The sequence below is a fragment of the Cricetulus griseus genome, chromosome 2 (assembly GCF_003668045.3).
Source record: "Cricetulus griseus strain 17A/GY chromosome 2, alternate assembly CriGri-PICRH-1.0, whole genome shotgun sequence".
NCBI classification, from domain to species: domain Eukaryota; kingdom Metazoa; phylum Chordata; class Mammalia; order Rodentia; family Cricetidae; genus Cricetulus; species Cricetulus griseus.
Window position 1 is genome coordinate 272,872,847 of NC_048595.1, and position 144,179 is coordinate 273,017,025.

Sequence of the window (144,179 nt, forward strand, 5' to 3'; positions counted from 1 at the left end):
ATAGATCACTGCTGAATTATATACAAATGGTAAGCCTTTTGGAAACCAGTATGTTTTAAAATATTATTACAAATCAAAACAAAAATTTTCAATGCAGCCATAAGGAAACTTTTGCCAAATGAATATTGTCTAGCCATATAGCAGCCCATAAAATGAAATTAAGTTCTCTCTGTGTATGCCAGCACCAAGGTGATGTAATATATTACTCTGCTGTTGTCAAGCTCAGGAAGATATGTGGAAAGGGAAATTTTTACATAGTCCATTGACATAATCTTACACAGAAATATATCCATTTATTTTAACCAAAGTGAAAGAGAAGCAGTTATACTTGTAGTTGATTTGCATGTTCAGGAATTTGAAATATATTTGATCTAACTTGAAATTGATGTAAAAGAGAATGATATTATTTCATTTATTTTTCATCAATATTTTAATATTTTAAGAGATGTGTATTTTACTTTTGTATTTATTGTAAAGTACTTTTAAATGGCAGAAAGCATTCATTAAGCAAAGAGATAATTACAATTAGAAATGGCTACTTTTGTATTTCATGATAGTTGAGATCAACTTCTTAAAATTTGTGGTCTTTTCCTAAAATCAAACATCTTCAAACTGTTAATGACAGCAATAACATCTTATTTAGAATTTTACTTTCATTCAGTCATACCATTCCATTTCCAGTATGTATTGTGAAGAAGATGTGCATTATTAGTCTTGCAAGTACATTTTAGAAACTAATACTGGAAGAATTTAAGAGTCTTGTTCAAATGTTTAGAAACAGAAAGCAAATTCATAATTTTACTTGTCTACTTCAAGTAAAATCTGCACACCAGAAAGCCAATTGTAAATTCCAGAGACATGATGTTGCTACTTTTGATGAGTATGTTTTGTTTACATGAAAACATGTATCTTTATTTTGTGCCATGCACTTGTTCACTGTATCAAACTGACCTTAACTTCACTCACTATTAAAATCCTAACAAAATCTCTTCTGTCATAGAAATAATACACACACTCTCACATAATTGGCCTCCAGCTTTTCTCTTATTATATTTTAATTTCTGCCAAAGAGCTCGTCTTTAAAAGTCCATTTTGTGCTGGATTTTAGTTATTTTTGTTCAGCTAACCTAAAAGAAGAGCAAGAAAAACATCATGTTTTTGAGACTCAAATGTCATGTTCTTGGCTAACAATAGCTTCTTGCACTGTGCTTATTTGAAGTTTTTCTCAGACAAATGCCAAATATCAACAACTCAAGAGGTTAAGATATTACTCTTGAGTTCTCTTTAATTCTCTCTAATGCTTGCTCTCTTATAATTTTCATTCTACCAAGCTGGACAGCCTCATTTTTATCCTCTAATACAGCAGCCCTCAACCTATGGATCATGTTTCCTTTGGTGGTCAAATAACCCTATCAGAGAGGTCACCTAAGACCATCAGAAAGCACATATATTGACATTATAGTTCATAAGAGTAGCAAGATAACAGTTATGAAGTAGTAACAAAAATAATTTTATGGTTGGGGTCACCACAACATGAGGAACTGTAGTAAATAGAAGCAGCAGTAGGAAGATTGAGAAGCAGTGCATGCAACTGGACTACACACTTGTTGAAATTTCTCAGTGTCTGGTTATGTGTTCACATGCTCTCTACTATTGTTTTGCAAAATTCCAAGTCATGTACTATGGCTTGTTCAGTCGTCTGTACTCAGGTCATTGTACTGTTCACTGCATCTTTTAAATCAAATTAATTAAATTAATGTTTTAATTGAAATACAGTCTTAGCTACCTCTTACAGAATAAAAAGACAGAAACTAGTCCTGGACATAAAATATTCTGACAGTCAAGGATATTGGGCAGTGTTCCTATATGAAGGAATATCCAGGCCTGGTTCCTAAAAGATGCTGCCATGTACAGATATGGCCTCAAGTGTGTGTGAGAAATCCTTAAGGCCCTTTCCTAATTGCACACAGCTATAGGAGCAGACTCACTGTTATCTGCACTACATTCTTTATAAATTAATTTTAATTAAATTAAAAAAGATTCTATTTTACATACCAATTCCAGTTGCCTCTTCCTCCCATCATCCCATTCCCCCCACCATCTCCCCATCCCACCCCCATCCTCTCCTCAGGTTGTGTGAGTCCTTCAATGGGGGATCAACAAAGTCTGTCATATCATTTGGAGCAGGACCTAAGGTTCCCCCCCTCCCCCGTATCTGTGCTAAGAGAGTATCCCTCCATAGGGAATGGCCCATAAAGGCACTTTCCTGCACTAGGGATAAATGCTGGTACCACTGCCAGCAGCCCCATAGACTGTCGGAGCCCCTCAACTGACACTCACGTTCAGGGGCCCTGGTTCAGTCTTATGCTGATTCCCCAGCTGTAAGTCTGGGGTCCATGAGCTCCCTCTTGTTCAGGTCAGCCGTTTCTGTGGGTTTCCCCAGCATGGTCTTGACCCCTTTGCTTATCACTCCTCCCTCTCTACAACTGGATTACAGGAGTTTGGCTCAGGTTTTAGCTGTGAATCTCTGCTTCTGCTTCCATTAGCTACTGGATGAAGGCTATAAGATGGCATATAAAGTAGTCATCATTCTCATTATAAGGAGGAAGGCATTTAAGGTAGCCTCTCCACTATTGCTTAGATCCTTAGTTGGGGTCATCCTTGTGGATTCCTGTGAATTTCCCTAGTGCCAGGTTTCTCTTTAAAACTATTATGGCTTCTATCAAGGTATCTCTTTTCTTGCTCTACTTCTCTGTTCCTCCCCCAAATTTCTTATGCCTTAGGCTGCCCTCCCCCTCCCTATCTCCCTTTTTTTTCTCCTACCTTCACCTCCTCTATGTTCCCAATTTACTCAAAAGATCTTGTCCCCTTTTCCTTCTTGGGGGGCATGTATATCTCTCTTAGGGTCCTCCATGTTTCTCTGGAGTTGTGAATTGTAGGCTGCATTTCTCAGGAAAGTAGGAATCAATCTACCTCAAGACCCAGCAATTCTACTCTTAAGCATATACCCAAAGGATGCACATTCATACCACAAGGACATCTGTTCAACAATGTTCATAGCAGCATTATTTGTAAGATCAAGAACCTAGAAGCAACCTAGATGCCCTGCAACTGAAGAATGGGTAAGGAAATGTTGTACAGTTACACAATGGAGAACTACTCAGTTTTAAAAAACAATGACATTTTGAAATGTGCAGGCAAATGGATGGAAGTAGACAAAACCATCCTGAGTGAGGTAACCCAGACACAGAAAGACAAACATGGTATGTACTCACTCATAAGAGGATATTAGACATAGAGAAAAGATTAATCAGCCTTCAATGCACTATATTTTTTAACCAGCAGTTGTTGGGGCACATCACTGATTCATTCTCGCATACTTATTGAACAAACAAACAAAATCTGTTCCTTATTACCCTAATGAAAATATTCCTATTGCTTCCAATTTTTCTCATTTTGCTTTTGAGTCTTACTGTAAATATGACTAAAACCAGCCAGTAGAGGCAGGATGCCTCTACAGTGCTTTGTATTAAGTACTATGCTAAAACCACTCCATTTTTCTAACAATTGGACTTCATACAACTGGACATGCAGTGAATTCACTCAAGGTTTTTACAATAGAACCATAAGAATAGCCTTTAGTCCTCTTTCCAATAAAGTTGTCAGTTCTACACGAGACTATTCTCCTAGTGTTGTCATCTTATGAGCACACACTTGAACCACCTATAAATTATACTTTATGGGTTTCCCTGACTCCTTCTCCATGATTTATTTCCTTGCCCATTGACCAGTTTCCTATGTGGTTCTGCATTTCATAACCATACCAGGAATTCAACACATCACTACCAATATTCTGTGTTCATACATTTCTCCAAGGAAATGCCTGAGATTTGGTATTTTATAAACAAAATAGGCTTATTTGGCTCAAAATTCTCTACGTTAATAAGCCATTTAACTGTGTTGAGGTCATTTTTGATGCGTATTTTAAATTTTCTGTCTGTTTTATGTTGTCTAGGTGTTCTGTGACATTATGAAAAATGTCCTGGCCAAATTGATTATTAAAGCTTTTGCTGTGTTTTGATTTTGTAATTATAATTTTTCAATAAATCCACAGCTACATATTGAGATACTTTGCATACATAGAAATAAATGCCCAATTTATTTATTTTGCTTGTGCTTATTGGATCTCCATCACTATTAGTTGAAAAGCTTGGTCTTTTCATAATCAGTGGTCTTGTGCACTGCCTCAAATATTGTTTTGCCGTATATTTGAAGATTTCTTTCTTGGTTCTATTTTCTGTGTCATTGGTATATATGTCTCTATTTATTCTATCACCACCTTGCTTTATATACTGTGGTTTTCAAAGAAGTTTTATGCTTAAGAAATGTGAGTTCTTTGGATTTTATTTTCTCTTTCTCTGGATTACTTGGGTTACTCTAAGTTCCTTGAAATTCTGTACAAATTGTAAAATCCTTCTTTATTTCTGAAGGTCATTGATATTTGGATAGATAATAAAATCAAACTGTATACCATTTGGGTTGATATTGACATTATATCACTAATGCCTCTCTGTGTAAAAAGAGGTTAGTTTCCATTTACCTATACCTACTTTAATTTTCTTCTTTAGTGTTATATGATAAGTCATTTTTCTTCCTGCCTGTTAGTCCTTATGCATTTTATTCTATTGTCAATGAAATTGATTCTGTAATTGTCATTTCATGTCTGTTGTTAGTTTATAGAAGTAGGACTGATGTCTGTTTATTACTAAATTACTTATATAGCATTTTTGTGCTTTGTTTCATGCATTAGTGTTACCTTTTATGTTCCATTGATTTTTTTCTAGTGAAATATTTTAAATTCTTCTCATTTCTTTCTATGTATAAACCAGAGATATTTTCTTTGTATTTACTAACAAGGAGTAAATTTAACATCCCAAGGTTATGATATTCTGAATTGTAATTATACTAGATGAACTAAACTCCTACAGTCCCATCTCTTTGGACTGTATGTATCGTAAACTGATAAACAGTTCAAATATATTGTTGCCCTAAAATATGTAGAAAATCCAGTATGGATTTGCAAATAATAGTCAGCCATGAACATATAATGAGTAATATGATACAGTCTGAGTAGGTTATGTACACACACACACACACACACACACACACACACACACACAGACACACACACACACACACACACACACACACACACACACATTAACAATTAAGAAAAAAGGCTGTGAATTTGAAAGAAAGGGGCATTGGGGAGGTTTTAGGGAAAGAAATCTCAATATAATCTCAAACTGAAAGAAAAAAGTCACAATATTCAATGATATAGTTTACCATGTATTGACCTTAACTGAAAATTTTATTTTCAAATGATTTTTGTATTTTTTTCCTGTTTCTTTACATTTCACTCTGCTGGATCCCTGGAGATTGTGCAGGTCAAGTGGTAGCAGGTGACCTTTCTCATAGGTCCATTTGATGGTATTTATTTGTCTTGTATCATTGTTTCTTCTGTTTTCCAAGCACCTAAACCACTGATTTTCTATTCGATCATATGCACATCCCCATCTCTTCATTGAGTTTAAATTGTCTTCTAAAATTTGCTTTTGGATTCTTTTCAGATCTTCCGCCAACTCCTATCAGTTCTCAGCTTTTCCAGGTAAAATCAAGCACAGGCCTTCTAACTTTTTATTAGTGATGTATTTTCTTTACACAGTGTTTCTCTGACCCTTTTCAATGTCTTTTGTTGATATTCATGACCATCTTTTACATAGTTATTTTAATGTGATTACTTAGTTTTCTGGATAGTTTTATGTCATTTTGACATAAGTTAGAATCTTCTGAGAGGAGGAAACTCTAATTAGGAAAATGCCTCTGTAAGACTGGGCTCCAGGTAAACCTGTAGGGCATTGTCTTATTTAGTGATTAGTGGGGAAGCATCCAGATTATTTAGGTGGTGTAATACCTGGGCTGGTGGTTCTGGGTTCTTTAAGAAATCCATGAGGAGTAAGCCAGTAAGCCTCCATGAGTTCTGCATCAGCTCCTGCCTTTAGATCCCTGCCCTGTTTGAGTTCCTGTCCAGACTTCTTTTGTTGATGAACAGTGATTTGAAGGTGTAAGCCAAATTAATTCTTGTCTCCCCAACTCACTTTTGGTCATGGTGTTTTATCACAGCAACAGAAACGCCAATGAAGACACTTAGGTGTCCCATCAGTCTGTATAATCCAGGGCTCTTCTGAGAAAAGAACCAATATATATGGATGATTTTCTATAAAATTTATAACAAGGCTGTTACACAGTGAAACCCTTTCTCATAAAACAAGCAAGCTAAAAAAATTGTGGTTTTAAGGAGATTTATTTTATTGGTTTATATAGTTAGAAGATTGGTAGCCCAATAATTACTGCATGCATGCAGGTGATCTAGAGAACTTGTAGCTGTTTATACCATGAAGCTAGAAGGCAGAGAATAAGATCTGTGATGCAGCCCCAGGTTGAAGGATTGGAGTCCACCTTGAAAAACTGAAAACATGTGTTGGTAATAGCCGAGTACTGGATACTTCCCTCACTTCTATTACAACCAAGGCCCAGTAATTTGATGAAGATTCCCAAATTCACAACAATCACATATGGAAACACTCTCACTGTAACACTCAGACTGTGTTTTAATAAGACGCTGGGCCATTCTCAACCCGATTAGGTTAGCTAAAGTACCATCTCAAAGTGTGTGTGCATGATTGTGTGTGTGTGTGTGTGTGTGTGTGTGTGTGTGTGTGTGTGTGTGTATGTGTTTGTGCTGGGAATTGTTCCCATACAAATGCTAAGCAAATATTTTAACACCAAGCTACATCCACTACTCTCACCAGGACATTTTAAAGGGCTGTTTATTTGAGCACCTATTTTTCATCTAAACTTCAGGTCTTCTTAGGACTTTTTGTGTCTGGGCATTCTTGGCTACTTAATAAATTTTACCAAAACACCAATGGTATTTAGTATCCTAGTTTTATTGTCTGAGTCCTAAAATTGGGGGGAAAGCTGTTTTATTCTGACAAGGAAGGACTTGCAACTACATTGATGGTACAACATCAAAGGTGACATTCTTCACACTTCTGGCTTCAAATTCAGTCATTTTTACCCAGAGATCAAATATGTGATATTCATGCATTATCCTTTTGTCCTTCTCTGGCTTCTGGTAGCTAGTAGGGAGATGTTTTATGAATACAGGTCTGATGGTTGTTGTGTGGATAAGGGCTAGGGATGGGTACTGTTGCTGTCTTATTTTTGGTTTTGTTGTTGTTTATCTTAATTTTTTAAGCCCTGTTATATACTTTTTAAGATTTTATTTTTTTCTTTTCAGATTTTTTATTTGAATTAGAAACAAGATTGTTTTACATGCCAATCCCAGTTCCCTTCTCCCTCCTGTACTCCCCTACAACCCTCCCCCAACTAAAACCCTACCTATTACATATCCGTTCTTCTGTTCTTCCCTGACTCAACCTTTCTGCTCCCTCATGATTTCTGTATCCTTCCTCTTCTTTCCTTCAAATTCTCATAGCTCCCTCCACCCTCTTCCCATGCTCTCAATTTGCTCAGGGGATCTTGACTCTTTCCCCTTCTCCAGGGGACCATGTATGTCTCCCAGGGTCCTGCTTGTTTACTAGCTGCTCTGGCAGTGTGGATTGTTGGCTGGTATTCCTTTACTCTATGTATAAAATCCACATATGAGTGAGTACATATCATGATTGTCTTCTTTTGTGATTGGGTTACCTCTCTCAGAATGGTTTCTTCTAGTTCCCATCAATTTTCCTAAAATTTCAATATTCCATTTTTTTCCCACTGAGTAGTACTCCATTGTATAAATGTACCACATTTTCTCTATCCATTCTTCAGTTGAGGGGCATCTGGGCTACTTCCAGTTTCTGGCTATTACAAATAGTGCTGCTATGAACATCTGTGAACAGATGTCCTTGTTGTATGAATGTGCTTCTTTTGGGTATATGCCTAAAAGTGGAATTGCTTTTCTTGAGGAGTGCCCATACTGATTTCCAAAATGGCTGTACTAGTTGGCACTCACACCAGCAGTGGAGAAGTGTTCCCCTTTCCCCACATCCTCTCTAGCATAAACTGTCATTGGTGTTTCTGATTTTGGCCATTCTGACAGGAGTAAGATGGTATCTCAGACTTGTTTTGATTTGATGGTGAACACTTTCTTATGTGTCTTTCAGCCATTTTGGATTCCTCTATTGAGAATTGTCTATTTAGTTCTGTACACCACTTTTTAATAGGATTATTTGGTGTTTTGGAGATTAGCTTCTTGAGGTCTTTGTATATTTTGGAGATCAGCCTTCTGTCAGATGTGGGGTTGGTCAATATCTTTTCCCAATCTGTGGACTGCTGTTTTGTCTTGCTGATGTGTCCTTTGCCTTACAGAAGCTTCTCAGTTTCAGGAGGTCACATTTATCGATTGTTGATCTCAGTGTCTGTGCTACTGGTGTAATGTTTAGGAAGAGGTATCCTGTACCAATTCATTCAAGGGTATTTCCCACTTTGTCTTCTAATAGGGTTAGTATGGCTGGGTTTATGTTGAGGTCTTTGATCCATTTTGACTTAAGTTTTGTGCATGGCAATAGGCTTGGGTCTATCTGTAGTCTTCTACATATCCACATCCAGTTATGCCACCAACATTTGTTCAAGATGTTTTCTTTGTTCCAGCATATAAATTTGGATTGTTTGTCAAAAATCAGGTGATCTTAGGTGTATGGGTTACTATCAGGGTTTTCAACTCTATTCCATTGTTCTACCTGTCTATTTTTGCCAATACCAAGCTGTTTTCAGGACTATAGCTCTGTAATAAGCCTGAAGTCAGGGATGGTGATGCCTCCAGAAGTTCCTTTATTGTACAGGGTTGTTTTGGCTATCCTGGGACTTTTGTTTCTCCATATAAAGTTGAGAATTGTACTTTCAAATTCTGTGAATAATTGTGTTGGGATTTTGATGGGGATTACATTGAATCTGTAGATTGCTTTTGAGAAGATTGCCATTTTTACTATGTTGATACTACCTATCCAAGAGCATGGGAGATCTTTCCATTTTCTGGTATCTTCTTTAATTTCTTTCCTTAGAGAGTCAAAATTCTTAAGGTACAGGTCTTTCAGTTTTTTGGTTAGTGTTACATCAAGGTATTTTATATTGTTTGTGGCAATTGTAGAGGGTGATGTTGTGCTGTTAATTCTCTAGTTTGATTATTTTCCTGTTTCTTCATGTGGGCACTTAGCGCTATGAACTTTCCTTCTGGCACTGCTTTCAAAGTGTCCCATAGGTTTGGATATGTTGTGTCTGAATTCTCATTGAATTCTAGGAAATCTTTAATTTCTTTTCTTACTTATTCTTGTATCTAGGAATTGTGCAATTGGATGGTCCTTAATTTCTGTGAGTTTGTAGGTTTTCTGTAGTTTGTGTTGTTGTTGAATTCTAACTTTAAAGCATTGTGGTGTGATAAGATACAGGGGTTTATTTCAATTTTTTTTTTTACCTGTTGAGGTTTGCTATGCTGTCAAGTATGTGGTCAATTTTAGAGACGTTTCCATGTGGTGCTGAGAAGGTAAATTATTTTGTATTTGGATGGAATGTTCTATAGATATCTGTTAAGTCCAATTGTGCCATAACGTCTGTTAGTTCCTTTGTCACTTTTTAAGTTTCTGTCTGGTGTTCCTGTCCAGTGGTGAGACTGGGGTGTTGAAGTCTCCCACTATGAGTGTGTGCGGTTTAATGTTTGATTTGAGTTTTAGTAATGTTTCTTTTACAAACATGGATGCCTTTGTATTTGTGGCATAAATGTTCAGAATTGAGACTTCATCCTGATGGACTTCTCCTGTGATGAGTAGGAAGTGACCTCCTTCATCTCTTTTTATTGATTTTAGCTTAAAGTCCAATTTGTTGGATATTAGGATTGCTACCCACACTTGATTTTTTGGGTCCATTTGATTGGAAAAAATCTTTCCCCAACCTTTAATTCTTAGGTACCATCAGTCTTTGAAGTTGAAGTGTGTTTCTTGTATGCAGCAGAAGGATGGATTCTGTCTTATCCATTCTGCTAATCTGTGTCGTTTTATAGGCAAGTTAAGACCATTAATGTTGATAGATATTAATGACCATTGATTGTTCATTCTTGTTTGTTTTTCATTTGGTGTTGGTGGCGAGATTATGTGTCCGATTCTATCCCTTTTTCCTTTTGGCTGTTGGTAAAGTGGGATTATCTATTGCCTATATTTTTCTGGTTGTTGTTAACTTCCTTGGGTTGCAGATTTCTTTCCAGAACTTTCTGCAGGGCTGGATTGGTGGATATGTATTGTTTGAATCTTGTTTTGTCATGGATTATCTTGTTTTCTCCATCTATATTGATTGTAAGCTTTGCTGGGTATAGTAGTCTGAACTGGCATCCATGGTCTTTTAGTGTAGGTAGAATATCTATCCAGGACCTTCTGGCTTACAGAGTTTCCATGGAAAAGTCAGGTGTAATTCTGGTAGGTTTGCCTTTATAAGTTATTTGGCCTTTTTTCCTTTGCTGGCTCTTAATATTTTTTCTTTATTCTGTATGTTTGGTGTTTTGATTATTATGCACACATCACAGGTAGTCACAGTCTCCTCCGTTGAGGAGACCTTTTTTGGTTCAGTCTATTTGGTGTTTTGTAGGCTTCTTGTATTTTCATTGGCATGTTTTTCCTTAGGTTGGGAAAATTTTCTTCTATCATTTTGTTGAATATGTTTTCTGTGTCTTTGAGTTGGATTTCTTCACCTTCTTCTATACCTATTATTCTTAGGTTTGGTCTTTTCACGGTATCCCATATTTCCTGAATATTTTGTGTTAGGGTTTTCTTGGACTTAAGATTTTCTTTGGTTGATGATTCTATTTCTGCTAGTGTGTCTTCAACTCCTGAGATTCTCTCTTCCATCTCTTGTATTCTGTTGGTTATGCTTATGTCTGTAGTTCCTGATCACTTATGCAGCTTTTCTATTTCCAGCATTTCCTCAGATTGTGCTTTCTCTATTGTCTCTATTTCAGTTTTTAGGTCTTGAACTGTTTCCTTGAGAGATTTGTTGATATCTTGTATTTTATTTTGTTTTGTTTTTTCTTCCATTTCTTTAAGGGATTTTCTCATGTCCTCTTTGAGGTCCTCTATCATTTTCATGAAGATGTTTTTAAGGTCATTCTCTTCTGCTTCAATTGCATTGTGATGTTCAGGTCTTGTTGGTGTATGGTTCCTAGTCTCCACTGGTGTCATATTGGGTTTTCTGTTGTTTAATGTGCTTTTACTTTGACGTCTTCTCATCCTTTCTTCTGGTGGGTGTGGCAGGAGTCTCTTTCTCTCCTGGTGGGTATGGGACCAAGGTTCCCTTCTGATAGATGCAAACAGTTCCAATACTCTGATGTCTGTCCTCTTGTCTTGGATGAAGGTGGATCTGCCACAGGGGCCTCAGCAGTGTCTGGGTGTGTCGGATCCTGCTGCCGATCTTGGATCCAGTGAGCAAACCCTTGGCATCAGATGCCTCTGAGCAAGGCCACTTACCTGGAACCAGAAATCCCTTTATAACATTTTAAACTGAGAATTAAATATATAAAATAATGCGTTTTGGTCAAACTCAACTCCCAACTTCTTCCCTACTCCAATTCCATCCCATCCCTCACCACTTTTCTTGCCTATATCATGTGTTCTTTAAAAACTCCTATTAAGTTGGCTTAATGCTGCCTATATGTGCAAGGGTGCACCATGGGTAGCCTTTCCGGGGCCTGATCCCTGGAGAAAACTTCCTCTCTTTGCAGCTACTGACAGGTAGCTAATTGCCTTTCATCCAGGAGTGAAACTTCATGAGCCCCATCCCTATCTGTGTAGGGATTTTGTAGTGTGATCTTCTGCAGGTTTTGTGTACACATAGTCTTAGTTGCTGTGACTACCTGTGATGTGTGCAATATTGCTGTTGTGCCCAGAAAATAATAGCTTTCCACAGACTTTCTCTACTTACAGCTGTCAATCTTTCTGTCCTATGGTGATTGCTGAGTCATTGGGGAAGGAGGTATGATATAGTGCTACTGTGTTGCACACTGAATTTACTGCAAACTGTCTACAGTTAATACTGGAGACTTTCGATAGAATTACCAAGCTTACAATATACCTCAGAATCCCCAAATGATACAATATTTTTCATTGTAATTGTAATTCAGGTCAAGAGTTCGGTTTCTAGTGCCCCTAACTCCTGAGAAAGGCAGTAACATTTTTTTTCTTCCTATTCTATCTGTCTTCATCATTTTATCATTTGATTTTTAAAAATGAACTTTCCAACTAAGTATTTTTAGGTGACCTCCCACTGGTCCCTGCCTTTTGCTCTTTTGTGAACTCTCAGCTCTCCAGTTCCATTCAGCTGTTAGGCTTTTAGGACAACCTTTTATTCTCACTCCATTATTGATTTTTGTGTCCCGATTTATTTTGACTAGTTACATTTGCTTACTCAGAGGTCATTATGAATAAAAGCACTGCAATCATTAATGTGCATATTATTCTGAGAGTAATTTTTCAGTAAAAATTTTAAATTGATACTTAATGCAGAAAATGAATGTATTCATGAGGGGCGCTAGAGTATTTAACACAAATATACAATATTAAATGTTGAAATCAGAGTAGATGTACCTACCTCCTTGGTCATTTTTCTTTCTGGTAAAGACTTTCAGCATCCTCTATTGTAGATTTTTCTCACATAGAATTTATTCACCTAACTCTGAAATAGCATACCAGAACTTCTTGCCGTATCTTCATTTTGTACCAATTTATCACTATTTCTCATGTCATATCATCTCTACTCCTCCTGGACTTTGAAATTACCATTACTTTTGTTTGTTTGCTGTTTTGTCTTTTGAGACAGGGTTTCTTTGTGTAATACTGTCTGTCCTGGAACTAGCACAATAGACCAGGCTGGCCTCTTACTCACAGAAACCCACTTACCTCTGCCCGCCCCCTCCAAGTTCTGGGATTAAAGGAATTACCATTCTTTTTACAACTAGTATTTCAATATTTTTTTAAATCAACATGTCAGTTACATCTTGTGGTTCCTTCTGTCTTCTATTTACTTTCTTATTTCATATCTTCTACCATGTCAGAAGTAACAGAGTTTTATTTAATGGCTGAATAGAAATGCATTATATATAAATATTTTATTATCAGGTCATCAGTTAATAGACAGCAATGGATTGTTAGATTGTTTCCTTTTCTTAGCTATTGGCATATGTATTAATGAAAATAATACTCTCTTTTTCATACTGATTTTATTTCATTTGATACCATTTTAATTTTTTTATTTGAATTAGAAAGATTATTTTACATGTCATTCCCAGTTTCCCCTCCCTTCTGTCTTCCCCTGACCCCCCACAACTAACACCCTACCTATCCCATACCCTTTCTGCTTGCCAGGGAGTGTGAGGCCTTCCGTAGGGGGGGTATTCAGAATCTGTCATATCCTTTGGCATAGGGCCTAGGCCCACCCCATTGTGTCTAGGCTGAGGGAGTATCCCTCCATGTGGGATGGGCTCCCAAAGTCCATTCCTATGCTAGGGATAAGTACTGATCCACAACAAAGGGCCCCATAGATTGCCAAGGTCTCCTCACTGACACCTATATTCGGGGGGGGGGGGTCTGGATCAGTCCCATGCTGGTTTCCCAGCTATCAGTCTGTGGACAAAGAGCTCTCACTTTTTCAGATCATCTGTTTCTGTGGGTTTCACCAGCCTGGTCTTGACCCCTTTGCTCATCACTCCTCTTTCTCTGAAACTGGATTCCAGTTCAGTTCAAGGTTTAGCTGTGGGTGTCTGCTTCTACATCCACCATCTGATGGATGAAGGTTATAGGATGGCATATAAGTTAGTCATCAATCTCATTAACAGGGCAGGGCATTTAAGGCAGCCTCTCGTCTATTACTTAGATTGTTAGTTGGTGTCATCTTTGTAGATCTCCAGACATTTCCCTAGTGCCTGATTTCTCTTAAACCTATGTGTCCCTCTATTATAGTAGCTCTTATCTTGCTCTCTTCTGTTCTTCCCCCAACTCAACCTCCCTGACCCATCCTGTCCTCCTGACCGCTCCTCTTCTCCACTTCTCATTCTCCTAGTTCCCTCTCCTGTCCCCCCCATGCTCCCAATTTGCTCAGGAGATCTTGTCCCTTTTTCCTTTTCAAGGGGACCATGTATGTCTCTCTTAGAGTGCTCTTTGTTTCCTAGCTTCTTTGGTGGTGTGGATTGCAGTGTGGTAATCCTTTATGTCTAAAATCCACATATGAGTGAATACATACAATGTTTGTCTTTTTGTGACTGGGTTACCTCACTCAGAGTGCTTTCTTCTAGTTCCATCCATTTGCCTGCAAATTTAAAGATTCCATTGTTTTGTTTTTGTTTTTGTTTTCTGCTGAGTAGTACACCATTGTGTAAATGTACCACATTTTCTCTATCCATTCTTCAGTTGAGGGGCATCTAGCTTGCTTCCAGGTACTGGCTATTACAAATAATGGTGCGATGAACATTGTTGAACAGATGTCCTTGTTGTATGAATGTACTTGTTTTTGGGTATATGCCTAAGAGTGTAATTGCTGGATCTTGTGGTAGACTGATTCCCATTTTCCTGAGGAGTCACCATACTGATTTTCAATGTGGCTGTACTTGTTGGCACTCACAGGAGCAGTGGAGAAGTGTTCCCCTTTCTCCACATCCTCTCCAGCATAAACTGTCATTGGTGTTTTTGATTCTAGCCATTCTGACATGTGTAAGATGGTATCTCAGAGTTGTTTTGATTTGCATTTTCCTGATGGCTAAGGATGTTGAACATTTTCTTAATTGTCTTTCAGCCATTTTAGATTCCTCTATTGAGAATTGTCTATTTAGTTCTGTACGCCACTTTTTAATTGGATTGTTTGGTGTTTTGGAGACTAGCTTCTTGAGTTCTTTGTAAATTTTGGAGATCAGCCCTCTGTCAGATGTGGGGTTGGTCAATATCTTTTCCCAATCTGTGGGCTGTCATTTTGTCTTGTTGACTTTTTCCTTTGCCTTACAGAAGCTTCTCAGTTTCAGGAGGTCCCATTTATCAATTGTTGATCTCAGTGTCTGTGCTACTGGTGTAATGTTAGAAAGCAGGATCCTATACCAATTCCTTCAGGAGTATTTCCTAATTTCTCTTCTACTATGTTTAGTGTGGCTGAATTTATATTGAGGTCTTTGTTCCATTTGAACTTAAATTTTGTGCATGGAGATAGACTTGGATCTATCTGCAGTCTTCTACAAGCCTGTATCCAGTTATTCAAGTACCATTTGTTGAAGATGCTTTCTTTATTTCATTGTATAGCTTTAGCTTCTTTGTCAAAAATCAGGTGTGAGTAGGTGATAAAGTGAATATCAGGGTTTTCAACTCCATTCCATTGGTCTACCTGTCTATTTTTGTGCCTATACCAAGCTGTTTTCTGGACTATAGCTGTATAATAAAGCTTGAAATCAGGGATGGTGATGCCTCTGGAAGTTATTTTATTGTACAAGGTTTTTTGTTTATCTTGGGTTATCCTGGTGAATAACAAAGCATAGTCTGTGAGGTTAGGATAATTTTTAACCTGTAAATGCCAACCAATAGGATGCCACAGCATGTCAAAGCAGCAAGAAAAACAGAGCTACCATGTGCCTTTTCTGTCCCTTTAAACCTCTCACAGGTCACCCTGACATTGCCTTGACCACGCCCAAATGGGCGTGGTCAGGCACACTTGTAGCCAGTCCTTAGGAGGCATGGTTACTGTGTTTCCCTACATTGGATTTTTTGTTTTTACATATAAATCATTTTTTCAAGTGTGTGAAGAATTGTGCTGGAATTTTGATGGGGATTGCATTAAATCCATAGATTGCTTTTGGCAAGATTGCCATTTTTACTTTGTTGATCCTACCTATCCAAGAACATGGGTGATCCTTCCATTTTCTGGTATCTTCTTTAATTTTTTTCTTTAAAAAATCAAAATTCTTATGATACAGGTCTTTCACTTTTTGGGTTAGCGTTACCCCAAAGAATTTTATGTTGTCTGTGGCAATTGTAAAGGGTGATGTTTCTCTGATTTTGTTCTTAGCACATTTATCATCCAGATTTAGTAGGGCTACTGATTTTTTTTGAGTTAATTTTGTATCCTGCCACTTTGCAGAAGGTGTCTATAAGCTGTAAGAGTTCCCTGGTAGAGTTTTTCGGGTCACTTATGTAGACTATCATATCATCTGCAAAAAAATGAAAGCTTGACTTTTTCCTTTCCAATTTTATCCCCTTGATCTCTTTTTGTTGTCTTATTGCTCTAGCTAGAACTTCAAGGACAATATCAAAGAGGTATGGAGAGAGTGGACAGCCCTGTCTTGTTCCTTATTTTAGAGGAATAGCTTTGAGTTTCCCTCCATTTCGTTTGATGTTGGCTGTTGGTTTACTGTATATTGTTTTTATCATGTTCAGGTTTGTTTGTTTCATGAAGGGGTGTTGGACTTTGTCAAAGGCTTTTTCAACATCTAGTGAGATGCTCATGTGGTTTTCCTTCTTCAGTTGGATTATATGGTGGATTACATTGATAGATTTTTGAATGTTGAACCATCCCTGTATCCCTGGGATGAAGCCTACTTGATCATGGTGGATGATTTTTCTGATATGTTCTGATTTTGTGTGCCCATATTTTATTGAGTATTTTGCATCAATGTTCATGCGGGATTTTGGTCTATAGTTCTTTTTCATAGTTGTGTCTTTGTGTGGCTTGGGTATCAAGGTTATTGTAGCCTCGATAAAAGAGTTTGGCAATGAACCTTCTGCTTCTATTGTATGGAACAATTTGAGGAGAATTGGTATTAGCTCTTCTTTGAATTTCTGGTAGAATTCAATTTTGGTAAGTGATATCTCTCCAGAATATTGTTCATTTCTGTCATATTTTCTAATCTTGTCAAGTACAGGTTTTCAAAGTATAACCTGAAGATTTTCTGGATTTCCTTAGTGTCTGTTGTTATCTCCCCCCTTCATTTCTGATATTTTAATTAGTATGCTCTCTCTCTGCCTTTTGGCTAGTTTGGATAAAGCTTTTCTATCTTGTTGATTTTTTCGAAAAACCAACTCTTTGTTATATTGATTCTTTGAATTGTTTTCTTTTTTCACCTTTATTGGTTTTTGCCATCATTTTGATTGTTTTCTGGTGTCTACTCCTCTGGGGTGAATTTGCTTCCATTTGTTCTAGTGCTTTCAACTGTTATGTCAACTCTCTGGTGTGACTATTCTCTAGTTTCTTCATGTGAGCACTTAGAGCTATTAACTTTCCTCTTCGTACTGCTTTCAAAGTGTCCCTTAAGTTTGGGTATGTTATGTCTTCATTTTCATTGAATTCTTGGAAGTCTTTAATTTCTTTCTTTATTTCTTCATTGACCCAAAGTGGTACAATTGCACATTGTTCATTTTCCATGAGTTGGGAGGTTTTCTGCAAATAGTGTTGCTGTTGAATTCTAACTTTAAAGCACAGTGGTCTGATAAGACATGGTGTTATTCCAATTTTTTGTACCTATGTTTTTTGTACCTAAGTTTGCTATGTTACTAAGTATGTGGTCAATTTTAGCAAAGGTTCCATGTGGTGCTGAAAAGAAGGTATATTCTTTTGTGTTTGGATGGAATGTTCTATAGATGTCTGTTAATCCCAATTTGGTCATAACTTCTGTTAGTTCTTTTGTCTCTTTTTTAAGATTCTGTCTGGTGGTCCAGTCCAGTGGTGAGAATGGGGTGCTGAGGTCTCCCACTATAATTGTGTGAGGTCATATTTGTGATTTGAGTTTTAATAATGTTTCTTTTATGAATGTTGGTGCCTCTGTATTTGGGGCATAGATGTTAAGAATTGAGACTTCTTCCTGATGGTTTTCTCCTGTGATGAGTATTAAATGACCTTCTTCATCTCTTTTGATTGATTTTAGTTAGAAGTCTAATTTGTTAGATAATAGGATAGCTACACCAGCCTATTTCTTGGGACCATTTGACTGGAAAATCTTATCCCAACCCTTTACTCTGAGGTAATGTCTTTCTTTGAATTTGAAGTGTGTTTCTTGTATGTAGAAGAAGGATGGATTCTGTCTTCCTATCCACTCTGTTAACCTGTGTCTTTTTATAGGTGAGTTAAGACCATTAGTATTGAGAGAAATTAAGGACCATTGAGTGCTTATTCTTGTTTGTTTTTGATTTGTTGTTGGTAGTGGTATTATATGTGGATTTACCCTTCTTTTTCTTTTGGCTGTTGATAAAGTGGGATTATCTATTGCCTATGTTTTTGTGAATGTAGTTAATTTCCTTAGGTTCCAGTACTTATTGTAGGGCTGGATTAGTGTTTACATATTGTTTAAATCTGGTTTTGTCATGGAATATCTTGTTTTCTCCATTTATAGTGATTGAAATATTTTCTGGATATTGTAGTCTGGTCTGGCATCCTTGTTCTCTTTGAGTTGGTAGAATATCTATTCAGGTCCTTCTGGCTTTCAGAGTTTCCATGGAGAAGTCCGGTGTAATTATGATAGGTTTGCTTGGTCTTTTTCCTTTGCTGCTCTTAATATTCTTTCTTTATTCTATATGTTTGTTGTTTTAATTATCATTTGATGAGAGGATTTCCTTTGGTGGTCCACTCTATTTGGTGTTCTTAGGCATATTGTACTTTTGTTGGAATGTCTTTCTTTAGGTTGGGAAAGTTTTCTTCTATGATTTTGTTGAATATGTTTTCTGCACCTTTGAAGTGGGTTTCTTCACCTTCTTATATACCTATTATTCTTAAGTTTGGTCTTTTCACGGTGTCCCATATTTCCTGGATATTTTGTGTTAAGGATTTATAGGACTTAAGATTTTCTTTGCTTGATGAATTTATTTCCTCTAGTTTATCTTTAGCATCTGAGATTCTGTCTTCCATCTCTTATACTGTGTTGGTTATGCTTGAATCTGTGGTTCCTGATTGTTTACTCAGCTTTTCCACTTCCAGCATTCCCTCAGTTTGTGTTTTCTTTATTGTATATTTCAGCTTTTAGGTCTTGAACTGTTTCATTGAGCTGTCCAATTGTATTTCCTTGGTTTTCCTTGATTTCTTGCATCTTTTGGTTTGTCTTTTCTTCCATTTCTCTGAAGGATTTTTCTGATTTCCTCTCTGAGGGTCTCTATCATCTGCATGAAGTTGTTTTTAAGGTTGCTCTCTCCTGCTTCATCTGTGTTAGCATATTCAGGTCTTACAAGTGTAGAGTCCCTAGACTCTGGTGGTGTCATATTGGTTTTCTTGTTGTTGGATGCATTCTTATATTGTCGCCTTCCCATCTCTTCTTCCAGTGGGTGCAGGTGGTGTCTCTTTCTTTCCTGGTGTGTATGGGTCCAAGGTTCTCTTCCCGATAGGTGCAAGTGGTTCTGGTACTCTGACAGGTCTCAATGTGTGTGCAGGAGGGTCTGAGGCACTAGCTCTACAGGTGGGTGGGAGTTGGACTAGCACAGCAATGCCAGCAAACTCAGGGTTGCTTGGTCCTTAGGGGTAGAGTCGATCCTCATTGGATACTCTTATAGTGGAATTGCCGGTTCATATGTTGATTCTAAAGATTTTTTTATATAATCCACAATTACTATACGTTTTCATATTCCCATGAACACTGACCACTTTTCACCTTAATTGTTTTATAAGGAGGTTTGATATTTTTAGCTCTTAAGATTGAACCCAGCCACATACTTGCACTCTGCCACTGAGTTGTATGAGTGGAAATTCCATTTCTTTTACTTTTTTTCTATTTGGTTCTGGCAATTCTTCCTGTGATGAGGTTATATTATATTTCATTATGATTGTGATTTGTAATTTTTGATTATTGGTGAGATTGATTTATTTTTAAGTATACCTGTTGACTTTCATATGCTTCCTTTGGAAAATTCCGATGTAGCTTTACATTGGCAGTAAAGTCTCCATTTCTACTAAGATTTACATTTTAATTATGTTTATGTGTTTCTGTACATATGCATGTGAACATGAGTGCAATTGCCTGTGGGGGCCAGGAGAAGGCTTTGAATTCACTAAAGCTGGAACTACATGTGGTTGTGAGCCTTCAAACATATCTGCAGTGATCTGAACTGAGTTCTCTGCAAGAGTAGCATATTGTCTTAACCAAAGACATCTCTCTAGCAACATTACTCATTGGAACATCGGATTTCTGTGTTCTAATACCTTTACATTTTCAAGTCTTACCTTTCATTCTTTAAACCATTTGAATTCATATGTTCAAACAACAGAGATATGAATCTAGGTTACTAATTCCACATGTGAAGTGCCCAACATCCTGAGAATTGAAAAAATGTCTTTTTTCCAGTGTATGATTTCAGTAACTTTGATGGAGGTCAATCAGCAACTCTCCTAGTTTGCTTTGGTTGTCAGTTTGACACAACCTGGAGTCACATAAGAAAGGAGTCTCAATTGAAAGATTTTGCACAACATTCTGGTTTCTGGGCAAGTCTTTGGGGTTTTCTTTATTGTTAATTGGTTTAGGACAGCTCAATTGATTTAGGATGCACAGGGTGTGAAGTATCAATAGGTCAGTGGCCTCAAACTGTATAAGACAGCTAGCTGAGTACAAACTTGCCTATGTGCCAGCTAGCATGTAGCATCATCCATGGTTTCTCATGTACTTCTTGGGCTATGGAGTGAATTTCTTTGTTATGGGGAATGTTTTATGAAATAGCAAGCAGGCCTGCCTCCAAGTTCTCTTTGAGCACTTACACTGACTCACCTAAATGACACACTATAGAGTTTATGCTGAAACAAACCTTTTCATCCCCTATGTTGCTTTTGATCATGGTGTTTATAACTGCAAGCAGAACTAAACTAGAACTACTATATATATACCCATAATTCTTTTTAGGTTCTTTATTCTGTTCATTTTATGTCTCAGTATTTAGGATAATTCTCAGAATATTTGATTATCACAACATTGAATTATAGCTGGCATCTCACAATTGAAGATTTGCTACTTTGTTTCTTTTACTCAGGGTGGTATGAGATTTCTTCTAGCCACATACATATTTTAGAATATTTTTTTCTTCTGTGGATATCATCAGCAGTTTAAGAAAGTGTTTTCTTTTTTTATGTCTGGGTCTACCTCCAGATCTCTGTCCAGGCTTCAGTTGTGGGACAGGACTGGGGGCAGCCTTTCAGGGAACACAGACAGGGAAAGCTGGGCAAGAAATGGCCTGGCACTTACCTCTTCCAGAAGGTTCCGGGCCAAGACTGGGATGGCAGCAGATGCTGGATGTCTCTGTCTGTCTCCAGGTCTATCTGAGGAATTAGGGGACAGGATTGAACAGGGCTGTGTTTCAGGGGACTCAAACAGAGAGCCATCAGGTCATACTTTGAAAGACTGTATTCACAAAATTGGAAAATTTATGGAAATAGACAATTTTCTGGATAGATATCACCAACCAATTAAATCAAGAAGAGATAAGCAATTTAAATAGAATATAACCCCTAATGAAATAGAAGCAGTCATCAAAAGTCTCCCAGACAAAAACAAATAGATAAAAAAAACTCACTGCCAGATGGTTTCAGTGCAGAATTCTATCATAAATTCAAAGAAGAGCTAATACCAATACTCCTCAAACTGTTCCACACAACAAAAGCAGAAGGGTCATTGCCAATCCCTTTTTACAAGGCTACAATTACCTTGGTTCCCAAACCACACAAAGACACAACTTAGAAAGAGTAATTCAGACAAACATTTGTCATGAATATTGATGCAAAAATACTCAGTCAAAATATTGGCAAATCAAATACAAGAACTCGTAAAATAAATCATCCACCATGATTAACTAGGCTTCAACCCAGAGATGCAGGGATGGTTTATCATATAAAAATCCATCAATGTGATCCATGATATAAACAAACTGAAAAAGAACAACCACATGATCATCTCAGTAGATGCTGAAAAAGCCTTCCACAAAATCTAACATCCCTTCATGTTACAGGTCTTAGGGTGATCAGGGAAAATAAAAACATACCTAAACATGCATGGTAAAGGAAATAAACATCAAGTCAACAGCCAACATCAAACTAAATGGAGAGAAACTCAGGGTAGTTCCTTTAAAATCAGGAAAAAGACAAGATTGTCCACTCTCTCCATATTTTTTCAATATTGTACTTGAAGTTCTAGCTAGAGCAAAAAGACAACAAAAGATCAAGGGGATACATATTGGAAAAGAGGAAGTCAAATTTTCACTATTTGCAAATGATGTGATAGTTTACATAAGTGATCCAAAGAATTCTACAGGGATCTCCTACAGCTGGTAAATACCTTCAGCAAAGTGTCAGGATACAAGATTAACTAAAAAAAAAAAATAGCCCTACTATATATACTATAAATATGCTGAGAAAGTAATCAGAAAAACATCATACTTTACAATAGCCACAAACAACATAAAATATCTTCAGGTAACACTAACCAAACAAGTGAATGACAAAACTTTGAGTCTTTAAATAAAGAAATTAAAGAAGATACTAGAAAATGGAAATGCTCCTGAATAGGTATGAAAAACATAAAAAATGGCAATCTTGCCAAAAGCAATCTACAGATTTAATGCAATCCCTATCAAAAATCCAGAACAATTCTTCAAAGACCTTGAAAGAACATTATTCAACTTTATATGGAGAAACAAAAGACCCAGGATAGCCAAAACAACACTGTACAATAAAGGAACTTCCAGAGGCATCACTATCCCTTACTTCAAGCTCTGGTATAGAGCCATAGTCCTGAAAACAGCTTGGTATTGGCATAAAAGTAGACAGGTAGATGAATGGAATCGAATTGAAGACCCTGATATTAATCTACACACCTATGAACACCTGAAAAAAAGAAAGCATCTTCAACAAATGGTGCATGTGGACATGTAGCAGACTACAGATAAATCCATGTCTATCTCCATGCACACAATTTAATTCCAAATGGATCAAAGACCTCAACATAAATCTAGCCACACTGAACCCCTTAGAAGAGAAAATGGAGGTACAGTTGAACAAATTGGCACAGGAGAATGCTGGCTGAACATAACACCAGTAGCACAGACACTGAGATCAACAATTGATAAATGGGACCTCCTGAAACTGAGAAGTTTCTGTAAGGCAAAAGACAGTCAAAAAGACAAAATGGCAGCCCACAGAATGGGAAAAGAGCTTCACCAACCCCACAACAGACAGAGGGCTTATCTTCAAAATATACAAAGAACTCAAGAAGCTAGTCTCCAAAACACCAAACAATCCAATTAAACAGTGGTGTACAGAACTAAATAGACAATTCTCAATAGAGGAATCAAAAATGGCTGAAAGACACTTATGAAACTGCTCAACATCCTTAGCCATCAGGGAAATGCAAATCAAAACAACTATGAGATAACATCTCACACCTATTAGAATGGCTAAATTCAAAAACCCCAATGACAATGACAGTTTATGCTGGAGAGGATGTGTTTTATCACTAAACTGTATCCCTAGACCCCAGTTTTCTATTTTCAAAAGAAAGAAGATATTATTATTATTTTGGCTTATTGTTTCCATCTCTTGTCTTATTTTCTATTTCCTGTTACTTATTTCATATTAGTCTTTTTATGTGGCACTGAATATAAGAAAATATAATATTTAAATTGTTTTATTCTAAATATTCATTGCTTTCATTTGACTCAGAATTAAGTTTTCTTCATCTCTATTTGTCTTACCATAGTTATAGATTTCTTGAAAATCTGGATGACATTGTTTTTTATAATATGGAAGTAATTAGTCAGGAAGTTCCTGGTACAATACCTTTCTGATGGGATGGATGTTCTACCATGACAACTTATTTTCATATTAATCAGAAATTCAGTGAGTATCATAAATAAACCTTTAATGTCATAGTATGAAAACTTTTCACTGAGAAGTCCTCCACTGTTTGGTAATAGTTGTGTGCAGAAATTTATCTGATTTGCATTTAAATTTCTCCCAGCACCTACCCTTGTTTCATTATAGTGAGACATATAAAAAAAAAAAACTTTAACCTTTTAAATTTCTCCATACTTAAAAAAGAGCTTTTTTTAAACCACATATTACCTTCATCATGCTTAAATTTTCCCTAATACTTATTTATGGATATACCTATATCTACTTAAACCTTGGTCCCTACATAAATATAGCTTTTAACCACAAATATTATGCATATATGCATGAAATGTTAGACATATAAGGGTTTTTAATTAGTCAGTTGAAGATCTTAGCTTTCTGTGATAATTTCTGTGAGTAATGAGTACAAAGTTAAAAAATCAAGCTGCTTGTCAAGAAAGGAAACTAGCAGTTGACCCTAACAGTTTGTTTATTCTGAGAAAACTGTTCTTATTCTACATAGTTCAAACAAAAGCCATTATCTGTCTAGATGAGAGAGTATTCAATCTTACTGGAAATATATTTACTATTTTAAGTCACAGAAGTTAAGTAAGATGACATTTATATTACTTAAGACAAGATAGAATATAGAAGTTTCTAACAAAGTTACTTGCCTTTCCTGGGAGAATTGAATATTTAAATTAAAAGGAAAATACCTAAGTGTGAAAGATAGTCTAACATAAGACCCATGAATTTATTGAGGAATTTTCATTGTAAGATTTTTGCTTGCTTGGTTAAAATCATGAAAATATTATAATAACTTCATTATACCACCACACACACTCTCCATCACCATTTCCAGTGTCCACATCCTGCAGGCCCATCATGTGTGTGAACATAGTCTGACTGAACCATCAGTGAGCAATGTACTTATGTTTTTAGCAAAAAAAAAAAAAAAGATATACTGTAAACTAAGAATAACTACTGCTTATATCAGCTTATATCATCTGATATTTCAATATAATACTGTCTCATATCTTGCTAAGGAGGAACAAATGTTCATCTGAAAAATAATTCTCATAGTTGTAAAGTAGAAATCGATAAGATTTTTAACTCTAGCATGGTCTGCACCTCATTCCCCAGCTGCAATCAACCTTCCATCTCAATCTTCACCACCTCACCAACATTTGTATCCTACATCAGGTGTTAATTTAGAAAAAACACAGAATACATTCTCTTATGGGGTTATATCTCACAGAGCTACTGCTGCCAAGCTATACAATAACAGTCAGGGGTTTCTGGAGCCATAGTCTCTAGCACAAGGATGCATGCATAATGAGAGCAAAGGGGAGATTCTTGCTCACTGACTCTGAACGTAGTCTTTAAGCACCTGAGAGTTACACTGGGAGGATTCCTCAACTGCAACTTGAAAATGTACCATCATTAATAAGTACATAGAAGGCTAACCTTGACTTGAAGTTAATTGTTGGTTCATAATTACTTCCTGTGACATCTCCTTCCTTCTTCCTTTATTTTAATGATGTCAATAAGGAAGCAAAACAGTGAGGATAAAATCAAGGGCTATTAATAGCCACTCACTGACACTAAATCTTAATTTTATTCAATGTATATTTGACATCATTGTTATACCCTAATACATATTTATCTAAGTACTTTAATCCAAAAAACAGGAAATTCAATTTAATATCTTGACTAGCAAATTGAAGCCTATGATTTAGAATACTGATCCAATGATCTTAGTTACTGTGAATTTGGAAATGGAGGCCAATTCAAACTAGTTAGAAATAGCATATTTTGGGGGACAATTAAGTTGCACACATTTCTACTTTAGAATTCAAAGAAGCTGGAGAAGGAGACCCAGATGAAGTTATAGCTGCAGGTTTACAAAGTAGACCAACAGGTGAACTGTATGTAAGCTGCTGTGGTCAGGGGTCAAGGCACCTTGTATAGCCCCTCCAAAGCACCGTGATGACTGGTTTTTGTCTGTTTTCACATTAGCCTGTCTCACACAAGTATGTGGTCACATTAGCCAAGAAACACACAAAGAAACTTCTGAAGAAATATAGTTGAGCTTAGCTGAACTGGAACAGTTCACAGTCATTCTAGTCAGTACTAATGAAAGTTTGCAAAAATCACACAACTCCTGCATGCCATGGTTTTTATGCCATTGTGGTACTGAGTGAGCCCTAAGTAATTAAAATCTCACAGTCAGAGGTGTCATTATCAGAACCCAGTTGGTGCTCTCAGATGTGAAGTCAAGCATGGTACTTTACTGCATGGCGTCCTGTGGATTCTTGCACGGATGATCATCAACTAGTGATCCTTCTTATGTCAGAGCAATAAAAATATACATCTCCTCTATAGAAAATAATGAATCCATCCATTAGTAAAAACTAGTAAATCCTCTCTCCATCTGTACAGTTCATATGGACTGCATTTGTATGTGTGCACAATCATACATGCACACCCACTTCACAGCCTGATGCAGAACTGTTAACTGACTACACGAGGAAAAAAAATACTGGGTACTGAAAATGTTCCCAAATGTAGACTACAGCTGTAGGTAGAACAAAAGGTGTTTGGTTTGACCTAATAGCTTCATCGATTTTTTTTTCCTAAGCAGATTTGTAATTACATGCAATAGGAAGCTTAAAGTAAGATAGGCAATAAGTTTCAGTAGCTACCTTATTAAATGAATATGTTATTTGTATTCTATATGGAAATTGGTTTATATGTTTTGCTTTATGCATGAGGCTTGAACCCCCTGGGTGTCCTGAGGGGACCAAGCACAGCTGATTTCTTCATCTGCAAGGCAGAAGCCTGACAGCCACAGATGTGAGCTGCTCCAGCATTAGGTGTGAAAGCTGCTTTGTGAAGCCAGAATTCAGGCAATTAAACCCGTCCCCCTCCTGGTATGCTGGTAGTTAGCCAGTGCACTGTCACTGTGCCCACATGACTCCAGGCAGAGGGCTTGGTGAGATAGAACACCTGAAGCCACTTGCTGGAAGAGAACAAAGATGGGAAGACTTAAATGTTAAGGAGCTCCTCTTTAAAATCGTATTTGACAAAAATTCTGTATACAGGGTGATATAAAATATGAATAACCCACATAATGACAATAATTGTGAGTGACTTAGAATTACCAGACACATTATCTACACATTGTATATGGTATAATGTGTATTAATTGTCTTTATTTTATGCAAATGACCTAATCATGTCTGTGTCACACAAGCTCTTTACATATTAGAACCCAAGGCATGTGAACCATCAAAGATTTCAGAAAGCTACCTAACCTGTAGTTGACCAAGCATGAATTGAATACTCAAATTCTGCCATCTCAATCCTAGGTTGACCTTAATATTTTTTTAAGTATACGAAACACATGAGGATTAGTAAAATAAATCATTTGCCCTCCCTTTTCCAGTATATTTTTTTCTGAGATTTTGTCATTTATTTTGTGAATATCTTGTAAAATTACTTCTATTCTGCCTTTATTATGCATTAATTTAAGACTTCCTAGAAATTATGAATCTGCACATAGGACTTTGTCTGCTTTTGAAGAAAAGGTTAAATTTTACTAGATTTTAGAAGAGAGTTGTTATTTATTTTGGAAGAGGAAGTAAAGAGGAATGTTATCTCCAGAAGCCTCTTGATCAGTGATTTAGCTCATTGCCTGCGCACAGGGTTAATGGATTATCCTAGAAAGGGTACATGTGGTATTTATTCCTTTCAGAAGTGAGACTCCTGTCATAGTGAAGAATCTTCCTGGGGGTAGTTCAGTTGCAGTTGTAGCTTATGATGAAGAAAGAACGCTGTAAAATCATGTCCAATGTCTCTGTTTTTATGATAGACTCAACTCTGCACTTCTCATGTATCTCTTTTTCTTTTGTAACAATCTGTCAAAATAGTTCCTTTTAAAAATAAAGTTCCATTATTTATGAGACCCTGTAGCATTACTATTTTCAGTGTTTGGTTTATTTTGCCTAGCATAGTATCTTCCAGTTTCAAAGGCATAGTAGCAAATGACAATAATTTCTTTTTTTAGGATTGAATAATATTTCATTGTATATCAACACCACAACCTCCTTACCATTTATCTGAATGGATTCTTGGATTGTTTTCATGCTTCAACAATCATGAAAAGTGTTCAATGGACATGAGAAAATAGTGCGTTTATATGTGGTGGTTATGTCCTGTCTTTTGCCCAAGAACCAAAGAGGATTTTTGAAGCCTATTAAGCTTCAAAGAGCACCATAGTTTGAGAATTGTTATTCTGTTTTACCCAGTAAACTTAGATGCTATTCCAAGTCCAAGTTGTGTTTTAATAATTTTTCTTCCTCCAAAGTCTTGTTTTCCATAATGGCTGTACTAATATTCATTCCCACCAGTGACATGAAAAGGCTCCTTTTTATACATGCCTTTGTTCACATTTATATAACTTGACTTTTTTATTCAACTCATTTCACAAGTGAGAAAATTTGATATACATTCAGTAATCTAAAATTCCAAGGGTATTATCTGACAGGGAGAGAATTAAAATATCCTTTATCTAAGTACATACTTTTTCCAAAAAGGCAGACACTTCAGAGGTTGGATTACACATACAAACATTTAAACAATGCACAGAAATTAGTATCTCCAGACAAAAAAGTGAAAATAATTCATAAAGCCATGACAGGGTTCTGAGGCCTTCAGTACAGATCGCTGAAGTTAGGACAAAGTTTTATGAGCCTTTTAAGCTTCAAAAAGCACCATAGTTTGAGAATAGTTATTCTGTTTTACCCAGTAATCTTATAAACAGAAGCTTATGTGACATACTCATCAGAAAAATGCCCTTTGCAGCAAATAAGTATTTAATGGGTCATTATTCTAAATAAATGCAAGAAGAACTTCAAAGAGATTCCAATTTAATATGCACATCACTACTGACAAAATAAGGGAAAAAACAGAAGGTCCGATTGAAGATGTCATCCAGTAAAAAACATCTACACTTCCAAAAATCAATTATACTTAGAAACATAGCAATTAATGTTGAATACATTATTATTTCAATTGTCCTGTGGTACTTAAAGTTTGGATAAAGAATTTTATGCATTAGTGATATAGATAATAACCAGGTCTAATTAATGGCAATTAATGTTCAGTTCCACTATATAACTGTGTTGCTTTAATTTCATTTCCCTCCTAGGAAGAATTATAGATATGTAGATACCTTTTGTTTCAGAAAATAGTGATAATTCCCCTCACACACAAGCCTCTGCAACCTCCATACTTGAAAACAGGATTTATTGACTTCTGAAGCATAGAGTACAGAAAGGAAAACGGGTGGAATTAGTGGAGCAGACACTAAGAACCTTCTCTAACCAAGGGCTGAAGCAATTGCACAAACTTCAAGAGACTTGTGCCCCTGATGTGAGGTGCGGGGAGCACATGAGCACTTGGCATGCTTTCAAACAACCACAGCTCTGGCTTAGTGACAGGACAAACATTGTATGTAGCTACTGAACTGCATGTAGGAAATGCTAGACCATCCTGTTCAAGACCATCAAAGTGATGAAATCCCAGGTAAGATGAGAAGAAGCTGTCTTTAGCCAGAAGACATACAGAAAGGACAACTAATCTTGAAGCATTTGTAATTGCATCTTCAACCAGAAAAGGACATTACAGAGTTTGAGAATTAATAGGTACTGGCTTTTAATGGGATTTTACATATATAAGTTAATTAGAAGAAAGAGTGAAGGTTCATCAGGTATGGGAGCTTGCTGCCACACCTGATGACACTGAGTTTAGCTTCAGACCACTCACTTTAGAAGGAGAGAATAGACTTCTGTAGCTTGTTCTCTGATTCTTGGTGTGTGTGTGTGTGTGTGTGTGTGTGTGTGTGTGTGTGTGTGTGTGTGTGTGTGTGTGTGTCTGTGTGTCTGTGTGTCTGTGTGTCTGTGTGTGTGTCCTGGCAGGTACCATATGTACCATGCCACACCTGCTCCAGACACAAAAATGAAATAACTCATATAGGAAAGGTAAAATTGCAATATTTGGTTTGTAAATTTGATTGCTCAGTGGGTTAAAGTAGTTGACATTAACCTTGAAGGTATGAGTTTGGTCCACAAGATTCAGTTGGTGGAAGGGAACTGACTTCTGTACACTTTCCTCTGATCTTACCTCCATGGGTGTGCTGACACACACACACACACACACACACACACACACACACACACACACACACACACACACACACAAGCACAGTACAAAAATATAACTAAGTTAATTTGATCATGTTGACTGTCAATATAATTGAGATCTACTGTGTCCTTCACAACCGGGCAGTGAATTGTGATGGGTATAGAGATGTGCAATTAAGGCTATATTTTGTTTATGTTTCTGTTCAGTTCTTGCTGTCTATTCTTGTTTGTTTCCTTTAAACTAATTTAAGAGTGCATTTGGAATTATTATATGTACTTACAGAACTAATATCTTCCTTATCATATATCACTAGTGCATGTATCTCACAAGAACTCTGAATTCATTCTCCAAATTTAAAATAATTATTAAACATTTATCTTGATGAAAGTTAGCATAGTATATCTTTCTTTTCCCTTAAAGTTTTAAACTATCAGTGCATCTGTATTTCAACTATATTTTACATTTTTTTACCTCCTTTGATAACCTCTACTTTTAAATTAATGTATTTAGCCTACTTGCATCTTTAATTGTTACCCATATGCTTGGATTAATAACAAATGTGATTTTTAATGCTCTATATTTATTGGCAGAAGCAGCTTTCTCTTATGCTCTAATTTTAGTTCAATGGTTTAATAGCACCTTTACTTTTCTAGCCACAAAGTATTATTGATTTTTGCCTCTTCTGATACAGTGCTTAGATACTGTTTTTAAGATATTTATTTTTGCTAATAAGTGTACTCTAAAATTATTTTGTTCTTTTAATCTTGCACAGATGTCTTAATGAGCACATGCCTAATCCCACACTCTAATTCCCTTGACATTTTTGTCATTTATTTATTTTGTCACTTATTCATTTTATGATCACCCAAATACATCATCACTTCATACTTACATTTTAGATTGGTGGTTTATTTTTCTCAAAGGTCAAATTTTATTATCACATTTTCCACTCTCTTGCATACTTTCTATACAAGATTATAATGCAATTTCTACACTCATTATTTTACAAGAAGAATGTTTCCTCCTTCCAGATACTTTCAAAGTTTTATTTTGCTGTTAATTTATAAAGTTAAATAAGTTATGCTTTGGCACAAGTTTGTTTCATTTATCCCATTAGATATTTTTGGAAGTTAGTGGGTCTGTGGTTTTATGCCTGCCATTAATTTTTGCAAAGTTTGCAGCTGATATTACTTTAAATACATCCTTTGTTTTGTTATTCCTTTTATTTCATTTTTGTATTTATCTTTGGAAATGTGTGAGCTAAGTGTCATGGCTACAATCCTAGAGCTCAGCAAGGAAACAAAAGGATCATAAGTTCAAAACTAGCATGTGGTACACAGGTAGAATGTTCCCAAATTTGAATAAAGGAAAGTCTGTTTTATACATCTTTGATGTTCTAGTTTATTATATACGTGATGTGTGTGTTTATGTGTGTGTGTGTGTGTGTGTGTGTGTGTGTGAGAGAGAGAGAGAGAGAGAGAGAGAGAGAGAGAGAGAGAGAGAGAGAGAGAGAGAGAGAGAGATCATATTCAAGTCCAGTTATATATTTTGAATCATCTAATGAGCTTATCAAAACTTCTTTTGTGAAAATACTTTTCAAACTCTTCCATGGGATTTCAGTACTTTTCAAAGGAACTTTATCTGGTAAAAAATATTCTTTCAGGTTGCATATTTTCTGCATGAAAGACCCAATGAATCAATCAGGGACATTTGATATAATCTGTATAATTCCAATCTCATTTTATTCCAGTCTGGCTCTGATGCATGCCTTGACTCTTCAGGCTACATTTTTCTTGAGACTTCACATGTCATTTGCTTATTTATGAAACTGGATACATTGTATTTGATGATAAGAAGCCAAGTGAATATATCTGCAGTGTGAGTTTCCATTAACCTAGCTGATGGCTGGGTTTTGTTTGTTGTTTACTATAGCTGAATGAGATAGAGGGTTCAGAGTATTCTAGTACTTTTATTTTTGTCTCTTCTCTTGACTCCGAATGTCACTAAGTACTTCTCCTCAGAGAGTCATGCAGCTAAGTAATCCACCATTATTAAACAAAAGATGTTCTCTAATTGCAGTAAGAGAAGGGAAAGGACGGTATAATCTGCCAATTAACCCCAGTCTTTTAATGGTACCATGTCCGTGGACTGTGACCTTCACAAGTGTTTCTTCTTGTAAATCTATTCTTTTCTTCCCTTGACAAGAATGTTTGTGGAGGGATAAGAATGTCTTTGCTGAGAGCTCAGGGACAAGGTTATGGGAGAGTTTTTTCCCTTAGAGTGATACTCTCTTCTCTTCCATTTTCCTGCTAGGACCGACTATGGAGACCTCTCTAAATAGTCACCATGAGAAGAACATGTTATATGTTCTGAAATTGAAACCCACAGAATGGTGGACTCTGCAAGGATCTTCCTAGAAAGTCAGTTATAGTCAGGTAGTCAGTCTCCAGCAGCAAATCAAATTTGACAATAGGCCCTGGGAATGCCAGGAATGTTGCTCAGTGATAGATTCTCTTGTTGAAAAGATAAGAGAGAGTTAAATGAACTTCTCTGCTGACTATGCCACACTTGATAAATTTAAATGTCTCCAAAGAGAATAAAGGATCTTAGGCAATGGAGAAGTGTGGTAATGAATCTGTATTATTATTCCTGGATTGAATGATGCCTAGAGAATTAACAAAGTATGTTTCTGGTTGCGGTTCATGATGCCATAGTCTGAGGCAGTTGCTATGTGGGTTTGTGAACTAAGTGGGGAAGGCCTACCCTGAGTGTAGGTAGAATCATCTAATACACTAGTAACAACAGGTGGGATTAATAAAAATTCTGAAAGACTGGATTGGGGTGCACGAAAATCAATTGGAAAGGGGAGACAGGAGTGGCAATAAATACAATGCTCACATAAAACTCTACCAATAAAAAAGAAAGTGAAAGAAACGCTACAACAGCAAGAACCCACTACAGGAGAGCATGGCCTCCAGATCTCCAGAATCCTGCTCCAGGAGCCTAGTGCAATTTCACATATTCTATTCTCCGTGTCCTGTTTTCTTCAGTCTTTGAATGTGGAATTGCACCAGCAAATCTCCCATGAGTATCTCAACTTTAAGCTCTTACTGTGTAAGCTGTTCAAATAACCCCATTAGTCAACTACATGAACACTCTTGAAACTCTGGAAAACCCTACTACAAAAACTTATTGAACAGTTTGCTTCTCTGAAGCAGAAGGAGGTTGAGATAGGCAGAGGCAAGTGAAAACTTGATTGCTGTGGGGTCTTGCAGGAATCCCTGAAGACTGAGTCCTGGGAAAGATGGAAATGGTCAAAGCATAAGGTTGTCTGTAGAGACAAGCTACAAGTACTGGCTAGCAAAGATAATTCGTAAACTTTACCTGAAATATTTTGCATGGAATGTTTTTCTCTATATATGTAAACTTTATCCCATATGGTAAGAAGGAGTTGGAGAAAATTTATAATTTTTTGAGCTATATCCATGTAAAAGGAAGAAAAATATTAAAAAGTAATATAAACATAGTTGAACAGATGTCCTTATTGTATGAATGTGCATCCTTTGGGTATATGCCTAAAGGTGGAATTGCTGGATCTTGAGGTAGACTGGTTCCCATTTTCCTTCGAAACTGCCATAATGATTTCCAAAGTGGCTATACAAGTTTGCACTCCAGCCAGCAAAAGAGAAGCTTTCCCCTTTCTCAACATCCTCTCCAGCATAAACTGTCCTTGATGTTTTTTATTTTAGTCATTCTAACAGGTGTAAGATGGTATCTCAGAATTGTTTTGATTTCCATTACCCTGATGGCTGAGGATGCTGAGAAATTTCTTAAGTGTCTTTCAGCCGTTTTTGATTCCTCTATTGAGAATTCTCTGTTTAGTTCTGCACACCACTTTTTAATTGAATTATTTGGTGTTTTGGAGACTAGCTTCTTGAGTTCTTTGTATATTTTTGTGACCAGCCCTCTGTCTGTTGTGGGGTTTGTGAAGATCTTTTCCTATTCTGTGGACTGCCTTTTGTCTTGTTGACTGTGTCCTTTGCCTTACAGAAGCTTCTCAGTTTCAGAGGTCCCATTTATTAATTGTTGATCTCAGTGTCTGTGCTATTGGTGTTGTGTTCAAGAAGCAGTCTCTTGTATCAATTCATTCAAGGATACCTCTCACTTTCTCTTCTAAGAAGTTCAGTGTGTCTGGATTTATGTTGAAGGCTTATTTGTAATAGGCAGAACCTGGAAGCAAACTAAATGCCCCTCAACTGAAGAATAGATACAGAAAATGTAGTACATTTACAAAATGGAGTACTACTCAAGGGAAAAAAAACACAATGGAATCTTGAAATTTGCAGGCAAATGGATGGAACTAGAAGAAACTATCCTAAGTGAGGTAACTCAGTCACAGAAAGACAAACATGGTATGTACTCACTCATAGATGGCTATTAGACATAGAGCAAAGGATTACCAGTTTACAATCCACACCTCCAGAGAAGCAAGGAAACAAGGACAGTAAGAGAGACATATACCTCCCCAGTGAAGTGGAAAAGAGAAGATCCCCTGAACAAATTGGAAGCATAGGGGGAAGGGATAGGAAGATAGAAGAAGGAGGAGGCAGGAGAAGAACATGAGGGATCAGGAAGATTGAATGGGGAGAGGATTAGAGAACAAGAAAAGAGACATATCCATAGAGGGAGCCATTATAGGTTTAAAGAGAAATCTGGCACTAGGGGCTTGTGCAGAGATCCACAATGATGAAACCAACTAGGAATCTAAACAATAGTGGAGAGGCTACCTTAAATGCCCTCTCTTTATAATAAGAATGATGACTCCATTAAATGCCATCCTAGAGCCTTCATCCAGTAGCTGATGGAAGCAGAAGCAGAAATCCACAGTGGAGACAGTATTTATCTCTAGTGCACAAATGGACATTGGAAGCCCATTCCCTATGGAGGGATACTATTTCAGCCCAGATACATGGAGGAGGGCCTAGGCCCTCTCCCAAATGATGTGATGGACTTTGATGATCCCCATGGAAGGCCTCATCATCCTTGGGGAGCCAGTGGGGTGTGTGTTGGGGACTGCTAGGGGGCATGGGAGGAAGGGAGGGAGAGGGAAGGGGAGGATTGATATGTAAAAGGATTGTTTCTAAATAAAGGAATGAAAAAATAAAGGGAATTTTCCCATATGAAACTTGATTAGCATCTATTTTCAAAGTGTTTCTGATAATAGATTTACTATTCACCAAAAAAGTCATATAAAATAGTAAAATATTCCCTTGAAATATTCTTTCAATAGTGATTTCTTCTTCAAATAAGCATTTCTAGTACAAACAATAGCATATGTAAATATTATGTTCTTTTGTAGGTTAAAAATGTACTTACATCTGTTTATTTATTTCCCCCTACTTGCTTAATTATTCTTCCTTGCTATCTTGAGACTAAGACACTATTATTCAGAACTATTTGAGTTTATGTTAGAGATTTGGAATCTTTTAAAAATCTATTACTTTATGTGTATTTCCAAAAACAAGAAAATTGCCATATATCACCCACAACAAAATTTGTGCTGTTAGAAAATGAGCATGGATATGGTGTCTGTGTGTAAACTCAGTAAACTTTAGTTATTTCATCACCTAGACTCCAGATCATGGCTATGGTGAATTTTGTTTCCAGTTAATCAGTCTTAGTCTGTCTAAGCAATGTGTTAGTCCTTTTTCCCTTTTATCATCTTGGGAATTAAAAACTATAAACTATAGTCTAATTATTTAGTGAGCCACCTCTCAATTTGTCTGTGTTTGCCATTGTGTCCTTTTTATAGTGTATTTTATCCATTGATATATGGGATTATTCTATTCTTGGCAGTACTGACATTGGTCTCTTCATTAAAAGTGTGCCAGAAACATTTGTCATTTTCTTTTCTTTGTAAACATAGTGTCTTCAGGGGAGAATACGCTGAAATGTTTCAGCCGCTCCTCCCTCCCCATGGCTCAGTAAAGTTTTTGTAACACTCCTTAACCTGTTTCCTCAAAGTTACAGCATAATTGAGTGGCTACAACTTGTTTATTCATTTAGGTTGGCAAATGATGTAGCTGATGCTTAGATTACATTATAATCTGCTGTTAATAATGATGCTTATAACATTGTATCAAATTATCTCCATCCTTGGAGAAGTTGGAAGGAAGGGGGAAGGGTGAGAAAGAGAGAACGTAGTGAGTTACCCTTGTGATAGGTAGACTGAGAAATTCTGAGAGTCAGTTGTTTTCTAACACACCCTGTTTGTCATTCTATTCTATTTGTCATTCTATTGTATTCATTATTTCGTTTTCTATTCAGAGTCTCACACTATAGCCCAGAATGTCCTGGTACTTAACTTTGTAGCCTAGACTGACCTCCAACTCAAAGCAAACTTTCTTCTCAGCTTCCCAAGTGTTGAGTACTTCTCTTTGGGGTACATTTTTTTCAGGGGAATTCTTCTTTAATATTTCATTTTAGAGTTACAGAGTATCAGGGGTATTTTTCTTTTTAAAACCAAAGCCTGATATGAAAATCAAAGACTGCACATGAGGTTATAAATTCAGAAGGAACAAGACATGCAGTTATGTGAGACTTAAGTCACTATCACATTTCAGACACTTGATGAGGAACATCTGGTATGTGACCTCTGACAAGTCCTGGCAGGGTCAGGGCTCAGGGATTAGTTCAGGGAGCTCCAAGTTGCAAAACAAATATGATGGGGAGCTTGGACTTCTAGGTAGTTTAGAGATTGAGAAGTGAACAATGCTATAGTATTTGTGGTTGGGACCTGTGGATTATACTGAAACAGGGTAGACTCAGGCTCATGAGGAACCACATTCAAGCTCCACATGGCATCAGCTGAAGACAGTATTTACCCATTTTCCTCACAGCAGAGTCTGTAAAAAATGCTCAAACTGTACCCCAGTCATGAATTGGTAGGCTCAGCTGAGAAATGAGGTAAGATGTGGCCACGTTAACCATAGCTGCTTCTTGTCTTCACAACACCAAATAAGAGCCCTGACTCTCAGAAAATACTTTAACTAAAGGTCAGAGATTGTAAATTGGGGCTACACATGGATATAGGGAAGACAATAGACATTTGTGCCAAGAAGTGAGTTGCTCTGCAAATAGTTTCCGCATCCCTCCCATGTCGTAAAGTATGAATATCACATAGCAAGATTTGTGCAAAGCCTATGTCCTCACAAAGATTGGAGTCAGTTCTGAAAAGAGGGTCTGTTTTCATCTTTCAAAAGTTAAGGATATAGGACTCTTGGTTTTGGTTATTAATTTTCTTATTATGGTTCATGACCAAGAGCAAAATATTTCCAGATTCTTGTAATCTGATTGCCCAGAGACCTGTGATTTTTGATAGAAAGTTGCATCTAGTTTTATTATTCCAATTTATATAATTTTTGATTTAGATGGCTTCAGTAACTATAAACAATGAACAGAAATTTTGTTGCATATGAACATGCCTTAGAAAAAGAATAAATCATTTTTAATTTATGTCTCTAAGAAAAGCAAAATCTGAAACCAATCTTCTCACTTTAATTTTTAGATCATTTGATGCTTGTGCAAAGAATACTTATCATTTTTCAGTCAAAGGCAGTTATGTCTGCTTGTACAGATCGCTTAAATAAAATCAGTGTTTTCATTATTTGAAAGCAAAAGAAGTTAGAAATTTAATAAAAATGTACATTGTATGTACTCAGTACCATAAACTGAAATTCAACATTACATACCTCTAAATCTATATTCTTTTAAAATTATAACTCTTTTGAAGTAGATATCATCTTCAAAACTACTTACTTGAGGTTTAGGATACAATTTCTCAGAGAATATCATATTTCAAGCAATAACTACTCTATCATTCCTAGTTGTGGATGTAAATGAGCATATTTCCTCTATAAAATGAATTATAAATATTTTCTGGGTGGGTGGAGACTCCACACAGCCTAATTAGTGTATATATATATATATATATATATATATATATATATACATATATATATATACATATATATTATGAAAGAACAAAAAGTGCAAGATTATATGTCTGAGTACAATATTATTTTAGGCAGTATAGGATTATAAATTCATTCATATTCCTAATTTATTAATTTAATATCTAAAGTTTAACATGTTACCAGACAATGTTATATACAAGACATTAGGAAAATAATGGATATATTTATGTCTGAATATTCAGTGTAAAATTTGATTCTTTTTACATTATGTGCATTTTTGTTTCAATATAAATAAGGACATCAAATTGAACAGTAAAATTAATTATGTAGTGAAGATTATTTTTATATGTATATGCTTTAATCACAATATCGTATTTCTATGTGCTATGCTACTACATATTTACCACACTATCATTGTTGCTTAATAGTAATTTGTATTGCTATGTAATGATACTCATTTCAAAGGTCACATACTGTCAGGGATGAGATAACTATTTTGAATATAACTTCTATGTTTCATTTTTATACATTTGTTTTCAAGTAACATCTTCTCTAATTTTACTATCACTAGAAAGATAGTCATGGTTAATTTACTTTCCCACCTTTCTTTTCCTTATCTTCTCTCCTTTTTTTTCTTTTGTCTTTCTTTCTGGTTGATGCCTATGCTCCTTTGTAGACATCCAGAAGAGCCTCATTTCCATTGACTCTGTATTGAGTCTCTTCTGCCTTGTTTCATTTTTTTTTGCAGTAACATCATCAGGGCAGTGGAAATGAAATGTTACAGTCAACAGTGTTTAATATTTTTTGTTCTTATCACTGTTAACGCTTCTATTACTATCAAAATGTTTGGGTCAGCACTATCAGTTCTAAAGCCTGCTGACACACCAAGGAAAACTTAGAGAAACAGTTCTGCTGCGTTTTTCTGTATTCATCAGAGTTCTTCTGTCAAAATGCTTTTTTGTTCTGTGGGATATTTATGTTGAAAGTATATAACCTGGTTTGTTAGGGATTCATTTTGTATTTCTACTTGAAGTTTTAATCCTCAGCTTCTAACCTCACAGTTGGCTGCTGTGGAAGTGATTAGGTTGTAACAAATACAGGATTATTGTAATTCTGGGTAGACAATCAGCCAGGAATGATTTTCTAAAGAACAAAGATGTCATTTTCATGGAAATATAACAGCAGTTTCAAAGTAAGGAGTAGGATAGAAAGAAATAAATATGTGCTTGACTAGGGCAGATTAAACAAGAAATAGTTAAAGATCAAAAATTTCACATGAAAAATTGACAGCTCTGAAAAATTTACATACACTTTTATTTGAGTTCTAAGGCTCTTTCAATGTATGAATGTGGGCTTGCAAGCTTATGACTTGCATGTATCAGGATACCCTCTTAAATATCTACATCTAATTGAAAGTGACATTTGACCTTGAACAAAGAAGACCAGTTTCTCATTTATTTTACAAGGCAGAGTCATTTTTAACATCACTTTCAACCTCCCAATGTATGTGAAAAAGTGGTATTTCCTAAAATTATAAGCCCAATGAAGAAGTATATGCTACATATATATACGTATTAGATATGTGGATCTGTATTGAGAACATTTTCTAAATAATTTAAATCTGTTAAATTATTGAGCAATGTATCAATACATTTTGAAAATATTTTTCTTCTGTTTATACTGAAAATGGGAAGGAAATTCTCAGTGCAAGATGCGAAGGAGGACTTTACTTAATATTTGTCAAATTACAACAGAGTACAGATTTTTTATCACTGAATAGTAATGATGCTTTAAGAAACTTTCGAATGGTGAGAGTTATAAAGAAACTTTCCTCCCCCAGTCCCATGACATGCCATTTTATAGCTCTACTGATGAGCACACAGCTCCATCTGGGGGTAAAGCCAGAGGGAACATTTTCTTTCTCTTGGTCAGATGGCTGTCATCTTTGAGCAATGAAGAGCTTCCTGTGTCAACAGCACTCAGCCATTCACAAAAGGAACCGAACCGTAATAGCCTACTCTTGGTCATAGTTCCAGCTACTGTACTTCAAGATACTCTGGAAGGTCATCGTGGTCAATCCAAAAGGCTTTATTCGGGAGTCTCTGAACCTTGTGATTAGCTCTCCCTCTCTAGATACTCTTCTGTGTCCAGCATCCCTGTCTTCTGGTGTTCTCCCTATAGTTTCTCTTTTTCCAGGCCTATTTGTAGAACACTTTCCATCCATATCAGAAATCATCTGTACTCAGCATTTTTCTTCACTCTTCATCTTTATTTGCAATCAGGTCTGCATTCATGTCTCAAGGGCTTGCTCTATGCTGAAGGCTATTGAATCTACACATTGAGTTCTTTCTAATTCCATCCTACTGACTTTTCATTGGTTATCTCATGCTCACACCAAGTTATTTAATTTGGCCCTGCTAATCTAGCTTCTTTTCACTTCATACTTGGATATTTAAGTATTCCTTCCCTTTAGGCACCATCACCAATATATTCCTTATACAAACAAATTCTGGTCACTGAAAAAGTTGCAAACTTATGTATTTTTTTTTTAATTTACCCTCGATGTAGTAACAAAACTAATGGTGTCTTGGAATTGGCTACCTGAAGCTCAGCACCAACATCCAATTACCATTCCCTGATATTTAAAATACTATTGGCAATATGTAGTGTGTGTGTGTGTGGATGTTTGTCAAGGGGCAGCAATGCACATGTGTATGCATGCGTATGGACACCTTGGGGTCATTCTTCAGATATCTACTACACACCTTGTTTTGTTTTGTTTTTTCTTTTACATTGTTTTTTGACAAGGTCTCTCATGGACATGGAACTCATCAAGTAGTTTAGACTGACTGGCTCCTGATCCCAGGGGGGCAGCTATCTCTGTCTTAGCAGTTGGGATCACAGACACGTGTTCATGGGTTTATGGGTTGGGAAGGGTGTAAGGTCTTTTGCTTTACAAGGCTAGCACTTTATTTGCTGGGTAGTACCAATCTTTTTAACTGATATTACAAATAAACAAGTCAATGATATCATCTTGTTAAAAAACCTTGTTTCCCCTGTTACCAGTCAGGAACATCTGGTTGAGTAGTCACTATACCAGAGACTGACAATTTGGCTTTCAATGCTGATTTCTCCACTTAGAAGTTGGCGAATTCAGCCAATTGATTTAATGCTTACTGTGCCTCATCTTACTTATTTCTTCAACTGTGTGAATGGACCTTCAGGCTTGCATGGCAGAAAGATGTGCTTTCTTTAAATCAGCAGTGTACTAAACAGTCAACACACGTGAGTACTAAAAAAATTGCTGACTTCTGTCACTCTAATTACCACACTAATTATAAATATTGTAACTAAGACCATCATAGAGACTGTGGTTGGAATGGGCTTCTTACATGTTAAGTTAAAATTTAATCACCAAAGTGATTGCACTAAGCACCTGTGTCTATAGGAGATGATGACGTCATGAAGGCAGAAACCATGCAATTGCAGTTTGTGCTCATATAAAGGAAGCTGAAAGGAGCATCTTGCCATCATTTCCCCTCTGCTTTCTGAGGGTCCTGCAAGGGCTGCTCTTTAGAAGCAGAGCCTCTCTGGACAGACAGTCAGTCTTTCCTTGGCTTCAGAATTCCTAGCTTTCATAACTGTGAGAAAATATACTTCCGTTCATAGTAAATGTCTGGTTTGGGGTCAATTGCTATAGCAGCATGAACAGACTGGAGCTATAGGCAATAAGCATGACACTGAATTAAGATATTATTTGACTTTCCTACATTTCACCCTGATATTTCTCCAAAAAACAATCCTTCCTAACTCCTCAGGTATACAAGTGTACTTGCCTGTCTGGAATGTCTGTACTCCTTCCTGTCTCCTTTATCACCCCTTTCCTTTATTCTTATTCTTCTCTGGGAGAGATGACATCATTACACACAGCCATGCACTTCTTTATAACTCTTTTTTAAAAGATTTTATTTTTATGTATACAATGTTCTACTTGTACATTTGCCTACACATTGGAAGAGAGAAGAGGGCACCACATTTCGTTATAGATCTTTGTGAGCCACCATGTGTTTGCGGGGAATTAAACTCATGACCTCTGGAAGAACAGCCAGTGCTCTTAACCTCTGAACCATCTCTCTGGCCCCTCTTTATAACTCTTATTGTTAATGCCTTTAACTTACCAGATTGTTCTTGTTTATTACTTTAATATTGCTAGAAGGCTATGAACCTTTGGCATGTAAACATAGAATTTCATTCATTTTTCTAGTGCTTTATACTGTATCTAGAATACAATACATACTAAAACTATTTTAAATAAAGTTTTCCATTTTGAAAGGAAATATTTAAATTTGAAATGAATGCATTTTTGCAGGAGCAGAAACTCCAGGTGTGATTTAGAGGGAACTTTGGTTAAATATACAGTTTCTAAAAATCCCTGTTTCTTCTGTTACAGTTGTGCTCTACTGATCCCTTTCTTTACAGCACGCATTTGTTCTGTTATCAAATGTAGATTCTATCTTGGAAAGTGCTTTGGGGATCTTGCCTTTTTTCCCCTCCATCTAAATCCATCAGGTCTTGTCGGGCTGCTGGTATTATGTTATAAAAAGGGCCGTTCTTCCCTTGCTTAAAGATCCTTATCCCATGTAAAAATTTATCCCATGGTTCTAAACATACAGTTATTTACAGTCTATCTCTAGAAACCTTCTTCACCCTTGTTTGCGATCATTACCCTAAAGTATACTCAACTCTGCACTTGACATCAATGTGGGGGTAGGCAGGAATGTTTCTTCATACCTCTAAGTCTCTCATGAATTGTTGGATTTTAATAAAAGGACCTCCATCCTTGTCTCTCCAGGTGTGCAAATCCACAGCTCAGACAGCACTCATGCCTTTTCTTACTCATTCGCTCACTGAAATTCTTCACTGAATAAGAACCATCATGAATCCCTTTGCATTTACATTTTTACATTTCCATAGGAATATGCTCCCAGCATACCCCATTCCTGACTGCCTCGGGATTTCTCTATTACTGTTTCCAATGCCAATCTCTTCCTCTAATCTCTTATTTTGGAGCAGTGGTTCTCACCCTGTGGATTTTGTCCCCTTTGCGGGGTCAAAAGACCCTTTGAGAGAGGTCTCCTAGGACCATTAGAAAACACAGATATTTATACTATGGTTCATAACAGAAGAAAAATTACAGTTATGAAGTAGCAGTGAAAATAATTTTGTGTTGGAGATGACCACAGCATGAGGAAGTGTATTAATGTGTTGGTCACACATTAGGAAGGTTGAGAATCACTGCCTTAGAGTGTTTGTTCCTGTTCACCATAGGCACCTCCAAAATTTTTATATTTTCTTTCCAAATTTTCAGGCAAATTTCACTACTACATATTTCTTCCCAAAGCAAACATATACTTAAGTTTACGATATTTATATAAGAAATATCAATGCTAAGCCTAAGCCATTTTTTTTGTACTATGTCTGCAGATCATCATAATTAATTTATATTTTCCCATTATAAACTATTTGTCTATTTCCAAAACTCCATTTCCTTTATCATGTCTATATTCTTAAACCCAACTGGGAGAACAACTCAACTTTTTCACTAGAATACTTTCTAGAATGTTTCTAATTGACAACTTTATTGGTATTACAATAACAACTTATTATCCTTTAAAAACCTTTCATTAAATATCTTAGTTTGTATCACTGATTCTTTACATTTTCTCTTCTCTTTAACTCTCAGAGCTCAAGACTGTGGTTCTAGTTAAAGTTTCTTCTCACTTTTCTTGCTTCAGTTTCTTTAATGATACCCAATTTCACATACTGATTCAGATCAATTCGTCTACATCCAAGGACTTGTATGGGTTATCTATATATGTTTTTAAAAATCTCATATCATGTCACAATCTCTCATGTGATATATTGGGTTTTTCTGTTTGCAAAAAAAAATAACATGATAAAGGATTAACATTACTGAAGTTACTGAAACTGAATGTGAGACCTTTTTTTCAGCCAAGTCTGTTTCTTTTCTTGTTCTTGCTATGTGGTGACTGACCTCATTATTCATTACTCTCCTCAGGAGACAACTTGGACTTCAGCTTGAGTTCCTGTCACTCTTGGACCCCATATCCTGCTAATTGAGCCCTATGGCACTGATTTCCTTTCCTTTCTCTCTTTATCCTTGAAGTTTAGCTGATTTTTTCCTTTTTCTTTTTTTGGATGACATTAGTCACACCTTAACTCATCCTCTTGATGTTAATATGATTCTACTCTATTCACTCAAAAGTCAGACTGGCTATTGTTTTTCCAAATACCATATTCTCATCAAATTTCCTCCACAACAATTTTTGGATTTTGTCTCCCAGATTCAATGTATACATCTCTTCTTTATTGTTACACAAACAAATTAATGTGGCAGTCTATTGTATAAAGAATAAGTTGCTTGACCAAATGATTCATGGGCTAGATACTTCATCTGGCAATGGTTCAGATGTCTCAGATGTCAGAGAGGTGGGATAATGTCCTGCATGATAAAAGGCATGGACTATAGGGACAGCAGAAGTGTGCATGTTTCTCTTTTAGTATTACCGGTAATTGGTTATGAAATACTGTCCTAAAGACCAAATCTAGTCCTGATCTCTTCCTGGAGTTTTAAACATATTAGTCAGTTTAGGTTTCCAATTTATATTCAACAATGGAAATATGATTTCAATATATGAATCATGTGACTCATTAACCTCCTCTATTTCAAGTCCTTATTTGTCTTGTTATTTATTTATGATGTGGCCTACTCTATCACTTAGACCTAACTGTTTTCATTTCCCAATCAGCAGAAGGCTTCATGCAGTTATGCAATGATGTCCAGATGCCCAGTTCCACAATATTACAGGGTCAAGTCTGGTTTCTTTTGAGTGGACATGGCAAACATTTTGAGAATCACTGAATGTGAACTTATTCTTTATTTACTTCCACTTCTGAATCACATCAGTGTCATGGTCTGTTCCATTATTCTCTAGGTTATATGCTCCCTGCTGGAGTGTCTGTATGTAAGAGAATTAATGTAGTGACTATGTCGGTAAATGGAGCTCTGGTTAGTGAACTGTTGGGACTGTGGATTGATAAGCTGAAGGAATGGTTCATAGAGAGTATTGAATTGACAAATAAAAATACTGGCAATATAACCTTAGTAAGACAGACACATATAATGTATGTCTCAGGGCATTTCCTGTCAGTGGTAAATGATCAAAAACCAGGGCTCTTCTGTAGCTTATGATCTTATGTAGAACCTGTTATTATTAGTTGTAGAACATGAAGTCCTGGAGTAGATGTCCATCTGCAGTCACCTTTTAGTTCAGTCCCATAGTCATTTATGTACAATAAATAAATCCTTCTGTGAATGCCTTTTTAAATAAATGAACAGCATTTTCTAGATCCTGGCTTAAAAGTCAGTGTAGACCAACCTTACCAGCTTTAGATTTAGCTTTCCAGGCTTTAATTGTCCATATTCATTCTCTTGTAGTCACCAGAAAATTGTGGCTGAATTATATAGGAGAATTAGTATATAAACTTCATCTTTTGCTTTATTTTTAAAATTTTTGAAATTATAATGTAATTACAACTTTGACCCTTCCATTTCTTCTTTCCTCCTTCCAAACTGTCACTATTACACCTCCTTGCTCTCTTTAAAAATAATGGTCTATTTTTTCATGAATTGTTTTTAAATGCATATATGTGTGTGTGCTTGTGTGTGTATACATATATATTCCTAAATACTACCTGCTCAATTTGTGTGTTGTTATTCATGTACATGTTTTTAGAGCTGAACATTTGATATTGGATAACCAATTGATTTTTCTTTAAGAAATAACATTTTACATTCAACAGAAATCCCTTTGATTTTACAATATCTACCTTTAAAAGTAGGAAAATAATTTCATTTGCAAGACGTTAGAAGGGTCACATTTAAGTTTTGGTAATCAGCCTTCTCAGTAATATAAAAACTATTTTCTACTTGTGTACTTAAGGAGGGACCAGAGTATGTGGAAATTATTTTTATTTATTTATAGAATTTAAAAAAACATTAAGAAATAAGAATCACGTGTATTTAAGGAACTGTCAGAACCAAAATCATTGATTTGCACATCTTTGTAAATGATAAAAAACAATTACCTGTGCTTAGCAGTTTACTAGTTTGGTTTCTATCAGTTAATTCTTTTAATTTCCTAAATCCAGGAGACCACAGAGAAAACACAGCTATTTGTACACAGTAGATAACAAACATTTAGTCTTGCTGTATTATTTCTTTTAATTTCATCTTTGTCTTCCCTTTAATTCTTTCTTTTACTAGTTTGTGACCTGGAACCATAGTAGTACCTAATATAGTTCAGATTTTGATCAGTTAAATGGAGAAATAAATTATTCCATTATTTTTGAGTGTATTATCTATACATTTCAAAGTATTATGTATCACATATTAGTAATTAATGAAATATATATTGATAATGCTCATCCATTTATAAGCAGAATATTTATTTATATCTCTCCAAGGAAGATACAAGTCATAGAGGAAGTCAGACCAGTTTGTTGTTGTTTATGGTTTGCATATGAGATGTATGTTTGCATGTATTTATGCATATATGTATGAACTCTTTTGTGTATGAATATGTACTAGCTTTAAAATGCAACCTCCAGGAGTCAATATCAGGTGTCCAAATTATTTGTCCAAGACAGGAAATCCCACTGGAACTGAATCTGGAACTCACTGATTAGCAACAAGCCCTAAGGAGCCACCTATTTCCATATTTCTGTCCCGTCAGTAATGGTTTTTCAGTGCTGGAGATCTGAAATCAAACCTTAACATTGTGTGGCATGCCATGTACTGTCTGAGCCATCTCCTTCGGTCTTGTTAATTAATTATTCATTTGATATCTGAGAAAGTTCACGAAGACATGGAACTTTTATGGATATTTTTTATCAGAAATGAACAAAGGTCTTTTTGAATCAGAATTTCCTGAGATGTGATAAGGTTGGTGATTTTCTCCTTCTTCTAGTCAAGATACTCTATTGTATTACCTTTTTTGTGGTGGAAAATTTAAGGACTAATTTCAATAAATAAGCCTGGAACTGACTAAAGTAAAGCATTTTTGTTTTATTTTTTAATTAAATTTTAAAGTATTATTTTTTAATTTCTTCAGTGTGCACCACACTAAGACAATATACATTTAAACCTCTACTTAGGCACTCCCATTGTTTATCTAAATCAGACAACACCCAGAGAAAAACATCAAACTGTAGCCAAAAAAATCCATATACACAAAAATGGAAGTCCATTTTATATTGGTTAATGTATAAAGTACATAAGACCTGCACTGGAATGGGTAATATACCCTGTGTCACTCCATTGGAGAAAACTAATTTTCCCTCTCCCAGCAGATATAAATGACAGCTCAGGTTTTAATTTTCCCTAGAGGCTAAATTTTCATTCATCCATTCATTCATTCATTTCTTTAAAATAAAACAGAATAACATATAACAAGATAAAATAAAAATTATCACCTCAAAGTTGGACAAGATAAACCAACAGAAGAAAAAGAGCCCAAGAGAAGGCACAAGAGTCAAAGACCCACTTGTTTGCACACTCACGAATCTCATACAAACACTAAACTGGAAGCCATGATATGTATGTAGAGGACTGGATGCAGACTCATTGCAGCCCCTGCACATAGTGTTTCAACCTCTGTGAATTCATATGAACTTCGCTTTTGTTGATTTAGAGGGCCTTGTTTTCTTGGTATCCTGTATTCCCTCTGTCTGTTGCATTCTTTCTCCCTCCTCTTCCATGGAGTTCCTTGAGCTCTGAGGGAAAGGATTTGATGGAGACATCTCATTTGAGGATGGGTGTCCCAAGGTTTCTCACTATCTAGATCAGGTCTGAGAGGCCTTTGAGAAAAATTTGACTTCACCACATTAGTGTATTTTTAAAATTTTTTTTCTGTAATATTATGGGTTGTATTTGTCACAGTGTCTTTCAGGCTCAAAAATGACCTTTTTTGCATTTGTAGCATGGGGTCTTCATGAAAAACTCCCCATTTTGAAATAATTAATCTCAATTAATAAGACTTAAAGATAGTAGTACAAAGGATGCCCTTTATCCCGTTTCCCATAATGGTGTCATCAACTAGGATCTTGGTATTCATGGTGCATATGTATAGTGGTATGCTAGTTCATACTATCACACTTGTATAATATTGTGGATATCCCACTATGCATGGGTCCTTGGGAAGCCATTCCTCATATGGTTTTTCTCCTTTATTCTAGTATCTCATCTCAGAAGGCTAATAGTCACTAATCTATCTTCCATCTCTACATATCTGTCCTTACAAGAGGCTTATGTGGATGGAAACATGTTATCTGATCATATTAGATTTATTTTGTCATGGTACAAACCTCTCTATCTCTGTCATGATCTGAACTATATCTCTTTAGACTCATACTTTGAAATGCCAACTGCCAAAATGATAGTCTTTTCAGGGATGATTAGATAAGGAGATGATTCTCATGACTGGGATGAGTGTCCTTATAGAATGGACCAGAGATGACTTCCTTATCTTTGGGTAAGATCTGGTGTAGTATCTGTTCTGACTACTTAAACAGGAAGATCATAAAGTTAGGCCTTCCCCCATATGTGAGCCATAGTGAGAAGACACGACATGGAATCAACAGATATCCTCAATAGGCATTAGTCAGCATACCCTTTAATGCATCACTCTTCAGATCCAGAACTATAGGGAAATTTTCTTTTTGTTTATAGGATATCTAATTTGCTAGCTGGGCTTGATGGTGCACTTCTTTAATCTCTGCATATGGGAGGCAGATCTCTGATTTCTAGGTCAGCCTGGTCTACAAAGCAAGTATCAGGACAGCCAGGGGTGTTACCCAGAGAAAACCTGTGTTGAAACACACTTGTGCCTCCCCAAATTTTACATAACTGCATCCATGGTGGAAAATGGTATTTGTGTTCCTGGGCCATAGTCACTCACATTTGGCTTAAGAATAAACTCTTGAAAAATCCAGTTTATATATTTTCTTCTAACATACTAAATGGAATAAGATAAAATGACTATTTGAAACTTTGGTAATAGCAGTTAACACTGCTTCTTTTAAACATACAAGAAATTTTGAATTTGGGGTGGTGAGTAGTTTTAATTCAGTGATAATTGACTTGAGTATAATACTATCTAATAATGTAAGTGTTGTTCTTTTCCTTTCAAAGACTTTTGCATAAAAGAACAAATATTTTTCTGTATCAATTTTTATCATTATCTTTCATTTTTATTTATTTATATTATTTTCATTAAATGAATGTGTGTGTGTGTGTGTGTGTGTGTGTGTGTGTGTGTGTGTGTGTTGTGTGTGTTGTGGGTATTTGCATATGAGTGTAGGTTCCTGAAGAGGCCAGAAGAGGACATGAGATCCACTCCACCTGGACAAAGGTGCTGAAAATGCAGGCAGGTTTACAAGAGCAGCAAACACTCTTAACCACTGAGTCATTTCTCCATTCTAATTGTCAGTACATTTGGTTGTTTACCAGATTGTAGGGAACTGAAGCTAATTCCTCTCACTTAATGCTTTCCTTTTAGTTATTATTATTCTTATGCATTTCATTATTTCAGAATAATTTCATGTGCATGAGAAAACCAAACACCAAACTCAAAAATCATTTCTGAGATTTTGATAAGAATTACCTTAAACCAATATATCAAGTTTTCAAAAAACTCGAATATAAATAAATCAAGAGTTCCACCTCAGTATATTTTCCCACTTATTCACATGTCTATTTTCCTATTGGTCAGTAGTAAAAGACAAATGTTTTAACAGACCCCCTTGAGATTATGCTTATTTGAAATGGGGAAATTTGCCATTACCTTCGGGAGCTTGTGGTATCATTTCCCTTGTCAACTGTGCTCACCCTAAAGAAAAGGAGGCTACAGTGTTTAGCAAAAAGCTTCGTATCTGCTTTCTGCCCTTGCCACAGGAGAGAGAACTACAGCCTAGTTGGAATAAACAACATATGCATTTTGTCCAACTTTTTTGCCTGCAGGTCCATCACCAAAAGCATGCACAAAGTTGTTTTTTTCAAGGTTTCCCTCGTTCATGTGTAGATCCCTGTCTTTCAAATTTTGTCTCTCTATATTTTTATTTTATGATCTGTGTTTGATGTTTTTCATGAGTCTTAATCAACTCTTCTTATATTAATATCAGTAATACCGAATTAGGGTCTGTACTAATGATTTTAAATTAGTAATATCTTAAACTCAGTGCTTGAAAATCATTCACAATCTTGGGTTCTAGAAGTCAGTAGTCCCACATATGAATTCTGAAGGTCACAAGGTAGCCTAGATCCAGTAGGACTTCTCGACCGAGAATCTTGCCAGAGATTAGACTACCTTTTTAACATTAGAGTCCACATTTTCCTGGTATTGAACTTGATGAGATATTTTTATTGGACAAATTTTCACAACAGAAGATTGTATTATCTAATAATGCTTATCTTTCTGAATCAAGTATTTCAAAGACTCTTTGCTTGAAAGAACATTTATCAGTACGTTTTGATTTTTACTAGTATCTACTTTTTCAACACTACTCATAGATATGTGAGAGCAAAATATCCCACAGAATTCATAGCTATGTTTCTCCTAGGTCCCTGTGGTCCTGTTCAGTCTTCCTCTCACCCTCTAAGTTTCCGAATCTTCCTTCATTTGTTTTAAGTCTACATGTTTACTTTCGCTTAGTAGCTGTGGTAGACTATAAATTCTGATAACATCATTCCAGAAGTAGTACTACAGAAGAATAAATTACAATACATAGTGCTAAATGACACTTTATTACTATTAAAATTTGTATTTGCAAGTAAAAAAATATTTAACTCACGTTAAATTATAATATTAGAAAGCAATAAAACCTACTTGTTTATAAATCATTTTAATTAATTTTACTATGCTATTGGGTTCTATATTCATGATTATTTATAAAAAACTAAGGCAACGTAATAAGCTGATTGTAAACAATATGAGCTGTGAATAACAGGACATTTAAAATATTGTTTATTTACAATGTATATTGTAATTTCTTTTTATAGTCTCATTATACTGCAAATGATCACAACATGAGAACCAAAAGCCAACAGAGAAATACTGTTAGATGCTATAAGAAAAAGTTAGTATGAAGGATTATGTTAGTGGAGTAGACCTGGGTCTCAGTTGCACTTACAGCATTTAACTCCCATCAGCATCTGTCTGATCTCATGTTTAAAAATTTGGAATTCCTTTCACAAATTGTCTCATAATCATTTCCTCTGCCTTCTCCTTATATACACACTGCAACAAATACACATACTTTCTAATCATCACAGATGAACTGACAAGACTCTAAGTGTTTCACCTGGGTTCAGTAAAAACATTAGCAATTATTAAAAGGCCAATAATTCATCAAAGAAGAAACTACTTTTTCTTTGACTCAGCAGGATCTATCCATACATTCTTACATGTATTTATTCATGCACACATATATACATGTGTGTCTAGGTGTATGCATATACACCTATATATTTATATAGAAGAGTTTTGTATATACTATTTTCTATATATGTATAAAACACAAAAGTTAATTAAGATTATGAGATAAACAGAGTGTTTGAATATGACTTAACTGATGAATTTTTAGTATCATTGAACAAATTCTTTGGTAAAAATTTGCAGCTTTTCTTGCCAGATTTCTTTGTCCTATGACATTCTTCTGTGATGCTAGGAAAGGAGTTGACACCATAAGGCTTGTGTAAAGGTACTTCTTGCCAGTGAGAGGCCTTCATATTCTGAAGATGAGAGCATGCTAGTGTCCTCATTCTCATGGCCCTGTCAGTCATTTGCTTCATTTGCTGGATTCCATATACTATCATAGTTAGGGTTAGAAGTTTGGGGAAGTAATATCCATATAGGTATTTTTGGTGGATTCTTGCACTGCCTGGTTCCTTTCCATTACTTTTCAAGCTAAGGACTTTAAAGTCCTTCCCACTATTGTTATCTGTTTTTTGTTGTTTTGTCTTTGTACCCACCACAATTTTCTTATAACCCCTCAATAAAATGTTCTCACGAGGTCATTTATAACTGCAATCTATTTCTTTCTTGTTTTAATGCCAACAGATTTATCTGTACATGAAATTTCAGTTTCAATCCTTTAAATAGTTTCAGAAGTGACTTTAATGCTTTTGACATAGTTTACTATTTTTATAAACTGATAAAAAAGTGTCTATGTGTTCTCACCAAAAATGTTTTAGGAATAATTCTATTTTAAAACATTCCTGTTAATTGTATAGCTTCCAAATGTGGCGATTGCCTCAAATTGCTTTTTTTTCAGAGGACTCCACTTCAGAACTCTGGACTCTAGACAGCATTTTTCCAATAACTTTGGTCAACTGAAGCTAATCTAGCATGCTAAACACAACAGAGGCTGATTCCTAAATAAACAAAGCTAAAACAAAGAATTTGGACTATTATATTTATTCTATCCTTGTCTCGACTCCAGTTTTACTCTTCATTTCTAGTAATAGACCTTGACTGCCCCTAGTGAGAATGCAGCGTTGTTGTAATGAACTCATCCACCTGTGTGAGGCATACAGATGGTATATACATCATTGATATGTTTTAAGTTAATAATGTTTTGTATGTGGTAATTACTTGGTGCATCTTGGCTCATGGAGGCTTCTCCTTGACTATTGAGCCAAATGTTAATTTGTTTTGGTCTTCCAGTTTTTCAGAAATCCAGGATTAGGTTGAGAACTGTGTTTTTGGGTATTCTTAAAACAGTGTTCCTGGTCCTTGACCAAACTTTAGTTGTTGACATGGCCAGATGCTGAAGAGTACTGCCATCATCCATTAACTCCACAAAAGTGAATTGCTCTAGGCCTTGCTTTAAAACTTGTAGCTAGCTTGTATCCAGCTGCTCTTTGTTGGTGATTTTGGACACTAATGTCTCATAGGTAGATGCATTTTTAATTATATAAGAATCATCTTCAAGGGGAGAGTTGGAAAAATTTGGTCTCCAGTATGGTTAGTTCAGAACTAAATAAAAAATAAGAATGGATATAGAAAATGTGGTGCATTTACACAATGGAGTACTACTCAGCAGAAAAAAAACAAGCAAATCTTGAAATTTGCAGGAAAATGGATGGAACTCAAAGAAACCATTCTGAGCAAGGTAACCCAATCACAAAAAGATAAACATGATATGTGCTCACTCATATGTGGAACTGTTTTATGATACATAGTAGTGACCGTGCTTTATCAGAGCTGTTTTTAATGATGTTGCTCAGAATGGTTTCCTTCCAGATGATAATTGAGAAGCTAATTAAAAAAAAATGGTGCCAGGTACACAAGGGTAACAGAACTGTGCTGTTTTTCTGGGATGTTGTTTTTTACTTTTTTTTTTTTTAATGGAGAGTGCTGGATGTCTCTACAATTTTGTTTAAATGACTGCAGAACCTGGAAAAGTTGTTGCTGCTATTGATGCATAACATACTGCCATTATTGGTCTTTATTTGAATTTTTGGAAACTTTAGCTGTGCTGTCAACTTTGGAAAAAAGTATCCCAGTTTACTGCGTTCAGTTGGCATTGTACAAAAATTAACAGCCATATTGTTCTAGAAATATTGAACTTAATTTTTTCCCATTTGTACAGGGGTAATGCACTGTATTAAATATGTAAGGTCTTAAAATAAAAGAAGGGATTTTGAGAGTCCATCCCATATTAAGGGATGCTCTCTTGACCTGGACACATGGGGAAGGGATAAAAAAATCATCTGTAGTCTCTGAAGCAAGTCTAGTAAAGAACTTCTGAATATGGGTAATTAATGAAAATAATTACTTCCTATTTCTTTTCATGTATATATAATGATCTAGACACAAATTCTAGCCCTCTTCAGTTCTATAAATCACACATTTGAGCCTAGAGGAAAATCAGAACTTATTATTTCAATATTCCTTACTTGGTCATTCATGAACAATAACAAATGTTGATATGTTAGTGATGAGAAGGGATACAGTCATTCCACTCTACTTCCTCTTATTTTTAATCCAGTTAATGCTGCCATTACTTTTTTTTGAGAATGTTATATAGAGTATTTTGATCATATTAAAAGATTCTTAACGACTTGTCATAATACCCATAGATTATGATTCCACCCAAACCACATCAGAAAAACTTATTTTATTAGTAGATGATAATTAACTGAGAAACACATAACTTGCCAAGATACAGAGAAAAAGAGGCTGTAAAATGTACAACTATGTAGGGAATATCTGTATCACAACTTCTACTCCCAAGACTTTATGGATCATTGCAGAAAAGGGTAAGAAAAATTGTAAGAGCCAATTGAGGTGGATGACACAAGTAAACACTATTTTTAGACAAAAACGTGACAGTTACACGTGTCTATGAAATCAGCTATGACCACATGCATAAGAGTTGTGCAAGCTCTCCTTCCTTCCTTCCTTCCTTCCTTCCTTCCTTCCTTCCTTCCTTCCTTCCTTCCTTCCTTTTATTCCATTTTAATTTAAATTAGAAACAAGATTGTTTTGCATGTCAATCCCAGTTCCCTCTTTTTTCCCTCCTCCCCTGCCCCCAACTAACACCCTACCTATGCCATACCCTTTCTGCTCCTCAGGGATTACTATAGATGGAAAAAACAAGTTATTCCACTACAAAACAGATTTAAACAATACATGGTCACTATCCCAGCCTTACACAAAGTACTGGAAGGAAAAATCCAACCTAAGGAAGTTAACTACACTCATAAAAACATAGGCAATAGATAACCCCACTTTCCAAAACCCCAAAGAAAAAGCAGGGTAAATTCAGACCCAACACCAACAAATCAAAACAAACAAGAATTAACACACAATGGTCCTTAATTTCCTCAATGACAATGGTCTTAACTTGCCTATAAAAAGACACAAGCTAACAGAATGGATACTAAGACAGAATCTATCCTTCTTCTGCATGTAAGAAACACATCTCAACTTCAAAGGCAAACATTACCTCAGAGTAAAGGTTGGGATAATATTTTCCAATCAAATGGACCCAAGAAACAGGCTGGTGTTATCCTAGCATCTAATAAATTGACTTCAAACAAAATTCAATCAAAAGATATGATTTCATATCCATAAGGCAAAATACACATCAGGAAGAGGTCTCAATTCTGAACATCCATGCCTCAAATAAAAAAGACACTCACATCCTCAAAAGAAACATTACTAAAACTCAAATCTCACTTAAGATCTCACACAGTTATAGTGGGAGACTTCAACACCCCACTCTCACCACTAGACAAGACCACCAGACAGAAACCTAACAAAGAGATAAAGGAACTAAGGGAAGTTATGACCCAATTGGGATTAACAGATATCTATAGAACATTCCACCCAAACACAAAAGAATATACCTTCTTTTCAGCACTACATGGAACCTTCTCTAAAATTGACAACATACTCAACAACATAGCAAATCTCAACAGATACAAAAAAATTGGAATAATCCCCTGTGTCTTATCAGACCAACATGCTTTAAAGTTAGAATTCAAGAACAATGCAAATTGCAGAAAACCTACAAACCCATTGAAATTGAACAACTTGCAATTGTACTATTCCCGAGTCAAGGAAGAAATAAAGAGATTAAACACTTCCTAGAATTCAATGAAAATAAAGACACAGCTTATTCAATTTTATGGGACACTTTGAAAGCAGTACTAAGAGGAAAGTTCATAGCTCTAAGTGCTCACATGAAGAAACTAGAGAACAGTCACAGGAGGGAATTGACAGCACAGCTGAAAGCTCTAGGACCAACAGATGCAAATTTACCCAGGAAGACTAGATGCCAGGAAATAAATCAAACTGAGGGCAGAATCAATAAAGCCGAAACAAAGAAAAAAAATCAAAGAATCAATGTAACAAAGAATTGGTTCTTTGAGAAAATCAACAAGATAGACAAACCTTTATGCACATTTGCAAAAACAGAAATGAAAAGGGGAACATAACAATGGACACTGATGAAATCCAGAGAAGCTTCAGGTCATAGTTTAAAAACCTGTACTCCACAAAATTAGAAAATTTAAAGGAAATGGACAATTTTCTGGATAGATATCACTTAGCAAAATTGAATCAAGAACAGGTAAAAAAAATTAAACAGACCTATAAACCCTAATAAAATAGAAGCAGTCATCAAAACTCTCCAAACCAAAAAAAGCCCAGAGCCAGATGGATACCAAAAATTCAAAGAAGAGCTAATACCAATAGTCCTCAAAGTGTTCCACATAATAGAAGCAGAAGGTTCATTGCCAAACTGTTTTTGCAAGGCTACAATTATCTTGGTACCCAAGCCACACAAAGACACAACTAAGAAAAAGTACTACAGACCAATATCCCTCATGAACATTGATGCAAAAATACTCAATAAAATACTGGCAAACTGAATCCAAGAACACATCAGAAAAATCATCCAACATTATCAAGTAGGCTTTATCCCAGGGATACAGGGTTGGTTCTATATATGAAAATATATCAATGTCATCCAGCATATAAACAAACTGCAAAGCAAAACCACATGATCATCTCACTAGATGCTGAAAAATTCTTTGAAAAAATCCAACACCACTTCATGAAAAAGGTCCTGGAGAGATCAGGGATAACAGGAACATACCTGAACAATATGAACAATATATATATATATATATATATATATATATATATAATATATATATGTATATTGTCACCAGCCAACATCAAACTAAATGGAGAGAAACTCAACATGATTCCTTTAAAATGAGGAACAAGACAAGGCTGTCCACTCTCTTCATATCTCTTCAATATTGTACTTGAAGTGTTAGCTAGAACAGTTAGACAAAAAAAATAAGAATATCAAGCAGAAACAAATTGGAAATGAAAAAGTCAAACTTTCACTGTTTGCAGATGATGTTATAGTTTACATAAGTGACCCTAAAAACTCCATCTGGGAACTGCTACAGCTGATAAGCAACTTCAGCAAAGTGGCAGGATACAAGATTAACTCAAAAAAATCAGTAGCCCTACTATGTACAGATAATAAATGGGCTGAGAAAGAAATCAGAGAAACATCATCCTTTACAATAGCACAAGCAACATAAATATCTTGGGCTAACACTAACCAAACAAGTGAAAGACCTGTACTGTAGAAATTTTGAGTCTCTAACACAAGAAATTAAAGAAGATACCAGAAAATTGAAAGATCTTCCATGCTTTTGGATACATAGGGTTAATACAGTAAATATGGCAATCTTGCCAAAAGCAATCTACAGATTCAATGCAATCCCCATCAAAATGCAGGCACAATGCTTCATAGACATTGAAAGAACAATACACAACTTTATATGGACAAACAAAAGACCCAGGATAGCCAAAACAACCCTGTACAACAGAAGAACTTCCGGAGGCATTACCATCTCTAAATTCAAGTTCTATTAATAGAGCTATAGTCCTGAAAACAGCTTGGCATTGGCACAAATATAGACAGGGAGATCAATGTAATAGAATTTAAAACCCTTATGTTAACCCACATACTTATAAACACTTGATTTTTGACAAAGAAGCTGAAGTTATACAATGAAAAAAAGAAAGGATCTTCAACATATCATGCTGGCTTGTAGAAGACTGCAGATAGATCCATGTCTATCACTATGCACAAAATTTAAGTCCAAATGGATCAAAGACCTCAGCATAAACACAGCCACAGTGAACCTATTAAAAGAGAAAGTAGGTGGTACCCTTGAACTAATTGGTACAGGAGACTGCTCCTGAACATAACACCAGTAGCACAGACACTGAGATCAAAAATTAATAAATCGGAGCTCCTAAAACTGAGAAGCTTTTGTAAGGCAAAGGACACAGTCAACAAAACAAAATAGCAGCCCACAGAATGGAAAAAAGATATTCACCAACCCAACATCTGAAAGATGGCTGATTCCAAATATACGAAGAACTCAAGAAGCTAGTCTCCAAAACACCAACTAATCAAATTAAAAAACTGGGGTATAGAACTAAATAAAGGATTCTCATAGGAGGAATCTAAAATGGCTGAGCACATAAGAAAATGCTCAACATCCTTAGCCATCAGGGAAATACATGTAAAAACAACTCTGAGATATCATCTTACTCCTGTCAGAATGGCTAAAATCAAAACCACCAATGACAGTATATGCTAGAGAGGATGTGGAGAAAAGGGAACACTCCTCCACTGCTGGTGGGAGTGCCAACTCATACAGTCACTTTGGAAATGAGTATGCTGATTTCTCATGAAAATGGGAATCAATCTACCAGAAGATCCAGCAATTCTACTCTTAGGCATATACCCAAAAGAAACACATTCATATAACAAGGACATCTGTTGAACTATGTTCATAAGAGCATTATTTGTAATAACCAGAACCTGGAAGCAACATAGACACCCCCCAACTGAAGAATGGATCCATAAACCGTATTTCGTTTCCACAATGGAGTACTACACAGTGGGGAAAAATGAAATCTTGAAATTCACAGGCAAATGGAACTAAAAGAAACCATTCTGAACGAGGTAACCCAGTGACAAAAAGTCAAACATGGTATGTACTCACTCATATATGGATTTTAGACATGTGGCAAAGGATTGTCAGCCTATAATCCACAGTTCCAGAGAAGCTAGGAAACATGGAGGACCCTAAGAGAGACATACAAGGTCCCCAGGAAAGGGGAAAGAAAGAAGATCTTCTAAGTAAATTAGGTGTGGCGTGAGGGAGCTAGGAGAAGAAGAAAGGGAGAAGAAGAGGGGAGAGGAGGACATGAGGGAGCAGGAAGGTTAAGTGGGAGGAATCATAGTAGAGAGCAAGATAAGAGGTACTATAATAGATAGAGCCATTATAGATTCAAAGAGAAATCAAGCACTAGGGAAATATCCAGAGATCTACAAGGATGACACTAAGTAAGAGTCTAAGCAACAGTGGAAAGGCTACCTTAAATGTCCTCCCCTGATAATGATATTGATGACTAACTTATATGCCATCCTAGAGCCTTCATCCAGGAGCTGATGGAAGTTGAATCAGACACCCACAGCTAAACATTGAACTGAACTGGAATCCAGTTGCAGAGAAGGAGGAGTGATGAGCAAAGGGGTCAAGACCAGGCTGGTGAAACCCACAGAAACAGGTGACCTGAACAAGGAGGAGCTCATGGACTCCAGACTGATAGCTGAGAAACCAGCATAGGACTTATCCAGACTCCATGAACAGGGGTGTCAGTGAGGAGGCCTTGGAAATCTATGGGGCCATTGGTAGTAGATCAGTAATTATCCCTAGCATAGGAATAGACTTTGGGAGCCTATTTCACATAGAAGTATATTCTCTCAGCCTAAACACACTGGGGAGGGCCTACGCCCTATCCCAAAGGATATGACAGACTCTAAAGCTTCCCTTTCTATTCTCAAATTTAGTACCCTATATCATTGCAGTTGTTAGATGATGTCCTATACATTCCTTGCTATGCAAGGTTAACTACACTGCACATAATTGATGAACTTAAGAACAAAGAGAGGTAAAAATATCATTCCAAGTTGGGTAAACTTACAACACTCAATAAAGGGACATGGTAATATGTTGAATCCACCACCGTTCTCTTCTGAAAATTAATCTTGGTAGGTGTGATGTCTGACTCATAGAGCACTATAGAAGAAGTGCTCCATATAAAATGGAAGGAGTCAATTCTGGCTGAAGCTGAACTACCAACTGTGAAGGAATTTATCACTTAGGAGTATCATATTAAAACATACATGCATCTCTTTTCAATTTACAACATGTTTTCAACTTATTTTTAAGAATAATGAAAGTATGAATACAGAGGTAAGTTTATTGGCAGAGAACAAAGTTAGATGTGCCATAAATACTTTCTTACATGAACAGTGGTTAGAAGAATATGATAAAAAGCCAATGTGGCACATAGAGCATTCTACAGGAATATTCAAATATAAAAGGGATAAAAACATTCCATCTCTCATCTTAGAGTTTTCAATCAATTGATCTTATTAATCCTTGGGCAAACATTGCTTATGTGCTGGATCCAAGGATCAAAACAAAATTTAAATATATTTATATGACTATCATATAGGTTTCCATCAAAGAACAATTTCTGATAGGTCACTAATAGAAGTACATGTTTCTCCTACATACTGATAACATACCCAGGAGAAGATATCATTTCTTTATGAAATTTACTATCTATTAATGGAAAGAGATAAGAAACCTGTGATTAAAAGAAATTTATGTAGTCAGTCAGTGTAGAGATGCAGCAAGAAAAAAATGAAGTATAGATGCAAGATCCATTACCTTTGAATGGAGAAAAGAAGAAACACCCATCTGGTGAGATGGCATGGAACAGATATTTACATGTGAAGAACAGCCCATGAGGATATCTAGATTAATAGCTCATCAAAAAGTGCATCAAAAAGCACCAGCACGCAGGGTGATGAGATCCCAGGCAGCTTGGGCTGATGGGGTAAGACCTCTGTTTGTAAGGTCCAGTGTAAAGATTATAATAAAATTTCATAGACCTCATTAAGGACTTCAGTCACTGTGTGATGGGGAAGAGAAGATGGTTGGTGGGGATTTTAAAGCAAGAATTTGCAAGGCTTTTTAGTAACCTTTGCTGCCTAGTAGACAACTGATTACAGAAGAAAAGGAGTGAGTCAAAAGCTGAGACAAAGAAATCTCAATAGTCTAAGCAAGTGACTATCATGTCTGGAAGAAACGGCATCCTATATTACTGGCCTACAGATCACAGGTTTTCACAATTGTTAGAGCAGTAAAATGTTATAGAGAGTGTAAGTATCATCATTTTGGTAGCATTCAAGTAATTTTTATGGCAGAGCAGGCAATTCTGCCACCACATTAATATTATTTTTGTTTGTTTTTTGTTTTTTATATATTTGAATTAAAAATAAGATTAAATTACATGACAATCTCAGTTCCCTTCTCCTCATGGGCAGAGTTTTTAAACTAAAATACTTCAGTTTTGTACATTTCAAGGCTCAAGGTTTGAACTAAATTACCACCACAACCTCCATCTCTGACCCTTTGTATTTCTTAACAAACTATTGTAGATGTAGAACGTGAAAAATTGTAGGTCATCAGATCATCAATACAGCAATGTAGTGTCTTACAACAATGCCTTTCTAGCTTCCAGGGAAACATTAGGAAACTACTATTACACTAGAAAGGAAGAAAGTCAAGAGACTTTGGTGATTTTTTTTAATGATGAATAATGATTTGCAAAATAACTTTAAAAACTCCAAGGAGCTTTTTCATGATTTTTTGGTGTGATTGTAATTATGCAATCCAAAGTCTCCAACTGAATTAAACCTCCTATAACCATTTTAATGAGTTAGGAAAGAAAGGGAAAATTGCAGAGCTTAAATTCTTTTTCAATATGATGACTCTTGAGAATTTTAGTGACCTTGGTGGACCTTTTAGAATTTGAGTTCATTTATAAATCAACCTAGAAAAAAATATTTTGAGATGCTGTTTAGAAGCTCAAAAGAATTATTGGACCCTGAATAACTTTCTTTGCATGGCATTTTGATAAGGTCATCATAAATGAGTCAGAAACATGGATTACATTTCCTTTAAAAACACACATCACTTCACAACAGATTTGGTCCAAATTCACTTTGGCTTTTGCTGAATCCCAAGTGTTTCCTTCTATTATTTTTTTCTTCTTAAATTCTCCAATAAACTAGCTAAACCCATAATCTAAGCGAGCTCACCTGCCTCTTCTGCTCACTTTCCTATTGAGCTTAGCCCCAGGCTGTTCTTTAACAGCTTGTAACCTCAGACTAGAAATTCTTACACCAAGAATCAGTAGAGGCACAAAGTCTAATAAAAGCCTGGGAATATTTTTTTTTTCTGGTTCTTTTCTAAAGAAGTACTCTAAGGGAATGATATTGTTCCTGAGTCCTGACTGAAATCTGTTCTGTATTTGAACTCTCTGATTATGAAATTTCAATTAAAGTTATAAAAAGCAAAGCTAACAGACACTATGGCATGCCAAAGAAAAACAGGATGTTCTTTTTTGATTGGAAAATAATTGTCTAAGTTCGGTGACTGGGCCCAGGTAGCCAGGTTTATATTTTCTGCTCCTCATTATAGAAACACTTGAACTATGGTAAATTTTCCCCGAGCAGCAGAGCTGTCATTCAAAATGGTGATTTTATTGGGGTGCAAATCCCTTTAGTTATTGCTTCAGTCCATTTTTAAAATGGTTTTGAAGCCTGGGACAGGGAGTACAGATGAAGACTGACTCTTCTCATGCCACATTCAGCCTGTTCCTCCTGCTACAGATACCAGAGCACCTCCAGGGCTCTCCTCTACCAGGGAAGCCCTCTGTTATATTGCTTTTTACAGCCCTAGTTGGGAACACAATCCCCTTTATTCCTCAAAAGTCATTACACTGATTGGATTATGTCTTTAGCACAAGAATGAATCTCCTTGTGCATTTATTATGGTAGTGACTTAAATACAAGGTTTAGTAGTGAGGGAAAATAGCAAGTACTTAGTACCTTAGCTGTGAAGTTGAGTAGCAATGTTGAGATTATTGTTCCATATGTTCACCGTAGTTAAAGTCTAAAATGATTCAAGAAGATGTAATGGAATCATGTGTTTGTCTGTGTGTCTCTGTATATATGAATATATATATGCACACATATACACACACATGCACATATATACATACACAGATACATATACATGTGTGTGTCTGTGTGTGTGTGGTGCATATGTGTTGGTCTAGGTCTAGATAGGTAGATACTAGTTGGATGAGTGTTAGAAGCTCAATTTGAAGTATACAACAATGGCATAGAAAAGTAAAATCAGCTATAGTTACTCAGAGGAGTCACTGGCAGTAGAAATATTACCTGTAAGAAAGAGTGAAGCCATTTTGTTTCCTTTTGTGTGACATTAGAGCGAAATCATCTGAAACATAATTTAGGGATGAATTTCTATTTTCAAGAATTAAGCTTATTTTTATGTTTATTCTTTGAGATCTCAGACATGAATGTAATACACTGTAACCACACTCATCCCTCTTTCTTTTCCTATCTCTTTTCTCATGCCTCCCCTACCCCAATCACTACCTTCTTCCAAACTAAGTCCCCATCCTGCTTTAATTGTTTTTGATTATGTATGTACTTTGTGATCCACTGGGTTAAACCAGGGCTACTTTTGCAGCATAGGTGTGAAGCTTTCCATTGGGGCATGGGTAACTTACCAGAAGCTACAATACTGAAGACAATAACTTCCTCTCCCCCAGGAACCTTTAATAGCCATTAGCAGCTCCCTTGGGTGGGTCAAAGCCACAGGAGACCCTCAACCTATCCATTACTACATGTCGACAGGCTCAATCTTGCTCAATTTTTATGCAGAAATGCAGATATTATGAGTTTATGAGTACCATAGCTATGCCATGGCCATAAAACAGGGGTTTTCAGCCCCACCCTTTCATCTGGCACCTCTCATCTTTCTGTCCATCTTGTGTGATGTTCATCTGAAGTCTAACTTTTCAATATAGTACCTACTGTGTTAACATTCAAAAGAAAATGTTGGATTTAATAAGAAATTAATTACACTGCTTTTTGCATGTGTAATATAGGCACATTGGCAAATAAGCATATTCACTAATATCTCTAATATCTATTGCTATTAAAGTTTAAATAACTGTGAAAATACATTAACAACATCTCTTTGATTCATAACACTATTATCATAAGTGAATTTTTAAAAACCTCTGTAACATATAGATTAATGTAAAATATCAGAGAGACAAGTCTTTTGCTCCTTCTTCAGCATAAATGGCAATAAGCATTTGAAAACTATTTTTCCCACATATCCTTGACTTTATTTATTACTATTCTGAGATATCACTCTTGTGGTTGCTTCTATGTTTATACACTTTCTTTGATACATCTATCATTGAGACGATTCATAAATTTTTAGCTCTACTGGGTACCATGATTAGTCATTCATATTTATCTCAATTCACAAGATGAACATAGTTAGAAAGGATTAAGTAGACACATAAAGGAGGTAAGTAGTTGTTCTTCACTGTATACTTCTTTTCTTCCTTGGTCAAAGGCTGTTACTCAACAGTAAACTTCTACACATTTACCTTTAAATTGTTTCCCCTTTTAACCAGGGACTTTCTATGTAACTTTAAAGAGTAGCTATTAATGATATACTATATCCATCATATTTTTCTCCAAATGTCTACTATATTTTGTATTTTCTCCATTGTAAATCCATTCCTTGACTTAAAGTAGTTTTTTTTTAATTTATCTTGTAGACGTGACATAATGAACTCTAGTTCTGAAATGCTATTATTATCCTGAGCAAATTGGGAGCATGGAGGGAGGGGAGAAAGAGCTAGGAGAATGAGAAGAGGAGAAGAGGAGGAGTGAGGAGGACATAAAGGAGCAGGAAGGTTGTGTAGCGGGAATAATAGAGGAGAGAAAAATAAGAGATGCCATCAGAGAGGGAGCCAGTATAGGTTTAAAGAGAAATCAGGCACAAGGGAAATGTCCAGAGACCTTCGAGGATGACGCCAAGTAACCATCTCAGCAACAGTGGATAGGCTACCTTAAATGCCCTCCCCTGATAATGATGTTGATGACTAACTTATATGCCATCCTAGAGCCTTCTTCATCCAGAAGCTGATGGAAGTAGAAGTAGATACCAACAGCTAAACACTGAACTGAACTGGAATCTAGTTGCACAGAAGGAGGAGTGATGAGCAAAGTGGACAAGACCAGGCTGAAACAGCTGACCTGAATAAGTGGGAGCTCTTGGCCTCCAGACTGATCACTGGGAAACCAGCATGAAACTGATCCAGACCCCATGAATGGAGTCGTTAGTGAGGAGGCCTCGGAAATCTATGGGGCCTCTTGTAGTAGATCAGCACTTTTCCTTAGCATAGTAATGGACTTTGGGAGCCCATTTCACGTAAAGGGATACTCCCTCAGCCTAGACATACAGGGGAGGGCCTAGGCCCTATCCCAAAGGATATGACAGACTCTGGAGATCCCCCATGAAGACCTCACTCTCCCTGGGAAGCAGAAATGGTATGGGATAGGTAGGGTGTTAGTGGGGGGCAGGGGAGGAGGGAGAGAGAACAGGGATTAACATGTAAAACAATCTTGTTTCTAATTTCAATAAAAAATGGAGGAAAAATAAAATAAAAGTGGAAAGGTTTAAGTATTTTGAAAAGAACTATATTGCCTTCTCGTAGATTTATAATGAATAGTAGTTCGTTAAAACACAATCAGAATATATTTTATAAATATCTATTTAAATATAAAACCATATGAAATATTTTTTTTTTGGTTTTTCGAGACTGGGTTTCTCTGTGTAGCTTTGGAGCCTATCCTGGCACTCGCTCTGGAGACAAGTCTGGCCTAAAACTCACAGAGATCCGCCTGCTGCTGCCTCCTAAGTGCTGAGATTAAAGGTGTGTGCCACCAATGCCCAGCAAAACCATATGAAATATTACAAGTATAAAATGAATTAAAAGTTAAGCAATATCATGATCTGTTTAAGTTTGATGTATCTATTTTAAAATTATAAGTAAAAATTTAGTAAAAACTTGAATTAGCTAAAGCAAATTCTTGTTAACAAGAGTTTATTTCAGATTAAGAGAGCTGTGACCCTGGATAAGTGACACAAGATTCTATAACTATAAATTAGAATAAAAGCAACAAATCGGTGACACTTGGGGATGAAAAAGAAACTTCCATTTGATTTCCAATTAACTCTAGGAACTGAATGCCCCTCATAATAGACTTGGTGTAGAATGGATAGCAATCATACTGACTGGACAAACATGTAAGCCTGAAGATGACTCACGCTATAGGTAGGGTTCCTGTGACTCGTTCAAATCTTGGTGTGTTGCTACTTTTAAATTAACTCCAACAGGGACATTTCTGCTGATATTGGAAAGACTGACCCTCCTTTCATCTTTATCTCTCCATTTAACTTTTACTTAGCCCACCTGCTGGTTTGCTGGGTGAGCTCTGCATGCTTCCTCCATGCTGCATCATGGCTGCTCGTTGCATCCTCCACAACTTCACTGTGCTTTCACAAAGCCAAAGAACAAAACTCACTCATATTCTGTTTCAAATAAAATCCATCTCCTTAGGGAGCATGGTGGGTCTCTGTTCTTATGGCTTGCTCCTCACATTATGATGAAAAAATTTGCAACATGGAAGAAGTGCTTGGGGCATGGATCCCAAGCCCTTTCTTCCCACAGTGATGCTCTGGATCTGCTAAGGTAGTGCCTAGCTGCTGTAGCAATGAGAGCCTTCTCTGCTTACAGATTTGAGGGTAATTGATTCTAAGTTACTGATTTTGTAACTAGAGACTTCAATATGACTAAATATGACTCAGAAGACAATTTTTTTTGGTAACTATTCCATTCTCAAGGGAAAAAAACATATATTTTATTTTGGTGTTGATGTCCTGTTATCAGTTAAGACAATTCATTGATTAGTTTTTTTCATGTGCTTCATACCTATATTGATTTAATTCCTGTTTTGTCAATTATCAAGACAATCATAATGAAATTCTTATACAAGATATTGGCTTTGTTCACTTATGCTTGGATTGTTGTTGGTTATCTTCTCCTGTTTGACTTCCAATGTGAAGAACATACTCACCAGAATGGTTTAGTGAGAAGAATCAGGAAATAATATCCATGAAAACTAGCCTCTCAAGAATAACAATGGTGATAATGATGATGATGATGATGATGATGATGATATTGTGTTTTTTAGATCTTATATTTCTCAGTCTGGGAACTTGTTAGGTACCAAGGACAATTTCAAGCCCTGTCCTGGAACTCGATCTATAGACCAGGCTGACCTTGAACTCAAAGATCTGGCTACTTCTGCATCCCATGTGCTGAGATTAAAACTATTTGCCACTACTGTTTAAATCATGATTCTCTTTATTAGCTACTTGAATACTAGGATAATAAGCATGAGCTAGTATGTATAACTTATGATATTGATATTTACATTATTTTATAAGGGATATAGCATTTTACCAATGCCATTTACACTAATAATGTCTGATAAATTTTGATACATTTAGTACACATATACTTAGAATAGTCATAAATTGTATATTTTTTAATTAACACTTATGTGTGGTGTATTTTTGTGCTTATTATTTTATCAGCAATTATATAATATTTCTCTTGACCTTTAGAATGACTAGGTAATTTATATTGTCAATTAGGACTAAAATTGACATGCAAAGGTCAGTAGCCTTTCTATCTACAAATCTCAAACTTCCTGAGAAAGAGTTCTGGGAAGCAGGATGATGGGGAATGTACTGTGTATGTTCATCTTATTGATTATTGAATAAAATACTGTTTGGCCAATGAAACAGCAAGTTAGGCAGGACTAGGAGTCAAAGAGGGTTCTGGGAAATGTAGTAGAGAAGTGGTGATACAGGCCGGAAGTGACATAGTAAAGAGACTCATATTTAGCAAGGAGAAACAGGAAATGTCGTCCTTTCCCCTTCGCCTCCTCCAGCAGCAGGATGTGAGCCACAGCAAGAGATGGTGCCACCGAAAGGCATCCTCTATAAGGTAAGTCTTATAAAATATATAGATTTATGATAATTAAGACTGAGCTAACAGATGAGAATCCTAGTCATTGGCCAAGCAGCAGTGTACCTAATACAAGTCTCTCTGTGCATTAATTTGGGCCCTAACTCGGGAGGGCAGCTGTCGTAGAGTGCACATGTGGCGGTGGGGCTTGGGAGCTTTTGCCAGAAAGATTTATCGTAACAATAGGACTTTTCACAGTAGCCACAAGAAGTAAAATATCTTGTGGTAGCTCTAACCAAACAAGCTAAAGATTTACATAATAAAAACTTTAAGACATTGGGTAGGATTAATATTATGAATTGGCCATTGTACCAGAAGCCATATACAAATTCAATACAAATCCTATCAAAATTCCAGCATAATTCTTCACAGAAATTAAAAATAAACAATCTTCAAATTCAAGAGAAAACACAAAAACTCCAGAGAGCTAAAACAATTCTGCATAATAATACATCTGCAGATGTAATGCCATCCCAGATTTCAAGTTGTATTACAGAGTCATTCTAATAAAAACAGAATGGTGTTGGCATAAAAACAGCCAAATTGATCAATAGTTCCACACACTTACAGACCCTGACTTTTGAGAGAATAAAAGCAAAAAATACACACTGTAGGAAAGACAACATCTTCAGCAAATGAAACTGTAGGGCTGTAGAGGCACACTGCACAAAACTCAACCCCAAATGTCTCAAGGGTCTCAACAGAATACAAGACACACTTAATCTGTTAAGAGAAAGTAGAGAACAGGCTTGAACTTGTTGGCACAGGAAGGGATTTTATAAGTATGACACCAGTGACAGAGTCATTAAATCCAACAATTGACCTAATTCATAAACCTAAAAAGCATTTGTCTGGCACAGAACATCTACATTAGGGAAAAGCAATAGTCTTGTGTTTCCTTATTAGTTTTGCTTGCCTTTTTGCTACTTAATATTTGTGTAGGTTTACTGATTTATTTATTTACTCTGTGATATTTTCATACGTATATACAATGTGTTTTGATGATACCCACATCTACCAGCCACTCCCATATTTCTTCTCAGGATATCTCCCATACAACTTCACCTCCTCCTTTTCCACTTTCGTAACTCCCTGAGTATAATTTGAACTGCACTCATATGTGTGGATATAGAGCCAACAGCTGGGGCATGTGCAAACTATCAGGAACCACACTGCCCTAAAGAAAATTCTATGTCCCCAGTAATCATTATGCCAATAACACCTGACCTAGGTGTTGATCCTTGCTGGAATGCTGACTGATTTGATTTTGAGCAGGTCTTGGGCAGGCAGCCACAGCTGTTGTAAGTTCATATGTGCAGTAGCCTTGTGTCCAAAAGACACTTTTTTGCAACATTCTTCTTCAAACTCAGTTCCTTAGACTATTCTGCTCTTTTTCTTGATGTTCCCTGAGCTATCAGGGAAGGTGGTGTGATGCAGATGTTCCATTCAATGTTGTCTCCACAGTGACTTAATCATTTGCAGTCTTGGCACTAACTTCTGTCTCTACTCAGTGCCAAAGGAAGTTTCTCAGATGAAGGTGGATATGAATCTATTAATTTTAGAAGGCAATTTGATGTTTTTCTATGCTTGCACCCACCACATTCAAGTATCTATTCCAATAGCTATCTCTTGCTGGGCTGTTTATTATTGCACTCCACAGGGTTCATAGCTGGCAAAGACTGCAGGTGACTTTTCTTCCCCAGTAGCCTGCACAGCCCATTCTAGCACTATGAATGTCAGTCATCAGGAAGGAAAAGTTCCAGTCAGTTTCGGCCTCCTGTAACTATTGTCTATAGTAATAGGGTATTATCATCAAATTCTTGAGGACAAAGGCTGGACTCTGTACTGTCTTAGGGCTCTTTGGGACTCCTTTAACTAACAACTTGAACAGAGGTATCCCAAGTCTGGTATCCAGACTTTTGATGAATAATCTATAGATTCTGGGTGAGGCATTGTCTGCACTCCCATGAAGATGACACTAATTTAATACTTTAAAAACATAGGTACACATTTTTAGAATGTTTATAAATTATTGTTTCCATATGATTTTTTCAAACATCTGTAGCTATCCCTCTTACCTAACTCTCCTCTGCTCTTACTCATTTAGATGCCACAACCACTATTATTCCCCTTCCTTAGTCATAAAACCCATGTTCCATTATGCCCTGTCACTTCAGCTTTATTTCCCTTTTATACTGCAGGGTAAAAATGCCAGTTGTTCTGTGTGGCATATCAAATTCACAGCATGACTTTTATAATTATGAAGTAGCTACTATTTTATTAAGTTGTTGGTGACCAAAACTTGCCTTTACTGATACCAAAAGGTCACTATCAAAATCATACCTCTAGTACTTTGTGAATACTCATAATTAACTTTGTTATTTTTTAGATAATGTAAAAGCATAGGAGATATAAAGGTGCTAACACTGACTGAAAAGCTCATGTCAGAAATTCTCAGTCCTCAGCTTAATCAGCAAGCATTTTACTTAGTGAATCATTTCCTCAACATCTCTTCCATTCGAAGAATGGTAGAAACATTCAAGTCTCCTTTGGTCTCTCTCTCTCTCTCTCTCTCTCTCTCTCTCTCTCTCTCTCTCTCTCTCTCTCATACACACACACACACACACACACACACACACACACACACACACACACACACACGTACACACACACACACACACGCACACACCACAAACATCAAGATTCGGTATCAAACTTTTAAAAGGAATTATTGGTGAGTTTTATAAACATTATCCAAACCAGTTTAAACCCTTCATGATTTGCTTAATAGATCAAAGAACAACCACGTGCTTCACCAAAAGAAATATAGGACACTGAAAGTAGGTAGGTTTTCTCTTATCTGTGTATGAACATATTCCTAGCTCATGTTCAGAAATCATAAAGCTAAATAAAAAACAGAGTAATTTTAAAAATAGCATGGGCTGTAATAGTATCTGGGCTATAATAGTATCCCTTCATAGGGAGTGGCCTCCAAAAGTCCATTTCTGCTCTAGGGATAAAGACTGGCTCTCCTGTTAGAGGACCTGTAGACTGTCTTGGACTACTGGCTGGTACCCACATTCAGAGGGGTTGGTTTGGACAGCCCAGATACAGCAAGGAGGGCCTAGCATGGGTAAAATGGTGCTACAACAACAACAAAACATGACTTAATTACTCTGGTCATGTTCTTTATGTAATAGAAGAATTGCACTTCATTTAAAAAATCTCTTTGTAAGGTCCAACCATAAAGAATGCGGTACCCTGAATTGCCTTTCACATCCATCACCCTTGGATGATTATCTTTTCTGTATGTTACCATATGCCCAGGCTAGGTTCTCTGTTTATATGCCAGTCTTACAAACTAACAATAGCTTTGTTTTTAACCAACTAAAGAAAGTAACTACATAGTATAATTTTACATACCATATTTTATTTGATTACATAAAAATTAATTTAACAACTAGAAATTATAACTAGCTAAAAAGTTCAATATTCCCTTAAAATAAGCTGTTAGAATATTATTTTCATCAGTTATTGATCATCATATTTTACTTGTCAAATAGTGCCACTTTGGGAGACACAGAAGCTACACTGAAAAAAAAAAAAAACAAGATAGTTACAATCTCTAGAACTCTTAAAAAAGAAATCATACATAAACATAAATTCTTCTATGAACATACTTGTTTGGATTTAACCAGTGAGGTTATTGGAGACATTGAAAATCACTAATAAAAGATAAATCAATTTTGTGAAATATTTTATATTATTCTGGGAGACATTGTATTGAAAACAAATACATTTCATCCAGTAATTTAGCATAATGTAGATATGCTATAAATTGTAATGTCAATGATATATTTAATACATTTTTGTCTAAAGAGTTCTGAGAAACACATGATTATATAGGTATTTGCTATCATTTTTCAAACTGACACATAATCTTCTTCAGTGTTTAACCTGAGGTCACCTTGATGTCTAACTGGAGACCCTTACACAATGAAAACATTATTTCCCTAGAATAAACACAACCACAGTGTTTGTTGTCACCATGGTTTGTTTCCAGATTTTCATTTTATGATAGTCCCAATTTCAGTATTCTTTTACTTAGAAACATTTCCTATTTGATGCCATGAGACACATGAAGATTTCCATAAAACATGTGCTTGAGAAGATGACATCAAAATCTGCAGTAGTTAGGATAAATGGTTTCATGTATTGTAAATCAACTGCTTAGCAAAGTTTTGTTACAAGAATTATGTGGGCTTCTCATCAGAAAATAGTGTTATCCTATCAATTTTGATTAGACATATTCACAGTAAATCATTTTAATGTCTGTGTATTGGAAAAGAAATAATTGTGAAATCTTTTACTAAGCCTCAAGCTTTTGTACTTTCACTGATATACTGGAGTGTTTCAACTGCTCACTATTATATAAAAACATTCATTAGGTCCCTGTGTATTCTCTGCTAGATTTAATTTTAGTGAGCTTTACTGTGAGTGAATAAAGGTGAACAGAAAACAGTAGTTTATTATATTTCTTCATTTTATTTCAAATCCATAAATTAGTGAGAGAAATCAGCTGCATAAATAATGTTCAAAATTGTTTTTACTTAATGACTACTTAATGACTCTTCAAAATGTTAGTTCACATTATTGAAATGTAGTTAAAAGTATTTGGCCTGCCTGTATGTCAAATGTAATACTATTCCTTTGGTTGGATGGGAGCCCTTCACAATTTAATTTTACTTCCCTATTTTGTTGGCTATCATACATGGATAATCTCCTCATACATACTAGCATTTTGGGGTAATATAAATGTGGAGTGATCCTTTAAACCACACTTAGCAAATTGATTATACTTTTTATAAGCCAATATGTGTTTATGATCCCATACATTACTTATAAGCATATTAGATTTTCTAAGCTCTGTGTGTGTAAACTAAGTTAAATGTAACAATGGATTTCATAGGTATATGGAAACACAGTAAACTTAACAGTGTTGTGAAGGGAAGCTTTTATCTGGTATACAACTCAACCATCCAAGTTTCAATTTGTTAAATTTTATATGCACATTCCAATAATACAAGCAGTATTAGAAACTATAATTATAAATAAGCCTGGGGGACTAGGTGAATCATGGAGTTGTTAATAGGATATTAAGTCTTTTACATCTACATAGTTGGTTGAAATCCAGCCAACATTAATAGGGTTCCATATTATAATCTACCAAAGGAAATGACTGTGCTCTGATAGCCAGTTCTAGTGAACAGCTAGAGAACTCTGTAGAGTTCTTTGTACTGCCTACATTTGCTGTAACATTAAAGGCATTTCACATTGTACCCACTCATAACTACTGTTAATTACTCTTGGAACGATCAGTAAAGATTCTTAATAAGTATCTTTTCTTTAGACATGTACATTGATTTTATTGCAACTCCAAGGCCTGCACATTTTCAGATGGCAGTTTAGAGGATTTTCTGTTCTTAAATATATTTTTATGCTTTTATTTCTCTGAGAATTCATATTGAGTACTATATTTAAAATCATCCCTACCTTCTTTTCCCTTCTCCAACTTCTCTTGTGCTCCCCTACTCCCTCTTCAATTTGTTACTTCTTCTTTTATAATTAATTGTACACATGCACACACACACACACACACACACACACACACACACACACACACACACACACACACACACACACACACACCCCTCCTGAGCCTATTTAGTATTGTTCACAGGAACATGTGTTTAGAGCTATTGCTTAGAACTGTAGTGATGCTAATTCTTCCTCGCCAAGCACCCATTAATTGCCTGTAGTTACTCATATAGGAGTGAAAAGAAACCTCATGTGATTCCCCCATCCATGTCTCCATGCTGACTGCTACAGTAATTATACAGGTATATTTTAGGCAATCATTATTTATTATCTGATGTGAGACTATTTTATGCGTGTAACTATCAGAAGGACATTTTAATATCCTATATTCAAATGATATTTTAGAAACACATCTTATATATTACTGTATAGAAGGCATATACTTATTTAAAATATATTACTAATATTATAAATTTATGGAGACATGTATTTACTGTATATTATATATGTTAATTTTTTGAGGGAAGTTCTCACTCTGAAGCCCTGGTTGGCCTGGAACTTGCTATGTACAGCAAGGTAGCTTTGAACTCATGACAATCCTATTGTCTCAGCCTCCTAAACACGGGAGGTGCAGGCATGTACCACCATGCCTAATGAGATACATTATCACTAAACATTATCATCATGTTATAACAGCAAGTAGTTAAATCTTAAGATGTATCCATTAAAATGACCTGAAATTCATCAGTGAAATTGTTAATCAAGTTCACTATCTCTGCAACACTATTCAAGCTCTTAAAGAATAATAAAGCCATAACCATTTGATTTGAAGCTATAACTGTCATGAAAAGAAAGAAATCTATTTTGAGGTAAAATTTGTAGCTGTCTGTAGAAGTTTATAGATAAAAGTGACAAAAATATGAAAGGAACATCACTTTCTTATGTTTTAATTTGGTGTTTTTCCATGCATTCTTATAAGACAGTTTAACATGCTCCTGTCATAGTACATAAAACACAATGAAAGACAAACAACTTTTAATGTATTTCTGGGCATTAGAGGCATGAATTTTTCTTTCATTCATTTACATCACTATTAATTCTTTTTTGATGAACATATTTGCCAGTGGCAATGATCCAGAATCATAACTACAATAAAGTAATGGTTTCACTGAGCCATAAATGTAAATTAGTCTCATTATTTCAGTACACTTATTTGTAAATTTACTTTATTCTCCCAAACTCCTAGAGAAGTCTGAATTTCCATTAATGGTAGCAGTTTACTAGGCAATACCCTTCAAATGGTTATGGGCAGAAAGTAATTATCAAAAGTTGGATTTGGAAGTGAGGCTACCTAATCAATATGACAATTTCTAGAACTATTCCTAATACACCTGCTTAGGAAAATTTTTGAAGGCACATGTCTAAACTCTTTAAAAGTATTAATCTACTTAAACGGTTCTAATGTTTTGTCATTCCAAAAAAAAATGTCTGCTATTCTGTGTTTCATGTCCCAAACTAGCAATTTAGGATCCTGTATTAAATTAACATAAACTATCCTTTTTAAGCAATTCCAAAATATAACTATGATTGAATTCATATGAAGATATTGAAGGAATACTTGACTTTAATAATTTCTGAATTTCTATACTAGAAGACAGATTCACAGGGAAGAAAGAGAAATCTTTGAAGATGTGAATTGCATATAGGTATGGTTGATTACTTGGAAATGAGTAATTCTCTGAGAGTTTAGATATCATACATTGTAAACAAAGAACACTACAGTTTCAAAGAAATGACAAGAAACCTGGAATTCAAAAGAGTATCAAACAATGAGAAAGCAAATGCAAAGAAGTGTATTATGCAGATGTTTCTGGTGTTAACTTTAGAATGGTGTCTAAAGATACCTCATTAATAACTCTAATCCTTCCTAGTAGAGACAGGAGGAGAACACACTTGCATTTGTTTATCTGTGTTACCTGTGAGCAATAGGATAAGGACAAATGGCATTCCTCATATCTGCTTCTTTTCATTTGCTTTCAACTCAAAGTAACATTTCTAAAACGTTTTTATTTTTAAGATTACAATGTAATTACACCATTCCCCCTTCCATTTTCTTCCTCCAAGCCCTTCCATAATCCTCTCTTTACAATTTGTTTTTCACTCATTATTCTCTCTCTCTCTCTCTCTCTCTCTCTCTCTCTCTCTCTCTCTCTCTCTCTCTCTCTCACACACACACACACACACACACACACACACACACACACACATTCCTAAATGCATAAGTACAGGTTCTAAATACTTAAATACAAACTTCTCACTCTGTATAATGTTATTTATGCTTTCAAGGTAGACCATTTGGTATTGAGTAATCAATAGATGAACTTGTCTTTAGGGAAGAATACTTTTCCCATGTTCAGCATTTCTACGTGGCCTGTAGGTCTTGATCTGGGGTTGAGGCCTCAGAGCTTTTACCTAATCAAGAAAGCATATTTTTGTTGCTGTTGTCATTGTTAAGCCCATGGCCAGGCATTCATGTGGTTGAGGCTTTATAGGTGTAGCTTCTGATATTCCTATAAGGAAAGATCTCACATCAAACTCTCTGTTCCTCTGTCTTCCAATCTTCACACTCCCTCTTCTGCAATGATCCTGAGCCTTAGGGGTGGGAGTTCTTATGTAGGTGTATCCACAGTGACTGGGCTCCACAACTCTTCATTTTGATTGGCTATGATTTTTCGTAATGGTGTCTGTCTCTTAAAGCCAAAGAGGCATGTTTTCAACTACTTTTTTAAACATAAAATGTTATAGTATTGCATTTTGTAATATGTGCACATTAATAATCTGTCACAGTAAGTTTGTAATGGATTGTTGAGACATTGCATTAGAGAGCATTCTTTGTAAAGAGATTAATGTAAAAGACAAAAGAACAAGGACCATTCCAGGATATTTGTTAAGAAAGGAATATATATATATATATATATATATATATATATATATATATACATTAAGTGTATGTGTTTGTGTGTGTGTATCATTTTCATAGTGTATGTGGGCTGAATGTAGCTCATGGTACTGCCATTCTGATTAAGAAGTGAATTTGCTCTCCTTTTTCTATTTTTTTGCAAATACAACTAATGAGAATTTTTGCAACTAGTCTATATATTGTAAATATTCCACTTATTTGTGATAATCAAATCATTAAACATAAACAATGACACTTATTAATTAAATATAGATGCTTTACACTATATTCAGGACTGTATATAATCTAAATGTATCATATTGATATTATAAACAGATATTATATTACCATTTACATTTGCTGAGGGGATAAAATAAATGCATTCATATTCCCTGTTCTAAAATCATTAGTGCAGTGTAATGGAGATCAAAGAGGAATGTTCAGCAAAATGTGAGCAAATGGTTCAAACTGAAGTCAATTTGGAGAGACCACACTTTTCTAATGGTACCTCATCAATACTCAAATAAATCTATAAGTGCCAACAGGCTGTGACTTTATCAAATAAAAAATATCATTTATACATTAGCCAAAGTGTGAGATGAAACCCTAGCACCAATAATAGGAAAATAGAAAAAATGTTTAAAATCAATAACAATAGTATACTACCTTGTTATAAATTTGTTCCACTATTTAATAATGCATAAACTAATTATAAAAGAAACTAATTGAATCTCAGAACTTTGATTCCTTGTTCCCAGGCTAATTCTTTTCTTTAAATCTAGAAGGTGATTATCCACTAGAATTAGATTTTGAAAGAAAAAATACTTCCATGAATCATTAAAAAAAGGGAAAATCTAAAATATGTAGACCATGTATCAAGTCCTGGCAAATGTTCTAATTTTTAATAATTGAAATTATGAATATTGTATTTACTTACATAAATCTTGCTCATTGGTGGTTTTTTTAGGAGTCTGGTGGTGATTGTTTAGTCAATCCATGCTAAGCTCCAATCATGACTTTATTAAAAATTACAAGTAAATGAGAACATTTTAATTCTTCCTTTTTACTATATACATTATTGAAGAATGTGTATAAGAGTATTTCATTACACCAAAAAATCATAAGGCACTCCACCTCTTGTGATGGAAACATAACTGTAGTTCCTCAGTGCCATTCTATGTCAGAGTTACTTTCTCAGAGCTTATGACTGAGAAACCACTTTGGTCTTGTTCCTACTATGAAATTTTAGAAAAATAATTTCTGTGAATTGGTCAAGATCCTGAAGCATTTTGTGTGTTATGAAAAAGAAGCCTCAGTCTCCATTCACAGAACACCATGATGTATCTGGAGTGCTCTCAAACTTCCTTCTTAGTTTGGAATCTCCTAATGGGTTTTAAGAGTTTCAAGACAATGACATTGTCAACACAAGATTTCTTGGACAAGGATTGGAGTGTCTAGAGCCCTAAGCTTATCACATCTGAAGTAACCCCATATTAGACATAATAGAAATCTTGTAATTTCTTCACATTTATAATTTTCAAGTCCTCTAATTTGTTTAGAGGACACTGTTGTGCATTGCATAGGCAAGATGGTATCTGTGTAGATTAGATAGTATCTAATGGAATTTGTATTCCAGTAAGAGTATCCACAGTTTTTCAAAAGCAAACAGGAAATCTAACAGAAATACACACACACACACACACACACACACACACACACACACACACACACACACCTAGACTGGAAATGTAATCTCCAGGGTTAAGCAATAAGAAGAAAACACAATAAAGTTTTGCAATTGATAATGTGAGTATGGCCAGGACTACCATACTGGGAGACACTAGGGGTGAATTTACTGTAAAAGTGTTATGTGAATTTTATTATAGCAATATAAAACTTCTAGTTTTAGAAAATGTGCAAAAAATGTGCTTACTCCAAATAACAAGCAGATCAAAGACAAGCTTCACACTGTGTTTTGTGAAATTTAGGTGTTCTCATTAGGCATGCTATACAAAAGTTGTTATGTCCAAAAAGTGTACTTAAACTTAAAGCTGTATGTTGAACCTGTGGAAATCTATTGGACTCTTATTGTTGTTTACAAGGTAATGAATAACCTTGCTGATTTTTTTTGTTTTGGTTACTAAAAGAATATTCCATCTTCAGGAAAAAATTAAATACACTTAATTTGTATCTGTATATTTTACAAATATATGAGTAGGTCTTATATAAATATAAAGATATTTAATTTCAATTGGTTGATTGTCACATGGTAAATTCTTTGAAAAAGTAAATAACACTGGAATACCCTTAGTCAAACTAAAGAAACAAGCATCTGTTTGCACATAGATTTCTGTAGCTCTTGAACCTCATCGGAGAAGTTTCTTTCTATAGGAGACAGCAATCAACATGGTTCACTACTAATCAAACAACAGAGACATAGTGTCCGAGAGGTGCTCAGTGACATACAGGACCTATAATTTATTCTGTTAAGGCTCAGGGACTGTATCAGAAGTATGTGGTGGGGAGATTGTAGAAGCCAGACATCAGAGTGAAACAATGTTTCTTGGAGGTGACTGGGCCAATGAATTCATTACCTCATTACGTATCTGTAAGAAGTTTACAAGAGATTAAACCAGCCAACATTCTAGCATGGAAGTCAGATGGTCATGAGTCCCACAAATCATTGAAAAACTGTTGGCAATTGATAGTGTCTGAAGAAGAATCTGTTTTCTTTAAGAGTGAGCCTTTGATAGATTGACCATGCTACAGTAGATGGCCCCACATACATGAGTAGATTGGCTGCAACAATTGAAATGGATTATTTAAAACATATATTAGCCAGGAGATGGTGTCACATGCAGAGGCAAGTACATCTCTGTGGGATTGAAGCCAGCCTGTTCCACAGAGTGAGTTCCAGGACTAACTCCACAGCTGAGAATCTCTGTCTCAAAAAACAAAAACAAAAACAAAATAAACACACACACACACACACACACACACACACAAAAAAAAAAAAAAAAAAAAAAAACACCCGGGAGGAACATGAGAAGATTGAGGGTGGGTAAAATCAAAATACATTCTATGAAATTCTGCAAGAATTCATAAAGTTATTACTTAAATTTAGGGGAAGCTGTAGCCACACCTACTTAGGGGCTGGCTACAGGTGTGCCTGACCACGCCCTCACAAGCTTTCGAGGGCGTGGTCAGGGGACATAGGGTGACTGTTTTCGCTTTTGGTTTCTCTTTTGGACTTGCTGTACAAACTGCTGCCACCCCGGCTGGCTAGGTCGCTCTGTAAGTAAGGCTTTTCCCTATTAAATACACTTATATTTCTACCTGACTCCATATTGGTAATTTCCCACTATACTTAAATGTTCAGATTTTAAAAAGAGTAAGGATTTCCACCAATGAGAATTGCTTCACCAAAAAGGAAAGGAAAGAAAGCAGGAAGCAGGGAATCTTACATAACTGGACAAGAATCACAAGGTCATGTCAATCAATGCAGAAAGTACCTTTGACAAATGTCAATACCCTAAAAAGAATAAAAACAAACAAATACAGAGTAGCAACATGTCTGAAAATAAAGTATATAAATAGCAACTAGAGAAATACTAAATGAATTTTCTCTAAAATCAAAAATGAAAAAAATGGTGCCTACTCTTTCTGCTCATTCTATATAGTACTTAAAATTTTTGCTAGACCAATACAAGAAAGAAATTTTATAGAAATGTGAATTATAAGTCAAACTATTCTTATTGACATACTATATGATTCTGTATTTCAAAGATGTTAAAGACTGCATCAGGAGATGCATAGATCTGATAAACACTTTCAGCAAAGTAGCAGTATGTAAAATAAGACAGGGAGGAGAGCATGAGGGATGAAGAAGGTCAAATTGGGGGGAAGAACAGAGAACGAGAGCAAAGAAAGAGATACCTTGATAGAGGGAGTCATTGTGGGCTTAACGAGAAACCTGGCACTAGGAAAATTCCCAGGAATCCACAGGATGTCTCCAGCTAAGAATCTAAGCAATATTAGAGGAGCTGCCTTAAATGCCCTTCCCCTATAAGGAGATTGATGACTATCTTAAATGCCATCATAGAGCCTTCATCCAGTAGATGATGGGAGCAGAAGCAGAGATTCACAGTGAAGCACTGAGCAGAGCTGGAATCCAGTTGTAGAAAGGGAGGATTGATGAACAAATGGCTCAAGACCATGCTGACGAAACCCGCGCCAACAGCTGACCTCAGTAGGTAGGAACTCACAGACTCTAGACTGAAAGCTGAGGATCCCTCATAATACCAAATTAGGCCCCCACGAACATGGATGTCAGTTGGGAGACTTGGACAGTCTATGGGACCGCTAGCAGTGGAGTCTGTATTTATCCTTAGTGCATGAACAGCCATTTGGAGCCCATTGCCTATGGAGGGATACTCTCTCAGCCTAGATACATGGGAGAGGGCCTAGGTTCTTCCCCAAATGATGTGACAGACTTTGATGATCATCCATGGGAGGCTTCACCCTCTCTGAGGAGTGGATGGGGATAGGATGGGGAGATGGGGGGGTGGATTTTTAACTACCTGGGAATGCAAATCAAAACCTTTCAGATTCCATCTCACCCAGTTAAAATGACTGTCATCAAGAAAGCAAATGACATGAGATGCTGGCAGGGATATGAGAGGGAAGGAACATGAGTAGTGGAGATTTAAACTGGAAATCAGAGGTTCCTCAGAACACGAAATTTAGGATGTGGAGAGTGGTTGGGAGCACAGGCAGATCATGGAGGATTTGAATTCGATTCTCAGCACCCATACAAGTGATTCTGGACTGCTGGCTCTAGGGAACCTGACCTTCTTTTCTGAGTTGTATGAGCACTGATGCTTTCACTTGCACATACTCATACACAGTTTCACGTGTCCACACATAATTACAAATAAATAAGACTAGCAAGCAGAAAGAGAAGGAGAGAGTAGGTGAAAGCAGAAAACCAAAAACAAATTAATAACTGACAATCATGTTATCAAATCAGTTTGTGAATTTTAAAATTTATTGCTTAATCCACTTGGAATTCTTACTGAATTTTCGCTACTTCCTGAACCTACCCAGACAGTGTACCTCAAGTATTCATTACCACTGTGGTTTTTGCCAGTCCTATGCAGTTGGATCTCTAACCAGAAATGAATTTGCTGAGATCTTTTGGGATATCAATTAAAATACTGGAAATTAACCTAAATCTTATATTTGGATGATTTGTTAAATATGTTTGTCCTAATATCTCCATACAAATATTTTAATGCTAAAATTTGTGAGAATGTTGAGCTGAGCATGGTGGTACGTTTGCCACCCCAAAACTAGAGAGACTGATGAAGGAAAGACCACAAATTCAAGATCATCAGGGACTGTGAGACTGTGTCTCAAAGGAACTAAAAACCAAAGTGTTTTTCAGACTGATGACTGTGACTTTACATCAATAGAAATAAAGCAATTACACCATTTTCATTACTTCCTGTAAGTAGAAAGAAACTGAGTGATCTTTGAAAAATTTCTTTGAAGAAGATAGTATTGAAATATTTGCTGTATTGGACAAAGACAAATAACATATTTCCCCTCCATGAATTTAAATTTTGGCACCTGGCTAAGAATTAAAGTTTTAATTTTGAATTGGTTTCTCAATTTTGTTTGCCCTACATGTGAGCTCAAATTAAAATCATCACAACATATCTGAAAGTTTTGTGTAGGAGAAGAGACACATGTCACATTACGTAAATGTCACCATTACAATTTCCTCCATGAAGCTGTGCCAGATCATACATATTCATTTCATGGGTCTGACCTGAAGAACAGTACAGCAGATTGCTATCTCAAAGCCCTGGATGCTCGAAGTCCATTTAAAGCCTTTTGAAGGCCAGTTCCACCTGGGAATTCCAGGGACACCTGTACCTCCTCCTGCTTTGGGGCCTTACTGACCTTGGCTTGCTATAGCACTATTCTAATCTCAGTGTTCATTTGTTTATAGTTTTCTCCTTCTCGACATGTCTAGATCCACAGTTCCATTTTTATACAACCACTAGTCACAAGGCCTGGGCATCCTGGTCTGATTGACTTCACCATAACTAATTACATATGCAATGGCAATTTTAAATGAAGTTCTGAGAGTTAGGACTTTGTTATGGACATTTGGGTGGATTGGAAAAGAAGGGGATTTCAACCCAGTAGAGTGAAATGGACATGAAACTCCAGAGAGCTCAACATTGCCTTCAAATGCATTCTGTCACTGTGTGTCTCAGGGAAAAAAATCTCTTAATTTCCTTGTTTTAGTTACACAATCTGAAAACAGATCCAGTAACTTCAGCCTGATAAATACATACTACACAATTTTGGGGAGGTTTTGATATGCATTATCCAGTAAAATATGAATCAGTTCTTTAGAATCAATTTGAGGTGTTAAACCTGTGAATTGAAGCAGAACATTTGAAATCACATCAAAGAATAAAAATTTTATATATGAAAGTGGTATTTTGATAATGCCTGATTCTCAGGTACTTTTTCACCCTGTATTGATCACATCACTAGAGGGACCTAAATATTGCTAGTATTTCTTCTTCTCTCTCAGTGAAGTGATTTGCTTGCAGTATTAAAGCTATCTTTTAGTCGGGCTTTCAATCTCCATTCTCCCTTATGGCTGTCCTTACTTTTTTTCAATATTATTTTATTAAAAGCAGTAAGTCAACTTGTCATTAAAGGTATAACAAGAATAAGGACCAAGCATTGTTCTTGGTGTGCCTTGTATCTACTGTTGTCACAGGGGGAAAAAAGAGAATTTACGGAAAACTTAATAATCACTTCTAGGAAGCTTTGGATTCTGATTTTAGACAATGTCTGAATTTTGAAGGGGAAAATGAAAAAACTAAATTCCAGTATAACTGCATATAAGCTGCAACAGAAAAACACACTGGCAAACTAATTCATTGGATTAATCCCCTTTGGCCTGAATAATTTCCTCCAAGAATTCAATATAATTTTACCCTTAGAAAAATTGTACCAAATTAACTACTTTACAGGAAATAAAATAATTATTTGGGGGATAGTAAAATATCAAATTCTGCTTCATACTGAAAAAGAAAATATGCATTTAGCCAAAGGTAGAGTGGAAAGTGTTTTAAAACAATGTTTTAATTTATTCTTTGTGAATTTCATGAATGCATTTTTATCATATTCATCTCTGCCCACCCCACACCCCAGTTCTTCACACAGTCTTACTTACTTTCCCTCCCCACATAACTTCATGTTCTTTATTGACAAAATTGAGTCCAGTTTGTGTTGGCTGGCTACTCCTGAGTGTGGGTGGGGTCTCCTTTGGTCAACATTGTAGGGGTCAACCCACTGAAGACTGACTTTCCTTTCTCAACAACAATCAAATGTTTACATTGATGGAACATTTTTTTCTGTATATATGTTTGTCTTATTGGTTGAAGAATTAAACACTGATTGGCCAGGCAGGATGATAGGTAGGACTAGGAAACAAGAAGGATTCTGGGAAGTATAGGCAGAGAGGAGTCGTCATATAATCCCAGGAAGTGATATAGATGGGCAGAGACTGGCATTAGCTAACCATAGAGGTATGGAGGTCTGTACAGACAGACAGGAAGTGATGTAGCTGGGCAGAATCAGAATATAAGCAGGGACAAACAGGAAATCGCTATCTTCTCTTCTCTGTGGAGATGTAGCAGGCAACAGAGTTGCAGGTCTGGCATTCCTGTTAAGCCAAGACCATGTGGAAATACTTACATTGATAGAAATGAGTTAATAATTAAGTCAGAGCTAGCCAATAAGAAACCATAGCCAATGGTCAACAGCTTTATAATTAATATAAGTCTTGGTGTGCTTATTTTGGGGCTCCAAGGGCAGAGGCAGGGCCAGAAACATTCATGTTATACTACATCTTCATATATAAGGTAGGAACACTCTGCCCACCTCTCACCCTCCATGCTGGGATTGTGTGTTTGAAACATTTTGTGTATGATTACACTGTCTCTATCAGTTCATCTGTACATCTATATTTGCGTCTTTAAACCACTTTTTCTACTTAGTTATCCAATACCTCTGGCTTTTTCCAATATTTCTATCCCATTTTCTGCATCAATCTTTGAGTCTTGAGGGGAGGAACTTAATAATCTCATTATAGGGGAAGGGCATTTAAGGTAGCCTCTCCACTATTGCTTAGATTGCCAGTTGGTGTCATCCTTGTAGATCTCTGGAAATTTCCCTAGTGCCAGATTTCTCCTCAAACCTATAATGGCAACCTCTATTATGGTATCTCTAATCCTGCTCTTCTCTGTTCTTCCCTGGACTCAATCTTCCTGCTCCTCTGTCCTCCTCTCCCTTCCTGTTCTCCCCTATGGGAGGATGACTATTAATAGCTGTATCTCCTGCATGAAAAGTTTCTGATGAGGGTTGATCGATCACTAATCTGTGGGTACAGCAATATGTCATGAGAGTAGTTTTATTATTGTGAGTCAGGCCAGTGTCATGTTGAAGACATTTTCTCTAAATAAAATTGTTATTGGCGTCTGTCTTTTTTTCACTAAGCCTATTTGTGTGTGTGTGTGTGTGTGTGTGTGTGTGTGTGTGTGTGTGTGTGTGTGTGAACTCCTATGCATGGAGTATTCTTAGTCTTCTAAACTTGTTATCTTTATTACACTAATAAAATATGATAGGTGGCATGTCTTGGTTGCTTTGTAAAATTTAAATTTATTCATTTATTTCATATCCCAACTGCATCTTCCCCTCCCTCCTTTCTTCCCATCCTCCCCTCTCTCTGCTCCCATACCCTGAATCCATTCCTCCTGTTTGTGTTCAGTAAGGGGCAGGCTCCCCAGCGTGTCAACAAAGCATGGCATATCAAGTTGAGGTAGAACTAAGCTCTTCCCTTTGTATTAAGTCTTGGTAGGTCAACCAACCCACTATGAGGAATAGGTTCCCAAAAGCTTGCCAAAGCTTTAGGGTCAGGCTCCATTCCCACTGTTTGGCATCTCATAAGTAAATCAAGCTACACATTTGTCACAAATATGTAGAGGGTCTAGTTCAGTCCCAGGTGGGCTCCTTAGCTTTTGATCCAGTGTCTGTGAGCTCCTATGAGCCTAGGTTAGTTGTCTCTGTGCATTCCCTTGTGATGACCTTGATCCCTCCAGGCATTGGTTGCCTTCTAAAGCAACTTTCCCATTTTCTTGAACTTGTTTTTCTTTAATGAATTAAATTGATAAGTTTATCAGAATAATCTAAACCTTGTAAGAGTCCTCATAGGTAGTAATAGGTGGTAATTATGGTAGTAGTGGTGGAATTCCACCAAGATGAGATGGAAGTGTCATTTTTTTGATATAGCAAGCTAGGAAGAGGTCAAGTTGCGTAAGGCAATTGGAAAGGAAGGAAACTGATGTGGCTAGAGCAGTGGATGATCTAATATTTCTGACACTAAAAGAAAGTTACAGTTGAATAGTGTGGATTGCCTAATAACACTTCTAATGACCACCCTACATATAGCCAAATGGAGAAAGATATTATGCTATTTAATATATTTTCCAGTAGCCATGTATGCCTTGTAATATTGTAATAAATGTGATGCAGGCTGATGATGGGAAGTATGTAGTAAGGAAAAAATATATAATGTACTGCAAACAGTTCTGGAAAATGCGATTACCCAGACCACTTGCAATGTATTCCAGTTTTATATATGTATTTCAATATATACATATACTGACTTGATTGAGAGTAATAAAATTAAATTCATTCAGTATTTATTCTGATTTCTTTATAACCTACAAATAGTATGCATGTCTTCTCATGTCATTAAATAGGCTTATGTTAAGCCATATAGATGGTCATACAGTGACCTTATAGGAAGAAAACTGGCTAGGCAAACAATCCCAATTTCTTCCTGGGCCACAAGGAAAACATCCTTTTCTAGCATGGAATATGAACTTAATCTTCAAGTGCTACATTTTCTTCTATGATCATTCCGAATAATGCACAAATGGCAATGATTAGCCAGTAAATGTCAAAGACAACAGTGTAAACAAATTGACTGAAACCCTCTCTGTGTGTTGTGTTTGATAACTGAAGTGCTTTGACTCACCTCTCTTATGTATTAAAGAAACAGACAGAAGCAATGGGGCCTGCCTAGGAACATTTCTTTAAATGCAATATCTTCACAGAGGTGGGACAAAAGGTTTTCATTGATTTTGTCACCAGTGTTCTGCTTGGGGAAATGGTGTTTGTGTCCATTTCAGAGTCTCATTATTTACATCTCACCATTGTGCCAAGTGATTGTAGAAATGTGATGGGTTTCTGTTTACCATCATTGTGTGGGTATATGTACGCATTTTGTCATGAGAAACAAGAATCTATTGATGTCATGTAATTTCCCCTATAATATGTTTCCAATATTAATCTGGGAACTTCCAGCTGACCCCACAGGATACCTTAGAGAAAGAACCTTTGGAACTCTGCTGTTTTATCTCCCCTTGTTTATTCTTACTATGTTTTCCTACTATGATTTCTTTTAAGTGGGCATTGCCTGAAACCCAATGTTGTTGCCATTGGTTATGATTTTATATTTTAACCTTATTGCCTCCTTGACATTTACCTTTCCAGCCATGATATGCTTTTTCCTAGCAGCAGGGACTTTCATCCCCTTCTGTGCCACATAATAACAAGATCAAAAGGACAGATGGGGGATGCTCAGGGCCCTGCTTTCCAGCTGCAGTTTGGTTTGCAAGGTTAGAACAGTTATTTTACATTTACCTACTTTTCAGTTGTGCCTGGAGAACAAGTTACATTTTCTGAATACTGCATTCTGCCTTTTACTCCCCCTCTTCATTTTTCTGTACTAATTGCTAGAAAAACAAATATTTTTTGAGCAGTAGTTCTAAGTAACAACCACAGACTTGGTCTTGTCTTAATCATCATTGACTTAGCAAAGCTTAAAGAGCACTAATGGAGAAAATCACATAAATGTGGAAAATTACACACTAAAAGCTTTTGTTTATCATTATCTCTCCTCTGGCTACAAAATAATAGTAATGATGATAATACCAATTTAAAAAGTCAGAGAAAGACAATGACAGGACAGATTTCTATCCTTTCCATTGTGTACCACTGCTATGTTCTGTGGAATATTTCCAGTGTTTTTTTATTCAAATTAAATTGTGACCTTTGTTTCACTGGAGACTTTGTTGAAGCCAAGTATATTTCACCCTAGAGAGATGATTATCTCAGTAAGATGGCTATGGTTAACTCACTTTGACAAATGGAACTTGTCTCTCCCCAAAGATCATGTTTCTGCTTTAAAGTACTGCACATCTTGCCAAGAGACAGAATTCTCACTTCCTGTACTCTAACTAGGACACCATGTGGGCAGCTGTGTTAGTCAGCAGAATTATCAATCCATGGTGATGAGTAATCCTTTTAACATTTCCCAAAACCTGTGTACACATGAGTCACCTTGGAATTCTATTAGGTACTTATTTTTTCTTTTCTTTTTTGTCCATAGGAGAAGCCTAGGACTCATCCCCTCCAGCAATCTGTATTGCACCTTGAGGCACTATGGACTCTAAGTTGCAACTTCCTGCACTGTGGACTCTGGCAAGCAGGAAGGATATTTCCCAATCTATTCATATTGACTTCTGTCATCATAAATATACTATACCTGACCTTGGTATTTTTATTAATTAACCCATTTCTGGAAACAGAATTATCTATCCATGCAGAGTACTGGCATTTAAACTCATATATATATATATATATATATATAATATATATATATATATCTGTACTTGGCAATATTCATATATATATATTAATATATTTAATTGTATTCATTCGATGATTGTCTCACATACTAGTCTCCATGATGATTTTTCATACATGCTTCATCCTGGCTAACCCACACCTAGAGCTTTGTCTCTCCCAACTCCTAAGTCCACAAGCAATCCCTTCCTCCTTCTTCCATATCCCATTTGGTCTACTATCCTTTCCTATTATAATTTCAGAAAGGAGATTACAGATATTTTCTTCAAGTCTAATTCTTATATTCTTATACTTAATGTTACTTTTAAAAGATTGGAATTACTTTTGATAAGTGCAATTGTCAGTTACATTATTCAATTAATTATTCTTGTTTGCTTTAAAACTAGCTGGAGTAAAACCCAATTTCACAAGAATTGCTCCTTGTTCTCCCATCTTGAAATGGCATATATAGCTGTGCTTTGAATCGAGGCAATAGTGCTTTTTTGGAATTAAAGAAGAAATGTTTATATACCTTAGGTAAATGATTACAGTTTTGGATTTGTGCCTATTTGTTTTTCATGCTGATTTTAAGCTGCAGTACCATTTGATGGAAGTTCAGTTGTTCTAGATTGAACTGCTTAGAATTTAATACATAAGATGGGATTTTTTCCACAGTATTTATATTAACATTAAGTCTATACTGTTATGGTTAACTGCTTTGTGTTGGGATTTGACACTTGATCCTGTGGTCTGTCATTATGTTCTTTTCCAGTGCTATTATTTCTGATATAAGTATTTCAAATATATTTTTTAAGATTTATTTTATTTTTTAAATTATGTGTCTCTGTGTTACTTTTTTTCATGTGATTGGAGTTGCCTAGGGAGGCCAAAGATGTTACATCTCCCTACGGCTGGGTTACAGGTGACTGTGAATTCTCTGATATGTGTGCTGGGAATCAAACTTGGCCTCTCTGCAGGAGCAGTACACTCATAAATGATGAGCCCTAACCTCTTCTCTTGCATATTTTTATGTGTCTTAGAATCAGCTGCCAACTGCTACCCCAAATTTGTACTGTAATTTTAGCTGGCATTGTAAGACTTGAACACCCAAATACATATTTTTATATCATTGTATTACTCCTTATACATTTATTTAAGTCATTTTCATGGAACACACTTTCAACTGGACTTTTAAAATATCTTAAAACTCATGAAACTATCTTGCTAATGTTCATTGCAAACTTGGGGAAAGTGTAAATTTGGGGGCTGTTGAGTGACTTGTCCTATGAGTGGATTTTTTTCCTAATATTTATTCACCTAATTCGGAATTTCAAAGTCATTTTATATTAAAATTATTAAAATTTATCAACTTAATAGCAATGTTTCAAGGGAAATGAAGCAAAAAAAGGAATAACTATGGGAAGAAATACACAAAACAATAATTATAATAAAAGTTTTAACAAAAATGTCTCAATAATTGATAAAGGAAAAAATGTGAGCAGAAAGCCAATAAAGATGTTGACCATTTTTAAAATATACCATGATAAAATATATATTAACCAAATTTACAATGTTTTGTTTTACTCTAAGTTAGGGTACAATATGAGGCTCATATGTCAAATTGCCACACATTTAGCTGATGTCATGTTTATATTGTTCGCCTATAAAGTTCCCCTTATTATTGACTCTAATCTTAATATTTTTCACTGTGTTTGTATCCAGAGTCAAAGTCAGCATGTTTTCTTCTGTTTGATGAGAGACCATACTATGTGAACTTTAACAAAAGCAGATGGGGGAGCATGGTTTGTTACACCAGAAATGCACAATTATTCATCTAGATAAAACAAAATCCATCTTCCCAAGGAGCAAATATGATTTTTAAACAAGACACTGGCAAAGTGTTCAAATTCTAAATGCATTCTTCAGGAAGTTATGGGATAGGATATGCTAGTGAGTGAAATTTACTTGTAAAAACAAAGAAACAAATGGGACAGTAGAATTTGACTGGCTGTCTTGGTGATAGCCTCATTCTTTCACAATGTAACAATATGCCATAAAGAAAGTGTATCTGTGTGCTCAGTCTTTTGATTCTGCCTGAAATGAAGTTGCTGTGTGGCTCAATCAATATCGAGTTGATTACATGGTTGACATTTGTAAAGAGATGAAAGAAGCCCACAATATTGTTCTTGTGATAAGTGGGAATGTGTATAGAGTTGTTACTTTTCCTTTTCTTGACAGACCACACTATACATAAAAGTGGTTGGGAATCTCACACACACTGTATATTGTAATTAATGAAAGCTGACCTTGAATTGAGAGAGTACGTTGAGTTCAGAGACAAGCAACACCCAGGGCTATTTTCTCAAGAAGAATGCTAAGTACCAAAATAAACTATTAACTTAGTTTACTCATTCATTCACACAATAGTAAAACATTGCACCCTTGAATAAAGCTATATTGATTATTCTTATTATGATTAGAATGGAAGGCAGTGTGAATAGGGCAAGGATAAAGATACGTTAACATTAATGAGTTGGCACTTGCTATGCGTATACTAAGGCTAGAAATAGATTCTTCTCAGGCTGGAACAGAGAAAGTATCAGATCTTAGCTAAAAGATTTTGACAGATGAAACATGGTATCTTCCTGCAGTATAATAGACTGTGACACTTCATAGTCAAAGAAAACCAAGTAAGAACAATTTGAATGGCTAGCCAAGCCATGTGTATTAGTTACTCTTCTGTTGCTGTGAGAAAATATCATGAGTAAAATCAATTTCAGGAAAAGTGTTTATTTGGCTTACAGTTCCAATGGTAATATAATGGCAGAGAAAACATAGAAGCAGGATTGGCCAGTCTGACTGTGAGAGAGAAAGAGGAGAGGCAGAGAGAGCAGGAAGTAGGGAACAGACTACAAACATTTAAAGTCTACCCCAATGGCATACTTCCTCTATGAAGGTTCCACTTCCTTAAGGTTCCAGGGCCTTTTAAAACTGTGCCCAGGTGGAGACTAGGTGTTCAAATTCATCGGCTGCTTGAAATCATTTAAAATTCAAACTGCAACATAGGGGATATTATTTTATTGAGGTGTACTGTAAGCTTATAGGGAAGGTTGTTGAGCAGATACTTCATGTAATTGTTAAACAGATGTACTTGGTTTCTCTTATTGATCCACCTTTTCTAGCTTTCAATGTATAGATTTAACAAATAGGCTTCTGCATTAACTAGAAAATAGATACCCATCTGTGACATAAAAGCAGGCTTACAAATGCATAGCTAGTTGTGCTCTCTGAATGATCAAAAACAAACAAACAAACAAACAAACACCATCATTTAGATTACTTTAAATACACAGAAACGTGGAGTGCTTACAGATGTATCCCACAAACATTTGTCATTAGGTATTTAATCATATTAAAATGTGTTCAGGAAAATTAATATTAAATATTAAATACTTTACTTGAGTTTTGATGTCCTGTGACTTGTGAAAATGTTCACAATTAAGTCTGTATTGATAATTTATTTGCAAAAATCTCTAAAATATAAATATTGATCTCTATTTTAGGCATATTTAACATAATGTTAAATGAAAATGTTTTGTGGTACAGTTTTAATGGATGTTAAAAATTATATTGTAAATTGTGCAAATACTGTATAATATGATTTGAATAGAGCTTCCAATGTTTTGAAAGAATGAAAAATACGAAAAGCAGGTACAAATTTCTAAGGCATTTTTTTTATTTAAACTATTACTAGTATGCTTAATACTCTTTCAGTTGATCTTCAAAGGTCCTTTTAGATTAAGCATTCAAAGTCATGTCTAAATTAAATTAAGTTGAACATGTTGTTACAATTCTGATGAAATTAATCATTCAGCTTGCTGTTTAAGGAACCCCTTTGCAAAGACTCAAATTAAACATGTCTGCACTTGAAAAATGTACCCTAGATATTAAACCTTATGATTTTGAACAGAAAATTCAAATAATTTTGATATTTTGACACCCTATATATAACTAATTTAGATGAAATGCAATTCAGCGTAAAGGTCACTGAATAGGGGTTCACAAATCCTAAAGTCTATCTCTAAAATCTAATCATGACCTTGGGAAGATAGCTTCACCCTTTAAAACCTCAGATTGTTCAAATTTATTATGATAAGGCTATTTTGATCCCTTTCAACTCTATGAATATAAATGTGCTTTTGTCTGGAGAGAGGCTGAATGCTTTCACTTTGTTTTCATGAAATAAACTTTGATGGTTATATCAAATGTGCTTAACTAAAGCTATTTATCTTGGAGATATGTCTGAAGCAAGCATCCTGCTGAGACTGGCTTCAAGATTATGCTTTGCTTGCCGTACTGCCAATACTGATTCAGGGACTCTGAAAAAGCCTACCCTAGTTTATGAGAGAGTTCAGTGTCCTAAACAGTATCTCTCTCCTTTATTTTGACCACCTGCTGTTTCTTGTAGGGAGTGCATGGCATATTGCACAAGTTTGTATAGAGTTACATAGCTCCTTTATCCTCAATAATGAGGGAAATGTATATGGGGTATAGAAAGTTAGATAGAAGACAAATTTTTCTTTTATCATGTATATCATAATGCCTGTGTCTTAGTTATGGTTTTCTATTGCAGTGAAGAGACACCATGACTATGGCATTGCTTTTAGAAAAACATTTAATTGTGGTGGTTCACTTATGGTTTTAGAGGTTTGTCCAATTATTGTCATAGTGGGGAGCATAGCAGCAGGAAGGAAGACATGGTGTTGGCTACATCTTGGCTTTCAGAAAACAGGAAGAAGACTGAGTCACTTGGCTATATTCTGAGCATATAAAACCTCTAAGCATGCCCTGCACAGTGCCACACTTCCTCCAAAAAGGTCTGACCTTCTATAACAAAACCATATCTCCTAATAGTGCCATGTCCTATGAGAATATGGGGTCCAATTACATCCAAACTACCACACCATGTACACCATAATGATTACTTAGATTTCACCTGAAGATCAAAAATCCAATAGTGATCAAATTAATGCAGAAAGTTTCAACAGAGTACTGTTGTAATTGCAGTGCAAATGGCCTGTCACTGATTTTAGTGGACTATCTCTATTGGTGCTGACTCCAAGGTTGTCCTGCAGTATGGTAGACAACAAACCATGGATATCACAATGTAGTCAACCCTAAAGTAAAGAAGTTGATAAACTGGATGGACATGTCCATGCCCAAGTGTTGTTAGCCAATGTAAACTGTTAGGCTCCTCAGGGTACACAATCTCAGAAGTTTCCCATGCAAATGAATTCTGACATAAACTAAAATTGAAAATGAGTTAAAAATCTTATTGGAATTACTGAAAGTTTGGCATGGATTGTATGTGATTGCACATGATTGCCAAATGACATTCCTGTAGATAGGCTAATATCAGTGTTACAAGACAGCATGGCTTCTGTCCTTGACAACCCCCCTCTTCTTTATGCTGAAACTATTTCATCCCACCCATTCTCTTCTCCTGTGCTTCTTCCTTCCTATTATAATTCTTCCACTTCTCTTTGATGTAAATTAGTCTAGACTTTCTAATCAGCCTCTGATTCTCCTCTGTACTCGTAACTCAAATTACTATACAAAGTGACATGTAAATTACCACATCCTAACAGTTGTGTCTTTATTACACCAGCAAGTGTGAGATCAAAATCAGAGATTCAGTGTAGGCAAGTGTCAAAATACTAGAAGTCCAACAGCAGAATTTACAATTCCAACTTCCAGTTGATAGAATCCTAGTAAAGGCAGACACTGAAGCAGTCTTCGTGACTCAACATATCCAAAACAGATTTGTCAAATCATCTACAAAGAGTTAGAACCTCATGCAAACTGGGAACCTGACTATCAACAGGCTTCCCAGAGACCTTCGGGACTAGTTATCCTATCATCAAAAGGAAGACAGGGGAAGCTGATATCAAGAATGAAAGATGAAGACTCCATTTTATAAATTAAGATCAAGATCAAAGAAGATGTGGAAACCAAGTGTAATCCTGGTACTTTAATATATTCCCATGATTCTGTTAGGGAAAGTGAATACTTGTCCTTAAATCCATTCAATATATGGGATTATGATATGTTAGTGTGAATGAACTAAAAAATGGGAAAGTATCATTCATCTAACACTACCTATTACCTCTCCTGAATGTACTTATATGTGTTTTGGGACAGAGATAAGATGTCCTTAGACACATGTGCATTTATGTCCCATTATACCCTATACTGAAGCCTTGATTATTGGTGGCCAATTTTTAGAAAGTTGTTCCTGATATTAGCAGCAAGCTCCTGACTATAAACCTTCAGGTGCCCAGTTCTTTGTCCATTGTACCAAATTTATAAAGTTGTACTGCCAAATATTGTCCTGGCTCATTTTTCGTATGTGAGCTATTATGCTTATTATTACAATATATTTTTTATTTTTGTGAATGAACGTATGTTGTTACACAGATCAATTGTATACCATGTTCTGAGATTTTGTCATCACAGGATGAACATCACAATTCACACATCCCAAAGGCAAATGCTCCAAAACACAAAAATCCTCTTAGTGTTGACATGGTGCCAAATTCTATATTGAACTCAAATGATGGGTGAGTCACAGACAAAACTCAGGCTAATTGAGCACATTATATAAATTTATATTTAGGTCATGCACATTGCATTTATATTTTGTTCACCTTCCCCAGATTCTGCATGTGTTCTTATAAAAGCAAACATCATCAAATCTCAATTATTTGGCTCATGACTATTTCAGCCAGGAAACTATAAAAATCATTCCTCTTTGGAAGTTATTAGAAAAGAAATTTGGACCACATTTAAAAATCACTAGGGTAATAAATAGGTTGATGGATTATTTATGTGCTAAGCATAAATTTTCGGCATTTATTAATGTACTGATAATATACAAGGAGTGCAATAGTGTTTGCACATTCTTGTGCTTTAGTGTTGAGCAAGGTGAAAATGTGAAGACCTTGTCCAAATTAACAAATGGAATCCTGACTCAATCTCCTGTCATCTACTTCTGAAGCTAGCATAGTGACAAAGTGTGTCACAGTGTCTCCTCCAGGATGAGAAGACATAAATGCTGTAGGATGAAGATGAAAGAAGATCTGGAGGAAGCAAGGAAATGGGTGGGAGGAAGGAAATGAATCACAGATTACAGTAACACTGGAGAGGAGATATTTCTGTTGTCTTGTTTTAATGAGGCATGCGTCTGGCAGATAATTGAGCCTGGGAAAGGACACATTAGGCACTGTAATATATACACCTAAAGATGTAGGGAAATGTTGGGAAGCCAACATGACTAAAGTCCAATTTTACAGCTAGTGAACAGAATAATACAGGTGCCCACAGTGGCATAAGGTGACATAATTCTCAGTTACATTGAATGTCTTTTGTACAGAAAATACATTGTTTCTTAAAACTATGGTATATTTAAACAAAATCTGAAAAGTCACTGAAAGTGACTTTTGTTTGCTCATTGTAAATAGGGAAGTGAAAACAGCACAATATGGACTAGATATACCATTAGGTCATTCATAACAAGATTGTGAGTAAAAGGGAGAATGTAAAGGTAGTGATTCCAGCCTCTGTGTTCTGCATCTGTGAGGCTATGTACAAACTGAGTCACATTTGCTACTATGAGAAATCTTGTAGGATGAGATGTCAGTAATACACTCTAAGAGGGAAGAATTAATAGATCATAAATTCTGTGGCCTGTGAAAGATCGACATTTCCATGGTAACACTGTTGGCATAGAGGAGAATTCCCTCTTAAATAATTTCTTTTAGTGTAAAATAAATTGAAGATTATACTTATGTATTTAATCAAAACCACTGATATATACTATTTTATGAGTCTATTTTATAAATACTATCCCTAGATTATAATCTTAATAGTTCCATTTATTTCAACCAAAAATATTCTTTAAGATTCTATACAATTATAGCTTTCCTCTTATTTCATTCACAGTTGACATCATTGTTTATCCCTATAGTTAGTTCCTTTAGGGCTTCACATTTTCCTTAAATGTCTTCAGGCCTATGTTACCAAAGAATGCATCTGTGGATATAATGGACAGCACATATATTTTGCTAATGGAAACTTTGGATTTGGTAAGTAGTATTGGTGGTTTATAGATGAGAGTGAAGTTATTAATATTGATTATATCACCTAATTTGTCATGCAAATGGAAGAAGTACCATTAAAGTTCATTCATATCAGTCAAATTAATTTCATGGTTTTCCAGTCATTAGAAGACATTTTCAACATATTTTTATTTCTAATATTGAAACTGAACATACATTTTTCATATATTTTAACATAAAGGCTCTAAGCTGTTACAGACACAGAGATAACAGCAGAGATAATGACTCCAAAGATTTGCCACAGAAGCAGACCTTTATGTTGAACAGCTTTTTTTCTCACTTCGAATGTGACCTAGTAATTATGTAGCACAAAACAAATGCTATGTTAACTGAACAAATTAGCCAATAAATGAAAAGACATGAATGCTTAAAAGGTTACATATAATGACTCAGGCACTTCTCTTTTTATATTTTTAACTATTAATAATTTAAATATCTGATGTTCATTATTTTAGGGAGTTGAGTATTTGAGAAACCAAAATTGGATTCATGTGTGGGATGCAGTATGGTTGTAATTGTAACTCTTCTGCATTGTCTTTCATTTTGAATAGATATAGCTATAGTTATGGAAATAAATAATTCACAATTTAAACTTTAACATGTTCTGTGTCATGTACTGAGAAATCTCTGCCATGTCTCATGCATCATCACTCTGTTCAGTAAGTATTTCCCTCAACCAAGTAAAGCCAAGTGTCATGCCTGCACTGGAACTTAGTAGCTGACCTACCTATGAAGTAAGCCTTTCAGTGTTATGTGTTTTAATTAAGGAGCCCTTCATCTTACTTTTGCATGGTACCAACTACAGGAGTAATGGCACTGGTAATTCAAATGTGCCAATGAGAGTTCCAAAAGTGCTTCCTTTAATCGCTAGGGTTGCTAATATCTATAGTACCAAATGGTACCCTGAGAGAGAGAGAGAGTAAGAGAAAGCCAGAGGAGGTGTTAAGAACTGTTTACACAACTCTATTAGACTGTACTGTTGTAATTTGAGGGGATATTACTTATTATTGTAATTGTCATTGTACCTTATTGATAAATTGAACCTAATCGTGGGTATATATTTATTGAAAAAATGTTATATGTAAGGATTAGAAATGGCTTTGGTCTCTCTAACCATAAGGAAACATCTGAGAATTAAAGGAGAGAAAAGGGTTAATTTGGCTCTAGGTTTTGGAGGGTCTGTTACTTTGGGTCTGTTATACCGCAGAGCATCATGGCAGGAATATATAGCAGAGAGAAACAGGTTACCTCCTGAACCATGAATCAAAGAACAAAAGGAAGTTGGTTACTACCTGCTTCAAAAGTATACCCACAAAGACCAACCATTTCCACTATAACTCACGGCCTCTGGGAAATGACATTTAAAATAAGTCATTACTGCCTGACTTATCAGGTACCTACTGGGAGCCTTTACCTGTATCCCCTGTTGCTGGGGACAATGATAGACTTTTTTATTTATCTTAGTTACTTTTCCATTAAAATGGCAAAGCACCATGGTCAAGGCAACTTAAAGAAGCAAGTGTTTAACTGAACTTACAATTTCGGGGGCTTGGTGTCCATGATGGCAGAGCAAAAGTTTGGCACCAGAAACAACTGAACTCACATCTTGATCTGTAAATAGGAGACAGAAAGGAATACTAGGAATGGTGCAAGTCATTTCAAAACTCAAAGTCTTTCCCCAGTGACACACATTCTCCAAGGCCACCTCACCATCTTTCTTAAGCAGTTGGGAAACAATTATTTCATCATATGAACCTATGGGAGGCATTGTTACTCAAATCACTATGCAACTAAAGATTATTTCCACTTAAAATGCATTTTAAAAGACATCTATTGGTTATTATAAGTCATGAAGAGCATGAAATAATGCTATCTCAAATATATTTATTAATAGAAAACATTGATATTTAACTCTTCAGTATTTTATATTGATTAATCTGAAATTATTAAATGAAATTATTAAATGCAAGTAACAAATCATGTCAACAATTTGGATTTGTGACTAACATCGGAAGACTAAGATATATGTTACATTTAAATATTGATGTCAAATTTTGTAGCAAAGCATGTAATATTACATATTTAATTCAAATTTGAAAATTGAAACTCAGTGTAGTTAAGTGATATGCTTAGGCACATCTAGACAATGAGTAACAGAACAAAGATTTCAATCCAAAGTCACTAACCTGAAGCCATTTGCTTTTGCTCTGCTGATTCTAAACATTTTAACTGATAAGTTCTGCATTTGTATTCGTTTAAGGAATATATACTATTAACTAAAATGCTCATTGTGGGCTGGGATGATAACTTACTTGATAGAGTGCTTCTGCACTAGCTGGAAGCCATGAGTTGGGATCTTCAGAACTCATATAAAAGCAGGGAATAACGGAGCATACTTGAATTACCAGTGCTAGAAGGGGGAGCTAAGTGGATCCCAAGGGTCTGCAAAGCAATCTGGCCAAATGGAATGCTATGTGTTCAGTGAAGGATGCAAGGAAGGAGGAGAAACCACCAACCACTGGCTTCCATATGTGAGAAGAGCTGCATACACACACACATATACACACATAGCACACACATAGCACACACACACACACACACACACACACACACACACACACACACACACACACACACCTTCTTATAAACATGCACCACACATAAAAATTAAATAAGTAAAACAACAAACAGTATGTTAATTGTGATAAATGGGTATTCATACACACAGGTCTAAAAACGAAGAGATCAAATCCCTCTCCATCCTTTACCCACTTTCTCAAAAGGAAGCATTTTATATAAAGCTTATAATATCATATTAATTACATATAATTGTGCATGCATAAATCCCTGAATCATATTAGACTACCCAGAGATACTTATATTTGTACATTCATATAATTAGATGATAAAATTTTGTCACATGTATAAATGTAACTATCCACAACTCCAGTGACAATATAAAAAGTGCATGATACCACAATGACCTTGTTCTATGCTTCTGTAACCATACTAAGTCAGTACAATCCATCTCCAATTCTTTGTTCCTAAACTTCTGGCAATCACTCTAAATTCTCATCTGTGTAGTTTTATAATTTCCAGAATATTATATAAAAGAAATTTTAACTATATAAGTTTTGAGATTTGGATTTTCTTCACTTTCACAGAATATGCTTAGATTATTTGTCAATTGTTATGCATATGGATGTAAATATGTTGTTGTATTTTATTTTATATTCCTTGTCTGGGCTTGCCAGTATACTAAATAATTTACCTGTTGAAACATATCTGAGGTTTATACTGTTTTAATTATCACAAATATTTATTTGTGATATGAATATTTATGTTTGCTCTTTTCTGTAATGATAAATCTTTCTGCCAAGCCACCCGAGTTCTGCGCCCAAAATAACACACAGAGATTTATATTAGGTACAATGATGCTGGACAATGACTAGGATTTCTTACTGATAATCTTATCAACCATAATTACTAATTTATATATTTTATAAAGACTTATCTGATCGAGGATGCTGGTGGCATGCATCCTCTCTTGTGGGGCTCACATGGCAGCTCCAGAGAAGAGAGGGGGAGGAAGTGAATGATTTCCTGCTTGTCCCTGCTTATATTCTGAGTCTGCCTGCTACGTCACTTCCTGCCTGGATCACAAGACTACTCTTTACTACATTTTCCAGAATCCTCCTCGAGACCTAGTCCCACATATCTTGATACCCTATTGGCCAACAGTGCTTTATTTATCAACCAATAAGACAAACATATACTCAGAAGGACCTCCCCCATCACTTTTCTATGAAGAGACGTTTTCTTTTCTCTAGGACAAATTTCCAGCAGTGCAATTTATTAGACATATAGCTTAACTTTGGATTTTGTATAGAAATGAGCAAAGTTTTTTTGAGAATCATTCTACCATCTTACAGATTTGCATTTCTACCACCAATGGTTGAAGATTTGTTTTTTCACATCATCAATGTACTTAATCGTTTAGTTGCTTGTTTTTAATATTTTTACTAATTCTTTGATAATTTCACATGATGTATTTTGAGCATATTTCATCCAATTTTTTCCTTGATCTCCTCCCACATAATCAATCTCCACATCATGACATGCTTTCCCCATGTCATGTCCTCTTAAAATATATGTCATAACACACACTGATGCCAATTTGTATTGTCCACCGGACCATGCTTGACTAACAAATCACACACCTTTAAGGAAAACTCCCGTCCCCCAGAGGCCATCAATTCGTGTTAGGGATGGAAGCTCATGAACTCTGCCACATTCTATGCTAGAATGTTGTCCATTTGGAATGTCTGCAGATCTTCTACAGGCAAATAATTGTGAATAATATTAAACAGTCTTTTAATGAATTTCTTTGTGGTTTGAAATTTATTGATTTGTAGCCAACATCTTTATCATTTTTTATAGTTATGGTCTTCTCTGCCATCTGTTTATTGCATTTAGTGAAACCTCTTTAATATTGGATCACTTTCTACTTATACTCTTTCAAGTTTGACTGTAGCCTTGAGAAGTCTTTACATGTTCGAGGTATGTCTGTATTCATGTGGTTTGTAAATAATCTCTTATTTTGCATTATCACAATTTATATTTTTCAGGTCTTGAATCAGGGAACAAAAGTTTTAATTTTTATATGTAATCTGTCATGTTTACTTTACTGCCTATGTTTTGATTGATGTCTCAAATATTTTCTACCAGTCATGGAATATTTCATACATGTTTAAGTTTTGCTTCTAGATTTTTATAGTTACATTTATCATAAATTGGGAATAAAGTTTTATACATGTTATGAAAATCAAGCAACACTCACATTTACACTGTAAGCTTTCACTTTTTAAATTTAGATAGTTTATTTCTTTACCATAGCCTTGTCCACAAAATTATGTGAAAATCTCAAATTATAAAATAGATTTTCTTTCTGTTTTTACTTTTCAAACTATTTTTGCTCTTCTGGATCCTTTGTTTTTCACACAAATTACAGAACGTACTTGTGACTGTGTAAATCTTTGATCATTTAATATTATGTGATATTTAATATAACTATTGTATAATTCAGGTTGGGGATCAGACATCTTCATTATGCAGAGTCTTCTGTCACACAAATATTTTAGTTTCTTCATATATTTAAATCTTGGATTACTTTCCTAAATCTCTGTGGATAGTTGCACACAAGGCTTGCAAATAATTTTTTATTTTGGTATTTTATATAATTGTAAATTCTACCTTTAATTTCACATATATTTCAATATTTATTTGTAACAATTGATATAAAGCTCATTTCACTTTTGACTAGTTGATACTATAAATTACTGGATGTGTTTCCATTTTATAAACAACTTTATGTTGTCTGAGTATCACACCTCCACACATATATTGGATATTAAGTCCTAAAATAATGTTTCCATGAAGTAAGACTTGAGGTGAGGTTGGGAGATCACTTTCATGATTGAGAAACAGAGAGCTCAACTGTTCCTCAAAAAATAGTCTATGATTTGATATATTATTCTTATCTATTTTGCCAATTTGCAATTGTATTTTGGGTTCCCAGAAGCACTTTTCTAAGATAATCATGTTTTCTTCTACTGCACTGCCCTTCAAGTTTTGTTGACAATCTTGAAAAATAAATACATACATCTATCTGTAAGTTCTATGGAACTATTTCCCTAGCCTTATGCCACTAGTCCTTCATCTTAATTAACCTTTTTCTGTAACTTTAAGTCTTCCAACCATAGAATTATAGACAAAGTATAAAACATAGGAGACAGTAATTCCTTGGTCATTGAAAATAACTAGAATCAAATACTCATTCATAAATGTTATTTTTTAAAAGTCCAATAATGTGTAAGAAATATACTATGGTCAAGATTAATTTTTATAGGAAATGAGAGGTTCATTAACATGGGAAACTTAACTACTATATATTTTATTCTTAACTTTAAAAACTAAAAATAATGTGATTTTCACAGAATATATAAATATTAATAAGGTTTACTAATAAAGTAATGAAGATTGACTAACTGGGCATATGAAGAAGTTTCTTAATTTGATGAAAAGTGTTTCAAAAGATGCTTTTGGAATTATTAAACTCAATGATGATATTTTAAACCTTTTCTTTGAGAATTAAAATATAATATAATATAAAAATATAATAGCAACATCTGTTCTCAACATTTCTGTTAGAAATGTTATTAAAAGTGCTATTTAGTTTTATAAAACAATAAGAAAAATGAAAACAATTTAGAAAATACACAGAGCCTTATTCATAGATTATACAATTACGTTATGGAAAATGTAATAGAAGGAGTAAAACATACTGAGTTATAATCAGTTATGTCATTTAACAAAGTCACTTGCTATACGGACAATGTAAGAGAAGGTCATGGGTAACCCAGAAAGGGTATATAGAGTATACAAAATACATCTATTAAATATAACAAAACATACCCCAGATAAGCACATGAAGAATATTAAAAAATTAAAAGTTGTCTTTTCATGAATGTATGGACCTGAATTTGTTAATATATTTTGTATTTTTCCCAAAAAAGATTCTCCATGAGACCAGGTCTGGTGCTGTACATCTGTAATCTGAGTACTTGGGAAATGAGGCATGAGGATTGAATTCTTCTTTGGCTGCCTCTTAAATATTCAACCACCCTGTGCTATGTGAGACTCCTTTCAATAAAGCCAACAGGACAACTCTCCAAATTAAATTATGCCTTGACAAGAGGACAAGCAGATGTTGTACTGTGCATACATTTGTATATATAGGCATATATGTTATACAAAGAGCCAATTGTAACCACATTAGTTACCTTTCTATTGCTGTGATGTAACACCATGGCCAAAAGCAGTTTGGGCAGGAAAGGGTTTACTTCATCATACAACTCTCGGGAGGTACTCCAGTCAGGGCAGGAACTCAAGGCAGAAACTTGGAGGCAAACAATTATGCAGAGGCTTGGGGGAGCACTTATTACTGGCTTCCTTCTTATACATTCCTGGACTGTCTTCCCAGGAGTGGCACCAACGACATTGAACTAAGTCTGACCATATCAATCATTAATAAAGAAAACGCTCAAGGAACTTTCCCATAGATCAGGTGGCATTTTCTTAATTGAAAGCACTTCTTGCCAAGTGACTATAGCTAGGTTGAAATATAACTAACACAATAACAAACAATCCTCAGCAAGAACTTTGAAATGAGTTCTTTGGGTAAAGACCCCTTTTTGGGATCTTATGCCACAATGACACCTCACTGAGCCATGACAGTAGAAAATGCATCAATTTTTTAATTCAAATGTCTGCTCACCAACAGAGATTTGGTAGCGTGATACATTAGAAGTTAAAGTTGTCTTTTGCGTGTATTTTTTTCTTTTATTATGGTTAAATGCTAGAGTTTATTCCCAGAAAATAAATAAAATCCACTGTATTTCTTTATCAGCTGAAAAATCACCTTGAGCTCGGTTTTTATCAGTTTTATCAATAAATATCAAATTAATTCATCTAGGATTTACTGATGCAAACATCAAACAGCTGTGGTGGTATTGGCAAACAGATGAGAAAGCCAACCAAAAATAAATTAAACAACAACAACAAAAACAGAACAGATGATTCAGAATAAAGCCAAGCATACATGGGCAGTGGAGTCAGAACAAAATTTTACTGCTGCAGAGAGGAAACATTCCTTCCTATAAAACTATGCTGTATTAATTGAATATACCTAATAAAAATGTATTCCGACTCTTATTTTGCCCGCTAGTAAGATTTCTTCTATGGATATTTCTTGTCATAAAAAATAACATAAAAGGGCTATAAAACAGATCAAACTAATGGGCAATAATATTTAATAATATTTATAATTCATGTAAGTGACAAAGAATTGGCCTGTGTGATATTTAAAGAACTTAATTAAAAAAGGAAAATAAAAGGGAAAATAAACCTGAGCCAGCTAAGTAACTATATTTTCAATCCAATTAATATTTTTGATAGATTTATTCATCTTTAATGGTGTGAGAGTCTTGCCTGTATGTGTGCCTATATACTGTGTCTGACCCTGATACCTGCAGAGGTCAAAAGACAGCACTGACAGCGTAGGATTCCCTGTAACCAGATTGACATATGGTTGTAAAGCAACATGCGGATGCTGGAAACTGAACCCTGGTCATCCTCTGTAACACTGACAAGTGCTTTTAACCACTGATCCATCTCTCTAGCCCCTGAAGCAAAATTAAAGTTTTCCCCATCATAAACTAGACAAATGACCAGAACATGCAACTTAGTGCTAAGTTTCGATTTTAGTCTAGGAAAACGCAAATGTAATACTTGGAAATTGTTTCAAACAACTACATAAATGGTTCTAATTAAAAAGTCCAATGGTTGTGTTTGTTAGTTAGCCATGAGGAGCATGCAGCAAATCAGCTGTCTATATACCTCTGAGTGTAAGTGAGAAATGTCCTTGAGGAGAAAATCTAGTACTGTGACTTAGATGCACCTCCCAGGAGATTTGATGTAACCATTTCACTAAGTTTATACCCAACAAATTCTTGTATCTATCACATCAAACCTATTCACAAGATTGATGGTAGGATAATATACAGTATCTTTAAATAGAGGGCAAGAGTGAAAATGTAAACACTTGTGGGCTCATAAAATGAAAACAACACAGTGATGAAAATGAATCAACTTTCTCTAACCTCAACTCTTAACAGAATGAACCAGTTATATTTCAGTCAGAGTAAATCAAGCATAAATCAATTCAATATAAAATCATATTCATTGTTTATTTTTCTTTTAAGAAAAAATGGCATTTCAAGTAATGTTAGAAGTGGGTCAGGGTATTAATTAGGAAGAAACAAAAGGGAGCCGTAGCTTTTGTTCTCTTATTCTCTATACATATGGGTCTGTGTTATGTTTTATCTCTCCTTTTCTGTTGAGCTATAAATAATATACATTTTTAGCTTGCATGCTTAGTGTTTCACAATAATCATTTACTTGAGAAGTTTTTATGGTCAAATAAATTTAAGAAACACTTTTAGAAAATGTGTGAAAATTGAGTAAGTTCCAGTATTCTAGAGTTTCTGTAAGACACTAATAATTGAATTTGCATTTTTCTTAAAAATGTAATACATTATGTATCAGTTCCCAAGTGTATTTCAAAAGAACACGTATGGGAAATAGGTCCTTAGGTGCAGTTATTTGAACCAGCACAAGGACTTCCTGATCTATTCTCAGGTGGATTCTCTTTGCTATATCTGTTTTCCCCATTATTTTCTGCATGTGAATCCATTAGATTACATGGGCTCTTCAAGTAAACCCAATTGCTTGCTTCCTTCCTTCTGCATGAAATAATGATTCTTTTGCATGAAATACTTTCCCAATGAAAACATGTTTAAATTCTAAGTAATTTCAAGAGTCAAATTATAGTCATTAACATTAGAAAAAAACTATCATAATTTCCTTAGTCTGGGACCAATGTGCTCTTTGGAGTTCTCATAGACATTGGCTCCACTCACAGCACTTGTTAAAACTGAGTGTGCACCCTTAGCCTGGGTTATTTCATTTAGAATGATGTCTCACAGCTGAGTCCACATGTTGCAACTACATTGTTCACATTTTCCTTATGTCAATTGAGCCAGTTACAAAAAGATAAAGACTACATAACTACAATCACATGAGGAGTCTAAAATGGTGAAATTCACAGAGAACAATGGTTGCAAGGGCAAACTGAGTAAGTTCTGCATGTCTGACTGACAATACCAGCTCTATCCTTAATGTTCTTGTGTGTGTGTGTGTGTGTGTGTGTGTGTGTGTGTGTGTGTGTGTGTGCGTTTGTACTTACAACCTTTTAAAGACATTAGATCTGATGTGAACTGCTCTCCCCAAAGAAAACAATTAAAAACTAAAAGAACATGAGAATTTCTAAGGGGTGGGTGTGTTTGTTACCTAAATTTATTGATAAAATGATTTTGTGCATGTATTCTATAGGGGAGACAATGTTTTGCTTCCATGTGTTTGTTGATCTTGACTGTCTGTGAAAATTCATGAAGTATAGCAAGGCAGGACAGAGAAAGGTATATGCATCTATTTAACACAAATTTATTGTGTTTATAAAACTAGCAAAAACCTAAATTTTGAACAAAGAGAATCATGGAAAATTAATGTATGGCTGGAGCATCGGGAAATGGTAGATTGAGGAAGGACTCTCTGATCTCAGTTGTATTTTTCTTATAAAATAGGAGACTACAGACTTGGATGTAGCTCAGTGTTAGTGGGGTATCCAACATGTATAAATATCTATGCTCAATCCCCAATATCCCGAAAAAAGAAAGTATTGGATCCGTGCATAATGGGCGCTGCCTGAGATCTCTGTAACCCAGCTCTTGGATTGTGGAAGCAGGGAGAACTGGATTCCAGATTATTTCTGGATACGTAGTAAGTTAGAGATCAGTTTGGGCTTTGGGCTCTGTTTCCAAAAGCAAAAAAAGTAATACAGCAACAAAGGAAATTCTGAGAGTAAAATCTGTTTTAACAAGGTGCCCTTGAGCCGAGTGAGCTCCATCTGCCATTCCTCAATGGTAAGAATGTGTGCGTACTCGTGGCTGAAGAAACCAGCTCTCACATGAGAATGTAACCCCCTCTTTGTTGTTTGTTTGGATATAGCTTCATTTTATTCATGTGTCCCTGTGTGGGGTTGTGCATGGGAGTGCTGGTGACTGAAGAGACTAGAGGGCATTCGGTTCCCTGGAGCTGGAATTATAGGAAGCTTGTGAACCAACCACCCTGGGTCCTGGGAGTGAAACACTGCAAGAGTAGCACAAGCTTTTAATGCTGAAGTACCGCTGCAGCTGTACTTTCCCTATTTTTAAAGAAAAAATATAATCGAAATTAGAGTGTCCTCCCTCAATCTGCTGTTTCTCATGTGCTTTTCATTCAAAATAGACAAAATTCCAAGCAGGAAATTTTTGAAGTATTGTTTTCAGATACCAATAAATACAAATGTTCAAATGCATCGATTTATGCCTTTCACTATAGAATACTTAGAGTTTAGCAGTTTAACCACAGTAAGGTTATTTTCAATCAACTATTATAATCTCTGTAAAGTATCAAATTCTTCTTTGTATCTATCACAGTTCATGCTCACTAAGTTTCAAACAGTTAATGTATTACTTTCATAGAACAAGAAGCGTTTTGTTTCTTGTAAGGAGGGAGGTAGAGTCCTGTGAGTGGTGTTGTTGCTTTTCTTTTATGCCTGTGTATACCTGCATAGATGGAGAGTCAAGGTCATTTACATTTCCAGCTTTTAGACACATATAATCTTCAGGATTATAGAGGAACAACATAGTGTTATAGGTATATGGACACTTTTACGTGCTACTAACATTGATGTAGGGCTTCATGACAACAGCAGGCAGCAGCTTAGCTTCAGATTTCTTTGCAGATAAATGGATTATGTAATTCTAGTGTGTCTGTGTTTTGTTTGAATTGCTCTGCCAGCAAATGAATGCGGATATAATTTGCTTAGATCAAGAAACAGCAATGGTAGATCATTGACTGGAGTTCAACTCCACATATGCTCTGTTTGGGGCAAAGTATGAGGCTTTATTGAGATCATTTAAGTAAAGATCTCAGAACAGTGCTGGATACACTAGAAGTCTTAGGTGAGTTTGATATATCATCATTATTTATTAAGTGATTGCAGTTTTCTGCTATTGTGGGGATGGCTTTGAAGAGGTCTAAGAACACTTGATGTATGTTTGTGTTGATGTAAGTGTAGGTTAAACTGAAAGGAAATATGTAATAAATTGAGCTCATGTACAAAAATGATCTTGATGATGAATAAACAATAAAACTTAAATTAATGTCAGTCTCTTCTTGTCACAGTGCTCATGCATGCTTCAGATTCTGCAAACTAGACAGAACCACAGTACAATGCCACCCAACTTTTGTAAGTCTTTTGATAGGTGGATTTAAAGAATCATTTTAATGCGTGTACTGTTGGTTGCTTATATACAGAAAATGGGATTGTGAGTTCTAAGGAAGAAATGAAAGATTAAAAAATGCCATTTTTGTTCTGTTTCCCCAGCAGACACAATTCCTCAGTCTCGTAGCTAGCTCTGCAACAGAATACCAGCTGAAGACAGAAGCCTCCCTTCCCTCTCTCCACACTTCCTTTGGATCCCATGGACCATACCCTCTTGGCTTTCCTCCCCCAGCTCAGGCAGATACCCTAAATAACCATAGACCTCTCCTGCCAGAAGACCAAGTATGGTGCCTGTGGACTTTCTCCCCATCTCTCTTTTCCCCTAGGAGACCCAATCCCTCAGTCTTGTTCCTAGTGCTCCAACAGAACACCATTTTTAGCATCCCTTCCTTGCAGTCCATGTCTCCTGTGCACCCCATAGATCATCCCTTCTTGACCTTCCTCCCTGACTCATGCTTCATCCTAGCCTCCTGTACCAGCAGGAGGCTTGTACATATTTCCTTGTGGACACACCAACCAAGCATTCAGTAAAACAGGTAACACAAATCCATTACACTTTCTGAAAACCCAGGCAAATGAAACCAAGTGTAGTTTTTTTTTCTCTTTGCTCTTTACTCTTTGTGGGGACCTACTATCCAGTGTTGTAATTTAATAAAAGTGGCCTGTGAGAGAAAGGAACCATGCAACAGGGTTCAAACAGAGAACTTTTTATTAGGGAAAGGGATCATAAAAAGCAGAAAGGGAAATAGGGAGACTAGCATCTAGAGACAGGAGAGAGGAAAGATGGGGAGAGAGAGGAGATAGGGAGAGAGAGGGAGAGAAAAAGGGGTACAGACAGAGAGAGGGAGAGAAAGAGAAAAGGATGGGAGGTGGGCAAGGCTCTTTTAAATGGGAACATAGTGAATATGCATAGGTGGTGCTCTTAGTGGCTGCAGCTGAGGGTGTATCCTGTCAGAACCCCAAGGATAGGCCAGTACAAATGCCTGAATATGAACATCCTGAAGGCAGGCTTTAAATGAGTCCACCAGACACAAAATAAATAATAGTATTTATTAGGGAAGCACTTACACAGATAAGAGTAAATAACTGCTGTAGTCTTCCTGCTCCAGAAGATGCAGTCTCTACCCTTCAGATTATCTCCACAACACAAGAGAGCTTGAGCCAGCTCCTCCTCTGAAACCATGCCCAAAGGGTGTGGCCACCGCCTCAAGTTCACTGTCAAGGGAAGATGCCACTACAACACCCAGCTCCTAAGTAATCACACAGAGAAAATTACCCTTACTTATAAATGCTCAACCTTAGCTTGGCTTATTTCTAGCCAGCTTTGCTTAACTTAAATTATCCTATCTACCATTTTACTCTGAGCCTTTGTCTTTCTCTATTTCTGTATATCTTTCTATTTCATCTTATTCTGTGTCTGGCTGTGTGTCTGAGTGGCTGGTCCCTGACATTCTCCTCTCTTTCTCACACCCTTTCTTCTCTTTTTCCCCTTCGATCTATTCTCTCTGCCTTGCACTCCCCCCCCCGTTGCTCCATGACTCTCCTACCCAGCTATTGACCATTCAGCTTTTTATTAGATCAATCAGGTGTTTTAGAAGGGCAAAGTAACACAGCTTCACAGAGTTAAACAAATATAATATAAAAGAATGCAACACATCTTTGCATAATTAAACAAATGTTCCATAGCATTTTCAAATGTAACACATCTTCAACTAATATTTCATAACATTCAAGGAACAAAACACCCACACAACACAAACACCCAGAAATCAGTAACTAGACTTCTAATCAATCCAAACCCAGATGCCTAGATATCAACATAAGAACAGAATCCATAACAGCAAGGACAATATGCCTCCAGTAGAGTCAAGCTATCCTACAACAGCAGATCCTGAATATTCCAACATTGCTGAAGCACAAGAAAGACTGTGGAACCAAATATTTGAAGATGATGTCCTTAAAGAGGAAATTTTAAAATCCCTTAAAGAAATCCACAAAAATAAGTACACACACACACACACACACACACACACACACACACACACACACACACACACAAAACCACCACCACCACTATCAACAACAATAGCAACAACAATAAAATAATAGAAATCAATGACTATTGGTCAGTGATATGTCTCAATTTCAAAGGTCTGAATCATCAATAAAACACATGGAATAATGGAATGGACACAAAAATGAGACTCATCCTTCTTCTACTTCTAAGAAATACACCTCAATATCAAAAAAATACATTATCTTAGGGTAAAATGTTGAAAAATATATTCTAAGCAGATGGATCTATGGAGAAAACTGGTACAACCATTATAATATACGATATACTTCAAAGCAAAACTAATCAAAAGAAATGGAGAAGAAAGTCCATGTTAATTAAAGGAAAAATCCACCAAGACATTTCAATTCCTAATATCTGTGTTCAAACACAGGGCCCACTTTTGAAAAGAAAGCATTCTACTACAGCTTAAATCACATATTGACACTTACACACTAATAGCAGGAGACTTCGATACCTCATCTCACCAATGACAGATCATCCAGACAAAAAGTAAACCAAATGAACCAAGGAGATATGTACAGGACCTTTTACCCAAACACAAAAGAATAAACCTCTAGTCAGCAACTCATGGAACTTGTTCCAAAATTGACCATACACTTTGAGCAAGTCTCAACAGAAACAGGAAAATTAAGTCCCTGCATCCTGTTAGACCACCATGGATTAAAAACTGGATATCAACAACAGCTGAAACAATAGAAAGCTTACAAACTCATGTAAATTGAACAGCTCTGTACTGAATAAAAACCGAATGAATGCAGCAAGTAAGAAAGAAATTAAACATTTCTAGCATTTAGAAATTGAATATACAAAGTACCCAAACTTATGAGACAAAATGAAGGCAATTCTGAGAGGCAAAATCTCATGGCACTCTCACACTAGCAACTTAACAGCACACCTGAAAGCTCTAGAACAAGAAGAAGCAGGCACACACAAAAGGAGTGGACAGCAGGAAATAAACTGACCTGACAGCTAAAATCAATAAAATAGAAACAAAGAGAACAATACAAAGGATCAAAGAAACAAAGAGTTGGTTCTTTGAGAAAATCAACAAGATAGACACATTCTTACCCAAAATAACTATAAGACACAGGGAGAATATCCAAATTAATAAAATCATAAGTGAAAAACATAAAGGAAGGCAGTTAGGCTCACCACTATACCACAAACATAACAAGGATAACACCAACTAACCATCTAAGCAACAGTGGAGAGGCTACCTTAAATGCCCTCCCCTGATAATGAGACTGATGACTAATTGTATGCCATCCTAGAGCCTTCATCCAGCAGCTGATGGAAGTAGAAGCAGATCCAACAGCTAAACACTGAACTGAACTGGAATCCAGGTGCAGGGAAGGAGGAGTGATGAGCAAAGTGAACAAGACCAGGCTAAAACAGCTGACCTGAACAAGTGGGAGCTTGGCACCCATACTGATCACCAGGAAACCAGCATGGGACTGATCCAGACCCCATGAATGTGGTTGTCAGTGAGGAGGCCTCAGAAATCTATGGGGCCTCTTGTAGTAGATCAGTACTTGTCCCTAGCATAGTTATGGACTTTGGGAGCCCATTTCACATCGAGGGATACTCCCTCAGCCTAGACACATGGGGGAGGGCCTTGGCCCTACCCCAAAGGATATGACAGACTCTGAAGACCCCCATGGAAGACCTCACTCTCCCTGGGGAGCAGAAATGGTATGGGATAAGTAGGGTGTTAGTGGGGACTAGTGGAGGAAGTGAGGGAGAGGGTACTAGGATTGACATGCAAAACAATCTTGTTTCTAATTTAAATAAAAAATGAAGGAAAAAAAAAGAAAGAAAACTTGGTCTGCATACACAAGTAGGTATACTTGTCCATAAAAAATAAGAAGATGGAGCCCAGTCCTAAGCTCTCTGTGTAAATTTGAGTTTACATCGGGATTCTCCTACCCATAAATGAACTAAGAAAAGAAGAACCCACTGACACCTGGACCTATTTTTTTTCTTTAATTCACATTTGTAGTTAGACGGGGGAGGTACCACCATGCATGCAACCAAGACCTAAGAAATTCTGCATCACTTCCCAGTATTTGGCTCAATAATGCTCAGTGATGGTGGCAGAAGTGGTCCCCTTTTCTCAGGATATTCTGCTTCATTGCGTGGTGCTTATTGTACTTTTGAGCATAAGTATATATGAATGGTGTTTATTTTTATATGTATCCATCACTGTCATGTGTTTAGAGTTGGAAAAGAGCTCTGCGTATTAACTCAATTTTGACTCTAAGTCTTGCTTCCGTATAATCTATAGTGGAGATTTAGTATCACTTTCCTACTTTCATGTCTTCATTTCAATAAAGTATTTTTATTTCCAACAGAAATTAAAAATTCATTTCTAATACATACAAAAGAAAAAGATAAAGGATTAACTAAAAAATCAGTAGCCCTTCTATATACAAATAATAAGTGAACTGAAAAAGAAATCAGGGAAACAGAGTCTTTCAAAGTAGCCTCAAATAATATAAAATATTTTAGTGTCACTCTAATCAAGCAAGTGAAAGACATATGACAAAAATTCAAGTATTTGAAGAAACTGAAGAGTATACCAGAAGATGCTCAAGAATTGGTAGGATTAACATAGTAAATATGGCCATCCTAGCAAAAGCAGTTTACAGACTAAATGAAATGCACATCAAAATTCCAATATAATTCCTTTCAGACCATGATAGGATAATTCTCATCTACAGAAGGAACAAACAAAGAAAAAAACTAGGATAGCTAAAACAATTCTGAATAATAAAATAACTGCTGAAGGCATCACTATTCCTGATTTCAGGTTATACAACAGAGGTGTAGTAATAAAAACTGCATGGTATTGGCACAAAAACAGACATGTGGATCTATGGAACTGAATCAAGACCCAGATGTAATTCCACTCACCAATGGACACCTGATTTTTGATTAAGCCACTAGAAAAATGAATACATATTTAACAAATGGTGCTTATCTAACTTGATATCTGCATATAGAAAAATACAAATAGATTCATATGTATCACCCTGCAAAAACTCAAGTCCAAATGGAACAAAGACCTCAAGATAAAACAATATACACTGAACCTGATAGAATAGAACATGAAGAATAGCCTGGAACCAATTGGCACAGGAGACAACTTTCTGAACAGAACGCTAACATCAACAATTAATAAATGAGACCTCATGAAACTGAAAAGCTCTTCAAGGCAAATGACACCATCAGTAGGACAAAGTGGCAGCCTACAGAGTGGGAATTTTTTTAATTCCACATTCAATAGAGGTCTAATACCCAAAATACAAAGAATGCCCCCCAAACACTGTATATAAAAAAACAAATAATCCAATTTAAAAATGAGGTACAGATCTAAACAGAGAATTCTCAGTAGTAGAATCCCAAATGTCTGAGAAACATTTATAAACATCCTAAGCCATCAGGAAAATTGGAAATGAAAACTATTTTGTGATTCCATCCAACACTTGTCAGAATGGCTAAGATCAATAAGAAGTAACAACTCATGCTGAGGAGGATGTTGAAAAAAGGAAGCACTTATCCATGCTAGTAGGAGTGAAAACTTGTACAGCTACTATGGAAATCAATGTGATATTTTCTTAGAATTTTGGGAATCACCCTACCTCAAGACCCAGCTATAGCCCTCTTGGTCCATGTATCCAAAGGATGATCCACCCTACCACAATGACAGTTGCTCAACTATAATCACTGCCACTTTATTCATAAGAGCCAGAAACTGAAAACAACCTAGTTGCCCCTCAACTGAAGAATGGATAAAGAAATGGTGCATCTATTTAATAGAGTATTGTTCAAATTAAAAAAAAACAGCATGAAATTAGCAGGCAAAACAAGAAAAAAAATCATCCTGATTGAGGTAAGCCAGAAAGACAAACATGGTCCGTTCTCAGTTTTAAATGGACATTAGCTATCAAGAAGAAATAATAATGCTACAGTCCAGAGACTCAGGGAGGTTAGGTAAAGAAGGGAGCTCTAGGGGAAACAAATGACTCTCCCTGGTAAAAGGAAATAGAATATATTTTACAGGTTGACTTGTCATGGGAGAGGATGAGAGTGGGAGGGAAGAAAGGAGAGTGTGCAGGGATAGAGGGCTAGAATTGGGAGCACGGGGGGAGGGGGTGGAAAACTAGTGCAGTGGAGGCTTCCTGGGATTCCTGATAGTGATCCTAATGAGGATTTCTAGTAGTGTGAGCTACAGTGTCTGAACTGGCAATTTACCTCAGCCAAGCAAGGCTATGTGTGGCAGGACTGGGTTGCATTTGATAGCTTTTGTCTGAGGGGGCCCTGTGGAGATCCCCAAACAACCTGGGCTAATGTTAGGAGAGATGGTTTGTCTCTTCATATTGATAGAAAGGTCCCATTGCTGTAGAACAACTTTTAAAAGCTCACTGAACTTCGAGAGGTTGAACTGGTGCTTGCAAGCAGCCTTCACCCCAAGTTCTAGTCTCTTTTGTACAGGAAGGTAATCTTCAAGCTACTGAAATAGAAATGTGTACATCAACCAAACCACAATACCTTTGACCTACAGTCTGTCCTGCTTGCAAGATGGGCTGGGGTAACATTGGTGTGGATCTTAAGGGAGTGGCCAAGCAATGTCTGATTTAAATTAATGTTCACTCTTCAAGAGGAAGCCCATGCTTCAGACTGCTTAGACAGCAAGGAACTGGAAACTCGATTGCCCAGAGACCTAGGGTAGAACCAAGTAAGACTGACAAATAAAAAAGACTAAAGTCCATGAAATGATTTCTAATGATATTCTACTGTACTCATAGATCAGTGCCTTGTCCAATCATCAACAGAGAGACTTCCTCTGGTAGCAGATGGGAGCAAATGCCGAGACCTACAACCAGACATTATGTGGAAAGGGAGTCTAAACCGGAGTTTCAATTTGGTCCCTCCATTCTCAGCTCAGGAAAATCCCACAGCAGAGGAGGCATGAAGATTGTAGGAGTCAGAGGTGGAGCATATCAGGAAAACACAGCCCACTGAATCAAATAAGCACAACTCATGAGGGCTCACAGGGAATAAAGGGACAAGCATGGGAGCCTGCACCAGGTCCTCTGTGTATATGTAATGACTGTTATCTGTGTTTTTGTGAGACTTCTAACTATGAGATTGGGTGTGTCCATGACTCTTTTGCCTACTCTTGGGAGTCTCACACTCCAGTTGTGTTGCCTTGTCCCAGCCTTGAAGTGAAGGCTTTTGCCTTGTCTTACAGTATTTTGTTTCTCATGTTTGGTTGTTGTATCTTGAAAGCCTGGGCTTTTCTGAAAGGTGAGGGAGTGTGGGAGTGAATCTGGAGAAATAGAAAGTGGGGAGGAGCTGAGAGGAGTGGAGGGAGGGGAAACATTGGTTGAGATATATTATATGAGAAAATATATTTTTCAATTAAAAAAGTGCCGATATCTCTGACTTTGAGCTAGATAGTTTTCATCACTGCTTCAGAGTCATTGATACATTTACGCAATGGAATACTACTCAGAGGAAAAGAACAAAGGAATCTTGAAATTCACAGGCAAATGGATGGAACTAGAAGAAACCATCCTGAGTGAGGTAACCTAGTCACAAAAAGACAGACATGGTATGTACTCACTCATATATGGATTTTAGACATATAACAAAGGATTACCAGCCTACAGTCCACACCTCCAAGAAGCTAGGAAACAAAAAGGACTCTAAGAGAGACATACATGGTCCCCCAGAGAAGGGGAAAGGAACAAGGTCTCCTGAGAAAATTGGGAACATGGGGGAGAGGAGAGGGAGCTAGGAGAATGAGAAGGGGAGAAGAGGAGGGGAGAGGAGGGAATGAGGGAGCATGAAGATTGAATCAGAGGAAGAATAGAGGTGAATAAGAAAAATGATACCACAATAGAGGGAGCCATAATGGGTTTAAAGAGAAATTTGGAACTAGGGAAATGTCCAGAGACCTACAAGGATGACCCCAACTAAAAATCTAAGCTTCCTTAAATTTCCTTCTCCATTAATGAGACTGATGATTACCTTATATGCCATCCTAGAACTTTCATCCAGTAGTTGATGGAAACAGAAGCAGACACCCACAGCTAAACACTGTGCTGAACTCCAAGAATCCAGCTGCAGAGAGGGAGGAGTGATGAGCAAAGGGGTCAGGACCAGGGTGGAGAGACCCACAGAAACAGCTGACATGAACAAGTTGGAACTCAAGGAACCCATACTGATAGCTGGAAAACCAGCATAGGACTGTTTGAGACCCCTGAATGTGGATGTCAGTTTGGAGGTCTGTCTAATCTATGGGGCCTTTGGTAGTGGATCAGTATTTATCCCTAGTACCTGAATGGACTTTGGGAGCCCATTCGAAATAGGGGGATACTCTGTCAGCCTAGACACACAGGGAGGTCCTAAGCCCTAATCCAAATGGTATGACAGATTTTGAAGATTCCCCCATGGAAGGCCTCATCCTCCCTGGTGAGCAGAAAAGGGATGGGATAGGGGGTTGGTGGGGGCATGGGAGGAGGGGAGGGAGAGGGAACTGGGATTGACATGTAAAACAAGCTTGTTTCTAATTTAAATTTTTTAAAATTGGGGGAAAAGTCAGATAAGTTGGGAAGAACTCAAAACAGAAACTTTAGTAGCAGCAGACTAGATGACTCTTAATTTGAAGGTTTTCTACTCTTTTATATATGATCTTCTGTCCAGTGTACCAAGTCATATGTTGAGAATATTTAGTTAAATATTCTCATAGCTTGTCCAAATTCCAGCACCGCAAACTCTGAGTGTGATCCTGTGACTTTATTGACACCAAAAGAGCTTTATAAATTTCATTCAGCTTTTAATTTGCTATAAAGGGACATTTCCTCTACAAAGGAAAAACAGACAAACTTAATGTCATCTATCATTAATTATGAAATATGGTTTTCATAAAATAAGTATCTTCAGATGGTCTCTATTCACTAGTGCTGTCCTGGTTCTCTCTCTGTCTCAGTCTCTCTCTCTCTCTCTCTCTCTCTCTCTCTCTCTCTCTGTGTGTGTGTGTGTGTGTGTGTGTGTGTGTGTGTGTGTGTAAAAATATTCTTTATAGACAACCTGGCTCTTGCTACACAGTACTACTATTATGAATTCATTTTTCTGGTGACTAGTCTAAGCCTCTTTTTCCTGGAATTATGAAGGTATGCCAAAACCTTATGCTATATTTTATTTGCAATAGAATATTTACTGTTCCTTTCCTGTGCTCACAAAGTAGTGAAAATAGAATACCTTAATGCCTTATAAATTTACTGCTTAAAAATTCTGGAACACAGGAGCTTAAACTCTGCAGGAGGAGCTATGCTCCTCTCGGTCTAGAATTCATCGTCATCCTCTTGCTTCAGTCTGCCAGTCTATGAGATTTCAGGTGAGAGATACCACAATGGAAATGTGTTTTTTAAATACTTTTATTTTGGATATTAAGTTTTGAACTCTCTTATGTGTGGGAATAGCACATAATTTATAAAAGATGAGTTGAAGACCCAAGCTGAATAATTTGCATCATTGAAGACATTAACATGTGGTTTTGATAAAAAAAAAATACCTTGTGGCATCACTCATTGAAATGTACATATTTAAATAAGAGTTTTCTTTTGTTTCCTGTTTTTTGGTAAATGAACACAACTTATTTGCATCCATTTAATAAAATCCCTTTATACAGGGTTAATCTCTAGTACCATAAAATTGCATACTCTTGGACTGAGGGGAGACCTCACCGAACTTGAGTCACTGATCCACAGTTTAACATCCAGCTCATCAGAAATGTCTGAAGTTCATTGGTTGGTTCCTATTTTATGCATGGAATAAACCTCTGCTCTTGATGTGAAGAGGGACGGTGTCCATGATGCAAGAACAAGAGAAGCGATACAGATATGTAACATCAGGAGGAAAATATGAACCCGTGATTCCACATGTTGTAACTCAATCACCCTCCTTGTCTCCAAATATGACTCTTAAGTTTAAATACAGGGAATTATAGAAGCAATGACACTCAATAACACAATAATGAGAGTGGGCTTCTAATCTGATATTATTGATATACTTATTTATTAGAAGGGGAAATTTGGAAATAGACAAGAAGATAAGGTTGGTGGTCAAAGTGTTCTGACTAACCAAGGGATGCTGGCAGACCACCATAAGCTTAGGGTGAGTCCATATGCAAGTCTGCCATCTCACTCTTCAGCAGACTTCAAGCTGTCTGCCTAGGTCTCAGATTTCTAGCCCCTGAGACTTATGAGACAATAAACTTCTGTTTTCTGAACTGTGTAGCCTTTTCTTGCTATGGAACACTAGGGGATGAGTACATGATTTCTCACAGTCCTTTAGTCACATCACTCTTGAAACTCAGTGACATCATCCCAGCTTCTCAGAAAAAAACTGTCATTGCCAATTTTTTGCACTTTAAAGGTTTCTGATCAATTCAAGTTATGTCCCTGGTTTCTCCATTTGTAACAGTGCTTCTGTAGGTTTACAGTGACATTATGAGAATTTTGATTTAGCAGAGGAACAGTAATAGATTTTCTTATTCAAATGGTGTCAGGGGAACTTGAACAGATCTGGAAAATATGACTGGCCCTTGAAGAAAGATTGTTCCTTGTTGCCTGCCCATCATGGGACATTGTAATTGTTAAATAATGCCCTTCACAGGGAAGAGGAGACTACCTAAAGGTGGATGCCCTATGCAGGACCAGTCAGGAAGAAGAGGGACGATTCTCGTTTCTAGGGTCCCTCTCATCTCTTAATGCTAGCTGTTTGTCAAGACTAAGGTTAGTGGCTGGTCTGTATGTTTCCATGTCAATCTGTAAGGAACTTCAATTCTGTCAGTTGTCCTCTGGATCTGCAATGGTTACATTGTGTCCAGGACCCTCAAGGTCTCTATTTGACTCTGAGCTGTTGTCAGTTTTACATCCCCACATCAGGTCCATAACTGTTACATTCTTTCCAGGGCCCCAGGAAGATCTCTGCAACTTCACTCTCTGGTCACTGTCTGTTTTAATTCCCCTACCCCCAGATTTCTAGCTGTCAGTCTGTCAGTGGCTTCTGTCTGTCTGTCTGTCTGTCTGTCTGTCTGTCTGTCTGTCTGTCTGTCTGTCTGTGTCTCTCTCTTTCTCTCTTTCTCTGTGTCTGTCTGTCTGTCTGTCTGTCTGTCTGTCAGTTCACACTAATTTCTGACCACATACTCAAGAGGAAATAAGCAGCACTAACCTTACTTGAGCAGAATTTAAAAAAAATAAGGACATGACATTGGGTAGGTCATGGGGACATTGGATTTGGGAGAAGTTGGGGAAGGAGTAAAATATGATAAAAATACAAGTATGAAGTTCTCAGACATAATTAAGATAGAAAAATAAATAAATGGCGTCTATTTTGTCACAGACAAAACCTTCATCAGCATAGTTGTGACATATGTTGCTCCAGCACTTGTACACCCGAGGCAGCAACAGTTAGAGGAAGGAAAGAGTCTTCCCTCCACTATTTCTTGTTGTTGTTGTTGTTGTTTTGCCTTTATTTTGAGACATGGTCTTATTATACAGCCCAAGCTGGCCAGGTAGTCACTATGTAGGTCAAGTCTGCCTCAAATTTATATGTATATGCTCATATCTGCTTCCTAGTTAATGGAAGTAATCAAATAAATAAATGAATAAACAGGAAGGCTGAAAGAAATGTGGTCTTGTCTATCAGTTTCTACTTATTTTTGTTTTTACAGCCACCCAAACTTTCCCCTCCCTCCTTCCTCCCACCTCATTTCCCCAGTTCCCCCATCCACTCTTCTTGTTCTGTTTCTCTTCAGAATAGGGCAGCCCTAATGTGAGTATCGGCCAGCCATTGTATAAGTAGGCACCACTTCTCCCATTAAGACTGGACAAGGCAAGCTGGTAGGAGGAAAGGGTCCCCAAAACAGACAACAGAGTCAGAGACAGCCCCTGCTCCCACTGTTAGGAGTCCCATAAGAAGACCAAGTTACACAGCTGTAACATATCTGCAGAGGGCCAAGGACAGACCTATGCAGGCTCCCTGTTTGTTAGTTCCATCTCTGTGATCCCTTGAAAGCCCAGTTGAGTGGATTCTGCGGGGTTTCCTTGTGGTAGCCTTGACCCACTGGCTTCTACAATCCTTTTCCCTTCTGTTTTGCAGGATTCCCAAGCTCTCCCTAATATTTGTCTGTGGATCTACATCTGTTTCCAACCATTGCTGGGTGAAGTCTCACTGATGACAGGCCAGGCACCAATCTACGAGTACAGCAAAATATCATTAGGAATCATTGCATTGACTTTCTTTTCCAGTTGTGTTTGGTTCTATCCTAGGTCTCTTGGTTATCCAGCTTCTTTGTTCTGACCCTCAGAGGTGAGCTCCCCCTTATGTTGTGGCTCTCATGTTGGGCCAGTCATTGGTTCATCACGCCCACAACTTTTGTGACACCTTTATCTCTGCATATGATGTAGTGAGGACAAATTATAGGTAGAAAGTTTCCACTGGAAGTCTTGCCTGGTTACAGAGATGGCTAGATCAGGCTTCATATCCCCCATTGTAAGGAGTCTTAGCAAGGATCACCTTCATAGATTGCTTGGGGTTTCCATTGTACTAGAGTTCTAGCTCATCCCAGAGATGCCCCCAATTCCAATTAATGGGTACAAATAAATAAATAAATAAATAAATAAATGTGTAAGCAGAGTAAGCAAGGTTGAAAACAATGTGATCTTGTCTATAATTTTTTTCAATATGATGAATGCCTTATTTACTAATTCATATTTAGGTCTGGCTAATACTGAATTGGCTAACTTGTTTAAAGCCTCATATTCTGTGGTTGGAATAGTCTCAGTGTTTATTCATTTTAATAATTTCATCATCCTAGGACACAATTACCAAGACACTAAATAGACAATCTTCATGTTATCAAATTAAATATGTTTATTTTTCAAATAATCTCCCAATAATATTAAAAACTGTTGTGCTAGTGATCTGTCTCCCATATTCTTTTGGAGGGTGTTATTTGTCTCTTGTGGAAACTTCCATCTCAGGACTCAAATTTTATGAGGGCTGAAACTCAATAAAACTGTAATTTCTTTTTGGATGAGTCTCTCTATTGTATTAGACCATGCAATTTCTGGGCATGGTGCCTTAAAAATCAACTCGTTGTTTTTCTTTAAATATCTCAGAAAATCCAGTGTTTGTTTCAGTTTTGGTTCAATCTATGGTAAACCAAAATACTATTTTCAAGAGATGTTTTCATTTTGACATTTCTTCTGTGGTCATCAAATTGCTTGCAGATCTTTCCTTCAGTTTTGCCATATGAATGTTTGGTGAATGTCTTTAATGTTTTCTGCACTATTTATAAGCAGAGTTGTAATGATCCTATTCTAAAAGTATCGTGCATATTTGGAAAATAACAAGATCATAGTATACATCACAGGAACATTACTTAATGGCAGGAGATTGTCAAGTTAAAGCCAATGTCTTTATTGTCTCTCTCTCTCTCTCTCTCTCTCTCTCTCTCTCTGTGTGTGTGTGTGTGTGTGTGTGTGTGTGTGTGTGTGTGTAAAAGCTGTAGAAGTTGCTCAAAATATGTGAATCAAGAGCTAGAGTGTAATATATTTATTTACAGATCTTGAATCTGTGTGTCTATGGCTCAATTTACTTCTATCTATCTATCTATCTGTCTGTCTATCTGTCTGTCTATCTATTATCTATCATCTATCTATCTATCTATCTATCGATCTATCATCATCATCTGTCTACCTATCTTCTTTATTTTTTATTTATCTGTCTCTTACTTATTTCTTGTCAAAATCATTTCCATAAGGTCGGTGTTATGACCAGCATACTATAATGAACAAGTCTAATGAAAGTACCTAAAAGCTATGATATTTTTCCAGCCTTTAAGGTATGATCAGTAAATCAAATTTGGACATGTCAAAGATGTATGAATTGTTTTAATATGTTTACGCATTGTAAAATGATTACCAACAGTAACTCAATCCACATATTAACATAATATTAACATATTAATCTTTCACTGAAAGATTGTAGTAACACATCAAATCTACTCTTTTTGCAGGTTTCAAGTGTGCAAATATTGTTACTAATCCAAGTTACCATGCTGTCCATTAATCTCTATTACTAGGTAATTTCATCGCTAAATGATTTACCAGTGTTGTTTCTTCTTCTTCTTCTTCTTCTTCTTCTTCTTCTTCTTCTTCTTCTTCTTCTTCTTCTTCTTCTTCCTCCTCCTCCTCCTCCTCCTCCTCCTCCTCCTCCTCCTCCTCTCCTTTCAGATCCTGCTACCCATTTTCTACTCTGTTCCTATGACATCTATATTTTTATATCCTACATATAGGAAAGTTTATACAGTCTTGAAAATATGTCTTTGCACATATGAGCATATTTTCTGTTATGTTCTAAAAGCTTGACCTTCATCTTTGCATCTTCATTTATTAGTTTCCTGAAGTTGCTATTTATGGGCTTGACACCAGAAATAAACATGGACCATGAAAATACCTGCCTCACTTCCTTTCTACAATAGCTAGTATTGCCAATGCCATATGACATTTTCTTAAGTGTTTCCAATTTTATTTCCTCAGGAATATCCTTCAAATTGCTATGTTCTGTTTCCTTCATGTAAAGTTGAGTCATTTATTTTGCTTGCAACTGTTATACATAATGTAATGCCTGTGATCTTATCATTTGTGTGATGATTGATGGTTTTAATTTAAGAATTTCAAGCTCAGTCATAAGCTTGTACCTGAAGTAACTGTCCTGAAAAAATAAGAATTACATGAATATTTTTTACTTTGCTTATTCAAAGGTTCTAGTCTATATTTGGTGATAACAGTAAGAAAAAGGTAATTAAAACTATGTGAATATTTTCTCCTTCATCTTTTTAAAAATTAAACATTGGGAGAATAATCTTCATAATTTCTCTAAAGAGCATTGAGAAGGATATGGCAATTCTTTAAATTGTGTGTTTTCTCCACCTAAATATCATTCAATATCCACCTAGAAAATATTTTATAAGTTTTCTTAATAATCAATATCATTTATAAATTTATGGGTTGACTTTTTTCTCTGATTCCCTATGGTCCATTAACATCTATACTAACTCAGTTATTCCAAGTTGTATGGAGATATTTTTTTGTCAGAAAACCTAATAGAGGTTTATTATATTTAAAATTCAACTTCGAATGTATTAGACAAATGCCCTTGACAGATAAAGACAACACATGTAGACAATGTGATATATATATATATAGTTGTTGAATTGTCTTTTATTATTATGATAGTTCAGAAGTCCCACAGTCTATTTCTTGTAAGCTTCAGAGGCTGGGGTGCCAACAGAGTGCCTTAGTCCAAGTCCAAATACATCAGGAGCATTTGAAACCACAGTGGTACAAATCTAAGTTCAAAGCTGAAGGCCTGTAAACCCAGAGGCATATTGGAGCACTGAAGATCAAATTTCAATAGATTCTAGGTACTCCATCCAGTCAAACCAAAAATTAAGATTTATTATCACAAACATCTGCATAGTTTTCATTCTAATACTATTTTAAATTTAGCAAATTTCCTAAAATTTATATTTTAAAATATAAAAATAACCAATATAAAATTTGGTAGTTTGGATGTAATTGCCCCCCCCCCTTAATCTCATAGGGAATGGTACTATTAGGAGATGCGCATGGTTGGGGTGGGTATGGCCTTGTAAAAGGAAGCGTGTCACTGTGGCGGGTGGACTTTGTGGTTTCCTTTGCTCAGGATACTGCCCAGGGTGTCAGTCAATTTCCTGTTGCCTGCATGAAGTAAGACTCTCAGATATTCCACCAGCACCACCTCTGACTACATGCCACCAGGGTCCCTACTATATGACAATGGACTGAACCTCTGAGACTGTAAGTGAGCCTCCTCAATTAAATGTTTTCCTTATAAGACTTGCTGTGGTCATGGTTTCTCTTCACAGCAATAGAAACTCTTACTAAGAAACAGAGTAACAGGCAAAAAAAAATGTTCTCATTATAAACTAGTCTATAATTAAATAGTTTGGTTTAAATTTTTATTGAATTATTTAATCATCTGTTTCTCATTTTACATACTAAAGTATCTTAACTATTTTACAGTATGTTATAGAAGCACATTTTAATGGTTTTTAATAAGCTGTTACAATGTAGTGGGGTGTGCATGAGTGTGAACAGGCTGGACTTATGTGCTTTTTCTTTTTCTTTTTCTTTTTTTTTTTTTTTTACAAAATTTCTTACTAATTTACCATGGATTTTGTGTCATAACATAAGTAAGCAAAACCACACATATCTTTCATTTCAGTTATACTAGGGTGCATTCTTAAATGTTGGAAATACTAGCTTTTATGAAGTCCCATATGCTTTTAAGAGCTTAAAAATATTTTCTAAGAATTCATCATTTGCTTCCACATGGTGATACAGGTTGAATTTATTGCTCTTTAAGAATACTGCAGTGAAATTAATAAAGTTGTAAAACATCATAGGTACTTGTGGAGAATCTGCAGGGTCACACCACACTGACCTTATCACTACCATTATCATCTATGTCTCAACCTTCAGCTGCAGATGTGAATTTCTGGTACTGAAAAACCAGTTTAGTCACAGCACTAGAGGGATGACTGAAGGCTTGTGTAATGGGCTATAAAATCGTTCCCATCTAGGTCACTGATTGATTTAAGACTGTCCCTCAGGTAGGTAGAAAAAAAGTGATTGCTGCCATACAAAAACTGTCAAATCCTATGAAATGAGACTATTGTCTCAATTCCAGTAGACAACACACACACACACACACACACACATAAACCACACACACACACACACACACACACACACACACACACACACATAAACCACACACACACACACACACACACACACACACACACACACACACACACACACACACAAACCACACACATACACACACACACCTCAGAAACACATTTTATTTTTTTCCTGGGCCCTTTAAAAGACGGGTATAATTGCTCTGGTATAAATCATATCAGAAATCATGGTGTAGGGAAAAAATACTTTAATTTGTCCAAATTGTGTCGTCACACAATTTTCATTCCAAAATTCAACTGGCACTTCTTTTTTTTACCTAGAAGAATCTTCTAAGTCCCAATTTGTATCTTATTGTAGCATTTAGTGATATTAAAAACATATGTTTAGAAAAGGAAGGATGCAGAGGTCATGAGGGAGCAGAAAGTTTGAGTGAGGTGTAGATTAGAAGAAAGGACATGTGATAGGTAGGGTTTTTAGTTGGGGGGTGGTAGGGGAGGAAGGGAGGGAGAAGGGAACTGGGATTGTCATGTAATTCAATCTTGTTTGTAATTCCAATAAAAAATATTTTTGTTTTTACTCTTAACTATATATCCCTGAATGCTAATAGTCTGGAAAAAGCAACATTTTCTGTAAATAATTCCACCAAATCAAAACAGAACAAGCACTGAGTTTGATCAGCAAAGTATGTCGAAATTTACTTAAGTAGTAAAGAATGTGACTGTCTGACTTGGTATTACATTACACCTCATGATCCAGGCATCTTGTTTGCCTTAAATGGTTTCACAAGCAGGAGGCTGACCCTGAGCACATTCTCAGGGACTACAGAGAGAGCAGCTAAACAGCAGACTCAATGAGGTTGGAATTTCACATACTGTCTTACTCAAGGAATTCAGGATACAGAGAGAGGGAGAGAGCTGTTGTGGTTGAACTGCACTTGCCCAGGCTTTGCATCAGGAAACAGAACATTTCTCCACAAATAGTTTCTAGAAGTTCAAAAATAGTTGTCCATTATATTTAGGTTAAAAAATCCAAACATGTGTCAAAGAGAGGCTTCATGAATTCACATTGTTAATACTGAGGAAGTCAGTTCATCAGCCAAAAATAAGGAGCTCTGTTTACTTATCTCAGGTCAGGAAAGACTGGTAGTATGTCCTAAAACTTCAGCATGTTGAAAATAAACCCTTTGTTTACCCATTTTGTGTCTTTACAACATCTACCAACCTATAATGAATTTCTTTGCTTATGTGCCTCTGAGGTAACAATAAATGCTTTTCAAGCAGTCAGTAAGGAAGCTTAAATTCTTAGTATAGAATTGTGATGAGAACAGGGTAGAAACTGGTCAGCTAGGGAGTTTTAAGTATGTACCCCAGAGGTGAGCAGTTTTGACTTTTGACCCTTGTCCTTGGCTAGAAGTGAGAAATGACATTGGTCCTCTTGGTAATTCTGTCATTGAAGGAATCTAGAGATGCCACAGTAGAGGTCTGCTTTGATTATTTCCTTGCCTTAAAGGAGCACCTGACTAGAAAGTCCACTTGAAGATGTGAGCAGCACTGGGAGGTAACTGGACTCCTCATGGATGAACAAGCAGATGAATCAGAAAGTACCCCAACTCTATATAAACTCTGTTCTATGGTAAGTCAGATAAAAACTTCTGGGGGCCGGGCAGTGGTGGAGCACTCCTTTAATCCTAGCATTTGGGAAGCAGAGGCAAGCAGATCTCTGTGAGTTCTAGGCCAGCCTTCTTTACAAAGCAAGTTCCAGAACAGGCTTCAAAGATGCACAGAGAAATCTTCTCTCTAGAAACTTAAAAACAAACAAACAAAACACCTCTGATGTAATTGCTTGCTGCTGTCCCAATTCCTGGGGACCCACTCCTGCTGTACAATGGTTCTACTATCTTTTTGTCTTAATGCCGACCTAAATTCTAATAATTACAGTTGATCCCCAAACTCAGCATTTGGTGGTCTGTGAAGTTCATTCTTTCATAACCAAAACGCTTTGGTGGCTATTGAATTTTTGGAAGCCTGAACCCCATCTAAGCTACAGCTAATTTGAGATGACCATATCTATCATTCCCTAGGATGTTTCACTTTCCAGAAAAAAAAATACTCAGGTACACTGAGTATCGAATGGATTAACAAGTTCCCAGAAAAACAAAACAAAACAAAAAATAAAGCCTTCACATTCTCTTATTCTAAGTGATTAGAGCTTTATTGAGTGTGGAGAGTTGGAATGTTCCCAGGTCCAAAGACAAACTATGGTACAGTATCTCACTTAGTCTCTTGAATAGCCATCTGTGGCTTACCTCCAGGTACAAGCTAAAATTCTTGTCACTATTATGTAAATATTTGAGGTATGTCGAAGGACCCTACCTTCCACAAACCCAAAGGCTGAGATTGCATCAGAAAGCCTCTGAGCCTCAGAGGAGACCTATTGCAACTTCACTCCAATGTCCTCTTTCCCAATGTTCCCACGATGTTTGGGGAAAGTGTGTTTCTCTAAATCTTTGTGCATTTAGCATAGAAAAATCACAAAGCTGTTTTCACACAAGAACATATTTGTGCCAAGCCTTTGTACACATGTGTATGATAAGACTATTTCAATTTCCATGAAAAGAAGCAAGGCAGTTTTCAAATGCAGGGTATTGATAGCAATGATCTTCACACCTAAGGTCAAGAGTGCCAATGGCTGTAACTGAACTAAATTGTAGCTCTCCATCCAACCAGACTTACTCTTTTCTAATGTGCCATTGTTTTTCTTAATTACACTATATTTTTCATTGAAAAAAGATTTTTAAACTATAGTGTGTGCTCATTATGGTATCCCTGTCTCCATCTCCTCCCAGGTCTTCCCCACTTCCCCAGTCAACCAAATCCACACCGTTTGTCTCTTGCTCTCATTGGAATACCACCAGGCATCTAAAAATTTGTAAGAAGTAGAATGAGATAAAAAACAAACTGGAGTAGGACAAAGAAAATCAACATAAGAAAATGAAGCCAGGGAAAAGCTCAGGACATACATAGAGCTGTGGACACACACACATTTGAACACACAGAAATCCCATCAAAAACACAAAGCTGGTAGTGAAGCCATAATATATACAAAAGGAAAAATAATAGCCTGAAGCCAAAAAGAAACTCCAAAATTGGCATTGTGTTGGCCATCTACTGATACCTGTTGCCATAAAACAAAAGCTCTGTTATTTTTCTCATCAAACATTTCAAAATATTATCTTGTGATGAATAGATCTATTGTCAGGATTATTTAATCTGCTAGAGAATATTTTCTTTACTTTTGCACAATTATGTGTTTATAAAGAAGAAGGGAATAAATGATTCTTTCATTCTTTATAAAAAGTTCTCAAATTCAGCTGTATGGAAGATGGGTGCTGATGGGAGTAATGGAGAACATCCTTTAATGACCTCATTTCTGCCAAGCCCCTATTTCCTAATAATGCAATGAACTTGAGAAAATACACAATTAAACTCTGGCCCTGGACACATGAGGAAGAGCCCAGGCCTATTATAGGAAGATTTGGTGGTCTTTTCAGAGCCCCCATTGAGGGCCCTACCCTGCCTGGGAAGTGGTGGGTGGATGGAGTGGGGGTAGGTTGGGGGTGGGAGAGGAGGGATGGGTGTGAGGGGAGGGAAAGGAAGAAGGGACTTACATGTGAAACAAGCTTGTTCCCTAAATTGAATTAATAAAAAAATTAAAAGACAATGGCTTTTAGTAAAATATAACGAACTCTCTAAAATTGTTTTGCTTCATATACTTAATGCAGAGAATTATTGAAAGTTATTTTCAAACCCATACCCATAATACTATAAAACCAATCAGGAGAAAGGAAAGAGATATATAAGTATATATTTATTTATAGTAATGGCCCTGCCTACTTTAACATTTAGTTATAATTCAAGGGACCTCAGGTAATATTTTTTCAAATTATGATGACAAAAATTGCAGATGAGAGCAATTTATTTCACTAGATTTGCTGCATTCAAAATTGTAGTTGAGACTTATATTGTCAAATGCCATCTTGAAATACATATTAATTATAGGAAATAACTATCTTAATTTTAATTATTATGGTTAAAATATATTCTACTTCCTGTTAACAAATTAAATTTTAATGATAGATATTGGGCTGATTATTTTTCAGTAGCATATCCTTTTCTTCCAGTAAATAGAGAGAAAATAATTTGATCATGATGTCTAATTAAAATAATGAGGTTATTCATGTCTACTTTTCCCAGAAGCTGAAAGTCTGAGTTGAACAAATGCATGAACATATTTTCTAAAACATTATAATATTCATTTGCTTTCATTGTTAAGTGACCTATATTTGTTGCTTTGCATTGTATAAACTTATTATAAATACGGTTGATATGGTAAAATAATCCTTCACCATGGTTACAATAAATTGAGCTCATCAAAAACTTTATTTAACTTTTGTTAAGATTTTTTGTTTCCTGCAATGTCTCATTTATTTTTTTATATTTAAAAATGCATATTAGCAGGTGTATTTGAATAAAAAACATGAGGTGAAATTTCTTATACAAATTGTCCATCTTCTTTAATATACCATGGTGTATGTGTGCATATGTGTGGTATTATATGTATGTATGCATGTGTGTATGTGTATTTGTGTGTATGTGTGAATGTATGTATGCATGTATGTATGTATGTATGTGTCTATGTGTGCATGTCTGCATGTCTGTGTGCCTGTGTGTGTCTGTTACATAGTTGTGTATAATGCATGTGCATGAGTGTGCATGCATGTGTGTATGTGCATGTGTGTGCATGTGTGTATTATGTGTGTCTGTTATTATGCTTGAGTGCTATTATGTATGTGTGTAATGAATGTGTGTGCTATTATGTGTGTGTGTGTATGTGTGTGTGAGAGAGAGAGAAAGAGAGGGAGGGAGAGGGAGAGGTCAGAGGGCAACATCAGGTATTTTCCCCTATTAGCCTCCACCTCAGTCCTTGAGACAGTATCTCCCACTGATGGGAGATTCACAGTAATAGCCATCCTGGTCTACAAAGTGAGTTCCAGGACATCTAGGGCTACTACAAAGAGAAAACCTGTCTCAAAAACAAACAAAAAGAAACACTATCTCCTTTCCTCTATCTGTCCTTAAGTAGTTCTTCCTTTCCACATTTCCCTCTTTCCTAGTACCTAGTGTCTTTTCTGTTGCTGTGATAGAATACCCTGACAGGAGTGTCTTGGAAGAGACAGGGATCAGGGATACAGAGAGAGAGAGAGAGAGAGAGAGAGAGAGAGAGAGAGAGAGAGAGAGAGAAGGTTAGAGTCCATCCTGATCAGGACAAGAGCCTAAAGCAGCTAGCCACATCAGATTCACAGTCAAGCTAGCTTTCTCCATTCCTAGATAGTCCAGGGTCCAAACCAAGAAATAATTCCACCAATTTCAAGGTTGGATCTTCCCATGTCAACTAAGGCAGTCAATACAAATACAATCCAACTTGATCTAGACAATCCCTTGTGTATGTGCATGTGTGCATGTGTGTATTATGTGTGTCTGTTATTATGCTTGCGTGCTATTATGTATGTGTGTAATGAATGTGTGTGCTATTATGTGTGTGTGTGTGTGTGTGTGTGTGTGTGTGTGAGAGAGAGAGAGAGAGAGAGAGAGAGAGAGAGAGAGAGAGAGAGAGAGAGAGAGAGAGGCCAGAGGCCAACATCATGTATCTTCCCCTGTCAGCCTCCACCTCAGTCCTTGAGACAGTACCTCCCACTGAATCCAGAGCTCACCAATACAGCAAGATCAGCTGTTGAGTAAGCTTCAGGAATTGTTCTGAATCAGTTTCCCAAGCTAGGTTTGCAGGCAAGAGCCACTATCCAAGACTTTTATTTTTTTAATGTACTATGGATCTGAATTCATATCCTCATGTTAGTGTGGTGAACACCTCATTGACTGACCCAGACCCCAGGTAATTGTCTAGTTGGTGGAGTACTTGAACAAGCGCTAGTTCTGAAGCAGTGATGTCTCACAAGCCTCTGAGGAAGCTAACTTGTGAAGCTCTTCAGTTTAGTAAAACGGACAAAAGTTTGAAGTACAAGGAAAGAAGTGTTACCCACATAATTGTACTGTCAACAATGGTACAGTATTTCAGTATTTCAGAGTACCAACCAGAGGATTCTGAGAATACACAAAATGTCAATTGGAGAAAAAAATAGATGTAGAAGCTTGAATCATATGACCCCTCCATAGTATGAGTCATTTGATTACTTTGTCACCAGTTGTTGGCACTGTTTGGGAAGGCTTAAGATGTGTGGCCTTCCAGGAGGTTTCAGACTCCATCCATCATTTCTAGTTTGCTTCCCACACACAGTTTGAAATGTGAGCTCTCAGTTCTGGCTGTCACCATGCTGCCTGCTGCCACACTTCTCTGCCATGATGGGAATGGACTCTCATCCTTCTGAAACCCTATGGTCCCCAAAGAATTCTTCCTTCTATAAATTGCTTTGCTTGGGTGTATCATTTTATTCATAGGAAAGTAACTAAAGCAATAGACTTGGTATTGCATTGATATCTCAGAAGAGTGGGGATTAAATGGCTTTGTTTTCATGTGAGTTTCCATACACTCTAATTTCTACAAGTCTCCTCAGCTAGGAAACCTGTTTTCATGTACACTGTGAGTGACATGTACAGTATCCTACCACAGCCAGTTCTATGAGTAGTGTGGTTACCCACCATGGCAAGCTGGATGAAAAAAGTCCCTATTCAACTACTCCAGTATACCCAGACTCTAACAACATTCCATAACATGGAGGAATCAGCAGCTTCAAACCATTCTGCAAGACTTTTTCAAAAAGCTGTAGAGACTGGAAGTAAATGACTAAAAAGACTGGCTTGTGAAAGACACATAAACTTAAGAAAAAAACCTGGATACAGTGGCAGGTTTCGGATTCCATTTCTGCTGCAAAATTGAATTAAAATAGCATTGGAAAAATAAACAGGTATTCTTCACATGGATGGTGCTAAGGAACTTTGATAAATAACAAAGCACTTTAAACCAGCATCCGTTGTTTTATGTTCTGAAGTTGAGACTACTAATATTCTCAAAGAACTATAGGCAGCAAAGGGATGTTGGGAGTAGGAGAAATAGTTTTTCCCAGTGGGTCCGGAAAACATACATATGAGGAACATCATACACACTAAGCTGGGAGTGTTTAGTAATGTATATGCATACATAAACATATATGCATTATTATGTACATATATGCATGCAATATCAATGAGAAACAAGACGAAGAATTTGAAAGAGAACAATCAGGGATATAGGGAGGGTTTTGGAAGATGAAGAGAAAGGTGAAGTGCTCTATGTTATAATATCAAAAAAGAATAAAGAAAATTGGAAAAGAATTAGAGAAACAACAATGGCAGTGCCTTCCGTATGGTTGAAAGCAAGATATAGGACTATACTAATGTCTGTGTTCTTCAAATTTATAGTATGCATTGAAATGAGGAACTGGGTGTATAGCTAAAAATAATTGTGTGTGTTAATGTGGGAAATTACCAATACGGAGCCAGGTAAAAATACAAGGGATTTTAATAGGGAAAAGTCTTACAGAGCAACCAAGACAGCTGGCTTGGCAGCAGTCTGTGCTGCAAGCCGAAAGTGAAACCAAAAGCAGAAACCCACCACCTGAATGTCCCTCACTCTACATCACTCTGATGCAGGCGTGGTCAGGCACACCTGTAGCTAGCCCCAAGCAGGCATGGCTACAACATCCCCTACAGTGTGTGAATGATATAAAATTATGACTATGATGAAAATAAACTTTACCTCTTAAAAATACAGAAAAAAGAAATCTAATGCCTTCATTAGAAGTTAAGTAACTATATTAACCAACATGTTTATATTTAACCAGATAATAACTTAGAGACTAGCTTCAAGACACACATTTTTTGGACCAGATTCAAATGTTTTATTTCAATGTGTTTTCATTTGAGAAAGAATTACAAAGAAGTAGTCCACAATGCAAGAAAGTGATTTGAAACTATTTCTTAATTAATGAGAGCAAAGTTTGAATACACACATCAACCCAGCACACCCCTCCTCAAAACACAGGTAGTATTTTTTCATTAAATATTCACTAAATTCTAGTGATATCTCTCATTAACATCAAATTCTATTTAAGAATATTTGAAGCTATAGTCTGGGACCAAATATTTCTCCCAATTTGAGAACAAGTATCAAAATTCAGAATGGATATCAGTTAATGAAATTTTTTTTTTGTAACCAAGACAGATGTGGAGGAATTCAAAATTTAGAAAGACAAACACATACTTTAGTCTCCCTTCTATTTTCTCTTTTTAACAAAGAAGCCTAACTTTTTTATTTCTATCAAGGTATAAATAAGTGCTACAGTGCTGGGAATATGCCTTGCAGATGTCATTATCTCTTTAGTCTTTGCAGCTCCAGCCCCAGGCAAGAATGTGAGGGAGATTGACGCTGACATCACCAACCCTACTGTAGCAGTCTTTCCTCCTCTTTAGAAATTTTGTTTTTCCATTCTTAAAGAACTCTCCATCCTGGTGAAGTTTCCTGACCCCTACCAATTAAACCAGTCCTCAGCAAAGGGATCAGCCACAACTGTTCATCCCTCACTGACAATTTAATTCAAGGTATTACTTTACTGAATTCCTTGGCATTTTAAGTCATCTTTCTAATTGTGGATTCTGTGGATTTGACCTCTGAAAAAGCAAATCATCTACTTAAGACCCATCTTCTTGAGGAAAAGTCTAGAGCTTCTTTGCTCTTGCTGTATGCTGTCTCTCCTTCTCACCCCTCTCTATCTTTCTAGCTCTCTTTTTTCTGTCTTTCCCTTCATTCCTTCTCTCTCTCCCTTGCTAGTACGTGTGTGTGTGTGTGTGTGTGTGTGTGTGTGTGTGTGTGTGTGAGAAAGAGAAGATTCAACAGTGTCATTTCTCTAGACAAATGTGGCTGATTGGAAGATTACTGCTCAATTAATGATTCCTAGGTCACCAATTATTCCTTCTGACCAGTTAGTGTACAATGAACCTATCACTATTTGCCAGTCTGTCTCTTAGCTTGATGACCAGTGCAACACACTGTTCAAGCTGAGCCCTGTCAACATTGATTGTTTCACACCACAGCAGTGAGGCTCCTGCTGTCATTCCCTAGTTATTAATATTGATTTAAATCTGCTATGGTGTCTTCTTGAAGCCTTTCTTCTGGTCACATCTGATAGGATTGTTTGCACTAGTCCACATAGTCATCCAGCAATTATCTCACAGCCACCAGCCTCTGTGTCACTATGTAATCAAAACCACATCTAGACATCAAGCTTCAGCCTTGTGAAATGTTACCATTGGTGAACCAGCTCCTTAAAGAGTCTCCTTAGAATCTGGCTAGACTATAGACTCTGTAAAGGTAAGACATGCAGAGTACTAGGGTAGGCCTGTAGTGAGCAGCCATTTTCATCCATAGTCAATGAAAATTCTGGAGGAGAGTGAAAACTTTGTCTGTAAAGTGTTCGCCATGTAAGCATGAGAAACAAAGTTCAAGCCCCATAACCCAAATAAAGAAAAGCCAAACAAAAACATACAATCTAATGGAAAACAACGAAAATTCAGATGTAGCAATTGATGAAGACTTGCAGCCCTACAGATCTCTGGGCCTCAGGAAGCAGCCAGCATAGCCTAATCTGCCAGCCTTGTGTCCTAGTGAAATACCAAATACCTTGTCACAAAAGAAGTTAGGGAACTTAGTGTTGAACTCTGACCTTCTCTTGAGTGCATGTGCACAAGCGTGTGTGTGTGTGCACGCACACACACATACAGTTACAACACTTCCCGCCATATATATAACTTTGAAATTCAGCAACCACTTTTAATGAAAATGAATTAGGGATAAAATATGACTTTTGATTGACATACTATTTTAAATTATCAAAATCTAAAAAGAAACTCTTCTGGAAATAAACATAATTTATATCTTATAATGAAACTGGATTAGTAAGCTTGAGATAATAGGGAAAACAACAGTAGATGCCTCCTTCCTTCTTTTATATCTATACCATTTTACAAGGAGAAATAGGCTCATATTTATGAAGACCCAAGTTATTCTATGTGGGAATACATGGGAATTGCTACTGTACACAAACATATTCTGTTTAGCTGTCTCTTCTGGGATTTTAGGCAAAATAATCTTATTGTTTGGGGGAAAATTTCAAAAGATTTTGGAAAGATTTTATATATACTTTGAATCTTTTCTTTTCCCTTTCTGTTATGCATTTATTCTGCATACTGTTGTGTTTTCTAAAGTTTTTACACTATTCCCATTTTCCTTAACTCTTTACCTTCCCATTATCCTTCCCCTCCTCCCTCCCATTATTCACATTTTATCCCCTTAGATATTTTCATATCATAAATACATACCTGATTTATATATCCATATAAAATCTAGACTTTATCCTTGAAAAAACATTTTTCCCTCTGAATCAGATTCAATTTGCTTAACATGTTGGTCTCCACTTGCATTTATTTTCTCACAAATGACACAATTTTGTTCTCCATTAAGTCCTTTGTGGCTGAGTGAATTCTGTTGTCATGGGTATGTGCTACACTTGCTTTATTAAGTGTACTATCTGTTTTTTGTTTGTTTTGTTTATTTGTTTGTTTGTTTATTTTTCTAGACAGGGTTTCTCTGTGTAGCTTTGGAACCTCTCCTGGCTCTTGCTCTGGAGACCAAGCTGGACGGGAACTCACAGAGATCCTCCTGCCTCTGCCTCCCTAGTGCTGGGATTAAAGGTATGAGCCACCAGTGCCAAGCTCAAGTGTTCTGTCTGTTGACAGAAACCTAGGCTGACTCCATAACTTCCTTATTGAGAATACTACTGTAGGCAACATCAAATCCAAGTACCTCTTGGTCTGGAGTTCTTCAGACACTTCCTGGGAAGTGGTAAAGATCCATCATAACCTATATTCACTTTTAGTTTTCTGTTGAAACTCTGTGTTGCCATTCACAGTGGATGAACTACATTACATTCCCACAATCAATTTATAAAGCTTTTCCTTGATCACGTCCTCACTAGAACTTATTTTCTGTCCTCGAATCACTTCTTTTCTGACTGAGGAGAGATGGACTTTCAGGGTTATTTTAATTTGCATTTTCCTAATAGACGACAGTGAGGTTGAATTTTTCCATACATTTATTGGTCATTTCTACTTCATCTTTGTGGAACAGTCTTTCATTACTAGCACATTTTTTTTCATTTGGTGATTTTAGCTTTCCTATTTTTTAGTTACTTGTATATTATAGGAATCAATCTTCTGTCAAATGTGTAGTTATCAAATATTTTCTCCAATTCTACAAACTGCATCTTGATTGTTTCCTTTCTTGTGCAAGAAGCACTGTAATTTCACAAAATTTCCTTTGACAGTTCTTGTAATTATTTCCCAAGTGAATGTATTCCTCTTTAGAAAGTTCCTGTATGTTTTAAAGTTTTACACTATATTTTTCCTCTATTAATTTCAGAGTTCCAGGTCTTACATTAAACTCTTTAATCAATTTGAAGTTGATTTTTGTTCAGGGTGAGAGATGGAATTGTTTCCTTCTTCTGCTCATAGATATTCAATTTCCCAGCATGTTTATTGAATAGGAGGTGTATTTTGTCCAATGTATTACTTTAGTATCAATGTTAAAAAAAAAACAGATGACTGTAAATACATCTGTTTAATTTTGGGCCCACTTTTCTGTTCCACTTTTTAAGTCTCTTCATAGAATAATTTGGGTAAAATTGTTACTCATAATATTTAATTTTCTTAGAATTTTTTCCTTGATCTTTTTCTCTCTCTCTTCATTTTGACTTTTTCTCCTTTCCTATCATTACTTTCTTCTTTCTTTCCTTTCTTAATCTGACTCATGGTCTTGCTTTGTAGCTCACATTTATATTAATACTTGGTCTTCCTGTCTCAACCTACCTATGCTGTAATCAAATGCTTTTAACAACATATCCAGCTACACAGTTTTCCCCTGGCTTAGAAACTGTTACCTGAGAGTGGAAAAGCCTAGATTAAAATGCATGCGTGCTATGATATACAGATTCTGTATACAATTATTCATATAATAGATGTAGGGTATTTGAAACTTAGCTTCACTTACTTATCAAAATGAAGTAAAACATTTAAAATTTTAACATATGACCTCCAGATGTCCTCAAAATAAAATTGATAAAAATAGAAATGTAATTAGTATTTCTCCATTCAGAATACTGAAGAGGACAGTCCTTGTGTGCAAAACTGTATTAAGTACAATTATACTAGTAAAAAAAGCCATATAATTATGATCATAAACACTGGGCATTGAACAATTTTTATCATGACTGCAGAAATTAATTTAAGATTGGTATGTTGATAAACAACTATTCTCAGTTATTCACTAATCTCCTCCCTTGGGCAGAGTTCCAAGATGCACTGTCATGGCTGATGTGTTTGAACCTGTCCGTTTTGAGAGTTGGAAACATTTGATAATATTTTCCCAAGTATAACCTAAGAGTCTTTGGTAAAACCAGGATATGAGTTACAGTGAGTTTTGACTAACACACTTTTGTAATATATATTTCATCTCACCAAGGATTCAATCTTACTTTTAGAGTTATCCTCATGTACAATACTCACCTGCCAAGTGATGGATGCATTATGTCATTTATCTTTTCAGTTCTACAAACACTGTATTATCTGAGGACCCATATCATCTGTATGGAGCTATGAACAAAACAGCAAAGGTCTAGCCAAAGAGCACTTTCTTAGGGAGTTTTTATGATCTTTTGGTGATAATCTACTTAAATACATTTAAACAAAAAAAAGACATGTATAAACGAATACTTAATAATTAGTTTTTACTTTGGTTTGGATAAATGAGTACTTCCAGATCAAAATTTGTGCCATATATATAGAAACTATATTATGATAGGGATTGTTTTTATTTTCTAGCTGTGAATATGAAATTTTCTAAACTATTTTTTTAAATCAGATATGCTAGTTTCTTAGATCTATGGCAACCCTATATGATCACATAACAGGAGAATTTTACAGCTTGATTATTTTAGAGTCTAGATGTCAAAATTAAATTCTTGACAGAGTTATTCTTCTGAGACCTGAGACAAAGATGACTGTCCTAAACTATTCTCTTTGGCTGCGCATCCTCATGTTCTTTATAAAAACCTTCACATAATCTTATACCCATAGTTATCATTGCATGCAGATGCCCATGTTTACAGAGTAGGAGTCCTCCAGCATTGGAACTCATACCTAATGTCAATGACCTCTTTACTGTTGCTGTAAAGTCATGTCCTGAGGCCCTGGTGATGACATTTCCACACAGGAGGGTAGGAGGATTCAGGTGGCATAACTCAACTAACAGATTTATTGATGTGTCATTTAAATTGACTCAAATTAAATAATTGATACTATATACAAATGCATTTACCACTGCAATTAAAATGTAGAATGTTTTTCACCTCAGAATCTTCCCTTGAGCTTTTTGATTGCCAACACTTTCTACAATGCAATTGTCTGGTAATGGCTGATTTGCTTTCACTTCTGTATTGTTTGTGTTTGTAAGAATATGCTTGCATTATTTCTGTTGCTGTAATTTAAAACACCTGACTAAAGCAATGCCAGGAAACAATGGGCTATTTTGGCTTACAGTTCTTGGTATATAGGCTATCATGGAAAGAAACGGAGGTCGCTCATCACATAGAGACCACAGTTGGGAAGTAGAGATCAATGGATATTGGTGGTCTTTTTCTCCATTTTATTCAGTTCATGTTTTAGCCTATGCAGCTGTATCACCTGAAGTTAATTTGAGCCTTCTGACCTCAATTAAGGTAATTACAGATTCACACATATTTCTTTCCTTGCTAGTTTAAAACCTCAGCAAGTTGACAATGGTGATTAATCACCACAATCATATATCTATATTTATATCTATATCTATATATCTATATCTATATATCTATATCTATATTTATATCTATATCTATATCTATATTATGTGTGTATTGTCTTAATTTCCGTTCTATTGCTAGAAAAGGGGGGCATGGAAGGATGGAAGGGCAAGGGAATGGGGGGATTGATATGTAAAATAAGATTGTTTCTAAAATTTAAAAAAAAAATGTCACAGTGACAAAGGTTGTAAAAGAAAAGCATTTAATTCAAGAATTCAGGGCTTGGTTGCACTTTCAGTGGGTAAACCCATGACAATCATGACAGGAATTATGGTGGCAGGCAGGTAGGCAGGCAGGCAGGCAGACAGATAGACAGGCAGTCAGGGCACTTGAACAGTGATGAGAGCTTGCATCTTAGAGTCAAAATGAAGACAGAGAGAGACTAAGAATGGGTCTCTCATGGACTTTTGAAACCTCAAATACCAACAACCCCAGTAATTCACCTCCTCCAACAAGCCTGTACTCCTCATCATTCCCAAACAGTTCACTATTTGGGGACGAAACATTCAGATATGTGTGTCTATACAGAGCATTCTCATTCATACCACCACCAACATACACACACACACACACACACACACACACACACACACACACACACACACACACACACACACACACTTGATTTTGGTTCTTTGACTAAGCATAAAATTTTTGAGATTTCTGCATACAATTATGTGAATAAGTAATGATTCCATTTTTACCTTTGGAATATCATCTTACTTGAACACAGTATACACACTTATTCTTTTGTCCTTGGGTATTTTGAATGTTGTCAAGCTTTTGGTACTTTAAATGAAATAGTATTGATTTTTGCACTCACATTCTTATGTGAGAATGCACAGGTTTTTCCACATCGTGTTGGATGGTTTCTGTATGTCATTCACAACTTTTACACTTAATTCTCTAAAAAACAACCACATTACTTTCCAAAATTGTCACATGGTTTGGCATATTCACTAATAATTAACATCTGACTTGGCTTTTTTGTGGTTTATTTTGAAAACGACATTTCATTTCCAGTCCAGGTCATCCTGAAACTTACTGTATAGCCAAGGTTGGTTTATTGAACTCATGATTTTCCTGCCTCAGACTTATAGTATAAGATCTTTTTGATTTGTTGAAAATAACAAATTAACCCATTTTTAACTCATAACTATGTTGAAGTTAAATGAGGCTTCTCATCTTCTGTTTTTGTGATCATGAGGTCATGTTATGTCTTCAAATTTGGATAATTTCTACCTCACATTCATTTCCTAATTCCTCATTATTTACTATAGTCTAAATAAAAATAACACATATTTAACTAAAATACATTACAAAAACTATAAAATTCTATAAAAGTGACCTAGTGGACTTTCTATAAGAGGATATTCAATTAAGAAAAAAGTTCAACCAAAAACAAATTAAAATCTACAGAAGTCAGAGTTTAAAAAAAAATATGCTAACCTTTGACATGGAGAAAATTAATGTATAGGTGTAGTCTTGCTTTTTCTATATATGTTTTTATTTCACTATTAGTTACCTGTTATCCAAAGTTCTATGTAGACCAGGGTGGGGTTTCTAAATTTCATATATGATGGCCATCTACTTGCTTCTATTCGTCAGTAATCCCCCATTGCTTTTTCTCTTTGGCCCTAAAGAAGGCTCAGTATTGACTCATTCTTCAATTCTCACTCTGTTGCTTTTATGACATTCCATAATCTGCTCCCACTGACCATATTTTAGCCACTAAGAGGCATTTTAATGTTCCTTTCCACGGACTTTCACGTTTCAGTGTTTTTTATGCTTCCCCCTGCTGCTGCAACCTCCTCCAGAATACTATATAGCACTGTAGCATAAGAGTTTCTGCATCTTCTGGCCACAGTCTTTCAGTGCTGGAGTTACTTTTCCATATTATTCTAAAGAATAATGAAGAATGAAAAATGGGGAATGTCTTCATCTATTATACTCTGAAGAACTTTAGGAAAAATTCTGATTTTCCTACCACCTACCTTAGATAGAGATGCAAGTGGTTGCTTGAATTTGGTAGATGATGTTCTTACTATTTATTGGTAAAATTAATGCCTTCTAAAATTTGTCTACGTAATATTTGTGAAATGCTAGGCAATATCACTTGTTAATCTTTTTTCCAGGACAAAGTGACTATTTTAGAGTATATGGTTAGTTTCTTTTTGCAAAAAAATCCTCATTATTCTCTTTGTGCTATACTTGGTGAGTAACATCAGTGGGCAGATCTCATAAAAGAACACTTGGTTTTAAATAAAGGATGACATCAACATACTCAAGTCTCTTTTGAATAATCATTATAGCACACTGACTCATTTCTATCCAATTGTATCACAGAAATAAAAACGAATAAGTTGGACTTTCAGTTTGAATGCAGTTGAATAAAAAGGGCAATTCTATTTCAAATGATTACTCACCATCTCATGTTTGCTAGTTTATGCGGTACATGTGTTCACCTCACAACAACATTAACAACTTGAGTGATTCTGTCCTAACTTGTTTTTTTCCATCTTAGAGACTTTGGTTGAGAATGAAGACTGATATATGATTACAGGGTAACATAATTAACAACATACATTTGTCACCATAGATAGCATCTAATGATTATGGTGTGATAACCACATGGCAACTAGTTCTTTCTAAGAAGCATTCATTATCTAGCATTGGGGGTGTGGATTAAGCCTACAATATGCTGAAGATAAATTTCAAATAAAATCCAAAACTACAAAATAAATTCAATGTTCTATGTTTTCAAAAACAAAACAGAAGAATTCTTAAAATGCTGTAGGTTAAATGAAAAAAAAAATATTCTACAGTGTATGTGCTATGTCTGGATCTTTGTTGTATCTTGATTAAACACATTAATTAAAAATGAGAAAATTGGAATATTTATTAGTTGGATCATGAATCTAAACTTCCAAGTTAAAAAAAAATACTGTTGATTTCTTTTACATCTTGCAATGTTTAAATGTTATTTATACTTTTTCTCTGTTTCTTCACAAAATATATCAGTGATATATGCAAATATTGAGTCCTGTTGGCTGGAACTTGCTCATTGTAATAATCCTTGGGGAAGTATCAATGTGGGAAGTGAACTGGGTTTGATAGTTGTTAAAATATCTCCTACCTACTGCATGGAGTTTCATTATACTCCATTTTTCCACTTTGGTGTATTTTTTTAATAGAACGGTGACAAATATCTAAAATACTTTAGCCAGTATATATTTAAAAACACTCATGTCTTTTTTTTGCAAAATTATTTGTTCTCCTTTACAAGGAGAGTGAATATCTTGTTTAGTTATATAAAGCTTCACAATTGGAGGAGTGATAGAATACTTTTACTAATAATGTTTCATTAAACCCACATAGCAACACAGAGAATTAAAGAGTAGCTGCCTTTTGATTTTTTTCATTCCTTTTTTTCAAACTGTAAAATCAAATTCAGATTCTACATCTTAGAGATTTCTAATGAAATAGCAAATGTTTTCACATTTCTCCATTTGAATATTTTATCTTCCTTTTCATTGACCATCCCCTTCTCCTCCAAGATTGTGCCCTCACTATCCACTAACTTCATGTTCTTTAAAGGAGACAGCACCATCAACAACAACATCAAAAACCCAGTAAAAAACATGGAGTATGATTTGTGTTGTCCTGCTACTCCTGAGCATGGGGTCTGCCCTGGAGCCTGCTTGATATATTCAGCATCAACCCATTGATGATTTTCTGTTTCCAAGAAACTATCATTTACAAATAAATTTGTGGTTGTAACTTGAACTTCATGCTCACTTTCCTTTCTCTCCACGCTGAGAGTCTGTCTGGTTTGAACTAGTGCAAGTCATGTGCATGCTGATACAGTCTCTGTGTTTCATCTGTGCTTTGCTTCCATTGTATCCAGGAAATTGTTTCCCTAAATTTTCCAGCAGATCTTAAGAGTATCTATTATCTCAGCTTGCCCCCCCAATGGAATCCTAATATTTAAAATACTTCTGATACTGGGAAATTTTCTTACCTAAAAATACTTTTAAAGCAATGTAAACAAGAAAAGGAATTAGATAATTTTAAATCATAGGGTATAATGATTTATGGGAAAAGACAGAAGTATTAATTATAAGGAATTTGAGTGTAGTGAATGAGTATAACAACTGCAAAGAAGGGTCAGGTATGTCACACATGACTTTAACCACAGTACTCAGGAGTCAGAGATAGGAGGATCTACAGAGGCAGCTCCAGGACAGCCAGGGTGAATAGACAGAATAGAACAGAACAAAAATAAGCCAAAATAACTGCCGAGAAGGGAGGAGTTCAAGTTAAGTTTAGGTTTTGGGAATGTGGTAGCCCAGGTCAGGCTAAAGCACTGAGGTCAGGTATGGAATCAGTCAGTTCAGCTAACTTCAGTCTCCTAGATTTTACCACTACCCAGTTTTAGTTTAGCTTTTAGCACAGGCATAGAAAATAGGAACTCCTTTTCTCAGTTTATCAAAAGCATTATGGTACTTTATTTTCTCAGGAGACAGAATGAAGGAATACATATTAAGGAAAAATTTGCATGTGGTTATGTCTTGCCATCTGGAAAATTCCTACAGAGAATTTGGTAGTGTTTTTCTTTTCCTTAAATCTTATCTCCTTTCTCATACAAATTGTTGCTATTCAAGCCTAAGAAAGGCAATATAAATGAGGTTTGTTTTGTTCCAACAGTTTTTAAGGCCAAAGGCACCAGAAAGGCAAAATATACCTCTTTTTAAGTAGTGAAAATAATGAAAATGTTTGAACATTAAAATAGAATAATCATCCTTTTGCCTTGGCAAGGAATATACATTCAAACCATTTTTAAATAATAGATCTTGGTGGAAAATTTCAAATGAATGTTTGAC